The following is a 112,375-nucleotide window of genomic DNA, read 5'->3' on the forward strand; positions in this document are numbered from 1 at the left end:
AAATATTTCTTGCTCAGCCCAATGCTCAGGCCATGAAGACCCAACTGGGAGAGTTACATCTAGGGTTCGTGACACGAAGCCAGTCCCCCTTATGCTTGCACCCATGCTTTAATTGTTCTTCCTGGCACCCGGGCCGTGAAGACCCAAATGGGAAGACTCAAATCTCGTCTTCAGGAATGAAGCCAGGCCCCCTTTCGCTGGCACTCCTATTTCATTGTTTTTGCTGGTACCTGGGCCACAAAGACCCAAATGGGAAAACTGAAGTCTGCAGTTCATGGCCTGAAGTCAGTCCCCACTTTCGCTGGCACACATGTCATTTTCATTCCTCTCAGTGCCTGGGCCATGAAGACCCAAAATAGAAACACTCAAATACAGGATCTGTGGCATGAAGTCAGCTCTGCATTTTGCTAGTGCTCATGTTACTATTGCTCTTCCAGGCACCGGGGCCATGGAGATCCAAATGGGAAGACCTAAATCTGGGGTTCGTGATATGAAGCCAGCCCACATTTTGCCAGCACTCACATGATCTGTTGCCTTTGTGCCTGGGCCGTGAAGACCCAAATGGAAAGACTTGAAGATGGGCTTGGTGGCATGAAGCCAGTCCACAGTTTTGCCAAAACCCATGTTATCAAGCTTTCAAATGCCTGGGCCGAGAAGACCCAAAAGGGAGTCAAATCTGGGCTTCATTTCGTGAAGCCATACCCTCTTTTGCCACCATTCATTTTATTTTTCTTCTCAGTACACGGGCCTTGAAGACCCAAATGGGAAGACTCAAATCAGGGGTTCAGGGCATAAAGCCACGCCCCTTTTGGCATGCATTAATATTCTCTCTCCTCCTGCTACCTGGGCCATAAAGACCCAATAAGAGAGTCAAATCTGGGGTTCACAGCTTCAAGTGACTACCTCCCTTTTGCTGCCATATTTTTATCGTTCGTTCCAGTGCCCCGGCTGTTAAAAGACCCAAATGAAACTACTCAAATCTGGAGTTTGTGGCGTGAAGCCAGACCCCTTTTTCCTGGCACCCAAATTTTTATTCTCCCCAGTGCCAAGGCCATGAAGACCGAAATGGGAAGACTCATATCTGGGGTTCATGGCATGAGGCCACTATCCCTTTTTGCCGGCACTCGTTTTTATTTTTCTGTTGCCCAGGATACAAAAAACCAGACGGGAAGACTCAAAGCTGGGGTCTGTAGCCTGAAGCCAGTTCCTGCTATCTTTACTGTTGTTCCCAGTGCCTGAGCCATGAAGACCCAAATGGGAAGATTCATAACCGGGATTTGTGGCATGAAGACAAGACCCTTTGGCCAGCATCCACATTTTCTCTCTCCCCTTGGTACCTGGGCCATGAAGACCCAATAGGGGAATAAAATCTGGGCTGCATGGCATGAAGCCACACCCTCTTTTACCAGCACTCATTTTTATTGTTCTTCCCGGTGCTCGGGCCATGAAGGCCCAAATGGGAAGACTCAAATCTGGGGTTTGTGGCATGAGGCCAGTCCCCACTTCTGCCGGCATCCACCTTTTCATTGTTCTTCCCAGTACCTCGGCCAAGAAGACCCAAAGGAGAAGACTCGAATCTGGGGTTCATGGCATGAAGCCAGTTTCCCCTTTTACCAGCATCCATATTTGTAATTACTCTTCCCAGCACCTGGGCCATGAAGACCTCAACAGGAAGACTCAAATCTGAGGTATGTGGCTTGAAGCCAGTACCCCTTTTGCCAGGTCACATGTCATTATTGTTCTTCCCAGCACCTGGGCCATGAAGACCCAAAATGGAAGACTTAAGTCTGCGGTTCATGGCATGAAGCCAATTCCCCCTTTGCCGGCAGCCATCTTTTCACTGTTTTTCCTGGCACAGGGATCATGAAGACCCAAATGGGAAGACTCAAAAATCTGGGGTTGTGGCATGAAGCCAGTCCCCACTTTTGCCGGCATCCATTGTTCTTCCCGGTACCTCGGCCATGAAGACCCAAATGGGAAGACTCAAATTGGGGGTTCATGGCATGAAGCCAGTTTCCCCTTTTACCAGCACCCATATTTGTAATTGCTCTGCCCAGCGCCTGGGCCATGAAGACCCAATAAGGGAATAAAATCTGGGCTGCATGGCATGAAGCCACACCCTTTTACCAGCACTCATTTTATTGTTCTTCCCGGTGCTCGGGCCATGAAGGCCCAAATGGGAAGACTCCAATCTGGGTTTGTGGCATGAAGCCAGTCCCCACTTTTGCCAGCATCCACCTTTTCATTGTTCTTCCTGGTACCTCGGCCATAAAGACCCAAATGGGAAGACTCAAATTAGGGGTTCATGGCATGAAGCCAGTTTCCCCTTTTACCAGCACCCTATTTGTAATTGCTCTTCCCAGCGCCTGGGCCATGAAGACCCAATAAGGGAATAAAATCTGGGCTGCATGGCATGAAGCCACACCCTCTTTTACCAGCACTCATTTTTATTGTTCTTCCCGGTGCTCGGGCCATGAAGGCCCAAATGGGAAGACTCCAATCTGGGTTTGTGGCATGAAGCCAGTCCCCTTTTGCCAGCCCCCATTTTTCATTGTTCTTCCCGGTGCCTGGGCCATGAAGATCCAAATGGAAGACTCAAATTGGGGTTCATGGCATGAAGCCAGTTTCCCCTTTTACCAGCACATATATTTGTAATTACTTCCCAGCGCCTGGGCTATGAAGACCTCAATGGGAAGACTCAAATATGAAGTTGTGGCTTGAAGCCAGTACCCCTTTTGCCAGACACATGTCATTATTGTTCTTCCCAGGACCTGGGCCATGAAGACCCAATAAGGGAATAAAATCTGGGCTGCATGGCATGAAGCCACACCCTCTTTTACCAGCACTCATTTTTATTGTTCTTCCCGGTGCTCGGGCCATGAAGGCCCAAATGGAAGACTCAAATCTGGGGTTTGTGGCATGAGGCCAGTCCCCATTTTGCCGGCATCCACCTTTTCATTGTTCTTCCCGGTACTCGGCCATGAAGACCCAAATTGGAAGACTCAAATTGGGGGTTCATGGCATGAAGCCAGTTTCCCCTTTTACCAGCACCCATATTTGTAATTGCTCTGCCAGCGCCTGGGCCATGAAGACCCAATAAGGGAATAAAATCTGGGCTGCATGGCATGAAGCCACACCCTCTTTTACCAGCACTCATTTTTATTGTTCTTCCCGTGCTCGGGCCATGAAGGCCCAAATGGGAAGACTCCAATCTGGGGTTGTGGATGAAGCCAGTCCCACTTTTGCCAGCATCCACCTTTTCATTGTTCTTCCCGGTACCTCGGCCATGAAGACCCAAATGGGAAGACTCAAATTGGGGGTTCATGGCATGAAGCCAGTTTCCCCTTTTACCAGCACTCATATTTGTAATTACTCTTCCCAGCGCCTGGGCTATGAAGACCTCAATGGGAAGACTCAAATATGAAGTTTGTGGCTTGAAGCCAGTACCCCCTTTTGCCAGGACACGTGTCATTATTGTTCTTCCCAGGACCTGGGCCATGAAGACCCAATAAGGGAATAAAATCTGGGCTGCATGGCATGAAGCCACACCCTCTTTTACCAGCACTCATTTTTATTGTTCTTCCCGGTGCTCGGCCATGAAGGCCCAAATGGGAAGACTCAAATCTGGGTTTGTGGCATGAGGCCAGTCCCCACTTTTGCCGCATCCACCTTTTCATTGTTCTTCCCGGTACCTCGGCCATGAAGACCCAAATGGGAAGACTCAAATTGGGGTTCATGGCATGAAGCCAGTTTCCCCTTTTACCAGCACCCATATTTAATATTACTCTTCCAGCACCGGGGCCATGAAGACCTCAACTGGAAGACTCAAATCTGAGGTTTGTGGCTTGAAGCCAGTACCCCCTTTTGCCAGGACACGTGTCATTATTGCTCTTCCCAGCACCTGGACCATGAAGACCCAAGTGGAAAGACTCAAATATAGTATTTGTGGCATGAAGCCAGTACCCTTTTTGCTGGCACCCATAATTTTACTGTTCCTCCTTGCAACCGGGCCATGAACACCCAAAAGGAGAAATTAAGTCTGGGATCTTAAGTCTGGGAAATTAAGTCTGTAGCAAGAAACCAGCACTCCCTTTTCCCAGCACCCAGATTTTAATTGTTCTTCCAGTCATCAGGCCACAAAGACCCAAAAGGAAAGACTGATCTGGGGTTTGTGGCAAAAAGCCAGCCCCCTTTTTTCAGTCATTCTGACCAATGACTAGACTCTGAAGGCTCACATGGTCAAACGGTCACAACATAGTGATGGCGCAGGCCCGGGGCGGGATCACAAGGTCAGACAGGCCCATGCTCCAGCCATCAAGGCAGCCCTTCTCCAACGGAGCTCAGGGTGGCAAACAGGTCCATCGTCAGTGGCGGTGGCCCTGCCCTCAGTGTGGTGCGGGAGGCTCACAGTGCCAGACAGGTACAAACATTAAAGCGGGCCCTGCCCCGGGGGGGGGTGCTCAGAGTGTCAAAAAGACAACATCATGGCAGCCCGGCCCCCTGGGAGCTCAGAGTATCAGACAGCCCATTATCAGTGGCGGTGGCCCTGCCCCTCGGTGCGGTGCAGTGCCGGGGGCTCACAGTGCCAGACAGGCACAACGTTGCAGCGGCCCTGCCCCGGGGGGGTGCTCAGAGTGTCAAAAAGACACAACATCATGGCAGCCCGGCCCCCAAGGAGCTCAGAGTATCAGACAGGCCCATTGTCAGTGGCGGTGGCCCTGCCTCTCGGTGCGGTGCAGTGCAGGGGGCTCACAGTACCAGACAGGCACAACGTTGCAGCGGCCCTGCCCCGGGGGGGGGGGGGGGGTGCTCAGAGTGTCAAAGAGACACAACATCATGGCAACCCGGCCCCCAGGGAGCTCAGAGTATCAGACAAGCCCATTGTCAGTGGGAACAGCCCTGTCCCTCGGTGAGGTGCGAGGGGGTCACAGTGTCACACAGGCACAATGCTGCAGCAGGGCTGCCCCAGGGGGGTGCTCAGAGTATCAATCGGGAATAACATCATGGCAGCTCGGCTCCCAGGGAGCTCAGAGGGTCATACTGGCCCATTGTCAGTGGCGGTGGCCCTGCCCCTCAGTGCAGTGCGAGAGGCTCACAGTACCCAGAAAGACACAACGTTGCAGCGGTCCTGCCCCAGGGGGGTGCTCAGAGTGTCAAAAAAGACAACAACATCATGGCAGCCGGGCCCCCAGGGAGCTCAGAGGGTCACACAGGCCCATTGTCAGTGGTGGCAGCCCTGTCCCTCGGTGCGGTGCGAGGGGGTCACAGTGTCACACAGGCACAACGCTGCAGTGGCCCTGCCCCAGGGGGGTGCTCAGAGTATCAAACGGGCACAACATCATGGCAGCCCGCACCCTGGGGCTCAGAGGGTCACACAGGCCATTTGCCAGTGGCGGTGGCCCTGCCCCTCAGTGTGGTTGCGGGAGGCTCACAGTGCCAGATAGGCACAACATTAAAGCGGCCCTGCCCTGGAGGGTGCTCAGAGTGGCAGAAAGACAACATTATGGCAGCGGGCCCCCAGGGAGCTCAGAGGTCACACAGCCCTTGTCAGTGTGGGCAGCGCCGTCCCTCGGTGGCGGTGCGAGGGGGTACAGTGTCATACAGGCACCAATGCTGCAGTGGCCCTGCCCCAGGGGGGTGCTCAGAGTATCAGACAGGCACAACATCATGGCAGCCCGGCACCCTGGGGGCTTCAGAGGTCAGACAGGTCCATTGTCAGTGCGGTGGCCCCTACCCCTCAGTGCGGTGCGAGAGGCTCACAGTACAGACAGGCACAAAGTCGCAACGGCCCTTCCCCGGTGGGATGCTCAGAGTGTCAAAAAGACAACATTTATGGCAGTCGGGCTCCCAGGGAGCTCAGAGGTCACACAGGCCCATTGTCAGTGGTGGCAGCCCCGTCCCTCGGTGCGGTTCGAGAGGGTTCACCAGTGGGTCATACAGGCCATAACGCTGCAGTGGCCCCTGCCCCAGGGGGGTGCTCAGAGTATCAGACAGACACAACATCATGCAGCCCGGCACCCTGGGGGCTCAGAGGGTCAGACAGGCCCATTGTCAGTGGCGGTGGCCCTGCCCTCAGTGTGGTGCGAGAGGCTCACAGTACAGACAGGCACAAAGTCGCAACGGCCCTTCCCCGGGTGGGGTGCTCAGAGTGTCAAAAAGACAACATTATGGCAGTTGGGCTCCCAGGGAGCTCAGAGGGTCACACAGGCCCATTGTCAGTGGTGGCAGCCCGTCCCTCGGTGCGGTTCGAGAGGGTCACAGTGTCATACAGGCATAACGCTGCAGTGGCCCTGCCCCAGGGGGTGCTCAGAGTATCAGACAGGCACAACATCATGGCAGCCCGGCACCCTGGGGCTCAGAGGATCAGACAGGCCCATTGTCAGTGGCGGTGGCCTTGCCCTCAGTGCGGTGCGAGAGGCTCACAGTACCAGAAAGACACAACGTTGCAGCGGTCCTGCCCCAGGGGGGTGCTCAGAGTGTCAAAAAGACACAACATTATGGCAGCCGGGCCCCCAGGGAGCTCAGAGGATCACACAGGCCCATTGTCAATGGCGGCAGCCCTGTCCCTCGGTGCGGTGCGAGGGGGTCACAAGGTCACATAGGCACAACGCTGCAGTGGCCCTGCCCCAGGGGGGTGCTCAGAATATCAAAAAGACACAACATCACGGCAGTCCGACCCCCAGGGAGCTCAGAGTATCAGACAGGCCCACTGTCAGTGGCGGTGGCCCTGCCTCTCGGTGCGGTGCGAGAGGCTCACAGTACAGACAGGCACAAAGTCGCAACGGCCCTTCCCCGGGTGGGGTGCTCAGAGTGTCAAAAAGATACAACATTATGGCAGTCAGGCTCCCAGGGAGCTCAGAGGGTCACACAGGCCCATTGTCAGTGGTGGCAGCCCTTTCCCTCGGTGCGGTGCGAGAGGGTCACAGTGTCACATAGGCACAACGCTGCAGTGGCCCTGCCCGGGGGGTCAGAGTATCAAATGGGCACAACATCATGGCAGCCCGGCACCCTGGGTCTCAGAGGGTCAGACAGGCCCATTGCCGGTGGTGGCATCCCTACCCTCGCTGTGGTGGGAGCGCGTCATAGTGTGCAGCTAGAGGGCCAGAGCCCTGACGGCCTAACCCTACTCACGATGTCGGACACTCATTCATTCAATCGTACTTATTGGGTTCTTAACTGTGTACAGAGCACATGTACTAAAACTAGGGAGTGGATACAAATAATAATAACGCCGGATAATTCCCCTGCCCCACAGTGAGTTTAGCAGTCCTAGAGGAAAGCTTACTATGCCAGTGCCAGACCAGTCTAAGAACCTGGCCAGCCCCGCCCAGGCTGGAGGGTGCTCAAAGTGTCAGGGAAGCTACGATTCATCACAAGCAAGCCCTCGCTCCAGGGGGATCAGACAGACCCAGTGTCCAGTCACAGGGGGCCTGCCTCTTGGTGTTAGTCAGGGGTGGGGAGTAGCTCACAATGTGAGACAGGCACAGTGTTGCGGGCGGGGGGCTCAAAGTGTCAGAGAGGCACATGGGTCCGAGGCATGAAGTCAGACTCCTTTGCTAACTCTGGTATTTTTAGTGTGGCTTCCTGGCATCTGGGTCAGGAAGATCCAAATGGGTACCCTCAAAACAGCACTCATGTTATTATTGTTCATCCCGGTGCCTGGGCCATGAAGACCCAAATGGCAAGACTCAAATCTGGGGTTCATGGCATGAAGCCACTACCCCTTTCGCTGGCACCAAATTTTTAAGTCATCATCCCTGGTGCCCTGGCCGTTAAGACCCAAATAGGAAGACTCAAGTCTGGGGATCAAGGCACGAAGCCATTCTCTGCTTTTTCCGGCACTCCTACCTTCATCCACTGCCTGGGCCATATAGACCCAAATGGGAAGACTCAAATTTGGGGTTTGTGGCATGAAGCCAGTCCCCTCATTTATGGTTGTTCCGGTGCCTGGGCCATGAAGACCCAAATGGGAAGATTAAAATCTGGGGTTTTGGCCATGAAGCCACTACCTACTTTTGCTGGCACCCATATGTTTATTCTTGTTCCCAGTGCCTGGCCATGAAGAACCAAATGGGAAAAGTCAAATATGGAGTTCATGGCATGAAGCCAGTTCCCCTTTTTGCCGGCACCCATATCTTTATTGTTCCCAGTGCCTGAGCCATGAAGACCCAAATGGGAAGAGTTAAAATCTGGGGTTTATAGCATAAGCTAGTTTCCCTTTTGCCAGCACCCACATCTTTACTGGTGTTCCGGTGCCTGTGCCATGAAGACCCAAATGGGAAGATTAAAATCTGGGTTTGTGGCATGAAGCCACAAACCCTTTTGCCGGCACCAAAATTTTTAAAGTTATTCTCCCCCAGTGTCTGGGCCACGAGGAACCCAGTGGGAAGACTCAATCTGGGTTCATGGCATGAAGCAGTCCCCTCTTTGCCGGCATCTATATTTTCATTACTCTCCCCGGCACCCAGCCATGAAGACTTAAATGGGAACATTGAAATCTGGGGGTTCTTGGCATGAAGCCAGTCCCCCCCATTTTTGCCGGCATCCAGATTTCAATGGTCTTCCCCAAAAGCCGGGTCATGAGACCCAAAAATGGAAACACAAATCTGGGGTTCTTGGCATGAAGCCAGTCCCCCCTTACTTGCCGGCATCCAGATTTTTCATTGGTCTTCCCAAAGCCGGGTCATTGAAGACCCAAAACGGGAAACACAAATTCTGGGGTTCTTGGCATGAAGCCAGTAACCCCTTATTTGCCGGCATCCAGATTTTTCATTGGTCTTCCCAAAGCCTGGGCCATGAAACCCAAAACGGAAACACTGAATTCTTGGGTTCTTGGCATGAAGCCGGTGCCCACTTTTGCCGGCACCCATATTTTCATTTTCTTCCCGGCACCTGGGCCCCTGAAGACCCAAAAGGGAACATGAAATCTGGAGTTCATGGCATGAAGCCACTCCCCACTTTTGCCGGCACCCAAATTTTCATTTTTACCAGTGCCTGGGCCATCAAGACCCAAAATGGGAAGACTTAAATGTGGGGTTTTGGGACATGAAACCAGTCGCCATTTTTGAAGGCACCATGTTGTTGCTCTTCCTAGGACCCGGCCTAGGAAGACCTAATCTGGAGTTCATGACATCAAGCTAACCCCCTTTCTCTGGCATCCAGATTTCTGTTTGTTCTTCCCAGTGCTCAGGACAAGAAGAAGCAAATGGGAAGATTAAGGCCAGTCCCTTTTGCCACCACCCATATTTTTTAATCATTCTTCCAAGCATCCAGATCCTAAAGGCTTACAGTGTTACACCGGCACAACATTGATATGGCCCTGCCCTTGAGAGCTCATAGTGGTCACACAGATACGACGTCACCGGCGGCTTCTGCTCTAGATGGGCTCACAGTGTCACATGGATAGAACATTTTGGACTCTGCCCTAAGAGGGGGAGAGACAGTATCCAACGGGTCCAACGTTGCAGTGGCCGCTGCCCTCGAGGGCTCACAGTGTCACATGGGCAGAATATCTTTGGGGTCCTGCCCTAAGTGGGGGAAACTCAGTATCCGACGGGGCTCCAGCATTGCGGCGGCCCTGCCCTTGAGGGCTCACAGTGTCACTGGGTATAACGTCATGGCGGCTCTGCTCTAGATAAGCTCAGTGTCACACGGCGGAACATTTTGGGGGGGCCTGCCCTCGCGGGATGGCAGGGAGGGGGGGGACTCAGTATCCGACAGGTCCAAAGTTGCGGCAACCCTGCCCTTGAGGGCTCACAGTATCACCCGGTTACAACGTCACAGCGCTCTGCTCTGGATGGGCAGAACATTTTTGGGCCCTGACCTGGGTGGCGGCGGGTGGAAAACTAAGTGTATCCGACGGGTCCAATGCTACGCGGCCCTGCCCTCGGGGCTCCCAGTGTCACCCAGGCATAACGTCACAGCAGCTCTGCCCTGGAATGGCCTCACAGCTTCAGACTATTCCAGAGTTGGGGCTGCCTTCTCCCTCAGTAGTGGGCGAAGTGGGGAGGGGCAGACAGCCACAGATCACAGCGGGCCACTCTGCTCTGGTGCCCGCCTCAGGTGTTCCCGTGTCGACGTGGTCCCAGGGTTGTTGGTGGTTCCACCTGAAGGGGCTCCACTCGTGTGTGACGGAGAAGGCCCAGAACACATAGAGTTTGAGCACTAATTTTACATTAAGAGCATTTATTAAAGTACAGTTTGTTACTGAATCCTCCCCAAAAGTTTAGCACACAACACCACACCGATCACTGGTTGCCTTTCAAGAGTTACAACTACCCGCGCACACAGCTTGTAAGCAATACAATACCGTGGATTCATTGCATTTGTACTCTTCCGCGATGCTTAGTTCAGTGTCCGCCTCCACGCATTAAGTGCTCAGTAAATTACTATTGACAGACATCCCCGGCGGCTCTGCTCTGGATGGGTTCCCAGTGTCACCCGGGGCAGGAACATTTTTGTGGCCCTGCCCTCCGGGGGGAGGACTCCACAGTATCTGGCAGGTCAGCATTGCAGTGGCCCTGTCCTCGAGGTTCCCAGAGTCACCCAGGCACAACATCACAGTCGAGGCAGCTCTGCCCTGGATGGGCTCACTGGCTTCGACCACTCCAGTTGTGGCAGCCTTGTCATCGGTAACGGCGGGTGGGGAGGAAGCTGACGGCTACAGATCACAGCCAGCCACCCTGTCCTCAGCGGCCCTCCCCTCAGGGGTTTCATAGTATCCGACGGGTCCCCAGGTTGTGGTGGTCGACGCTTAATGGGTGCTCATTGTGTGCGACGGAGAGCCACAACTCTAGAGTGAGCACGATTTACATTAAGAGCATTTAGTAAGTGCAGTTACGTGCTGAACTCTTGGAGGATTTCAGCACAAACAACACCATCACTGAGCTTCAGGAGTTTACAAGTACTCTGCACACAGCATATGTGCAATAAATACCATAGATTCATTGTAGTGTACTCTCCCACACGCTTAGTTCAGTGTCCCACACAAAGTGCTCAGTAAATACTATCGACAACGTCACGGCGGCTCTGGACTGCATGTGTTCAGTGTCACACGGGCAGAACATTTTTGTGGCCATGCCCTTGGGGCGGGGTGGGAACTCACAATATCTGGCGGGTCCAATGTTGCGGTGGCCCTGTCCTCGGGCGGCTCCCCGTGTCACCTAGACACAACATCACGGCGGCTCTGCCCTGCATGGGCTCACAGCTTCAGACCACTCCACAGTTGTGGCAGCCTTGCCCTCGGTAGCAGCGGGTGAGGAGGAAGCCGACAGCCACAGATCACGGCCTGCCACCCTGCCTAAGTGACCTCGCCCTCTGAGGGTTCGGCGCATCCGATGGTTCCCAGGTTGTGGTGGTCCAGCCTTAAGGGGCCTCGCTGTGTGCGACGGAGAGCCCAGAGCATTGGAGGGAGCACAATTTACATTAAGAGCATCTAATAAGTGGATCTGTGGGCCAAACTTTTGGGAGGATTCAGCACAAAAAACACACACCATCACTGAACTTCAGGAGCACTGAACATCAGGAGTTTACAAGTACTCTGCACACAGCATATGTGCAATAAATACCGTGGATTCATTGTATTGTTCTCTCCCACATGCTTAGTTCAGTGCCCTGCACATAGAGTGCTCAATAAATACCACTGACTTGAAGGGACACAAGCATTATAAATTTATACAGCATTTGTTAAGTGCTTACTATTTGCCAGGTACCGTACCAAGCGCTGGGATTGGCACAATTTATCAGGTTGGACACAATCCCCGTCACAGACGGGGCTCACGGTGTTAGTCCCAGTTTTAGAGGTGATGGAACTGAGGCAGAGAGCAGAGGTGTGCCTTACCCAAGGTGACGCGGTAAACACGTGGCAGATCTGGGATTAGAACCCAGGTCCATGTTCTCTCCACTAGACCACACTGCTTCTCTGTTGTCTGTAATTCCTTACAACTGGTGAAAGAGAAAAAAGTGAGAATAGCGATTAGAGCCGGAAGCAGGCCCCCCCCACCCCCTGACCCCTCGCCCCGAGGAAGCAACACAGCGTCTGCCCACACACATGGGCTCCTCACCCACAACCCTGCAGGGGTGGGACCCCAGAGCCCAGCACACAGCCCCGGCAGGGGCAGCCCCTCTCCCCCCTTGACTGGTACATACTGGGCATCGGGCACCACTTTGAGCTCTGGGTTCTTTGTTTATGGTACCTGTTAATAAAGATGGCATCTGTTAAGCGTTATGTGCTAAGCACTGTTCTAAGCTCTTGGAGGGATACAAGGTCATCCAGTTGTCCCAGATGGTTCTCACACAGTCTTCATCCCCCTTTTCCAGATGAGGTAACTGAGGCACAGAGAAGTTAAGTCACTTGCCTAAAGTCACGCAGCAGACAAGTGGCAGAGCTGGGATTAGAACCCACAACCTGAGTCCCAAGCCCGTACTCTTTCCACTGAGCCACGATGCTTCTCATGTTAAATGTTTCCTGTTTTTTCAGGCACTCTACTAAACACAAGGATAGATGCAAGTTAATTGGGCTGTGTCCAACCTGATTATCTTGTATCTACCCCAGAGCTTAGAACAGTGCTTGAATAGAACATGCTATTATTATTAGATCACATGCCACCTGGGACTCCCCTTCTTAACCCCCATTTTATAGATGAGGGAGCTGAGGCCCAGAGCAGTGAAGTGACTCGCCCAAGGTCACACAGCAGACAAGGGGCAGGCTTGGGTTTAGAATGCAGGTCCTTCTAACTCCCAGGCCCACGTTCTCTCCAATAGGCCACGCCACTCCTCCCAGATGGAGAGGACAGCATCCCAGCCCTCTTACTAGCAGGAGCGGGGCTGATGGACAACATCCAAATGCACAGAGGTGTGGATGGACAGACAGACAGACGGTGAGCATGCACCACCCGACACTCAGCCCACACACCCCATGCGTCCGTCAGTAAGCCGTCCTCTGTCCCAGCCATTCGGTACCCTCAGACCCCCAAAGTCAGGCCTGACTTCCCCTAAGACCATCTGAACCCAAAACCTTCCCCCAGTCCCAACCGGTAAGCCCCTCCCTCAGCCCCAAACCAATTAGAACCCTCAGGACAATCAGCCCCCCATATTCCTTCCCCAGTTTCCCAACCCCAAGCAATGTAAAAACATATTCACATCATTGGTCACATCATAACCCATCATCTACCCCGTCACTCCTCCCTTGCACCCCAGCATGTATACCCAAGTCATTTCTAAAACCCTGGAAACGACCCCTCCCCCACCCCCTTCTCTGCCCCACCAGCCCAACCCTAATAACCCTTCCCACCTTCATCATCATCAGCACAATAGGCAACAGCAATCCCACACCCACCCTTTAAAAAAAAAAAAAAAAGGGGGAAGTATAACTGGAACAGCCAGAGCTCCCCCCTTACCTGGGCCCACGGCAGGCCACACTCTGTCTCCTATTCTCTTGCAAACTGAGGCAAGCCAGAATGAGGAGCCTTAAATAGGGCAGGAAAGGACCCAGCAGCCTCTGAGGCCATAAAGGGCCAGTACCGCCTCACCTCATTTAGAAGCACCTGGGTTGATGAGGGCTGGGGGCCGTGCTGCCGTGCTGCCGTGCTGCCGTGCTGCCGTGCTGCCGTGCTGCCGTGCTGCCGTGCTGCCGTGCTGCCGTGCTGCCGTGCTGCCCTGCTGCCCTGCTGCCCTGCTGCCCTGCTGCCCTGCTGCCCTGCTGCCCTACTGCCCTACAACACTGAAAACACCTGAGCTCAGGGCTATTCTTTAACTCAAGGCCCGCAGAGGGCTCTGCTCCTAGCAGCTCTTTGTAGAGTTGGGTTTGATCAATCAGTTAATCAATCAGTCATTCAAACATATTCAGTGAGCTCTTACTATGTGCAGAGTGCTGCACTAAGCACTTGGGAAAGTAGGATGTAACAGAGTTGGTAGATACCTTCCCTGCACACAACAAACTTAGAGGCTAAAGGGGGAGAGAGAGGATATTCACTCAATCGTATTTATTGAGTGCTCATTGTGTGCAGAGCACAGTACTTGGGAAAGTACTATAAAGCAATAAAGAGAGACAATCCCTGCCCATTGTGAATTCACAGTCTAATTAATCGATCAGTGGTATTTATTTTTGTGCTACTGGGTGCAGAGCACTCTACTATACTAAATGTTTGTAAGAGTTCAATACAACAGCAGTGTGAGAAACAACAGGAGAAGCAGCGTGGCAGAGTGGATACAGCATGGGCCTGGAAATGTGAAGGTCATGGATTCTAGTCCTTGGGAGAGTGACTTTACTTCTCTGTGCCTCAGTTACCTCATCTGTAAAATGGGGATTGAGCCCCACATGGGATAAGGACTGTGTCCAACGCAATTTGCTTCTATCTACCCCCACGTTTAGTAAGTGCCTGGCACATAGTAAATGCTTAACAAATACCATAATTATGATTATTGTTATTACTAAAAGAGTTGGTAGGTACGTTCCCTGTCCACGATGAGCTTACAATCTAGAGGGGGAGACAGATTTTACTATAAATAAATTATGGATATATATATATATATATATATATATATGAGAACTGTGGGGCTAAAGGTGAGGGGAATAAAAATGATGCTAATCCAAGTACAAGGGTGAGGCAGAAGGGAGTGGGAGAAGAGGAAATGAGGTTTTGGTCAGGGAAGGCCTCTTGGAGATGGCTGTAAAGCACTCAATCACCTTGCTCCCTCCTAATTCATCTCACTACTCTACAACTACAACCAAGCCCACACACCTCGCTCCTCTCATGCTAACCTTCTCAACTGTATCTTGATCTCATCTATCCTGCCGGGCCCCTTGTTCCACCTCCTGCCTCTGACCTGGAATGCCCTCCCTCCTCAAATCTGACAGACAAGGACTCTCCCCTCCTAAAAAGCCTTGTTGAAGGCACATCTTCTTCAAGAGGCCTTCCCTGACTAAGCTCTTCTTTCCTCTTTTCCCACTCCTTTCTGCATCACCCTGACTTGCTCCCTTTATCATCCCCCCTCCCAACCCCACAACACTTATGTACATATCTGTCATTTATTTATATTAATGCCTGTCCTTCCCTCTAGTCTGTAAGCTTGATGTGAGCAGGGAATGTGTCTGCTTATTGCTATATTGTACTCTCCCCAAACACTTAGTACAGTGCTCTGCACACAGTAAGTGCTCAATAAATACAACTGAAGGAATGAGTGCGTTTTTAATAAGGCTTGGAAGGTGAGGAGCTGTGTTATAGTAGAAGGTCAGCGAGGAAAGGTAGGATGGGGCAAGCCAACTGAGGGCCTTAAAGCCAGTGATAAGAAGTTTCCATTTGATGCAGACTATAAGTTCACTGTGATAGGGACCCTATCTACCAATTCTGTTGCGTTATATTCTCCCAAACATGGAGTACAGTGCTCTGGACACAGTAAGTACTCAATAATTACTATTGACTGATTGATACAGAGTGGATGTCCAACGACTGGAGGCCCCTGAGGAGTGGGAGGCATGGACTGAATGTTTATTTTAGAACAATAAATGTTGGTATTTGTTAAGCGCTTACTAGGTGCCGAGCACTGTTCTAAGCGCTGGAGGAGATATGGGGTAATCAGGTTGTCCCACGTGGGGCTCACACACTTTTAATCCTCATTTTACAGATGAGGGAACTGAGGCACAGCAAAGTCAAGTGACTTGCCCCCAGTCACACAGCTGCCAAGTGGCAGAGCCGGGAGTCGAACTCATGGCCTCTGACTCCGAAGCCCAGGCTCTTTCCACTGAGCCACGCTGCTTCTATTATGTGCAAAGCACTGTTCTAAGCGTTGGAGGGAGGGATACGAGGTGATCAGGATGTCCCCCGTGGGGCTCACAGCTTCATCCCCATTTTCCAGATGAGAGAACTGAGGCACAGAGAAGTGAAGTGACTTGCTCACAGTCACACAGCTGACAAGCAGTGGAGCCGGGATTAATAATAACATTGTTATTGGTTAAGCGCTTACTATGTGCAGAGCACTGTTCTAAGCGCTAGGGTAGATAGAGGGTAATCAGGTTGTCCCATGTGGGGCTCACAGTCTTCATCCCCATTTTACAGATGAGTGAACCGAGGCCCAGAGAAGTTAAGTGACTTGTCCATAGTCACCCAGCTGACAGGCGGAGGAGCTGGGATTATTAAGAATGTTGGTATTTGTTAAGGGCTTACTATGTGCAGAGCACTCTTCTAAGCACTGGGGTAGATTGAGGATAATCAGATTGTCCCACGTGGGGCTCAGTCTTCATCCCCATTTTACAGATGAGTGAACTGAGGCCCAGAGAAGTGAACTGACTTGATGATGATGCTGGTATTTCAGCGCTATGTGCAGAGCACTATTCTAAGCACTGGGGTAGAGGCAGGGTAATCAGGATTGTCCCACGTGGGGCTCACAGTCTTCATCCCAATTTTGCAGATGAGGTCACCGAGGCCCAGAGAAGTGAATAATAATAATGTCGGTATTCGTTAAGCGCTTACTATGTGCAGAGCACTGCTCTAAGCACTGGGGTAGATACAGAGTAATCAGGTTGTCCCACGTGGGGCTCACAGTCTTCATCCCATTTTACAGACGAGGTCACTGAGGCCCAGAGAAGTGAATTAACTTGCCCACAGTCACCCAGATGACAAGTGGCAGAGTGGGGATTCGAACCCACGACCTGACGCCCAAGGCCGGGCTCTTGCCACCGGGCCACGCTGTTTCTCAGGCGGGACAGGGGAGGAGGAAGAGGAGGAGGCCAGGCGAGGAGGGTGCAGGCTGGAGAAGGAGAGAAGGGAGGTGAGTTGGGAGGGGGCCCGGACCATCCGGCGGCCCCGGCCCCGCCACGCGGGCCCCCACTGGGCCCCCTCCGCCCCCCTCACCGCCTTTCCCTTCCCCTCCCCGCGAGGCCGGGCCGGGCCGGGCCGGGCCGGGGATCCTTAGGGCGGCCCGCTCTGGGCCGGGGTCCCCCCCTCTGCCGGCGGGCCGGGCCGGGCCTGGGAAGCAGAGTAAAGTGTGGACTAGAGTGAGGAGAGGGAGGAGGCAGAGAGGTCAACGAGGAGGTTAAAGCAGTAGTCAAAGTGAGATAGGCTAAGGGGTTGTATAATCATGTTAAGCATGTTGGATAGAGAAGAAAGGGTGGATTTTAGCGATGCCGTGAAGATTTGAACTGACAGGATTTGATGACAGATTGAATAGGTTCATTAAATTATCAATGATTTATTTATATTAATGTCCGTCTCCCCCTCTAGACGGTAAGTTCGTTGTGAGTAGGGTTCTTGTCTAACAATTCTGTTGTAGTATACTCTCCTGAGCGCTTAGTATAGGGCTCTGAACACAGTAAATGTTCAATAAATACCACTGTTGGTGATGATGATGATAATGATGATAACTGAATGAGTGAGATGAGTTGAAGATAAAGTCAAGGTAATGGGCTTGTGGGAGAGGGGCTGTAGAGAACATAATCATTTTCCCCATCCCTCAAGCCCACAATCTTGACATTATCCTTGACTCCTCTTTCTCTTTCAACCCTCATGTTTAGTTTGTCCGTTCTTGCTACCCAGGATTTCCAGAATCCAACTCTTCCTCTCTAACTAAGGCACAGTGTGGCCTAGTGGAAGGAGCCCAGTACTGGCACTCTGAGGACCTGGGTTCTAAACCCAGGTCAGCCACTTGTCTGCCCTGTGACCCTGGGCAAGTCACTTCACAGCTCTTAGAGAAGCAGCAAAGCCTAGTGGAAAGAGCCCAGGGCTGGGAATCAGAAGACCTGGGTTCTTAACCAGGCTCCGCCACTTGTCTGCTCTGGGATCTTGGGTGAGTCGCTTCATTTCTCCGTGCCTGGGTTTCCTCATCTGAAAATGAGGACATAAAGGATGAATAATGGGAATCCTCCCTCTTACTTAGACTTTAAGCCCCACGTGGGACGGGACTGTGTCCTAGCCGATTATCTGCTTAAAAAATACCTGAGTCATTACAATTCAATGGATGGCACATAGGTGCCTGGTACATAGTTAACACTTAACAAATGTCATAAAAAAGTGGGAGAGTAGACAGTTCCACTGTGGAGAGGGGAAGCCGAAGATTCCCCTGTGGCTTCCGTTGAGAAGCGACGTGTCCTAGCGGAAAGAGATCGCAGTTGGGAGTCAGAGGACCTGAGTTCCAATTCCAGCCCCACCCCTCATCTGCTGGGTGACGTCGGGCAAGTCCCTTCGCTTCTCTTAGAGAGCAGTGCGGGAGCGGCCTGATGGGAAGAGCCCAGATTGGGAGACAGAGGACCTGGGTTCTAGTCCCAGCTCCACCACTTGTCCGCTATGTGACCTTGGGCAAATCATTTCACTTGCTGTGCCTTAATTTCCTAATCTGCAACATGGGAACTCAATCCCTGTTCTTCCTCCTGTTTAGATTATGAACCCCATGTGGGACCTATTGACCTTGTATCACTTTGGCCAATTATTGGCCTCAGCACTTTGTATATAGCAAGCACTTAACAAATAACACACTATCAGGAGAGATAGTAGTATCACGGTTTGACGTGTTCCCTGCCTCCAAATCAACCAGTCAGTGGTATTTATTGAGCTCTTACTATGTACAGAACACTGTACTCAGCGTTTGGAACAGTACAATAAAACAGAATCTATAAGCTTGTTCCCTGCCCACAGAATCAGTCAATCGATCGATAGAATTTATTGTGCGGAGCACTGTACTAAGTGCTGGGAATACTGGGGGAGCGGGACGGGATGAGGTAAGAATGAGGCGGGGCCGGGAGGGGAGGCCCGCCACCATCGGGCCGGGTGGATTTCAGTGATTGGACAGGGCGGTTGGGGGTGACCTGTGGCTGATTGGGCAGATCGGAGGTGCAGCCTGCAGTGATTAGACGGAGGGGGCCGGGAGGCCCGGATGTCGGGGAGCTGGGGTGTCCGGGGGTGTCTCGGGTGGACTAAACGCTTGCGAGAATACGATACCAGAGCTATCCTGGGCCAGGCCGAGAGAGGGGTGGGGCACGTGGCCCTGCAGGGCGTTGCCTGACTTGTTCTCCCATCTGGTGGGCACGGGTCTGATGGACACCGAAGATCCCGGGAACCGCTGGGGATCGTGTCCAACGGCTGACCGGCAGGGGTTGAGAAGGAGGGAGCCCTATCTAGTATTCAATGGGATTTACTGAATGCTTACTGTGTGCCGAGAACTGTATTGACTGCTTTGGAGAGTACACTACAAAGAGGGGGTAGAAGTGTTCCCTGCCCCCCAAATCAACCAGTCGATGACATTTATTGAGCTCTTACTGTGTGCAGAACACTGCACTAAGCATTTGAGACAGTACAATAAAACAGAATCTATAGGCCTGTTTCCTGCCCATAGAATCCGTCAACCAGTCGATAGAATTTACTGGGTGGAGCACTGTACTAAGTGCTTGGGACGGTGCAGCGCCACAGAGTTGGTAGACGTGTTCCCGCCCCGCAAGGATCTGACAATCAATCAGCCATATAGATTGCACACTTACCGTGTGCAAAGCACAGGGGGGTCCCCTGAGATCCGGGGGATAACTGTGGTATTGGTTAAGTGCTTACTATGTGCCGGACACTGTTCTAAGCGCTGGGGTAGACAGAGGGTAATCAGATTGGACACAGTCCCTGTCCCACAGTCCTAATCCCCATTTTACAGATGAGAAAAGTGAGGCAAAGAGAAATGAAGTACCTTGCCCAAGGACGCATAGCAGACATGTGGCAGAGCAGGGATTAGAACCATGACCTCTGACTCTCAGGCCCAGGCTCTTTCGGCATCTTCCCGCTCCGATCGCCCATCGCTCAGTCGATCGATCGTATTTATTTTTACTGAGCACAGAGCAGTCGGTCAGTTGTATTTATTGAATGCTCACTGTGTGCAGAGCACCATACTAAGCTCTTGCAAGAGTACAATATAATAATATAACAGACTCATTCCCTTCCCACAAAAAGCTTATAGACTAGAGGGGGATACAAATATTAATATAAATGAACAAAATCACCAATCTGTACATAAGCATTTGGGAGAGCATGATACATCAGAGTTCTTAGACTCATACCCCGCCCACAAGGAGCTGTCATTCTAGCAGGGGAGAAGCGGTGCGGCCTAATAGAAAGAGCACAGGTCTGGGAGTCAGAGGACCTGGGTCCTGATCCTAGCTCTGCCACGTATCTGCTTTGTGATCTTGCTAAACTCTTCTCTCTGCCTCAGTGACTTCATCTGTAGCATGAGGATTAAATCCTATTTGGTCCTACTTGGACTGAAAGCCCCATGTGGGACAGGGACTGTGTCCAACCTGGTTAACTTGTATCTCCACCAGTGATTAGAACTGTCTTTGACACATAGTAAGCTCTAAACAGGTACCATAATTATCATTATCTGCTTTGTGACCTTGCTAAACTCTTCTCTCTGCCTCAGTGACTTCATATGAAGCATGAGGATTAAATCCTACACGGTCCTACTTAGACCGAAAACCTCTTGTGGGACAGGGACTGTGATATATGCATAAGTATTGTGCAGCTGAGGGTGGGGTGAATAGAGGATACAATCCTAAGTACCACCACATTACTCACACCTGGTCTTCCCTTGTACTTCAGTGGTTGCTCAGCCCAATGCCTGCACCTGGAAAGCATATTAGAAATAAGAATGTTGATGTTAGTTAAGAACTTACTAGTACAGGGTACCGTACCAAACACTGGGGATGAGATAAACAGATTGGACGCAGTCCCTGACCCACATGAGGCTCATGCTTTAAATGAGAGAGAGAACAGTCAATTCATCAGTGGTATTTATTGAGCACTTACTGCTTGCAGAATACTTTACTGAGAGCTTGGGAAGAGACAATAGAACAGAGTTGGTAGAAGCATCCCCTCTAGACTGTAAGCTCATTGTGGGAAGGGAAAGACAGGCATTAAAATACTTAATTATAGGTATGGACTTGAGTGCTGTGGGGTTGAGGGAGGGGTGAATAAAAGGAGCAAATCGACTAAAGGTAAAGATCAAATAAAGGTATTCAATCAACACTTTACAGGTGAAGAAACTGCAACACAGAGAAGTTAAGGGACTTCTCCAGGTCACACAACAGGCAAGGTGCAGAGCTGGGATCAGAACCCAGGCCCTCTGACTCCCAGGCCTAGACTCTTCCCACTCGGACTAAAGCTCTAAGAAATGATGAAATGCACCCTTCCCGAAGATGACAATCCTTCTGCCATCTTCTGCAAAGCCATCTTCACTCTCCCCTGAGCCTGGTTCAAGAAGACCCAGTTGTGAAAATCGAGACCCGAGGTTCATGGCATGAAGCCGCCTGCCCCTTTTTTGCCAGCACCCCTGCTTTTATTGTTCTTCTGGGTCCCTGGGCCACAAAGACCCAAAGGAGCATATTCAAATCCAAAGTTCGTGGCACAAAGTCCCATCCCTTTGTCGACAGTCATATTTCTATTTTTCTGCCTGGTGCCTGGGCCATGAACACCCGAATGGAAAGATTCCAACATGGGGTTTAAGGTTTGAGACCTGCTCCCATTTTGTCAGAAGCCAGACTTTTATTGTTCATTCTCTAAGACTGAGCCGTGAGAACCCAAATACAAAGATTCACATCTGGATTCAGCATAAAGTCAGCTCAACATTTTGCTAGCATGCTTATATTTATCACTCTCCCGGCACCTGGACCGTGAAGACCCTAAAGGGCTTGAAGGCGGTCCCCCGTTTACCAGCACCCATATTTTTATTGTCCTTTCCTGTGCCAGGGCCATGAGGATCCCAAAAGGGAGTTTAATCTGCAGTTAGGGTTAGGTCACATAGCAGGCAAGGAACAGAGCTAGGATTAGAATGCAGGCCCTCTGGATCCCAGGGTTAAGGTTAGAATTAGAGTTATGGGATGTGTTCATAAGTGTTGTAGGGGTGAGAGTCGGGTGAATGCAGCTTCTAAATCCAAGTGCAAGGGTTAAGGTTGGAGTTAGTCCACAGCAGGGAAAGGACAAAATTGGGATTCAAACCCAATTTCTCTGACTACCAGGCTGGGACTCTTCCCTCTTGGTCATACTGCTGAAACCAAAGTTTTAAGATCAAATGTGCTCTGCCCCTAGATTATGCCCCTTGTGATATGTTCTGGAGGCCCAGAATCTGGAGATCTTGGTCCAACTCTTTTGCATACATGTTTATCCAATTCTGCATTAGTGTTTAGCTCCATAACTTGTAAATGTTTTGATGTCTGTCTCCATTAGCACTCAATCTCCAAGGGCTCCTTCCCCTCTGCCTTCAAACATGCCCACGTCTCCCCCATCCTAAAAAAACCCACTCTTGACCCCACTTCCCCCTCCAGTTATCGTCCTATCTCCCTACTACCCTTCCTTTCCAAAATCCTAGAACGAGTCGTCTACAATCGATGCCTAGAATTCCTTAACTCCCATTCTCTCCTAGACCCCCTCCAATCTGGCTTCCGTCCCCTCCACTCTACCGAGACTGCTCTCTCTAAGGTCACCCGTGACCTCCTTCTTGCCAAATCCAATGGCTCCTACTCCATTCTGATCCTCCTTGACCTCTCTGCTGCCTTTGACACTGTCGACCATCCCCTCCTCCTCCATACTTTATCTCACCTTGGCTTCACGGACTCTGTCCTCTCCCGGTTCTCCTCTCACCTCTCTGGCCGATCATTCTCGGTCTCCTACGCTGGAGCCTCCTCCCCCTCCCATCCTTTAACTGTTGGAGTTCCTCAAGGGTCAGTTCTTGGCCCTCTTCTGTTCTCCATTTACACTCACTCCCTCGGTGAACTCATCCGCTCTCACGGCTTTGACTACCATCTCTACGCAGATGACACGCAGATCTACATCTCCGCCCCTGTCCTCTCCCCCTCCCTTCAGGCTCGCATCTCCTCCCGCCTCCGGGACGTCTCCGCCTGGATGTCGGCCCGCCACCTAAAACTCAACATGAGCAAGACTGAGCTCCTCATCTTCCCTCCCAAACCCGGTCCTCTCCCAGACTTCTCTATCACCGTGGATGGCACGACCATCCTTCCCGTCCCGCAGGCCTGCAATCTCGGTGTCATCCTTGACTCGTCCCTCTCGTTCACCCCACACATCCTATCCGTTACCAAGACCTGCCGGTTTCACCTCTACAATATCGCCAAGATCCGCCCTTTCCTCTCCACCCAAACGGCTACCTTACTATTACGGGCTCTCCTTATATCCCGGCTAGACTACTGTGTCAGCCTTCTCTCTGACCTCCCTTCCTCCTCTCTCGCCCCGCTCCGGTCTATTCTTCACTCCGCTGCCCGGCTCATCTTCCTGCAGAAACGATCTGGGCATGTCACTCCCCTTCTTAAACAACTCCAGTGGTTGCCTATCGACCTCCGCTCCAAACAAAAACTCCTCACTCTAGGCTTCGAGGCTCTCCGTCACCTTGCCCCTTCCTACCTCTCCTCCCTTCTCTCTTTCTACCGCCCACCCCGCACGCTCCGCTCCTCTGCCGCCCACCTCCTCACCGTCCCTCGGTCTCGCCTATCCCGCCGTCGACCCCCGGGTCACGTCCTCCCACGGTCCCGGAACGCCCTCCCTCCTCACCTCCGCCAAACTGATTCTCTTTCCCTCTTCAAAACCCTACTTAAAAATCACCTCCTCCAAGAGGCGTTCCCAGACTGAGCTCCTCTTCCCCCTCTACTCCCTCTGCCATCCCCCCTTTACCTCTCCGCAGCTAAAGCCTCATTTTCCCCTTTTCCCTCTGCTCCTCCACCTCTCCCTTCCCATCCCCACAGCACTGTACTCGTCCGCTCAACTGTATATATTTTCGTTACCCTATTTATTTTGTTAATGAATTGTACATCGCCTCGATTCTATTTAGTTGCCATTGTTTTTACGAGATGTTCTTCCTCTTGACGCTGTTTAGTGCCATTGTTCTCGTCTGTCCGTCTCCCCCGATTAGACTGTAAGCCCATCAAACGGCAGGGACTGTCTCTATCTGTGGCCGATTTGTTCATCCCAAGCGCTTAGTACAGTGCTCTGCACATAGTAAGCGCTCAATAAATACTACTGAATGAATGAATTAGCATGGAAGTTCTTTTTATCCAGGGAATACGTCACTTCTTTGTTTTCACTTCAAATGCTCAGTCCAGTGCATAGCACTCTGTGGGGGCTGAGTAAAATACTCTACTATTGCAGATTTATCCGTGGTACACGCACCTGAAGGCTACTTGATATAAACTGATTAACAAGTTCCAAAAAAAAATTTACACCTGAGCTATTTAGCACCACACTAAAGACCTGTGTAGAAATGTTCATGGTCTGCGTATGTTTTCTTCATCAAGACCGTAGCTTTCATAGGTTTACACATTCAAGCTCTAGCTTTGGTAGCAAGACTCGATGTATCTGTGTGTTTCATTTATCCACGCCTGGATCCAGGTGCCCATGGACAAATCCCCTCCTTCGGGGTACGTCACCATGTTTTTATCTTTCTTCCCCGTGACTGGGCCGCGAAGACCCAAGTGGGAAGACTCAAATATGAGGTTTATGGCATGAAGCCAGACGGGCAATGGGAGGTGACGAGCTTCTGATGGATGCAGAGGTGGTTGGGCAAATGATGGAGGGTCTTGGGCTCGGCCCCATGTTCCCTTTTTACACCTATATGACTGGTATTTAAGTGTTTACTACGTGCCAGGCACGGTACTGAGCCCTGGGGTATATGTAAGCTCATCAGACTGGACACACTTTCTCCCACATGGAGCACACAGTCTTCATCCCCATTTCAAAGATGAGGTAACTAAGACCCGGAGAACTTAAGCGACTTACCCAGGGTCATGCAACAGACAAGTGGCAGGGTTGAGATCAGAATCCAGGTTCTCGCCCTATCCACAAGGCCCCACCTGCTTCTCTAAGGGGTTAGGGGTTCAGGCCCAACTGCTCTGCAGGGCCCTCGGCCAGCTCTGTTCAGAGAGCACCCCCTGATACAAGGAAGAATGTGATAAACCCATTCATTGATCTGCAAAAACCTTGGTTGTGAAAGTAGCTCTGTCCTGCCCATCAGCAGACCCCACCCCTTAGGACAGCACCGACCCAATCCACAAACAAGAGACCATCAACAGGCTCGAGACTGGGTTTGAGACGTTTTCATTCATTCTTCCCTCGGTGTTTGAGACCAGAGTTTCCCAAGGCCTATCTCAGGGGGCACCCGATGCCCTTCAGAGACGGCCACAGGCCACGGCGGCCATTCCGCAGCTGTGGCCCGGGCGGTCTAGGCTGGGGGGGTGTTGGATCGGCAAATCCGGTCTGTTCCAGGAAGGCCGCCAGTGGATTCGAGAGGAAGCCGGTCGACCGGGCGGGACGGAGAACTGTGATCCACAGCTGTGGAGTCACTGCTGCATCTAACGTTGCCTTCATTTTGGTGGGGGCTGGGGGTGGGCAGTTGTGAGAGGAGATGAAGCCATGAGGTTGAGGGAGAGGAAGAAGATCATGAGGAGATGAGGGGGAGAGAATGGGGGAGGGGAGGATGAGTCCCGAGCATTGCCCTCCTCCCTGTCCATCCCTCCCCTCCCCGGTATCTCTTCCACCGGAGGATCTGGGGGCACTAGTGGCAGTGCTGCAGGGGGCTCAAAACCACCGTCCCACCTCCTCCTACTTAGTCCTCCCACTCCCCCGCACTGTGCCACCTCTGCGGCCCCCCTGCAACTCGGGGCCACAGGGACGGCAGCCGGGCCGGCAACTCAGACACGATCAAGCGACCCCGTCGCCGGCCGAGGATGCTCTCTCTCTCTCTCTCGGCCCGCATCTTGGCCTCCTTCTTCCCGGACATGGGAGGGCCAGGGCCACTCTCCCCCTGGAAGGAAAAAAGATGACCCCTATGCAGATTTAGAGGGAGGAGATCCAAGGCAGAGGTGAAAGCCCCTACACGGAATCAACCAGAAACTTCCCCGCCAACACGATTCACCCCAAGGATCACCAGGGAAGCCCTCCTTCTCTGGAAGTCTCCCCTGAGCCCTCTTACCTTGGCCCGGGGGCCTCTAGCTGGTCCCTCCCACGAGAGGCCATCCCCTGAAGAGAATTAGAATTATTTCTCTCCACTTTCTTTCTCCTACGCCAAATCCTTGGCCGAAAGCAGTCTCTCCATCTGGGCCCGACCCACAGCCTGAGGAATCCTACCGCAACCTGCTGGTTTCTCCTCGGTGGTTCTAGGAATCCCGGTTGAAGGCGACGAGGTTTCCGCATCTACAGAAGAGGCGGTGCGAGAGACACTTAGAAACTGCCTGCTACCTGGTACATTTCTTTTTAAAGGTCATTAGAGGTGAAAGTGAGTTAGACACAAAAAACACCATTACCCAAACCCGGCATATCCCGGGCAATTTTTAGAGGTCTGCATTAGATGAAGCAAAACCGTACTATCAGCAATACTGGTGGTAACGGTTAACCACTTACTTGGTACCAGGAACTGTACTGAGCCCTGAAGAAGATACAAGATCATCAGACTGGACATAGTCCCTGTCCCATATGGGGCTCAGGCTTTAAATGAGAGAGGGAAAAGTCTGTTCAACCATCAGTGGTATTTATGGGTCTCTTACTGTGTCCACAGCACTGTACTTAGCACTTTGGAGAGTACAGTATAACCAAGTTGGTAGATACATCCCCTATAGACTGTAAACTCATAGTGGGCAGAGAGAAACAGACTTTAATAAATAATAAATAAATAATTAATAAATAATATAATAAATTCTAGCTATAGACAGAAGTGTTACGGTGTTGAGGGAGGGGGAATAAAAAGGGAACAAATCCAAGAACAGGTACTGAATCGACGTTTCATAGGTGAGGAAACTGAGGCACAGAGAATTTAAGTGTCTCTTTAATGGTCACACAGCAGGCAAAAGGCAGAGATGGGATTAGAACCCAGGTCGTCTGATGTCCAGGCCTGGACTCTTTCTGTTATCCCACACTGCCCAAACCCAAGGTAAGATAAAAAGCACCCTGCCCCAAGATCACATCAACTCCTGACCTGTTCAGGAAGTCCAGAGACCGAGGAGCTTGGTCCATTTGTCCACTGCAAAGACAGTAGAGGTGGACAGTGGACGGGATATGGGTGGAAACTCTTCCAGTGATCCCTGACTGAATGAGCGGGAAACTCTTCGACCCACTGGGCCTCCAATATGGCCCAGGACCAAGAATCCAAAGGTAGAGTCAAGCTAAGGGGAAAGTGATGAAGCCAAAGCAACCTTCACTCCCAAGCCCGTGCTCTTTCCTCTTAGCTATGCTGCTTCTCTGTGCCTGGCACATAGTAGGTACTTAACGAATACCATAAACAAAGGAAACGAGGGTTTGGTCATGGAAGACGTTTTGGTGGAGATGTGACTTTAATAAATGTGGGGAGAATGGTGGTCTGCCGTGTAGGAAAGGGGAAGGAGTTCCATGCTAGACGGACAGTGTGGGTAAGGAGTCGGTGGCTAGTCGGACGCGATAGAGGTAGAGTGAATATGTTGGCCAAGTCTGCGGCTGATTCGTAGTAGGAAATCGGTGAGGGTGAGGAGGTTGAGGGGGAGTAAGATGGGAGACAGGAAACCCTGCTTTCCTTCCCCCTTAGACTGTGAATCTTTTGTGGGAGAGGAACTGTGTTCGATCTGATTTTATCTACCCCACCACTTCACACCCATTTATTATTATTATCGTTATTAAAAATAACGATAATAGTAATAACTTCTCTGTACCTCAGTGTCCTCATCTGTAAAAGGGGAATAAGATACCTTATTTTCCTCCCTCTCAAACTGTAAACCCTACGTAGGTCGGGGACGGTGTCCGAACTGATTAGCTTGCGTCGACCCCGACGTTTTGCACCTAGCAAGCGAAACTCACCCCCAAGTTGCGGGAGGTGGGAGAGGCAGTCTGTCTTTTAGACCTTTATCCATCCACCAGGTGGCGATAGAGAGGCCGTTCGGCGTCTCGTACAGTGAATGCGTTCGTCCACCAGGCGGCGGTAGAGACCGTCTCTGGCCCTGACGAAAAGGGGCCGCGGCGGCGGGGAAGAACCTCTCATTGCCCCATCGCATTAGGTCCCAGCAATAGCCCGGGGCCAACGGTGAACGGACCTACTCCAGGAATCACAAGCTTTACTGAGAGATCGCTACTACCGGAGAGTTCTGAGGAGAAGGGAAACGTGTGCTGGACAGTGGCAGCGATAATAATAATAATAACGGTGGTATCTGTTAAGCACTTACTATGTGCCAGCCACCGTACTAAGCGCTGGGGTGGGTATAAGCAAATCGTGTTGGATGCAGTCCCTGTCCCACCTGAATCTCTCAGTCTCCATCCCGTTTTACAGATGAGGGGATTGAGGCACAGAGAAGCGAAGTGTCTTTCCCATGGTCAAGCAGCAGACAAGTGGCGGAGGCAGGATTAGAACCCATGACCTCCTGACTGCCAGGCATGTGCTCTATCCACTATGCCATGCTGCTTCTCCATAAAGTGTTCCCTAAAGATGATCTGTGCACCAGCGTTAATACCGAGAACAGAGAGAGAAGTTGTACAGAGAAGCAGCGTGGCGCAGTGGAAAGAGCACGGGCTTTGGAGTCAGGGCTCATGAGTTCGAATCCCAGCTCTGCCACTCGTCAGCTGTGTGACTGTGGGCAAGTCACTTAACTTCTCCGTGCCTCAGTTCCCTCATCTGTAAAATGGGGATTAAGACTGTGAGCCCCACGTGGGACAACCTGATTCCCCTGTGTCTACCCCAGCGCTTAGAACAGTGCTCTGCACATAGTAAGCGCTTAACAGATACCAACATTATTATTATTATTATTACCGTCTGCACTCAGTGGGGTTTGGGCAGTGGGGCTAGCCTAGAAGCAGGGAGCCCTGCAGGGAGACTGGAACGGTAATTTAACAGGAATAATACAAGTACTTGACCGTTTAGATGGGTGAAACACTTCGGCAGAAGACTTTGACGCTCGATTAGATGTGAGGTGAATGACGATGAAGACTTTTAGTTGACCCCAAGGTGGTGGGCTTCGATCAATAGGATTCACTCGGGGCCTCCTATAAGGAAAGCACTGTAGAAAGGTCTTGGGAGACGATGACGAAGTTTGAAGAAAGAATCTCCACCTTCGAGGAATTTACAATCCGGTGTGAAGACAAGTAATAACGTGCGTAATAATAATTTGTAGCATTTGGTACTAGGTACTAAGCACTGTATTGAGTGCTGGGGTAATCAGGTCAGACACCACCTTTGTTCCACATGAGGCTCACGGTCTAAGTAGGAGGGAGACGTTGAATCCCCATTTTACAGATGAGCCAATTGAGACCCAAAGACATTAAGTGCTTTGCCCAAGGTTACGCAGTGTGCCAGTGACAGCTGGGATTAGATTAGACCTTACTTGAATCACTTATTTTGCATCCTCCATCATCAGACTCTAAGAGGATCTGATCCGCCCAGCTAAATAATAATAATGATGTTGGTATTTGTTAGGCGCTTACTATGTGCCAAGCACTGTTCTCAGCGCTGGGGTAGATAGAGGGTAATCAGGTTGTCCCACGTGAGGCTCACAGTCTTAATCCCCATTTTACAGATGAGGTGACTGAGGCACCGAAAAGTCAAGTGATTTGCCCAAAGTCACACAGCTGACAAGTGGCGGAGCCGGGATTGAAACCCATGACCTCTGACTCCTAAGCCCGGGCTCTTTCCACTGAGCCGTGCTGCTTCTCGATATGGAGCTATGGGGTCGATATATCAGCGTGGCTTAGTGGAAAGAGCCCGGGCTTGGGAGTCAGAGGTTATGGGTTCTAATCCCGGCTCCGTCACCTGTCAGCTATGTGACTTTGGTCAAGTCACAACTTCTAGGTGCCTCTGTTAACTCATCTGCAAAATGGGGATTAAGACTGTGAACCCCACATGGGACAGCCTGATAACCATGTGTCTACCGCAGCGTTTAGAACAGTGCTTGGCACATGGTAAGCGCTTATCAGACATCATCATCATTATTATATCGATGGCCTGAAGAAGGACAACTCCCAGAGAAAGGTGTCAGATACATCACCTTGCAAAGGGGCCTCCCCTCCAGGGCAAGGGGGGAGGGGAGGGAAAGCGGATGGGCCCCGGTGGGTGGAAGGCAATATCGCTGCACCTTTCTGTATCAGAGGGATCATCTAGCTTTCCGCGGAATGATCTTTTCTCAAATGACGCTGCCGGCAGGTGAAAACACCGGGATCACTGATTTACCTCTTTCAGTTTGATTTCAACAAAAGGTCGGAGGCCGTGGTTTTCCTGCGTCGCTGCTAAGGAGCCCGTGCTTTCTTCCTCCCGGGTCTCCGGTTCCACGGTGGGAGTCCTCTTGGTGTTCTACAATTCTCTTGGGAATTTCCTTTGTTGCTCCAAGATAAAGCAAGGCTGACTCGCAGCAGCAGGAGCAGCGGTTTCTGCAGGAAGCGGAGGAGGACCCCGAGCCGTTTAATCCACTTCCACAGCTCTCAATCTAGAGGTTAGTTGCCCTGCCAGTCCTGCCTCTGCTCTCTGAGGGACAGTGGCGACCACCTCTACAATGGTGAGGGGTCCCAGTTGTTTCCAGGGCATCCGCCCTCGGGACCTGCTCCCATCTGATCATCAGCCGAGGCCTGTGGACCAACCCAGGCTCACTGTGGCGGAAAGGTAACAGGCCGAGGTCCCGGCCAGACATTTCCTGGGTCTTTGAGTAGGGGGAGGGAGAGGGACGGAGCTGGTCTGGGACGATTGGGTAGGCCAAAGTCATCCGTGGGAAGGAAGGGCAGCCTTAGCTGTGAAGCAAATAGATGGGTAGGTTACCTTCTGCAGCTGCAGCCTCGGGTCATTGAGAGTAAGAAGGTTCTTCCGTTGCTTGGAATACAGGCTCTTTATGTTCACTTTCCACTGATCTTGGTCTTGTGATAATAAAACAGCTTTGAATCTAGGAGGACATCAATTACAATGTTAGTATTTAGCTATAATAAATAGAACTATTAAATATGTAACAACGCCATTTCAGAATATATGTATACATATATATTTTCATATTCAACACACACAGGCAATTGTACGGAATCCGCCGGTGTTGAAAGACATGGTACGTGGTTCGCACTGACCCATTTCAAAGCCGAGGTTGGGAATAAGGGTGAGCCGGCAATTTCCAGGGGACCTCAAACGGGGTGGGGGCGGTGGGGGGAGAGATCACCCGTTACTATGACAACAACTGTGGCCAGAACAGTGGCTATTAGCTCAGACAAATTTCCGGGGGACTGTAACCTTATACCCTGCAGTTTACCTAGCTTTGCATTTTTGAACCTCTGAGGATCACCAAGTCTTCCAAATTAAGGGCCAAAAGAAAGAAACGCGAGCTTCATCCCATCACCCATTTTTGTCTTTCCTGTCACGGGGGAGGTCGAAATAATTTTATTTTCCGGGAAACCAAATCTCCAGTGAAGAATTAAAGAAGCGTTTACTGCCGTTTCCTCAACTAAATTTCAACTGGTTCCTTCGCATCTTGAATGGTAAACAGGGGAAAAGAAAATAATAATAATAATGACGATTGCATCTGTTAAGGACTCACTATGTGCCAAGCACTGTTTTAAGTACTGGGTTAGATACAAGTTAGTCAGGTTGGACAAAATCCCTATCCCACATAGGACTCACACTATTAATCTCCATTTTACAGATGAGGTAAATGAGGCCGAGAGAAGTGAAGTGACTTGCCCAAGGTCACACAGCAGACAAGTGACCAAACTGGGATTAGAACCCTGGTCCACTGACTCCCAGGCCCAGGCTATTTCCGCTGGGAGAGATGAGTGACTTTCATTTGCCCCGACCGAGGTCACAGAGACTAATTTGCTTGGAATGGTTGAGGCTGAGAAGGCATGCACTCTCTCTGCCTTCCTAGTCAGAATCAAGCCAATCAAAGACTTTTAACGGAAAGATGGCCAGTTAACTCGTTTATAGCCACCGAGCAACGACTCGGCAGTGGCTCCTATAACAGCAGAATGACGGGGAGAGATCTGAAATACAAATCGCCCTCGGGCAGTCCTGCTTTCGGCCCAGGAGACAGAGCGCTGCTCTGGAAACCAAGAGAGCCGGTGGGTTCCGATCCCCGCTTTGCCCGGAGCTGGCTGATGGGGGCAAAGACCACACCTGCCTTTTCCCATGGGCTGCATCCCTGCCGGCCAACTCACGCATTGCGCTCGGGGCCCCAACGGGAACATGGCAGACCCGAACGAGGGAAAGTGAGGGGAGCCGCCGTCGTTCACCGAATCCCCCTTACGTGGTCTCGGTCCTAAGGCCGAGGTTCTGCTGCTGCTCCGGACAGGATCCCCCAGAGTCACTGTCGTGGTCAAGGCCTGAATGTGGTTGCTGCCTTCAGCCTTTTAAAAACTCCCCAGCAATGTGCCTTCACCTGCCTGAAAAGGCTTATTGACCGGAGGCCCCTATTCACTCTTTTGTTCCTCTTTGTCCATCTGTGAACCGGTAGTTCAGTGAAAGATGGTTTCCTTTTCTACCCCAATTGAAAGACGAAGCGGGAGAGCCAGCTGGGGCCTCTGGGAAACTCGCCAAACCAGAAGGACTCTTCACGTTCCCAAGTTTGACACAGGTGACATATGACCCTCAAAGAAAGAGTGTTCAGTCCCTCCGGGCATGTCATCCAAAGCCAGTTCCACTTTAGCGTAAACTCTGGCTCTGGCTCATCCCTTCAGCATGAAAGTCTTTGAGGGCTATGACATCGTCAAGGTCTCAGAATGATTTGCTCATGGGATCTTGAATGTGATCAGTTCCCCAGAAACACACAATCCACTAGGAGATGCTAACTTTTCCTCTAGCCCTTTTAAAATATTCCCTTTTCGCTAGTCACCCTATTTTTTTCCCCTTTATAACCAAAACTTTTTTTAAAAAATTGTAGAATAATTTCCTGGACATTACGTAAGCTGAGAAACGTAATGGGAAGCAGCGTGGCCTAGTGGACAGAGCATGGGCCCGGGAGAAAGAAGGACATAGTAATAATAATTGTGGTTTTGTTAAGCGCTTACTACAAGCCAGGCCCTGTACTAAGTGCTGGGGTGGATACAAGCAAATCGGGTTGGACATAGTCCCTGGCCCACTTGGGGCTCACAGTCTTCAATCCCCATTTTACAGATGAAGTAATTGAGGCACACGGAAGTTAAGTGAGTTGTCTGAGGTTACACAGCAGAGGTGTGGCAGACCAGAATTAGAACGCAGGTCCTTTTGATTCCCAGGCCCTTGGTCTTTCTACTAGGCCACTCTGCTTTTCGACCTGGGTTCTAATTCTGGCTCCACTACTTGTCTGCTATGTGACCTTGGGCAAATCATTTAATTTCTCTATGCCTCAGTTACCATATCTGAAAAATGGGGATTAAGACTGTGAACTCCATAAGGGATATGGACTGTATCCAATCTGATTAGCTTATTTCTCCCCAGTGTTTAGTACCGCGCCTGGCACAAATTCAGCGTTTGACAAATACCAATTAAAAAAAAAAATTGGAACTAAAATAGAACATGCTGGTTAAAAGTAAAAACTACCAGGCTGGATTACCCAGATTCTACTTTAAAATGAAATAACTTTGTTTTACAATTGACCCTTTCCCAAAGTGTCCAGTGTTCTGTAAATGATCATTTCATCATTTTACAAACCATTTTTATTTAATTGGGATTGCCAATTCCCGCTCCTCTTGAATTATTTTGATTGTTCTCAAGTTCTGCTCAGCCTGGCATTACCTAGTGGCCAAATCAATTAATGGAATTTATTGAGCAGAATTTACTGAGCAATCACTGTATGCGGAGCACTGTACCAAGCCTAGGCGTCTCGAATTAAGAAATGAACAGCAAGCGTGAACTGGTGTTCCCAGTGAATTTACTCAATCCTGTGTGAACCTCTGCATCTGTGGGAAGCCGCTTCGTTCCGATTCTCCACCGCCCCACTTGACTGGGCTGTAGCCCTTGATCCGTCCTTCACACGCTCCAACGATGCTCCTTTGGCTGCTACTGTAAGGCTGCTCATGGAGACCCTTTGCTTGGGGACCTTCAAGGGGCCTGTGAGGAGTGGGAGACCCGCAGGTGGGCAAGGAGACCCTGAAAGGCAATGAAACAGGCCCTTGCCCTCTCTTCCTCCTATGCAGTAAGAAGGAGGTGGTGATCACGGCTCAGCCTTCCCGGAGGAGAATCTGGGCCGAGGCCCCATGGGCTCTGTAGCCGTCAGATGACAGGAATCAATCGATCGGTCTCTCATCGATGGTTTTCACAGAGCGCTTACTGTGTCCGGAGCACTGTATTTGTACTTGTGCTTGGGAGAGAACCATATAATAAAGTTAGTAGACATGTTTCCTGACCACAACATGAGGTGGAGAGACAGACATTAATCTAAATAAATACATTAAATTATGGCTATAAACCTAAGTGCTATGGGGCTGAGGGAGGGGTGAATAAAGGGTGCAAATCCTACTGCAAGAGTGATGCAGAAGGGAGTGGGAGAGGAACTGGAACCGGTCGCGGAAACCACACAGGAAACCACACCGTCAGGTTGCTAGGGAGCCGGGAGGGGAGTCTCAGGCCTCCCGGCGGGGCGGGGCAACTCTTCAATCCTAACAGCTTGTGGGCAGGGGCCAGGGGCCCCCAGCCTAGCTCCAGGGACACAGGCCAGGAGGGGGTCGGGGAATCGCTCGCCGGTGAGTCTCGCTCCTGCACTTGGAAAACTGGAGGAATGGGTCAGGAGGGTGGGGTCGGTGAGCCGGGACCCGGCTCAGCCCACCTGGCCAATAGGGGAACCGGCCGACGAAGTGTTCATCTCTTCGATTTGCCAAAATCTGGGCCGGTTCTACCACGGGGGCTCTGAGGGAAGCCAGGAACCAGACAGACGGCTGCCCGATCCCGCCCAGAGTGAGAGCGGTGAGGTCCGTGGACCGGACCCTCTGACAGAACCTATTTCTTTTCCTTTGCTCTGTCAAGCTCCGTCAAAGCTTTTCGGGCCATGGAAAGCAGGCAGTTGCTGGGGCTTTTCTCCTGGCAAAAAGAATGGGCGAAACGGCGACCGTTGAGGGGCAGCCGAGGGGCAACAGAGGGAGACCGCACGGGCCACGGCTTGAGGGAAGTGACAGCCGGCTCCACGGGCTCCCTGGTTCGGAACACTGGCGCTAGTCGGGTGGGGCCAGAAATGAGGCTTCTGGCGGAGAGCGAGCAGTAGGGCCCGGAATCCCCTAGCAGGTCCCTGCCGCTCGGCCCAGCTCCCTGCCCCGAGATGAGAAGGATCAATCATCTTGGTAGAGGGCCACCACAAAGCAGCGTGACTCAGTGGAAAGAGCCCGGGCTTGGGAGTCAGAGGTCATGAGTTCGAATCCCGGCTCTGTCAGCTGTGTGACTGTGGGCAAGTCACTTCACTTCTCTGGGCCTCAGTTCCCTCATCTGTAAAATGGGGATTAAGACTGTGAGCCTCACGTGGGGCAACCTCATTACCCTGTATCTACCCCAGCGCTTAGAACAGTGTTCGGCACATAGTAAGCGCTTAACAAATACCAATATTATTATTATTATTGTCACGTAACTCTGTTTCTGAGGGGCTAGACCCATGGGGGATCACATGTAAGCTGGAATCGTTTCCTTCATCTGGGTCATTAATCAGGATGTTTATGAGATTTGGTGCCGGGATCCTCCCTCTAGGCAGACACTGGTGACAACCACCCCTCTGGAAGCAACCTTCAGGTCAGTGGGCCACCGATGATGATGCCCCCTCTGGGAGCGTCCTTTGGGCCAGCTTCCCCTATCTGGAATTCATTTTAATGTTTGTCTCCCTAACTAAGCTGTAAGCTCCTTGTGGGCAGGAATGATGACACCCACCTCTCAGTAGGTGAACAAGCCCATCCTTCCTAGAGGATAGCTGAGAGAATGCCATTTGGAATGGACTCAGAATCCTGTTCAATCAACCGAGCAATTATTCGTATTAATCGAGTGCTTACTGTGTGCCTAGCAATGAACTAAGGGCTTGGGGGAGCACAAGAGAACAGAGTTGGGAGATACATTCCCTGCCCCAAACGAGCTTACGGTGTAGAGGGATAGGCTCCGGACAGCCTCCATCTAGCACATCCCTCATCTCCCTGGCTCTGGAAGTAGATCAACCAATCAAGCAAGCAGGCAATGGTATTTATTGAATGCGTGCTGTACACAGAGCACCATCCTAAGTGCTTGAGAGAGTACGGTACAATAGAGTTGGTTGACATCCTCCCCGCCCACACGGAGCTTACAGCCTAGTAAACATTAAAATAAATTCCAGATAGGGGAAGTTATGGGGTAGGAGTGGGGTGAGTAAAGCCAGGGTTACAGCCCAAGGGGCGATTCCGGCATCCCACTCCAATCCACTGCAACAGTGCAGTCCCCTTGGCCCAAAATTTGGGTGTCGGTGGTAAGCACCCTTGAGGGGGAGGTAGCCTTGGTATGAGCTGATCCAGCTTGACAGCTGAGGATTCATGAGCTCTGCCCATGCTGGACTCAGGTCTGAGAGCCCTGCCCTAGGGGCTGTGGCCCAGTACCAGGGCAGCATCTAGAGTGTGGCAGGCTGGGATAGATGATCTCCTCTGCCCAGGGCTCCGAGTTTCGGGGGAGGGGGGGAGCTGAGAATCTGAGGCTTCTCTGCTCTGGTTAGCAGCTGAGGGCCAGCTGAGGCCCAGTCCTGCGTTGACCAGGTGTGGCGAGGAGAGACGTCGCACTGTCCGACGGAACGCGGACCTGATGGCCATCAGCCACCTCGCTGGGCCCGCTGCTGGGCCGAGTTGAAGCTGGCATCTGAGGGCACGGAACAAGGTCCCCGAGGGACACTTGCCTGCTCAATGGCCCACGGGAACAGCTCCACCCCCAAATCGTGAGCCTCAGGCGGGACAAGGATTGTGCCTGAGTTGACTGTCTTATATCTACCTCGGCTCTTAGTAGTTCAGTGCTTGGCTAATAGAAAGTGCTGAACAAATAACACGATTGGCATTATTATTATAACTCAGTCAGACAGAGCAGTTCCAAAGGATGCCCTGTGATTCTTTCCTAGAAGTGCCCCGGCGAGGCCCCTGAAGTCAAAATCAGCAGGCTATGGGGAGGGCAGCTCGGTGTCATGGCATTCCCTGTCTGCAGCACTCAGTACACTGCTCTCACAAAGAGGCTGCTCAATAAAGGCCTCTGATGGATGGCTCCGAATGGCCCCAAGTGGTTTGATCTTTGCCAGTCCCGGATCCCTCATGCACATTTCCTTTTGTCTAGGAAATCTTCTGGGGCCCAGAAAAACATGAGTTGATGCTAGGATGCTCTGTGCAGAAAAGAAATTGTTGGGTAAGTACTCCACTCGGCTGATGCTTTTGAACGCTTGAAGCTACGTGAAATTTGAAAATGTCAAAACGACAAGCATTTTTTGCTGCTGGGGTTGATTGTGGTGCTCATAGGAGGTGATCAGCAAGACAACTGTGCACTGTCCCATCTACAGGGGATTAAGAGCTGGTAGCCAAGTTCAGGAAGTCATGAGCTGGGAATCAACTGCAGAAAGTTGTGAATTGGAAGCTAATTCAGGGGGTTGTGAGCTGGAAGGCAAGTGCAGGGGGTCGTGAGCTGGGAGCAGTGTGCAGGGGATCATGCCCAGCCTCTCCTCCATGGGGCCTTAGCATTGAGCTCCACTACAGCTGCCTGTATATGGTTTGTTTTTATAGAACCGTTAGGTGCTGTGGCATTTTTACCCCGATCTGAGGCTCTGCAGGTCTTCCACCATTCTGGTTCTTATTATTACTGGCCTAGAATGAAGTTGAATAGCACCTACAACTGTGATTTGGGGGGTTATTTGGCCAATATGCATTTATTTTTAGATAGCAAAGTTAAAGATGATAATTACCAGAGGCATTTCAACCTAAAACCTGAGTCTCTTAAAGATTTGCAGATTTTGTTTTATGAAGAGTTTTGAAAAGTGAATGTGTGATGGAAAACCTCTGTTAATCAATGAGTCCATGCTATTTAAATGGCTTTTACAAGGAGACTGTGATTATTCTCCTTATTTGAGACATGTGTTAATAGAAATGGCCAAAGTGGGCATTGTTGGGTGACTTTTGCTGTGGTTTTATTTTCAGTCATTCAGTGGTATTTACTGATCACCTAGCGTGTGGCTAGGAGCGTACTAAACACTTTGAGAAGTACAATAAAGTAGACATTGCAAGAGCTGGCCCAAAGGAGGTGAGCCTGCCCATTAGAGTCAGTCCAATTGGCCAGGCCCCTTATGCCCAGGCTGGCCCATGGCTAAACCAGCACAGTGTATGTACTAGCTGCTTGGGAAAGTAAAAAACAGAAGTGGAATATTTCCTGACCACGGGGAGCTAGTGTGATGTTCTTGCCATCTGTTCTTGCCGTCTGCATAGGCTTCCCCTTTTTGTCTATTGGGATTGTGGTTCCATCCACCCTCCTCGGTGGAGTGGAAGTGGTTTGGGTGGGGGGAGCCACACGGGTTCTTCGTGATGAAGAAAAACCCATAACTTGGGGTAGGTCAGTATGTTCCCAGATCTCTTCGGCTTTGAAGCCTCACCATCAGTCATGCATGTTTCCTCGCTTAGCCCGGTTGTCCCACTGCACGTTTCTGTAGCCCGCTGCCCACACTTCTCCCCACCTTCTAGACTGTGAGCCCACTGTGGGAAGGGATTGTCTCTCTCTGTTGCTGAGTTGTTCTTTCCAAGCCCCTTAGTACAATGCTCGTCACACGGTAAGCGCTCAATAAACATGATTGAATGAATGAACTGAAAGTCACTGAGCGTGAGTCCCACATGAGACAGGGACTTGGGTCCATCCTGATAAGCTGGGATGAGCTGGGAAGGAGCTTACGAGGAGCTGGGAAGTGGTGTTCATACGGTTCCTGTATTGTTGCAAGATATCCGAGCCATTTCCATCCAAACAGTCTCAGTGGTGTTTCTGTGCTGCACCCGACCCATTGGCTAGAGGCTACCTGGTGGGCAGCGTCCCTGAGAAGCGCTCGTTTCTGGTCCAGCCGGGATCCTCGTTTCAAGTGGGCTATTGCGGCGTGGTCACCGAGAGCTGGCAGGCTTCTTTATTTACCTGAATTTGACACCTGACCTTCTCAATGAATCGGATGCCCCTTGTTGACACATTGGTTGTAGTGATGGCCCTGGGGCATTCAAACCGATGATCCACCCAGAATTTGGTCCTTTGACCCGGGCACCTTTCAAGTCTCACTGCCAGCCAATGATAAGGCCTAGGAGGAGCCACTGCTTGGCATATCTGTGCTGCCTTTGGCTTCTCTGGGAGGCAGAGGATGGTATTGACCATTGCTACCTGATGTTTGGCACGTTCACAGGCCAGGAGGAGCTTGGTGCTCTTTACGATTGACTGGTCAATCGTATTTATTGAGCATTTACTGTGTGCAGAGTGCAGTATTAAGTGCTTGGGGGAGTATAATATAATAATTAAACAGACACATTCCCTGCTGACAATGAGCATATAGTATAGAGGGAGAGACAGACATCAAAATAAATAAATGAATTACAGTTAAGTACATAAGTGCTTTAGCTCTCCCATCCCCTGGGTTTCCGGTTGCTTTTTTTCCATGCCTCTTCAACTCCTGCCCGTCCCTGTGTTGAAATCTCCCAAGACTGTGAGCTAGTTGACTTTGGGAGTCAATATAGCAAGCCTATCTAGGTCCTCATAGAGTTTTTCTTTTACTTCATTTCTCTCTGTCACTCACTGAGGTTCTTGTGCTAATGTTTAATCTTTGCTTGGGGGACATGAGATCACTCGAGCTTCAGGGCAGATATGGGGTGAGGGAGACTAAAGGCCACTTGCCCCCAAAATGATGCCCAAGCGGTGTCTCTCAGAAGAGGGGAGGCCTCTCCTGAAACTTGGGTACTTGCTCCCATCTCCTTGAGCTGACCCTCAACCAGAGAGTTTGACATCCCTCGGAGCCACGATACCGATCTGTACCTGGCCAGCTCACGGGCAACAGACATCAGCCATCTTTGAGGATGGTATGAGCGTCACCCATCTTTGTGGTGTTGACTGTCAGCATCACCGGCTAGCACCCTGCTGTTCCATGATGAGATGCTTATTTTCTGCCTATACTTTGGTTTTCTTCTATGCACCACAACATGACCTTCGCCAAGAGAAAATAAAGAATGTAGTCAACTGTGCTACCAAATCACAATGTGGCTTCAGGCATATGATCTGTGCAGTGTGTTGGATTCATGACAAGTGTACAGAGCAACGCCAAGACCTCTATGCTGTGTTCATTCACCCTAGAGAAGCTTTTGACCTCTACAATAGACCAGGGCTCTGGAAACAAATCCAGCTGCCTTGAGAAATTTATGCAGGTCCCCTAGCTATTCGCCAGTGGGAAGATCATTTGAGTCAGCACTGATGGTGCTCTGACTAATCCTTTCCCTTTGACTGTCAGGGGGAAGCAGGGCTGGTGGTGGGTCCAGTGCCCACCGCCTCTCCCATGCCACCATGCTTGAAGATGCAGGGAGAGATATGCAAGCTGGAGTCAGAATGGACTTTCATTCCCCTGGGAAACTACTTCAGCTCGGTAGGTTCTGAACATCAGAAGTCTTTGAGACAGTGGTTCAGGAACTGCTGTATGCAGTTTGCACAGAGTAAAACATATCCTCAAGCAATGCTGCTTCCTTGTCAAAAACTGGGAGTCACCTGCCACAGACAGACCAGCCGAGCACACTGCGATCCAGAGAGGAGCAGCTCTGTTCAAGTGGAAGCTTTGAAAGGATTGAGATACAGGAAGGCAAAAGTGAAAACAGTATTGACAACACAAGGGAGTCTGTGTGTGTGTGTGTGTGTGTGTGTGTGTGTGTGTGCTCATGAGCACGCACACACATGTGTCCATTGCAGCTGGAACACTGGGTCCCACCTCAGCTTTCTCAGTCCCACGCACACCCTCAGGTGAATTTCACCATCGGGCGATTCATCTTAAAAAATGCAGGGCCAACTCTCTAAATAGACTGTTCCAGAGAGCAGCTCCGGAACAGCATAGAGACTGGGAGGAGACTCAGACCATTGCTTCCAGTTTGACATGAGATTATTATTTTTTTTAACGGCACTTGTTAAACACTTACTTTTTGCCAGGCACTGTACTAAAGACTGGGATAGATATAAGATTGAACACAGTCCATGTCCCACGTGGGGCTCACAGTTTTAATCCCCATTTTAGAGTTGAAGTAACTAAGGCACAGAGAAGTGAAGCGACTGGCCCAGGGTCACAGAGCAGATAATGGTGGAGCTGGAATTAGAACCCAAGTCCTTCCGACTCCCAGGCCCATGCTCTTGCCACTAAGCCACACTTCCTTGTGGCTTTGTCCCTGAATATATCCAGACTGTCCCTACCCTGATTCCCCAAGATAAGCCTGCTTTAGTTGTGCTCTACATTTTAGTTCCAGTTGGACAAATGGGAGTCCGGGCTTGTGAGAGCGTTGCTCTCCATCTGGGACATCTCTGTTCGGTCTCCTCACTTACCTTACTCTGGAACGGGTTCAGAATATGCTGCCTGCGAGGGTCCCAGGTCGCGCCCAAGCGCTCGTTTGATTGACGGCTCAAGACTCGAGCTGGCGGCGGGCACCGGGAGAGCTTTTACAGTCCATGCGTTGTCTTGCCAGAGAAGAGAAATACAGTCTATTAAAAATCTATAAATGAATTACAATCTGATGTCAGGAGTGACCCAGCCAGCAATAGATAATAAAGTGATTAATGCTTCAACTCCTGCCCAGTTCAGTTTTACTGGCCTGTAGACTCACCTCCAAAGCCAAGCTAGCTGTTTCTTCATCTTCCCACTGGATTTGTTGTTCTGGGTTTCCAAAAGCAGTCTCTTAATTATCTTGCATCTGCTCCTTTCCATTTGCCGTTTGCCATTTCAGACTGTCCTTCTTTGACCCCCACCTTCTCTCTCCCGGCCCCAGATGCCCGAGAGGAGAACCCTCTGGATCTGCCCCCCGCCTGGATCTGTCCCCGGGGACCCAGGAGCCTTGGAAAGACAATACACCAAACTGCCCTGGGGATGCTCTGGTCAGGACAAGGGCAGGGCCAGCTAAAGTCTGGGACCGGGAGACTGTCAGTTCCTTGTGGACAAGCATCATGTCTGTCAACTCTGTTGTCTTATTCTCTTCCAGGTTCTTAGTACAGTACTCTGCACATAGTAAATGCTCAGTAAACATCATTGATTGCTTGATTGATTGGGAGGAGGGGAAGGATGAGTGGGTAGATTAGGAGGGTCAGGGAGGAGAAGTGGAGGGGAGAGACTGCTGGCCTGGTTCAAAGCCCTCTAAATCCAGTTCTCAGCCAAATTTTTAATTCAGTTATGGGAGTGGGGGAGTTTGCTTCATGCTTGTTAGGGGAGTAGCATGATTTAGTAGACAGATCACAGGCCTGGAAGTGAGAAGGATCTGGGTTCTACTACTGGCTTTGCCACTTGTCTGCTGTGTGACCTTGGGCAAGTCACTCACTTCTCTGGGCCTCAGTTAGCTCATCTGTATAGTGGGGATTAAGACCATGAACCCCATTTGGGACAGGAACTGTGTCCAACACAATTAACTTGTATCTACCCCAGAGTTTAGAATAGTGTTTAACACATAGTAAGCGCTTAACAAGTAATATAACAATAGTTATTATTATTGTTTTTATCATTACTATTTTTATATTGAGAGAGAGAGAGAGAACATGAAGAGAGAGAAACCTTAGCCTGGAAGCAGAAATGGCTCTCCCTCCCTCTCAAAAGCAGGGAAACCAAGTTTCTCAGAAGGGGTAAGGGTGGGGGTAGGGTGCAGATGTGCATCTGGATGGGGAACAAATGCTTTCATGAATTGGCTTGGGGAGGCGGTGGGGGAATGTTGGGAAAGTGAGGAAGGTCTGAGGAGGAGAGTGGTCTGGGTAGGGGATGGGGTGCTGATAGAGTTTTGGTCTTGAGGGGAGAAAGATGGCTCCCGTCCGTGACTGAGAAAAACGGAACCCAATTGAGAAAGCTGTCAGTTCAGTCAGTTGTTGCTCAAGCATCTCCCATTGCTCTGGAGGTGACTTCTAGGATAGGTCCAGAAGGCAGCTCACCAAATTACATCCTGGGAAGTAAGACCGTCTTCCTGCAAATCCCGGAAGGCTGGAGGACTGGGAAGTTCATTCATTCATTCATTCATTCATTCATTCGATCAGATTTACTGAGTGCTTACTCTGTGCAGGCCACTGTACTAAGCACTTGGGAGAGTACAGTACAACAATAAACAGACACATTCCCTGCCCATAACGAGCGGTGACACGTCCTGAACGTTTCTGTAGGAAAATGATCTGGGCAGCAGAGTGAAGTATGGATTGGAGTGGGGAGAGGCAGACAAGTTCCAGTCCTTGCAGGGGTGCTGGGTCCTCGGAGGGGCGGAGCCCCCCAGCAGGCTACTCTCCTCAGACCCTCTCTCTCCTGATCTGACTGAGCGGCCTGCCACTGTGGGGAATGACACAGGGATCTTTGGTGCTCAATTAACCGGCCAAGAGCAAACCAATCAAACAACAATTTAGATAACCAGGATTACCCTTTGGGACTGGAGGGGCCTGGGAGCTAGGTTGTTGTGTTCTTGGGAGAGGCCCCAGAAGACCAAGAAGGAGAGAGGGGCTGGGTCTGCCCAGAAGGGGAGCGGACTCAGGGCGCCAGGAGCTCTGCGATGAAGAAACGTCAAGGCACCCTTTGATGATTGCGAGGAAAGTGCAGTGCTGCTGAAAATGTTCTACAGAGCTCATTCATTGAGTTGGGAGTTCCAGTCCCTCTCCTTCTTCTCCTCCCTTCTTCCCTAATCTTCTTCCCTGTGTCTCCTCCTCCTATTTCCTCCTCCCGCTCCCCACCGCCTCCTTGCCCTGTCTCTTAGTGTGCTTGCCAGCAGGGGGAGGGGATGTAACACACTGGGAGGCTCTCCCATTTTACCCCCTCTGGAGAATTCCACGTTGTCCCTCCCACTGGAGGGAGACATGGTCCCTCAGTTGGCATATTGTCCCCCAGTGGTGGGGGAGAGGACGGGAGGCCAGCTTCCTATCCAGGACAGGACATTCTCTCTGATCCTGCAAACTCTCTGCTTCCTCATCCCTTGGTGTGGTGCCCTGAAAAAAATCTTCCAAATTACGAATTATGTTCAGCGGGTTCAATCTTTCCACTCAATTAAGGATTCTCCCGGAGAACTACAGTAGATTTATCTGCCCTGATAATCCCTTACAGAATCCAGGTTCCCTTACCAACTCCCTTGACGCCACCATCATCCTCCCCGTCTTTCAAGCCTGTGGCTCTGACTTTATCCTTGACTCCCCCCTCTTCCAAACCCCATATTCCTATTGTCTCCCTGAGAAGCAGCGTGGCTCAGTGGAAAGAGCATGGGCTTTGGAGTCAGGGCTCATGAGTTTGAATCCCAGCTCTGCCACTTGTCGGCTGTGTGACTGTGGGCAAGTCACTTCACTTCTCTGTGCCTCAGTTCCCTCATCTGGAAAATGGGGATTAAGACTGTGAGCCCCCCGTGGGACAACCTGATTCCCCTATGTCTACCCCAGCGCTTAGAACAGTGCTCGGCACATAGTAAGCGCTTAACAAATACCAACATTATTATTATTATTATTATTGTCACTATGTCCTGTCACTTCTGGAATCCGCCTCTTTTTTTCCATCTGAATAGCTACTACACTGGTCCAAGCACTTGTCACATCCTGGCTCGACTATTGTTTCAGCCTCCTTGCTAAACTCCAAACTTGGGTCTGCTGTTCGGATCACTCTAAAACATTGTTCTAAACACATCTTTCCGCTCCTCAAAACCTTCTGACAGTTGCTCATTCTTTTCTGTCTTAAACAGATATTCCTGACCTTTAATATACTCAGTTAACTCTCCCTCCTATATATCCGCTCTCTCCTCCCACTACAACCCACCTCACACCATTCGTTCCTCCCCATTTAATGTATTCAATGTGCCTTATTCTCATCACTCCCACTGCCAACCTCTTGCTTACGCTCTCTCTCCCTCCCACCCGGAATCCCTCCTGCCTCACATTAGATAGACAAAGCTCTTCCTATCTTCCACGTCCTTCTGAAATCACATCTTTTCCAGGAGGCCTTCCCTCATTCACTTCTCGTCTCCTCATCTTATGTCTCCTAACACAGCACTAAAATAGTACTATTGCACCACCGACTCACTAAGGTACTCACAGTCCCCAATAGCACCAATGTCCAGACCTTGTCCATGCACTCTATTTCTTGAGAAGCAGCGTGGCTTAGTGGAAAGAGTATGGGTTTGGGAGTCAGAAGTCATGAATTCTAATCCCGACTCCGCCGCTTATCAGCTGTGTGACTTCGGGGGAGTCACTTAACTTCTCTGGGCCTCAGTTACCTCATCTGTAAAATAAGGACAACCTGTTTACCTTGTATCTACTCCAGTGCTTAGAATAGTGCTTGGCACATAGTAAGCGCTCAACAAATACCATCATCATCAATATTATTATTCTCATTATTATTCCACCCCTACCTGAAATTTACTAAAGTGTCTGTCTCCTTTGGTAGATTGTTAGCTTACTGAGGGCAGGGAAAAAGACTGCTTAATGTATATACTGTCCTAAATGCTTAAGACATGGCTCTGTGTAAAGAAGGCGCTCATTCAGTTCCAATGATTGACTGGAGCAAACCTTTCCCAGTCATTCGTATTTATTGAGCACTTACTGTGTTCAGAGCACTCTACTAAGCACTCGGGAGAGTACAGTATAACAATATAACTGACACATTCCCTGGCCCCAAGGAGAAGCTCCCACCAGGAGCCCCCAAAGGGACGGTGGGGCAGGTCCCACTGGACCTATCTGAGGACTGACCTTCTGCCTGCTCTGGGCAGCCCCAAACCCAGCATCCACCTGCCCTCACTGGAACACTAACACTTACAACACTAACTGCTTAGTGTTGGGTTTTGGGGGAGGGGTGAGCGATCAAAAGAATTATTCTGAATCCTCCGAAAGGCACCCAGAGCTACAGGCTGCGGGGAGTCCCGTATGAACCGGTACCGGTGTCTGTGCCAATTTTGAAAAAAAAAAAGGTATTTGTTAAATGCTGACTCTGTATCAAGCACTTGTACTAAACACTGGGGTCGATTCAAGATAATCAGGTCAGACCCAGCCCCAGTCACACACAGGGCTCACAGTCCAAATCAGTCAATCTATCGTATTTGTTGACTGTTTTCTGTGTGCAGAGCACTGTATTACGTGCTTGGGAGAGTACAGTACAATAGAGTTGGCAGATACACTCGCCATCCACAAGGAGCTTACGGTCCTAGAGAGAACAGGTATCGAATCTCCATTTTACAAATGAAGAAACTGAGGCACAGGAAAGTTAAGTGAGTTGCCCCAAGTCACACAGCAGGTGATTAGAACTCAGGTCCTCTGACTCCTAGGCCTGTGCTCTTTCCACTAGGCCAGGCTGCTTGCCCAGTCATCTCCAGCAGGGAATGAGGGAAAAACGTGTGCTATGGCTCTGCCCTGCTGTTCCAGGCTTCTGCTGGCACCACTGGCACTGGTACTGCCACCCACCCCCGGAGCCCCAAGTCGGATAGGCCGGCTCACCTCAATTCTATGCATTCTCATTTTTAAGCCTTCACGCTCTGAGTGAGGTAGGGAGAGGTGGCGATTCTCACCCCCATTTTACAGATGAGGAACCGAGGCCCAGAGAGGATAGACGGCAGGCCCATGGTCACACAGCGGGGCCATGGAAGCACTGGGGTTAGAAAGCAAGTCTCCTGACTCCCAGCACAAGCCCTGGCCTTTCCACTCGATCCCCCTGCCCCGGGCTGGCTGGACATCCCGCTCGAGAACTCCCCGGGGTCCAGTCCGCGGAACCATCTCTGCTCAGAGCGAGGCCCCAGTGGAGTCGAGGTCAATCCGTTGGGTCTCAGAAACACGAGAAATTTACAGTTTCCAATTTGGGACTTTCCAACAGGGGAGCAGTTAATGTGTTCCAAACTTCAGGCTGAAAAACAGCAAGCGAGCCTCCAGGGGATGTTGAAGAAGGAAAATAAACCTCCTTCAACCTTGATTGCTACCATGGAGCCGACATGGTGTTTATTTCCCGGTTTATTGTTCTGACGACTCGCCTCTTTCCTTCTGCAGAGGCGGAGCGCAGAGTGAAGGCCAATGACCGTGAATACAATGACAAGTTTCAATATGCCGTAAGTAGTGGTCATCCATGTGTGTGTCGCCCCTACTGGTCACGCTTCCGGGGCCTGGGAGTCAGAAGGACCTGGGTTCTAATCCCAGCCCACTTGTCTGCTGTGTGACTTTGGGCAAGTCACTTAATTTCTCTATGCCTCAGTTACCTCATCTGTAAAATGGGGATTAAGAGTGTGAGTCCCATGAGAGACAGGACTGTGTTCAACTTGATGAACTTGTATCCACCCCAGTGCTTAGAACAGTGCTTGACATATAGTAAGCGCTTAACAATTACTATAATAATTTTTCTTATAATTATTATTATTGGATGATAGGGCAGAAGCAGGGGTCATTTCACTTGTGTGCACAGTGCTCTACTAGTCTTCCACTGTGCGCACAGCACTAGAATGGGCATCTGCTGTGTGAAGAGCACTGAATTGTGTAGGCACTGTGTGCAGAACACCAGATCGGGTACTGACTGGGTTCAGAACTCTATACTGGGGGTCTGCTGTATGCAGAGTGCAGTACAGGGTACCTTCTCTGTGCAGAATGCTGCATTGGATGACTCCTTTCTACAGAGCATCTTACTGGGCACCTCCTGTCTACAGAGCACTGGACTGGGGATCTACAAATGTTCCACAAAAATCAAGTCAGAGTGGTGGCCTCCCACATCTTACAATCTAATGAAATGTGACCTCAGGAGCCTCAGAAAGGGAAAGCAGACAGGAGCCAATAGACCTTCCACCTGTACTACAGCATAAATGTTTCCATTTGGGGGAATTTTCAGTTTTCTGGCTTGCCTGAGCTGGAAAATCCAGGTTTTTACTGTGCAGTGCTTACCACAGATAAGAACCGTTTTGCTCTACTTAAAATTCATCCTTCCGACTGAAAAATTCTAAGCCGGGATTCCTGAGAGACAAGATCTAAAGTTCATTCCTCATTACTTCGAATACCTCGTTAAGTAAATCAAAGCTGGTTCTGTCCCTGGTGACACTGGCTTGGGGGAAGATTCTCCAGGACACATCCCTTGATCCATCTCAATCCAGTTCACTGATTTGAATGATTGCAATCAGAATTCCTCTCCCCGTGATCTTTGCTGACCCCCTCCAGGGCCACCAGTCAGCTCCCGGATCTGCCAATCATTTAACCAATCAAGCAATAATATCTACTGAGAGTGTATTGTGTGCAGAGCTCTACTGAGTGCTTGGGAGAATTCAGTAGATTGAAGAGACACGTTCCCTGCCCTCCAGGAGCTTGCAATCCTGTAGACAGAATGAATTGCAGGTAGGAGAAGGAAAGAAAGTGGGTGTGTAGAGGAGCTGACTGCTAAAGTCAAAGGCTGTGTGCACACATAACTCTTCACTCAGTGGTTGCAAGAACATGAGTGTTTGGCTGTCACGCAGTGGGATGGAACCAGAGGAGAACAGAAATCGATCACTTCAAAGAGCACAGAAACCAGCTCCAGGGATCCTCAAGGGGTTTGCGCTTGATTTTGCACCCTTTATTCACCCCTCCCTCAGCCCCACGACATTTTATCATCATAAAATACTAAGTAAATTATTTATTAATTTATATTATCGTCTGTCTCCCCTCTAGACTGTAAGCGCCTTATGAGCCGGGAATGTTTCTAATGACTGTTATATTGTGCTCTCCCGAGCACTCAGTACACAGAAAGTGCTCAATCACTCAAGCAGTAAATAAATACCAAATTATCGATGGCTTACTGTGTGCAGAGCATTGTAGTAAGAGCTTGGGAGAATATATTATAACAGAGTTGGTGGACATATTCTCTGCCCATAATGAGCTTACAGTCTCAATAAATACCATTGACTGATTAATTGATTGATTGATCAAGGGAATGAAATTGAAGCAGCCGATTGGAACCCAGAGTAAGAAATTAGAACCTCCAGGGACTGGTGGGCTCTGTACCCTGGTCTCCCAGTGCCTCTTTCTCCCAGAGCTGATGCCCTACCGCTCCCGCAGGCTGCAGAGAGCAGCCGTGCGGCCTGCTCGGCCCCTGAACGGCAAGCCCTCTCCCTGGCACAGCCCGAGACCGGCAAAGACCCTTCCTCCCTTCCCTCTTTCCTTCCTCCCTTCATCCCTCCCTTCCATTTTCTTCTCCCAGCTACAAGAATGCAACAAGGAAGCTGGTCGGTTCTCAGAAATGTTTTCCCATGTAGAAGAACAAGGGGGGTGGATGGACTTACACTTTCAGGAAGCTCTGATGTTCTGACCTGTAAGTCTGTAAGGCTTCCTCCTACCTCTAATTAATTTTAGTGTCCTCATCTGGGCCAAACTGCGAGCTCCTTGAGGGCAGGGATCGTGTATGCCAATTCTGTGGAATTGTCCCAAGCATTTAGGTCGGCACTCTGCACACAGTAAGTGCTTAAGAAATGCAATCGATGGATAGATGTATCAGTCCATCCTTAACCATGAGAATGGATGACCCCAAGAACAACCACCTCGTGGTTCTACCACGAGCCCTGGGGCCACTGCTAGGGTCAATAGCAAGCTGGATGGAGTATGATCTGACTCAGTGATGGCATACTAGATATTCGATCAATTAAAAGCACTTATTGAGGGCCTACTGTGGACAGAGCCTGGCACTGAGCACTTGGGAGAGTACAATAGAATTAGAAGGCCCTATCCCTGTGCTCAGTGTTCCAACCATCACTCATCTAACAAAGTACCAATCAGTCAATCATCAGTGGCATTCATTGAGTAGCAGTTCATCTGAGGGCACCCAAAGGAGAAGAAGCAAAGCCTTACTGGGTCCAAGGAACCCTCCAACTACTCAATCCTCAGGCTCCAGAGTGGTCTAGACCTCTGACCTCATTGTTAGGGAGAGACCAACCAATATTCCCAACATTTTCCTCCACATCCCAGAGTTTTTCCAGAGTTTTGAGAAGTTCAGACTTCTCAAAAATGAATTTATTCAACCCCTTCTTGAACCTGTTGCTGTTTTCTAACTCATAATGTTCGGAGCAATGAATTCCATGTGTCCTCCCCGACGCTGAAGAGAATTTTCCTTTTGTTTGTTTTTAATCCACCTCTTTCAATCCCCTCATCTTGGTGTGTGGGATTTGGTGAACATCAACTCCGTGCTTTCCTTGTCCACACCCTCATGGTTTTGTAAACTTCCATCCTGCCCCTGTTCAGCCTGGGCCTCATGAAGGCACCTTCCAGGGAAACTTTTCAATTCTCTGATGATCTGCATTTCCCTTTTCTGTCCTTTCTCCAGCGCTGATCTGTCTTTCCTAAGATTCGGCCACCAGAACTGCAGCTAGGGCCCCAAGTTTAGGGTAGGACTCGGCATTTGGTTTGGTTTTTCTGTCCCATATTGAGTGTCTAATATGTGCAGAACACTGTTCCAAACTAGGTTGGAGAGATGATCTGTACCCTCAAGAAGCTTGCAAACTTGCAGGGGAAGCAGATGGGAAAATGAATAGCAAGTAGGAGGAAGAAAGGAAAGAGGCATTATTGCTTAAGCAATAAAGTGCTATGGGAGGTTGTGAGTTCACAGTTGTTTAGGTGGCATAGAAGTGGTTGTGGAGGAGATAGAAGCTGGAGAGATTAGAAATTAAACAGGGAAAAACTACAAGAGGAGATGGGCTTCCCGAAGGGCTTTGAGGATGGGGAGAGCTGTGGCTCAGTGGATTTGAAGGGGGAGAAAATTCCAGGCAAAGAGAAAGGGCAGGAGTGAGAGACCAGCAGCAGGAGCAATGAAAACAAGGGGTAGGGGGTAAGTTAGCTTCAAAGGACTGAAGAGTGTGAGCTGGGGCATTGTGGGATAAGAGAGGGAGTAAGCGGGATGGAGAGAGTGCTGGCTGAGTGCCTTAAACCTGAGAGCCATACAGCTTGAGGCGGAGAGGAATGAGCAATTATTGGCAGTTTTTGAAGAGAGGGGAGATGTGTGTAGTCGATGTTTTAGAAAACTGATCCAGCTAGCAGAGTGAAGTGAGAATCAGTGTGACCTAGCGGACAGAGCACAGGCCTGGGAGTCAGAAAGGACCTGGGTTCAAATCCCGGCTCCACCACTTGTCTGCTGTGTGACCTTAGCCGAGTATAACTTCTGTATGTCTCAGTTACCTCATCTGTAAAATGGGGATTAAGAGATTAAGACTGTGAGCCCCGAATGGGATATGGTCAGTGTCCATAATGATTAGCTTGTATCTATCCCAGCACTTAATACAGTACTTGGCACATAGTAAGCACTTTACAAACATCAAAAAAAAAAGTTTGGACTGCAGGGGGAGAGGCTGGAGGGAGGGAGGTCAACAAGGAGGCTGTTGATGCAGTAACTGTGCCTAGACAAGTTGGTGGGCCATTTGAATAGAGAGGAAGAAGTGAATTCTAGAAATGTTGTGGAGTCACTTGGATACTGAGGATAATTCCCTAAAAGAACATGGAGTTATTCCTATTTGTGGATGCCTTCAGAGAATTTCCCATCGAGACAATGTCTGAAATGCAAAAACTGAAGAAGTCATTTTATCATTGGACATCGGGATGTCAAAATGTAGTGACTCACCCCAGGCTCAAGTCCGATGGCTATTTTGGGTTTCTGTTCTCTCCCTTTATTTTTAGCAGGGCGGCTGTGTGGTCGCGAGGCTGACCGTCGTCGGCCTTGGCAAACAGAGGTGAGAGCGCTGAGCCCAAATGAGCGGTCGGGAGGTGACCAGAAGGTCACCCATTAAAGGGGGCCAGAGAAAGGGTCAGGACCTGACCGACATGTGAATCGGGCTAGTGCTTCCCTTCCTGTTTGGGCGGGCACCATGGTAACCCCCGGGTGGACGGTTTTCACACGCCCTGCGGAAACACTTCCGGCTGCTTGTGCTGTCAGGGTTTAGGAATATTTTTCCGAGCTCTCTAGGGTGAAAATACTTCAATCATTGATATACAGGAGGCAGAATCCTCTTTAGACATCTGTTAAACAGACCTCGGCACGTCCAATCCACCGTTTCTTTGGTCCGATGTTGCAAGAGCAAGGGACGTAGTTTCTTTTTTCAGTCCTACTTCCTTAAATTGCACCATTCCTCAGCTGGCCCCAACCCCTGGACCTGGCATTCCCGGGACCTCTGCAGCCCCTTGCAGTCTCTTAGTAGTAGTAATAGTATTGGTTAAACACCTACTGTGGGCAAAGCACTGGACTAGGCAATCAATTAATCATATTGCTTGAGCACTTCCTGTGGGCATAACATGGTACTAAGTACTTGGGAGAGTACAGCATAACAGAGTTGGGAGACCTATTCCCTGGCCAAAAGGAGCTTACAGCCTAGAGGCGGGAGCTAGACATTAAAATAAATTACTGATATTTATTATCAGTACATAAATGCTGTGGGGCCGAAGGTGGGGGAACTATCAAGGAGCAGCATGGCGTAGTGGAGAGAACATGGCCTGGGAGTCAGAAGGACCAGAGTTCTAATCCTGGCTCTGCCACTTGTCTGCTGTGTGACCTTGGGCATGTTGCTTCACTTCTCTGGGCCTCAGTTACCTCATCTGTAAAATGGGGATTAAGACTGTGAGCCCCATGTGGGTCAGAGACTGTGTCCGACCCAAGTTCCTTGTAGCCACCCCAGGGCTTAGTACATAGTAGGCACTTAACAAATCCATAATCATTATCATTAAAGGGTACAGATCTAAGTACGAGGGTGACGGAATAGGGTGAATGAGGAATTAGTCAGAGAAGGCTTCCTGGAGGAGATGTGATTTTAACAAGGCTTCGAAAGTGGGGAGAGTGGTGGTCTGTCAAATACAAAGGGAGAAGGAGCTCCAGGCCAGAGGCAGGATGTGGACGAGGGGTCAGAGACGAGGTTGTTGAGATGGAGTTACAGGGAGTAGGTTGGTGTAAGAGGAGTGAAATGTTCAGGCTGGGTTGTAGACGGGAATCAGGGGCTAAGATAGGAGGGGGACAAGGTGATTGAGTGCTTTAGAGCCAATGCTAAGGAGTTTCTGTTGATTCAGAGATGGATGGACAATTCCTGGAGGTTCTTGAGGAGTAGAAATTGAACACGGTCTCTGACCCTCAAGGGGCTCAAAGTTGAAGAGTAGGGAGAGGGACTGGCGATAGACACACGAGGAAAGATGAAACAATAAAAACCCTAAAACATAAAAGGTGAGGACAAATGCACAAAGTAAAAACAAACAAGCAGTAGGGTCTGTTAACAAAAGGAGCAGAGTTTTGGGCTGCTCGCAGCTCCGAGTCCAACAGTCACGGCGGTGGCGGTAACTGCAGCAGTGACCAGGGTCATCACAGCCTCCTTCGTGGTGGAGAGGCCCCAGGTGCTCCGTTGCAGATGCTGCCGCCGCTGCTACCGCCAACAGTCAGTCAATCAGTCAGTCGTATTTACTGAGCACTTACTGTGTGCAGAGCACTGTACTAAGTGCTGGGGAGAGTACGATAAAACAATACAAGAGATACATTCCCTGCCCACAGTGAGCTTACGGTCTAGAGGCTCGGAGTCGTTAAGTGACTTGCCCAAGATCATGGGATTAAACCTCAGGCCCTCAGACCCCTCAGTCCCGAGCCTTTTCCGCTAGGCCACGCCACCTCCGACAGGTTGGAGCCACCGCTGCTACTGTCACCGCCGTCGCTTCCATTGCCCCCGCCGCCGCCACTGCTGCTTGAGTCTTTCTGCCACGGTAAGGTGAGGCAAGATGGGTCGATGCTGCGGAATGGCACCCAGCAGACATCGTCTCTGGGCAAATACTAGAAAGAAGAACCGCGAAGGTGATCACAGGCCCTATTTCAACTCTCTTTCTAAATTCCTCCCCTGGTCCCGAGAGGAGTCCAGCGTTGGAGACGAGAGCCGTGACCAGTGCTTGCCTTGGGAGAGAGGGAGCCAGACAGCATGTCTCGGTGCCTGCTCTTTCCTCTAGATTTCCCCTTTGTGGCTTTTGGAAATTTCAGGCTGCTTCGACAGGCCGAGTCATTGGAAAGGGAGTGTAAGGAGTTAGAAGAGCAACTCTTTCTGCTCAAGAAGAATGGGGCTCTTAGCCCTGAGTACTTACTGTCCAGTCTAGTCATGTGCCAAAGCTCTCTCTGGGCAGAAAGCAGAAGTGGGGGAGGTGGGAGGGGTGAAGTGGACAGGGAGGGGACTGCCCAGGTGCTACAGTGCCTGCCTTAGACCAGGGGATGCCCAGCAGGGAACGGTTCCCTTCCCTTCCCTTCCCTCCTCTGGAGATGACCCTATGGGAGCAATCCTTGAACCGACAGACTCCCAGCCGCAGGAGTCACAGGAATTAATGGGTAGAGTTACCCAGGCAGTCCCGTGTCAATCCAGACAACAACCATGTCTGTCTGCTAACTCCACTGGGGGCTCTCCCAAGCACCGAATTCGGTGTTTTGGCACTATAAGCTCGTTATGCACAGGCAATGTGTCTGCTTAGTCTGTTGTACTGTATTCTACTAAGGGCTCACTACAGTGCTCTGCATATAGTGAATGCTTAATAGATACCATTGATTGATTTGGCACAGAGTACCAATCAATCAATCATCAATGGCATTCATTGAGTGCTCACTATATGCAGAGGACTGTACTCAGTGCTTGGGAGAGTACAGTCGAACACTGACTGATTAATTGAACCCACCACCTCGGCTGGTGCAGGGCTATCACCATCTGCATTCATGATATCCAGGCATTTCAGGGAACTCCATTTTGAGGGATGCTTTAACATTTTGGCTTTAGTTGGACAATGATCACACTAGTCTTTTGCGTTTGAATACCTTTTTCCGTCTGACTTGCATAGCATCCCAGATCAAGTTCTTTATAATCAGTCGATTCTTTAATGGTGTTTATTGAGCATTTACCACATGCAGATCAATATACTGTGCACTTCAGGAAAAGTAGTATGACCTAGTGGATAGAACTTGGACTGGGGAGTGAGGAGGACCCGGGTTCTAATCCCGGGTCTGCCACTTGTCTGCTGTGTGACCTTGGGTAAGTCACTTAACTTCTCTGTGCCTCATTTACCTCATCTGTAAAATGAGGATTAAGACTGTGAGCCCCATGTGGGACGTGGACTGTGTCCAACCTGATTAGCTTGTTTCTAGCCCAGTGGTTACTACAGTGTCTGGCAAAAAGTAAGTGCTTAACAAATACCAAAGAAAGAAAAAAAAAATCTATGCACTCAGGAGAGTACAGTAGAATGGAGGCGGTACACCCAGTCCCTGCCCCTGCCTTACAATCAAACTTTTTTATACCAATTGGATTGATCCAGTGTCTCTGATGGACTGATGATTCATCCAGGTGCCTAACAACTGGCCTCCATGAACTCACTCAACAGGACCAGGATTTGTTTGTACAGCGTGAGGAGGAAGGGGAGGATCTTGGGCAAGCTGAAACCGTAGGCTAGGAATTACCACCTGCCTTCCGTGCCCACTGTTCTCTCTTGGGCCAGTGGACCTGCCCACCAGCCGGCATCAACAATGAAGGAGCCTGGGTCTCACTGGCTAAGGGGAAACGTCTCAGGCTCAGGGGTGAGTTAGATGGCCATCGTGGATTCCTTCTGAGCCCTATGTTTTCTCTGAGGACTAACTTCTGCCGACTGCCTTCCGAGGCCAAAACAAGGGTGGATTTAATGGGGATGAATGGTTTAAGATGGTCTGTGCTGAGTCACTGGGAGAAGAATCAAGGATGGAGGGGAGAGAGCATGGGGTGCTGTATGGTCTGTGCTGGGTCCTTGGGGGAGAGTCAGGGAAGGAGAGGGGAGAGTCAGAAATTGTGGATGGACCATGCTGGGTCAGTGCAGAGAGAATCAGGAATGGACAGGGGAAAGTCGGGGGGTTGTTGGATTGTCCATGCTGGGTCACCGGGGGAGAGTCGGGGATGGAGAGGGGAGAGTCAGAGGTGTTGGATGGTCTGTTCTGGATCAGTCCAGGGAGAGTCAGAGATGAACAGGGGAGAGCCAGGAGTGTTGAATTATTCATGCTGGATCACTGAGGGAGAGTCAGGGATGAGATGGGAGAGTCAGGGCTTATGGATGGTCTATGCTAGATCACTGGGGAGAAAGTCAGTGACAGAGAGGGGAGAAGTAGGGATGATCCATTGCTCTACACGAGGGAGGATGTCCAGAAATGCAACCGATGCACAGTTCCTCCATTGTCCTGGAGCCGCTCTCAGAGACACAGCCCTGGGCTGCCCGGATCATTGGGTTGATTAGAGTCTTACAAGCTGGCAAGCAGAGTTAGGAAAGAGATTGTGCTGGGTGGACCGGGATCAGGCCCAGAAATGGCTGGGCTTATATCTGAGTCTCGAGGGTTTCAGCCTTTTGTGTAAACTGGAAGAAAATGACCTTCCAACTTATCAAGTGAGGGCAGTTGTTAATGGACTAATTCCACCCAAGGGTGTCCTTTTGCAGCTCTGTTTGTCTCCTGTTTGAGTTCCATTCTCAGTCGCCATGGTAAAGTCTTATAATTATGCTATGCTTTAAGCCACTAGAGTTTAGACTTGTTTATTTTTGAAACATTACTTTCAGTATGTGAGCTTTTGAATTCGTGAGGAATCTCTACAAAGAAGGAGTTTCTGAATTTCTTCTTTTCCGAGAGGTAACAGGCACAAACTGAGCACGTTTGAAGTCTTCACTGTTGAGGAACAGTCCACAGAGCCATGTCTCTGTCTCCCTTTGAGACCTGAAGCCCCTTCTGTCCCTCCCCCAACCGCCAGATGCTTCCTGCCGGACTGACCGGGCAGGTGGGGGGAGGGGCCAAAATGGAATCGCAGCATCTATCATGGGTGCAGGGTGAGTGAGGGATCCAAAGCAAAGCAACGTGGCCTAGTGGTTAAAGCGTGGGTCTGGAAGTCAGAAGGACCTGGGTTATAATCCTGACTCTGCCAGTTGTCCGTTATATGAGCTTGGGCCAGTCACTTAACTTCTTGTGCCTCAGTTACCTCATCTGTAAAATGGGGATTAAGACTGTGAGCCCCATGTGGGACAGGGACTGCGTCCAACCAGATTACCTTGTATCTAATCCAGTACTTAGAACAGTGTCTGGCACGTAGTAAGTGCTTAACAAGTAGCATTAAATGAAAACAGAGCAAGAAAACCAAATCAAAATGTGTAAATATGTCACTTGACATCCCCGGCTACCCCTGCCCTCGGCCTCCATCTGTGGGCCCCCACCCGTGGCCCCAAATCATACCCTCCCAGCCCCCGCTTCCATCACTTCCATCACCACCAGAGCTGAATCCACATAGCCGCCGCTGCCCCAGTGTTGTTCAGAGGGGCGCAGATGCCACTTTTTAAACCATCATCATTTAAACTATGGCCTAAGAAGATGATGGAGGCTTGGTCGCTCCAGGCAGGCAGACCAGAGATTTTTTCCATCTACCATCCTTGCAGTAGCTGGGGCAACCCTTGGAAAACCAGCCATATCCATGCTAAGGTCCAGGGTGGGCAGTCTCACAGGAAGGACCGGGGCGAGGTGAGGAAAGAGATTTGCCGAGTGCTTACTCGGCACCAAGTGCTGTGCTAACTAAGCACCGGGATCGTTACAGGATAATCAGAATGGTCATCGTTCCCAGCCCACACGGGGTTCCCAGTCTGAGGGAGAGCAGAGATCTGATTCCCATTTTACTGAGGTGGAAACAGAGGCCTAGGGAAGTTCAGAGACTTGCTCAAGGTCACACATGAGGCCACAGGCTTCGGCCCAGGGTGGGCAGGAGTTGGGGACTGCACCCCAGGGCGGATGTCTGCTGGCTGTTTCTCTGGGCCAACAAGACCAGTCCCTGCCAACCCTACTGACAAGGTTTAATGGCACTACAATGCTTCTCTTTTCCAGAACAATCGCATCCAGACCTCCAAGTACAACATCCTGACCTTCTTGCCTGTTAATTTATTTGAACAGTTTCAGCGGGTGGCGAATGCCTATTTCCTTTTCCTGCTGATTTTACAGGTAAGGTGCTTCCTTTCCTTTCTCCACCACAGGATGACTAAAATGCCTTTCTCTTTGGAGACCTGATAAGCTGCATTGCCCCAAGGTCACTTGGAAGCTCCCCATCAAGACCCCAACAACATGGTCATGGGGCAGCTTCAGTCCTTCCTCTGGGTGCCAGGAAGACATGGAAGCACCATTTTCATCATTTGGAGCAGAAGCAAGCTCTCAAACAAGCGCAGCCCTTGGGTCGAGCTCCGCCAGGTCGGGGTATTCCCAAAAGAAACTCCACCCAGGACTGTCCCCATCTGAGCAACAGGCTGAGGTTTCGCAGTCGGCAGAGATCACAGCAAAAAGAAATTGGACTGTTCAAGACTTAGTCCGGCACTATTCACCAGGCCAAGCGTTGAGGCTATAAGTGTCCAGAGTTATTCCATTACAGGTAGACAGGCCAAAACACTGAACAAAGTGCGAGAAGAATGTGGGCTTGGGTCGGTGACCGTGATAGTGTTAAGATCACAGCTACTAACGCTACTGGACTCTCTCATGGGCACAGTGTGGTGCTCTGCCCAGAGGAGGCACTCAATAAGCACCATTGATTACGTGTTTTCCATAAGCAGTGGATCCTACCCAGTTCTGTCTCTGAAATGAAAATAGGTTCATTAGTCCAGTGTTAAAGCAGAATATCAGTGGGGAAAAAAGGTGTATCCAGAAAATGATGGAAAACCCATTTCATCAAGGGGCCCCAGATCTACAGCATTTTGGTCTTGGGAATTTGAGACTGTAGCTCTTGGGGATGGCAGGCAGGGAGATCGCTCAGGCCATTCCTGCCCCCACTGGCTAAGGAACACCCACCTGGCCATCAGCACTCCCCTAGGGAGTGTTTCCTCGGGCCCGTAGGAGGGCTCACTCCCGTCGGAAGTCCTGCGGATGTCCACAGGGTCTTGCTGGTCTGGTCAGGACAGGCATTTGGGCCTGAGGTCTTGCTCTGGGGACATCTTCTGTCGTGACAGTGGGCGGTCCAAGACCTTTGGACTGCCTGGAAAACCTTCTGATGCCACAGGACATCTGGTCCCTCTAGCTTTTGCAACCTGTCCCTTCCCATACCGACTCCCTCCTTTCCCAAGTCAGCCCATGAGGACTCCGAGGGGTTCTGCTCCACAAACTGTCAAATGGGGCTAAGTGCTGTGGAACTCTTCCCGGCCTAAGGCACGTCATGACAGACTGCACCGTGATCTAGTCCTCTGCCCCTGGGAGGGCAACACAGGAACAAAGTGCTCAGAAATCCATATTTGCCCTCATTTCCAGTTCTTGGTATCTGGCTGAAATTATAAGATTGTTCAACTGTGTTCTCAGAAAACTGTGACGGAACTGGCCTCCTGAAAAGGATCTTGTTTAGCATGTCCTCATTCAAACCGTTTCTAAATGTCTCCTGTAGCTGATTCCAGAAATCTCCTCCTTGCCATGGTTCACCACGATTGTGCCGCTCGTGCTGGTGTTGGCCATCACGGCTGTCAAAGATGCCACCGATGACTACGTGAGTAGTAGTAGTTATAATAATTTTGTTATTGTTAATGAAATGTACATCGCCTTGATTCTATTTATTTGCTATTGTTTTAATGAGATGTTCATCCCCTCGATTCTATTTATTGCTATCGTTCTTGTCTGTCTGTCTCCCCTGATTAGACTGTAAGCCCGTCAAAGGGCAGGGACTGTCTCTATCTGTTACCGATTTGTACATTCCAAGCGTTTAGTACAGTGCTCTGCACATAGAAAGCGCTCAATAAATACTACTGAATGAATGAATGAATAACAGGACTGGGAGGAGGAGGAGGATGAACACTAGGACAAAGGGGACAGGAAGAAGGAGGACAAGGAGTGAGCAGAGAAGGAGGAGGAGAGGATAAAGGAAAAGGAAGGGAAGGAGTCAATCGTATGTATTACGAGCTTGCAAAGTGCAAATCACTGTACCAAGTGCTGGAGAATAATTGACCGAAGGAATGGAGACCCAGTCCCTGGCTCCCAAGCAGTCTAAGAGCAAGGGGGAAGGATTTGGTGGCAGACAAAACAGAAAATGAGGAGGGCATTAAAAAGGGAAGGAGTTATTTGGTTTCGGGCTCTTCATAACTCAGTGGGTCCCAGAAGGCAAGGCTGCGGCAGCGATCTACTCCTCGTTGTGAAGCTGAGGAGCCCTCCCACTGCTGCTGATGGAAGCCCCCGGGGCTGGAGTAGGGGCTGTTGGGAGTCCCGGCAGCATGGGGGTGGGGCAGCGCCTCTCCTCTGCAGTCGTTCGTCCAGGAAAAGACATGGATTTCAGTGGGGAACCTTTCAGAGAGTCACTGAGGGAGTGAATCAAGCACAGGGCTCAGGCCGGAGGGTATTACGTAGAGTAAGAGGGATTTAGGGTGGACATGAGGAAGACCTCTGTGGCTGTAAGTGAGGGGGTCCTGGAATATGTGGATGAAGGAAGTGGCAGAGTTTTCTCTGGAGATTTTCTGGGAGATTCCTGGCTCTCCGTTCTCTCAGCAGAGACTTCACAGTTTCTGCCAGGCCCAAGTTTCTCTAACACCTGCAGCCACCCAGTTTCCCCTTTTAGGACCACTTGCTATATCAGAGCAATCTTCCCAATGGGGACTCAGGCTCTATCCTGGCTCCAGGAGCCCTATCTACAGAAGTGGCCCTGCCTACAAGAGTAAGAGTATCACGTTTGAGAGTTCCCGACGGGCTCATCCTTCCTCCCGGTACCTGCCAGCCAGTGAGCGTTGGCCCCCAGGTTCCAGGTTCTGGAGAAGTGTGGGGCAGGACGTTCTCTTCCGCTTGCCGGTTTCACTTGCCCCATGCTCCCGAGCTCTCTTACAGAGTTCGGAGATGCTTCACCTCCTCAGCCCTGCTCTCCTCAGCCTCCCTTCACTGGCCTCCTTCCTCCTGCCTTCCTCTACTGGACTCCCGCCTGCCTCCTGCCTACCAAAGAACCCTCTTCCCTCAACTCCCCTTTCCCAGTTCCTGTCCTGCATTTTTCCAACTCCTGTCTCCCTGCCCGGCACCTATCACCGGTCCCTCTTGTCACTGCCACCTTCTCTGATCCCCTTCTCCCACCTCCCTCCTCTGACCTCCCTTTTCCTGCCACTCTCCCATCTCTCACCAGTCCCTCTTGCAACTTCTCCAGCTCCCCTTCTTCCACCCACCACCCTCTCCTCCCCTGAAAAAGGCATTTAATGAATAGTGTTGCTCTTATTTTACTCTTTAATGGAGTGAAGGAGAAATTCCTCTGTGCTTATTACTTGTCCTGTGAGTGGCTGCACCCGTTTGTTGATTTATGACCGTCTTGCAATGGTCTGTTTGTCGCTGAATCATTAATGACAAATTTGATGGCAGTTGCTCCTTTCACAAATTCCTACTTCATGCTCAGAATTAACATTCTCACCTAGCAGATGCCAAATCTAAATTGGAAAGTGCTGCTTTCCAGTGGAAGAGTCTAGCGGAGCATTTTCAAAAGAGGGTCGAGGAACGGGCAGCCCAGGCCCCTCCGAGAAGGGTAGCAGGAGCAGCGGAGAGTGTCACACTTATGACGTTGGACAGTCTGGACCCACTGTAGATCAGGGATCCGGCTGGACCACCGACTTCCCTGAAATCCCTTGGCTCATCCCTGCTTGGCCGGCCCCAGGGCCCAGGCTCACTCTGGTGCTGGAATAATCGCCAGCTCCCTGAAGATCATGCCCAATTGTGAACCAAACGCAGGCCCCCGAGCTGAGAACGTCCATTCTCCCAAGGGATCCCAAGGATGAACTAGGAGTTGAAGAAGGCCAGAGAGGTGGCCAGGGAGACTGCCTCACAGTGAAGGAAGGGCCGGCCATGCCGTCAAGGGGCTTCTGGTGGGGGAGCAATTAGAAGCATAACAATTGTGGTTTTGACAAGTTCTTACTTTGTACTGAACACTATGTTAAGCGTTGGGGACGATTCCTGAGCCCCGTCAACAGTCCATCCAGCCGGGATTCTGTCTCCAACAGAGGCTCCTCAGGATGCATGGAAGAACCGTGTGAGGGTTGCTTCCCAGACGTCCACCCTCATGGATTGACATTTCCCTCTGCGTTCCTTAATTACCCTCCTGGAATCCATTAAGGACTGCTTGTCCATTCCCTTGTTGACACCTCTGGGGAGAGGGGCAGTTGTTCTGGGCGCCTCCCAGGAGCGGCCCTCTGTACTGTTCTTGGCCGATTGGTCCACCAGTGGCCGGGGGAGCCACACAGCAGGTCAGGAAGGAAAGCGTTACTTCCAGGGAGAGGACAAATTGAGACACTTCGTCCCAATCTTTGCTCTTGCAACTGGAAAATTGGAAGTAAGGAGGTTTGTTGACTTTCCTCTAAGCTGTAATAAATACTAAACTAGAGGATGGTCCAGTCAAGGGATTGATTGATTATTAATAATAATATAATTGTGGTATTTGTTAAGTGCTTACTACGTGCCAGGCACTGTGCTAAGCACTGGGATAGATTGAAGCAAATAAGATTGGACAGAGTCCCTGTCTCTCATGTGGCTCACAGCCTTAATCCCCATTTTACAGATAAAGTAACTGAGTCACAGAGAAGTTAAGTGATTTACCCAGGGTCATTCAGCAGACAAGTGGGGCAGTTGGGATTAGAATCCAGGTCCTTCTGACTTCCAGGCCTGTTCTCTATCCACAAGGCCACGTTGATTCATTAAATTGTACAACACACACACACACACACACACACACACACACACTCACAAACACCTCCATCCCTGGTGCTTACAGGTTATACTGGTGGCTGCAGATGCTCTGCCATACACATGGGAGACAGGAAAAGGACATTCCCTACTGTGAACACGCAGAGACCATCTTTTGTGGCCCCTAGGTGCATTCTGTTGGTGGGGCCTGGGGTCAAATCAGCCCCTCTCTCTCCTAAGCATCTGGGAGCTTCACTCTGAGGAGGGCAACCCCCTTCCAAATGCCATCCCCTCCCGCCTGCCCGGCCTAATGAAGTCATCTCCCAGTGGCTCACTGGTGAGTGCAAGGCTCAACCTGGCTTCTCTGGGTCTCCACATTGTGGGTTCCACCCTCCTGGCTGCCCTGCTCCATTTCAGGTCTGCTCTGGCTGCTGCTCGGGAACCCCGCTCTCCCCACTCTCTGTGGCCCAGGTTGGAAGTGGGGACACAAGGTCGCTTCCTGGCACACCCGGCTGACTGCCTGGTGTCTCTCTGAGGAAGCCAGGCCAGTCTTCGGGGCTATGTTTCTGTTAGAACACGTGCTTTCTTCCTGAATCTGGTTTCCCAACCGGTCCACATGCCGGTTAAAGGTTCTTCTGGGGAGAATGGCAGGGCGACCCTGCCCGAGCATCACACACCTTCGGGGTGTCCGTGGTTCCTAGCCTTGAACAGCATTCAGACCTTTAGATCACAGCTAAAAGAGAGCCGGAAAAACAATCTCTTGGGTTATTTAGTGATGCTCACCATGGTGTTTGTTTCGATTTTTCTAACATCAACATCCTGTGAGCCCACTGACAAAAATGAGATCTACATGGGAATCTAAAAATAAATGTTCTAACAAGTGATTTCTCCACTGCAAAGGAGAAATAAATCAAAGCGAGCGAGGCTATCATAGTCTGGTTTGAGTACGTGGGGGTGGGGCCGGGGACTCGGTCCTGACTGATGAGCGCTAAACTGAATGGGGAGGTTATCGTTCATTCATTCATTCAGTCAGTCATGATGCTTGAATGATTGAATGAATGAACGAATGACTCGGTCCTGAGTGATGAGCACTAAACTGAATGGGGCGGTTATCCCAGAAGCAATCCTCAGAGCCAAGGGAGAACTGTAAACGTGGGCTGCTTGAAGAGCACTGGGGGACCCTCTCTCGTTCAACTGGCATCAGCAGAACACTCTTTGGGGAAGAAGGCTTTGGATGGCTTTGGTGTTGGCACGTGCTGAAATGGGGGCTGGGGCCCCATTCTCTAGGGCAGTGGGGATGGTCAGGCCACGCGTGAGTGGGCAAACTGGCGGGATATTTGAACTGGACCCCCACAGCCTGCCTCTCCTCCGTATCTTACCACCCAGACATCTACCAGGTCACCCAGTCCACCGCCTCCCAGTCCCAGGCCTCTGGAAGCTCTTTGCCCCTCCTCTGCTCCCTCTCCCCAGCCTCTGTTGGTGGGGCTGATGGCCTCTGAGCTGGGTGGGACAAGGGTAGCTCCAGCTGACCGACCATTTCCCTGCCTGATCCCTCTCTCGTTTGGCTTTGCAGTTTCGTCACAAGAGCGACGACCAGGTGAACAATCGGCAGTCAGAGGTGCTCATTGCTGGCAAGTAAGGGATCTTTCTCCAGCTGCTTTCCACCTCGGGGGTCTACTTGGGGGCCGGGGGGCCAGCCGGCTTTCCAGGCGACAGGGTGTCCTCTGGCTTCATCTGTGGATCAAATCTATTCAAAGTGTATTTACTCGTTCCTAATCTAATTTATGGCTTTGCTGAACATGTCTTCACTCTTGGGCTTAACCTCTTGACACTTTTTTCTGCTTCTACTGCCAAGAGCTTTGGAATGAATTTTGAACCAATGCGTAGTATTGTTGTTGACTGACTTTATGAGGATGATTATTTAAAATAGATTAAGTTCTAGTTTTGTGATTCGATGAGAAACAGCGTGGCCTCATGGAAAGAGCACGGGCCCGAAGTTAAGAGGACATGGGTTCTAATTCCAGCTTCCTGCCATTTTCCATAGATGTGACCTTAGGCAGGTCACTAAATTTCTCTGTGCTTCAGTGTCCTCATCTGTAAAATGGGGATTAAATACTCGTACTCCCTCCCCACCAGACTGTGAACCCCATGAGGGACCGGGCGGTGTCTGACCTGATTGTCTAGTATCTACCTATCAATCAATCAGGTAACGGTATTTAGTGAGCACTTACTGTGCACAGAACACTGTACTAAGCACTTGGGAGAGTACACTACAATGGAGTTGGAAGACAGAATCCCTGTTATAAGGAGTTTATCCTAGCACTTAGTACAATGCTTGGTACATATTATACACTGAATAGTTATTATTATTAGAAATAGCAGTAGTAGAGCAATAGTAATAATAATAATTAAAAAATAATACTACTAAGAGGGTATTTTCTTTAGTCCACTCCATGCAGCAATCCATCAACTGTACATTTCTTCTCCTTGTTGCTGAGAAGTTCCATTTTATTAGAGAGCCAGTCCATGAGTAGTCAGTAAACTCTGAAACTCAGAGGGACGGGATTGCCAGGATCGGGCAGGAAGAGTGGGTTGGGAAGGCTGGGGCAAGAGGCACAGGGTGGGAGGGGTAGGATGGGGCAGGAGGGATGGGGTGAGTGGAATGGGGCAGGTGGGGTGGGCTGGGAAGGACAATGTGGGAAGGATGGGGGGAGCAGGATGGGGTGGAAGAAATGGGGTGGGTGGGATAGGGTGGGGGGCAGCGAAGACAGAGTGGATGGGATGGGACAGGACTGGGCAGGCAGGATGGGTCGGGAGGGGTGGGTGGGCAGGACAGGATGGGAGGAATGGGGCAGGCGGGATGGATCAAGAGGGAGGAAGGAATGGGATAGGGAGAGCAGTATGGGGAGGGAGGAATGGGGCAGGAGGAGTGGGGTGGGCAGGATAGGGTGAGAAGGCTGAGGCAAGAGGGATGGGATGGGTGGCCGGGGTGAGCTGAACGGGGAGGGAAGGACAGGGTGGGAGGGGCGGGACAAAAGGAACGGGGCAGGAAGAATTGGGTGGGCGGGATGGTGAGGAAGGGGTGGGGCGGGAGAGATAAGGTGGGAGAGATGGGGTGGGAGGGACAGGGAAAGAGGGATGGGGAGGGAGGGATAGGGGAGGGGATGGGGCAGGAGGGATGTGGTGGGAGGAATGAGGTGCACAGGACAGAGTGGTGGAGTTGGGGAGAGAGGGGTGGGATGAACAGGCTAGGGTGAGCGAGATGGAGAGGGAGGAAAGTGGTGAGAGGGATAGGGTGGGCGTGACAGGCTGGGCAGTATGGAGTGGGAGGGATGGGGCAGGCGGGCGATCCCCTCCCTCTGGCCGCAGATGAAAACGCTGCAGTTGAAAGCCGTCCAGAACAACATGTCCTTGGATGGGCATGAAAGGAAAGTCCCCCGGGGTGGGAGCCAGACGGCCCAGCCGGCTCATTGCACCGGCCACATTTCACCGCCCCGTAAATATGGGAGCCGTCTGTGGGTCACGCAACAAGTCCACTGCAGCTTTCGAGCCCCAAACCAAACCGACTTGTTCCTCTCAAAAGGTCCTCGGTCATCCCTCCCGGCCTGCACAGGCTCCCATTGACCGGTGAGCACATGGAACGTGTCAGGACTTGAATCTGTCCGCCTTACCGGTCAGCACACTGGCCGCCACCGATGGCAAGATCCCAACCCCGTGGCCAAGGGGCAGAGCAGGCTGGCATCAGCTCTGATGGGCCCCTCCCATCCGCCCGGCATTCCGGCATCCCGGTCTGGGGCAGCCTCTGCTGGAGGCGAGCGACCCTTCTCCCAGTCACCATCTGGTGGGCCGGTCCATCCATGGCTCCAGGCTCCCGGTGGGTTCCCTTCTTGATTTGCCATCTGACCATCCACAGCGGCGTGGTCGCTGACATCGCTAGAAGCAGCGATGGCTCAGTGGAAAGAGCACGGCCTTTGGAGTCAGAGGTCATGGGTTCGAATGCCGGCTCGGCCACTTGTCAGCTGTGTGACTTTGGGCAAGTCACTTCCCTTCTCGGTGCCTCAGTCACCTCATCTGTAAAATGGGGATTAAGACTGTGAGCCCCAAGTGGGACAACCTGATTCCCCTGTGTCTACCCCAGCGCTTAGAACAGTGCTCGGCACGTAGTAAGCGCTTAACAAATACCAACATTATTAGAGCACGTGGGCACCCTGGACAACAGGGGTAGTGATCTTTTGGACAGGGAGGGGACTCTGCACTTGGGGAAGAGGGGAAATGGGCAGAGCTGGCTTAGGCAAGACAAGTAATCTGGCCTCCCAGGCACCTACAAACTCAGACCATGTCCTGCTATAGGTGACCGGCATAGTGAGACCCCCAATTTCATAGCACCATGCTTCATTCATTCATTCATTCATTCATTCATTCATTCAATCATATTTCTTGAGCACTTACTGTGTGCAGAGCACTGTATTAAGCGCTTGGGAAAGTACAACATAGCAACAAAGAGTGACAATCCCTGCTCACAATGAGCTCGCAGACTAGAGAGGGGGAGACAGACATCAATAAAATAAACAGACATCAAAATAAATAAATAAAATTACAGATATATAGATATGTACTGTGGGGCGGGGAGGGAGGGAAGAGAGAAGGGAGCAAGTCTGGAAGACGCAGAAGGGAGTGGGAGATGAGGAAAACTGGGACTTAGTCTGGGAAGGCCTCTTGGAGGAGATGTGCCTTCAGGAAGTCTTTGAAGCGGGGGAGAGTAACCGCCGGGCAGATTTGAGGAGGGAGGACATTCCAGGCCAGAGGTAGGACGCGGGCCAGAGGTCTGCGGTGAGGCAGGAGAGATCGAGACACAGTGAGAAGGTTAGCACCAGAGGAGCGATGTGTGGGGGCTGGGTTGTAGAAGGAGAGAAGTGAGATGAGGTAGGAGGGGCAGAGGTGATGGAGATTTAAAGCCAACGGTTAGAAGTTTTTGTTTGATACGGAGGTGGAGAGACAACCGCTGGAGATTTTTGAGGAAGGGGGTGACGTGCCCCGAACGTTTCTGTCGAAAGATGATCCGGGCAGCAGTGCAAAGTATGGCCTGGAGCGGGGGGAGGCAGGAGGTTGGGAGGTCAGAAAGGAGGCTGACGCAGTAATCTGGGGGGGTTAGGATGAGTGACTGTATTAACGTGGTAGCAGTTTGGATGGAGAGGAAAAGACAGATTTTAGCAATGTTGTGAAGGTGAGACCAACAGGATTTGGTGACGGATTGAACGTGAGGATCGAATGAGAGAGCGGAGTCAAGGGTAACGCCGAGGTTATGGGCTTCTGAGACGGGCAGGATGGCGGTGCCATCTACGGTGATGGGAAAGTCCGGGATGAACGATGGACGTGTAGATTCCTCCCGGAGATCTCTGACAACTGGATTGCCCTGGCTCTGCCCCAGTCGTTCCCTCGCATCCAGCTACTCGGGGGGGACGGGCTGAAAGCGTGGGACACGCTGGGCTCCCCTCCCTGAGCCCCAGCCCTGGATCATTCCCACATTCTACATCTTCCACCCTTGACAGGTGCAGCCAGATGCGGCCTGCGGCAATCTGGGCCCCTGGCCAACCTCTCCCCGGCCTACTAACCCTGCTCTCTCTTCGCCTCGGCGAAGCCTCCATTCCTCTCTCGCTGATCCCACACCCGCAGCCTCCTCTGACTCCTCCAAACCTTCACCTCCCTTCCAAAGCCCCCAGGCTCCCTCTGCCTCCTCTGTCACCCTCCCAGCCTAGCCAATGAATCTTTGGTAAAATAGAAGCAATCAGGCATGCATTTCCTCAAGTGCCTTAGACTCTGACTCCCATGTGGGACAGGGACTGTGTCCTTCCTGGTTGTCTTGTGTCTTCCACAGTACTTAGAACAGTGTTTGGCACATAGTGACACTTAACAAATACAATTAATTTGGCACATAGTGACGCTTAAATACAATTTAGAAAAATCAAGTCCCTTCCCTGCCTCCACACCACTTGACTACCCCCCTTCTTCCTCTTCCTTCTCCTTCCCAGCTGCTTCTGAAGAGGTAGTCTCTTGCCTGTTCTTTAACACTCAATCCCTTCTACCTGGCTCTTAGACCTCCTCCTCCCTCACACACACCTTGTAAAATGTGTGCTTCCTTCCTCCTCCCCCTCCCTTACTCCAATTATCCCGTCATCTCCCTCCTCATTTTACATATCTGCTCCTTCCCAGCTTGCCCTCTTTACTCCCAAGTCCCCCGCCTAACCACACTTTGTTCTCACCTCCCCGACCTTCTTCCCCTCGCTCAGGCCGTTCCCCAGCCTGGTACTTCCTTCCCTTCCAAATCCACCTGACCACAGCTTTCCCCATCTTCAAAGCCCTCCAAACATCCCCCCTCCTCCAGGAAGCTGCCCCCAAATGATTCAATCTATCATTCAACGGTATTTATGCGCACTTGCAGTGTGCAGAGCACTGTACTAAGTGCTTAACGACTAGTGGGATCAACCCAGATGCCACTTTTAGTACTTACATATTCCATTCCTCTCCACGCTGCACATAGTCATATGCCTTTAATGATTATATGTTCATTGAAATATTGGATAATTTACTGTATCTCATCCTGTTAGAAATGAAACCCATCAAAGCTATTAATCAAGCATTCACTCTGTGCAGAGCACTGACCTAAGCACTCGGGAGAGGGCAACAGAAGCAGGATACACATTTTGGGTCCTCAAGGAGCTCTGAGTCTAATAAGGGAGGTAGACAGGCAAAAAGTGATGTACAAATAGTGAGCATAGTAGGATGACAGGAAGTAGCTACAAACATTATTGAATATCAATCAATCAAACAATCCATGGTATTTACTGAGTGCTTACTGTGAGCAGAGCACTGTATTAAATGCTTAGGAGAGTTCAGTGCAGCAGAGTTGGTAGACATGTTCTCTGCCCACAAGAAGCCATGAATGTTGTCAATTGTACAGTCGATTTAATTATTCTAATTACCTTATTTATGAAGAGTGTCATGTTCTATCTTCCCTGTCAGGCTATCAGGTCCTCTTATTAATAATGATAATAATAATAATAATAATGGTGGTATTTGTTAAGCGCTTACTCTGTGCAGAGCACTGTTCTAAGCACTGGGTAAATAAAGGGTAATCAAGTTGTCCCACGTGAGGCTCACAGTTAATCCCCATTTTGCAGATGAGGTAACTGAGGCACAGAGAAGTTAAGTGACTTGCCTACAGTCACACAGCTGACAAGTGGCAGAGCTGGAATTCGAACCCATGACCTCTGACTCCCAAGCCTGGGCTCTTTCCACTGCGCCACACTGCTTCGCTTTTAGTGCAGTAGCAGTAGGTACTAGTAGTAGACTGTAAGCCCGTCAAAGGGCAGGGACTGTCTCTCTCTGTTGCCAATTTGTCCATTCCAAGTGCTTAGTACAGTGCTCTGCACATAGTAAGCGCTCAGTAAATACTATTGAATGAATACTAGAATTTATACAGCAACTACTTGGTGCCATGCAGTAGACTAGGTGCTTGGAAAGAACATGTTCCAGGTGACAGTGAAAGTTTCACAACTTCTCCCCGACCTACTGACCCCGCTCTCTCTTCGGCTCAGCAACGCCTCCACTCCTCTCCCACTGATCCCACACCCACAGCCTCCTCTGACTCCTCCCAACCTTCACCTCCCTTCCAAAGCCCCCACGCTCCCTGGGGCAAACCAACATAAACATCTTTACATCCCTAGCAAAATAATAATACCGATAATACTAATGATGGTATTTGTTAAGCACTTACTATGTGCCAGGCACTGTTCTAAGCCCTGGGGTAGATACAAGGTGATCAGGTTGTCCCACGTGGGGCTCAACAGCCTTCATCCCCATTTTACAGATGAGGTAACTGAGGTACAGAGAAGTGAAGTGATTTGCCCAAAGTCACACAGCTGACAAGTGGCAGAGCCGCGATTAGAACCCACGATACATTTAGCAGACGTAGACACAGTGAAGCAGCGTGGCCTAGTGGGTAGAGCATAGGCCTGGGAGTTGGAAGGACCTGCTTCACCATTTGTCTGCTATGTGACCTTGGGCAAATCACTTCACTTCCCTGTGCCGCAGTTACCTCATCTGTAAAAAGGGGATGAAGACTGTGAGCCTCATGTGGGACATGGACTGTGTCCAACACGATTAACTTGCATCTACCCCAGAACTTAGAACAGTGCCTGGTACATAGTAAGCACTTAACAAATACCGTTAAAAAATAAATGCTAAATTGGCTGTAAGAGAAAAAGGTGTCACGTTTCTAATATACTTTCCTGAGTCCTTGGTTTAGGGAATAGCAGTCACCCCCTGTCCTTGGACTCTTTGGTCTCTTCATGCGGCTCGCCTAACCCCTGCTGCCTCTGCTTTCTCTCCAACCGGTCTCTCCTGGACACTCTGCCTTCTGCCCCCTTCACTCCTCAATGGGCTGTATGCTTTCCTAATGCTCCTTGACTTCTCAGCCAACTTGGTCACTGTGGGCCACTCCTTCCTCTTTGGAAACCGGACGGGGCTTTGGGTTTGTGGATCCCCGCCTGGCCTGGTTCTCCTCCTATCACTTGGACCACTCTTTCTCAGTCCCACTGGCTCAATTCTGGGTCCCTGACTCTTTTTGGCTCTACTGTTACTTATAACTCAGTTTGGTCTAGCTGCCACCTCATCAGATTGTAAGCTCCTTTAGGAAGAAACCATGATTTTTCTTCTTTCATACTGGTTCAAGCACTTAGAACAGTGCTTGGCACATAGTAAGCGCTTAACAAATACCATCACTATAATTACAGTGCTCTGCACACAGTAGATAATGTCAATAGTTTAGTGTTTTTTTCTTGGCAAAAGTATATGGTTTTACTTTCCCAGTCACATGATTTTGTTTGAAAATCTTTATTTGTTGGAAGGTTTTCTGTAGGGCAGGTTGGTTGATACCACTGGTCTCCTTTCAGTTATTTTTGCATTTTAGAGCTTTGCTGTCTGAAAAGCAATCCATTCTCGTGTGTTTGTATGTGTGTGTGTTTGAGCTTGTGTGCCTGTGCGTGTGCTTCCACGGCCCAGAGCCCAGAGCCCAGACCCTGGGCCTCATTTCACAGCTTTAGTTATAAAAGTCATTTGACTTAGAAAAGTCAAATTCTTTGTTTTCATGAGTACCTCTATTGTAATACGATATTTTCTCCTAAACATGTTGCCGTTTAAAGCCGGGTCGACACTCTCCACATTTCTTGGAAAACTCTTAATTCTGTTTTCGCTTACAGGCTGCAGAAGGAAAAATGGATGAATGTGAAGGCAGGAGACATCATTAAATTAAGAAATAATCAGTTTGTTGCTGTGAGTAATTATTAAGGTTGTTTTCCCAAAAGAATCTGTGTCGAAGAATGAAATGACAATTGCAGAGGATGGTTTTGTTCCAGCCAGGGTTTGTTCCTGGGCCTGGGTTAAAAGTTCAGCCCATCACCCTGGGGGCCATTAACCCGAGTCATTGCTGCCGCCTTATTGGGGACTTCTTGGCTCCACTGAAAGGTAGCAGATAGGATCCCCAATCACTCGAGCGGTACTGAGACACTTCAAATCGGACAGTACAAGGAAATTCAGAATTTGCATTTAAGATACGGGCTTTCATGATATTTTGGGCACCCAGCATTGGACGCTCCAGTTTAAGATCTGCTAGTTTGGAACAGTGACTGCAAGGATTTCTAGAGGACAACGTCAGCGGGGTCCTGATGGATGGAACCCGCTGGGCAGGGTCCGGTGGGTGGGGCCAGGTCGTCTTTCCGCCGGGGCAGCCGGAGACTCGGCCAACCTGGTCAGACCAGGTTTCTTTCAGGACATATTTTAAACTCACCTTCCAGCATGGGAAGATAGTCTTAAAATCAGAGAACTCAGACATCGAGCCTTTTCCTTTGACTTTTGGAATGAAGTTTTCCCATTACAGATGTATTTATTGCCTGTGAAAGTTTTGTTTTAAAACAAAGACATTTTTCAGTGACAGGACTTCAAAATCTCACTTCTCATAAATGAGAGCGGGGAGAAAGGGAAGGAGGGGGAGATAGGGCAGGAAAGGAGAGGGCGGAATGGAAGGGGAGGTGGGATGAGGGACCCCGGGGAAAGGGTGAAGGGAAGGCAGAGCAGGGGGAGGAAGGAATGGGAGGAGGAGAGGAGCAGATGGACACTGGGAGCACGGGATGGAGGATACCATGGGCAAGTCGGGCCCTGCGGGGTTCAAGATCCCGAGGCTCCCCACACTCTATGGGGCCCGGGGGCAGAGCCGACACCCCCAACCTCTGCAGACAAGTGGCCGCAGCCTCGGGACTGACCCGGCAGGTCCGTCCTGGACTGAGCATCGGCGCCACTGCCGGCCAACTGGGTGGAAGCTGCTGGCCTCGCTTCCCGTCTCTCCCTTCCTCTCTTTTCGCTCCCTCTCTTCTCCCTCTTTTCTCTCCCTCTCTCCCTTCCCTTCCACTCCTCTCTCCCTCTTCCCTCCCTTTATCTCCCTCTCCACCCCTTCTCTTTTCTCTCCCTTACTCCTTCTCTTCTCTCCTTCGCCTCTTTTTTTTTTCCCCTTCCCCTGGTTCTCTGGGTTTATGTCTGTCATGGCGTCCAGATCAGTTAGGAAACCACGGAACACTGGGCGCCTGAACAAGCTCGGGAGGTGACCCCGAGAGATCCTCCAGGGGGCAGTGGGTTGCTGGTTGGTGCTCTGCAATCTGGCAAAGACCTCTGCTTCCCGCTGCCGCAGTAATGTCTAATATGTTGGAGATTGGTTGCTGCTTTAACACTGATTGAATAAACGGTGGCATTCGCTTTCTCTTCACATGTTAATATACAGTGAAGAGTTACCTTAAAACGACTTTTCCCAGGCACCATGGTGCCCTGACTGGAGACTTGAGCAAACTGTCTACTCTCCGGAGCTCCGTCCTCTCTCCTCCTCTGTCCCCCTCTCCCCCTCCACCCTCTGTCCTATTTCTCTTTCCACTGCTGGGCAGGAACCTCAGCTAGACTGGGGAGGAAAGGGTGGTGAGGATGGAGTGTCCGTTCAACTGGTTGGCAACTGGTCTGTCCCCTGCCCAGTCTCAAGGGTTCAGCAATCAATTAATCATGCTGAGCGCTTACGGTGCGCAGAGCACCGCACTACATGCTTGGAAGAGTACGTTACGAGGGAGTTGGAAAACACGATCCCTGCCCATAAGGAGATTCCAGTCTACAGTCAGCAGTATTCATTCATCATTTAATCGTATTTAATGAGTACTTACTGTGTGCAGAGCACTGTACTAAGCACTCGGGAGAGTGCAATATAACAGAAAACAGACGCATTCCCTGCCACCCTAGCCGACGGCTCTGGGTGGGCTTCTACGTTCCCCGCTCTGGCACAAATGCCCTTCTGCCTGTTCTGGGGCAGGGCCAGCCACGTAGCTATTCTGTGAAACCCCAGGAATCAGCCGCAGATTGCTTAGGAAGCTGAGGAACTCAGAGAGTCAAGATGTCAAAATCTCTTGCGGCAACAGCCGGCTGCCTCCGGGTGAGTCCTCTCTTTCCCTGGGCCCTGCTCAGCTCAAAACAGATTCTTGGGGAGACACTCAATAGAGGGGACTAATGGAAAGAGCCAGTTGAAGCAGCGTGGATAGTGGATAGAACATGGGCCTGGGAGTCAGAAGGACCTGGGTTCTAAACCTGACTCCACCACCAGTCTGCTGTGTGACCGTGGGCAAGTCACATAATGTGTCTGTGCCTTAGTTATCTCACCTGAAAAGTGGGGATTAAGACTGCGAGCCCTAGGTGGGACATGAACCGTGTCCAACTTGATTAGCTTGAAACTACACCAGCGCTTATAACAGTGTCCAGCACATAATAAGCCTTTGTCTTGTCTTATGCTGTCAAGTCGTCTCCGACCCACAGCGACTCCGTGGACACATCTCTCCCTGAACATCCCACCTCCATCTGCAATCACTGTGGTAGTGTACCCGTAGAGTTTTCTTGGTAAAAATACAGAAGAGGTTCACTGTTGTCTTCTTCCGGTCAGTAAATTTGAGTCTCTACTCTCGACTCTCTTCCGTGCCACTGCTGCCCAGTGCAAGTGAGTTTTGACTTGTAGAATGTTGCCTGTCACTTGCTACCCACTGCCCAAGCTAGGAATGGAATGGTTATGCCTCTGATTGACTCTCCCTCCCGTAGCAGAGACGGTATAGTACTGGAAACTCTGCAGGTGTGATCCTGAGAGGTAGTAAGCCCTTAACAAATACCATTATAAAAAAAAGAAACAAAGGGAGAAGTTGCTTTAAGCATAGAAATACATTCAGTCCGCAATTTACATGCTACCTTTATAGGGGTTGGCTGTCAATCATTAAAGTGGGGATTTTAGTTTTCCTTTAAAAGTAGCTGTATGTAATTCTGTGTGTTAAGCTCATACCTTGCTCAATAAATACGATTGACTGATTGTTTGACTGAGCTTGGACCCCTGACTTACTGGAAGGTTGGACCATTGACCTGACTTTTATTCATTCATTCATTCATTCAATAGTATTTATTGAGCACTGAGCCCTTCACAAAGCACTTGGGAGAGTACACTAGAACAATAACCAGACACATTCCTGACCCACAACGAGCTTACATTCTAGAGGATGAGATAGACATGAATATAAAGACATAAATTATAGATATGTACCTAAGTGCTGTGGGGGGATGACTAAAGAGAGCAAGAGAGCCACTGACCTGACTGGAAGCTTGGACCACTGGGACTGACTGGGAGCTCAGACCACTGACCTGACCAATCCCCTACCAGCCGTAAGGGCGTTTACTTCCTGACTTGATTTTTTTTTCCCGTTTGCCAGGCTGACTTACTCCTCCTCTCGAGCAGTGAGCCCCATGGCCTTTGCTACGTAGAGACGGCAGAACTGGATGGGTATGTGGTTTGTAGAAATGCAATTATTCATTGCTCACAATTGGCTCCCTTCTGTCCAGCTAGGGAACGGGAGGGTCTGGGATTGTGGGGAAGCAGGTGTCATTCTTTTTGCTGTTCCCAAAATCGAGGCTTTATTTTACAATCAAGGGGCCAGGAATCTCAAGTGGTTGAATGGGATGTTGTCTTCGCCCCTCCATCTCCTGTGTTTGCCTCCTCCCCCAAACCTCTGAAATGACCACCCCGCCCCCCCCCCCCCCGCACCTAATATTCTCATCCACCAGCAGCAAGCTACATCTGCATTAATGCTGCCTGGCCAGCACTGTTGGCTCACTCCCTCCGTGGCTCCCGTTGGGATCTGGGGCCTCCCGGGGCCTGGGCCATCCCGAGATGCACGCATGCACGACCGAAGCCCAGGGAGACTCTTCACTGTTTCTGCAGGGAGACCAACCTGAAGGTCCGTCATGCCCTGCCAGTCACGTCACTACTCGGCTCAGATGCCCACCGGCTTGCGGAGTTTGATGGTAAGTAGGGAAGGGTGTGTTTCTGGGATCTATCGATGGTCACTGGTTCTAGAAGAAAGGCAGAGAATCTACCTACACGGAGATGCTCACTCTTGGGATGGTGGTCCCTTTCAGGATGGGGTCCCGGCATTCTCGAGACTTTATTCCTCCTCTGTGAATGCCCCCCTCCCCCCAGCCTGTTCTGGCATTCCGCAGCACCCGGGGCTGAGAAAGCCTCCCAGGAGGCCCAGGCCTTCCTGGAGCCCCTGGACATGCTCTGTTCATGTGTGGTGTCCCAAGCGAAGGCATCGGGGCCAGCTCCCACCCACGCCCCGGGCTCCGATTCTCTGGCTGCAGCAGCTGAAGCTTCCCGGGAATGGTTCAGCCCACCCGTCTACCCTCCTGCCACCCAAGGCGCCATCAACCAGCAGACCCATCCAGGCACTGGTTCACCTGCCCATCCTTTTACCAGCCCATGCTCCCATCCACAAGCCCACCAGCCAGGCAGCATCCCACCCACCCATCTACCCAGACACCCTTCCTCCTACTCACCCAGGCAGCCACAGCCCAACCGCCTGCCTGCCTGCCTGCCCGCTCTGAATCCGTTGGGATTATTCAATGTGGTTTGGTGATTTCCTCATCATTTTCCTGCAAATGTATTTTCTTCATTTTCCATGAAATTTAAACATTAGCCAGGGCATTGAGGTAATCTTAGAACTCAAGTTACAGACCCGCTCCTGCTCTGCCTCTTTTCACATGTACAACGAGGAGTTTGTGTTGTGCCGAGTCTTTTCCTGCTGGAAACAGTTAAGATTTGCAGTAACCTCAGTACCGAGAAAGTTGGAACTTGTGGGGCCACAGCACCAACTGAATTCTTTCAGATTCAAAAGGATTTACTTGATTTAAATCAGGAAAGCCAGGAAATTCCTAAGGTTAAAATGAATGACATTATTTTTCTACAAAATACATTTTTGCATTTTTCCTTTTCTAACGAAAGTTCTAGCACCATATTGCTTCACATAGAATCAGTTCCCACAGATGGCTTTACTGCTGGGAATAGCAGCATGTTCTGGAGGAGTTTGAGCAGATCCATGGCTGAATGTCTGTGCTGGGGCATTGTGAGGAGAATCGGGAGTGGGGAGGGGGTGTTGGACGGACCATGTTGGGTCACTGAGGGATAGACAGGGATGGAAAGAGAAGAGTCAGGGTTGTTGGACAGACCGTTCCTAACCATTCATTCAATTGTATTTACTGAGCACTTACTGTGTGCAGAGTATTGTACTAAGCGCTTGATACAGATAGGTGTCCAAAAGGGCTGCCAGCACAGGGTTCCTCCAGGTGCCCCCAACAAAATCAGAGCCCCGGGATGGACATTCTGACATATTTATATGTTCTTATGTTCAAAACTAAGAAAACCCTAGATTGAAGATGACCTCCAAAATCCTCCCTTTCAGAATAGATAATCTGTTTCCATTCACCTTTCTCCACTCCTCTGCCTGTTCTGTCACTCATCTCCTGACTTTAAATCATCTCTCTGGTCATTCCTTTCTTAACATTCCCCTTTTTGTCCTTTTTGAGGTCTTTTTTGGGACTCACAGCCTGGAAGGGACTTCATGGTTATTTGGTTTGAGGACCACCATTACTTCTGTTTCCCCTCTGAGACCGAGAAGCAGTGTGGCCTAGTGGGTAGAGTGCATGCCCGGGAGTGAGAAGGACCTGGGTTCTATTCCCAGCTTTGCCACTTGTCTGCTGTGTGACCTTGGGCAAGTCACTTCACTTCTCTGTGCCTCAGTGACTTTCTCTGTAAAATGGGGTTTAAGACTCTGAACCCCATGTGGGACATGGGCTGTGTCCAATCTGAATAGCTTGTATCTACCCCGCTGATTAGTGCAGTGCCTGGCACTTAGTAAAATCCTAGTAAAATAAAAATCCATAGTAAAATTTAAAAAAAAATTCTAAGACCCACGATGTTCTAGGGATTTCTTCCTTCGTCCCAGACCTAAACAGCATCTGGAAAGGAAGTGTTTTCTTTACAGGTCAGAGGAAAATGCCCCTGCTCTGCACTTCTACACCTTCTGGACCTGTCGCCTTACATACCTGAATGTTTTTCACATCCCCATGACAGTTTTTCCTTTCTCTTCTTCTTTCTGTAAATTACTGTGGATCTCTCTCTTTTCCTCTTCCTCTTCCGCTTTAAGGCACACGATCAGCTCTATCCCTCATCCCTTTACCTCGCTGATTTCTTGCTACAACCCAGTCCACACACTTCACCCCTCTATCACCAACCTACTGACTTTTCCTCAATCTCATCTATCCCAACTCTGACCCTTCGCCTACATCCTCCCTCCAGGCTGGAACTCTCTCTCACTTCCTAGCCTGTGGGCCACCCCTCTCCCGACCTTTGAAGCCCTACTGAAAGCATATCTCCTCCAAGAGGCCTTCCCGACTAAGACTTCACGTCCCGTATTTACCCTCTCTTCTGCATCCCCTAAAGTACTTGGGTCGGTACTCCTTAGTCAATCAGTGATATTTTACGGAGCACTTAACTGTATGCAGAGCACTGAACTAAGCTCTCGGGAAAGTACAATGCGACAGAGTTGGCAGAGGTGATCCTTGTCCACAGGGAACATACAGTCTACCTTAAACACTTTGATTTCCACCACCTCTCCACAGCACTCAAGTACATATAACAATAAGAAGAATTATAGTCCTAGTTAATCACTTTTACTATGTGCCAAGCACTGTACTAAGCACTGGGGTAGATACACGATAATCGGGAGGGACACAGTCCCTGTCCAACATGGGGCTGTCACATGGGGTGTGGTGGGGAGCAGGACTTATCCCCTTTTTACAGATGGGGAAACTGAAGCTCGAAGAAGTTAAGTGACTGGCCCAAAGTCTCAGAGCAGGCAATTGGTAGAGCAGGGATTCGAGCCCAAGTCTTCTGACTTCCAGGCCCATGCTCTTTCTACTAGGCCCTCTACTTCCCGGCTGTAATTTATTTCCTTGTCTGTCTCCCCCTCTAGTCTATAAGCTCCTTGCGGGTAGGGATGGAGTCTACCTACTCTTACTGTATGATGCTTCCCCAAGGGTTAGGTACGGTGCTCTGTGCACAGTAAACCCTCACTGCCAAATACCACTGACTGATTACCACCATCAGAATAGGACTTTCTCTGGACCAAGCAGGATCTCAATTAGTTATAGTTATTGAGCACTTCCTCTGTGCAAAGCATGTCTCTAAGGATTTGGGAGAGCATGACAAAATTAGGAGACATGATCCCTGCCTTCAAAAATCTTGCGCTCTAGTGGGGAAACAGACACTAAAATAAAGTCTAGGTCGATGAAGCAACTAGTTTAAAGGTACGGATCCAAGTGCTGTTGGGGGAAGGGGTGGGGAGAAGACTCTGTCTGCCCTGTCTCTTCCCCAGGACATAGCATACTGCTTGACACCTAATAAACACTTAATGAATACTGTAACCAACTAACTGGTTCTAAAAGACTAACTACAACAACCTGATTCTTTCAGGACTCCCTTGTGACAAATGAGCAATTTATTAAACATGACAAATTCACCCCCACTAAGGTTTCAGGCTCTCCTTGAATTCAAGGACTCTAGTTCTGTATCTCCCAAAATAGCTCATAGTGTCTTCAGCTACCTGAGGGTTTGGCTCTCAGGGCCGGCACCGTGTGGAGAACAGAACTGGCAGAGGAGGCTGAATTTGGAACGATAAGCCAGGATTTCATGGTGCACTCAATATCCATGTTGTATATTCTCGTATATTTCATGGGTCAAAAATGTCATCCTGACTCGCTCAAAGTCTTTTAAACCAGTGAAAGATGAGTAGTCATTTTTGTCTAAATAATTTATGCAATGGGTAAACTCCTACAAATTGTTCTAATATTGCAGCAAATATTTACGTTGAACCAGTATTCATTTTCTTATGAATTTATGGGCTCTGGAGCCTTTCTCCAAGTTAGGAGATGCTGAAGTTTTCATCCCAAGATCCTGTTTGCCCCTCTCAATTCTCAGTGGTAGATTAGGGATCTGTTTGCACTTGAAATCTTTTCTGAATCCATTTTGTTTGCAACTGAGCCTAGGCTCTGTTTTCTGCAACTCATGACAAGTTTACATACTTGCTCTGACTGTTAATGCTGATTCGTGTCTGAGGGAAAGGTTGGTGTGGGTTTCAGAAATCACCCAGCATCTTGTGGGCTCTCTTTAGCCTAGTGTGCTGTGAAGGTGAAATGTAGAAGAGTAAAGCCTTTGCTTTCAGAATCCTCTCTATTTATTTATAGAACATTGGCCCTTCTGCACAAACACTGAAATTATGAAATGATTTGATTGGACTTGCTCCCAGTGAATGCATGAAACGACCACCATGACCCAGGCTTAGAGGAAAATCAGTCTAATATTTCCGGTAAAAAGAGAGGGAAGCCTTGTGTGGAAAGACCAGCTGAGAAAGTGGCTCCTTCTGCCAGTCACCTAGCAGCCACTAACTAACCACTGCGGTAGTCCCTCTGGGCCCTTGTTTCTCCATTGGGAAAAATGAGAAAAGATGGTCGTCTAGCTACTCAGAGCAGGGCAGTTCCACGGTCGAGGGCCAGGCCCAGTTGGAGCCTGGGATTCTGACCTGGAAAGATGAAGCTGAGATGGCAAACATGGAATTGCTGTTTGCCAAATCCCACCTCCCAGAACCAGATGAGGGCTAGGCTCAGTTTATAATTTATTTATTCATACTTTTGTCTGTCTTCCCCTCTAGACTGTAAGCTAGTTGTGGGCAGGAAATGCGTGCACAGACTCTGTTGTATTTTACTGTCCCATGTTGTCTGCACATAGTAAGCGCTCAATAAATATAATTGATTGATTAGTTGATTGAGAATTGGACTCTGGAATGGAGATGGTCAGGGAAAATTGAACACCGGAATGGAGGAAACCTTTGAAGAATCGGACTCCGGATGAAGGCAGTCAGTGAAGAATTGTTCTCTGGGATGGGGGAGGACAGTGGAGAATTGAACTCTGGGACAGGGTCCCCCTCATCAGTGCTGGCACCAGGAGGGAGGGAAACAGACCAACCCTGGAGGCTCAGAGCCTGGGGAGAGGCGAGCCCAGTCAACATTCATGTGCTGTGACTTTTCCTTTCACTGCAGGAACTGTCTCCTGTGAGCCACCAAACAACACCCTGGACAGATTCTCCGGAGTGCTGAGATGGGGAGAGGGCCAGTTCCCCCTGAATGCCACCCACGTGCTGCTAAGAGGGTGCGTGCTGAGAAACACAGACTGGTGCTTTGGAATGGTGCTGTTTGCAGGTACCGTGCACCCGTTTTGGCCACCCTTTGACAAGTGTGCATTAGCCAGGCTGGGGGAAGGTGGATGCTGGGGAGGGGGCCTGGTGGGGAGAGGTCGGTGGGGGCAGAGGTCTGGTAGAAAGGTGCCAAGTGGAGAAGGATCCTGGAGGAGAGTGGTCCTGGTTGGCCAGTCGGAGCTTTGGCATTTCGTGGCAGTCCCAGGGTGTGACTTTCCAAGCCGGAGCCCTATCGGTCTCCATCAGCAACTTCCCTCTGGAACTCTATGCAGGCCAAATTGGTCCTGCCCCTGGGGTCGCCACAACTGGTCATGAGGTGGTGACTTACGGTGCCCTGCCATGGGATGGTTCACTAGCTGCCCGGGCCCCCTCGGGCCGCTCGAGTCCTCCCTTCCTGGCAGGAGGTGGGACACATGGCCATGGTCAGGACTCCATGGGTGTTCCAGCCTCTCCCCAATGAGACTGATTCCTATGCCAGGTGGCACTGGAGATGTTTGCAGGAGTCCTGGAATGGGAAAGGATGACTAACTGACTGTCCTCAGGTCCTCAGAGAGAGAAAGAAAACCATTACCCAGCAGAGCAGTGTGTATGTGTGTGTGTGTGTTATGTGTGCGAACGCTTGGGTAATTGTTTACCTTTGTGTGTGGGCATGCGCTGTGCTGGTGTGTGTCCACAGGTCCTGACACCAAGCTAATGCAGAACAGTGGCAGAACAAAACTGAAAAGAACGAGCATCGACCGACTGATGAACACACTGGTTCTGTGGGTGAGTCACAGCCAAGCTTACGGGTGCCAGGGCAGGCACTGGAGCAGGGCACAGTCCAGGCACCAGGGCAGGGACCAGGGCAGAGGCCAGGGTAGGCGCCAGGGAGAGTGCCAGGGCAAGAACCAAGACAGGGGCCTGAGAAGGCACTAGGCCGGGCCTAGGGCAGGGGTCAGGGAAGGCACCAGGGCAGGTGCCATGCAGGAGCCAGAGTCGGGACCAGGGGCTGGGTCCAGGACAGGAACCAAGGCAGGGTTCAGGTGGCCACTTTCCCCTCAACCTCCTCTGCTCCCTTCGCTCGGTCAGCTAGTCAGTCAGCCAATCGTATTTACTGACCACTTACTGTGTGCAGAGCACTGTATTAAGCACTTGGGAGAGGGCAATATAACAATATAACATACACATTCCCTGTCCACAACAAGCTTACAGTCTAGCGGGGAGACAGACATTAATAGAAATAAATAAATTACAGATATGTACCTAAGTGCTGAGGGGCAGGGAGGGAGATGAATAAAGGGAGCAAATCAGAGCGGTGCAGAAGGAAGCTGAAGAAAAGGAAAAGAGAGCTTAGTCAGGGAAGACCTCTTGGAGGAGATGAGCCTCCAATAAGGATTTGAAGCAGGGAGAGTCGCTATCTGTCAGATATGAGGAGGGAGGACGTTCCAGGCCAGGGGCAAGTTGTGGGCAAGAGGTTAGTGACGAGATAGATGAGATCGAGGTAGCATTAGAGAATAAAAGTGTAGGGGTGGGTTGTAGTAGGAGAGTAGCAAAGTAAGGTAAGAGGGGCGAGTTTTTGTTTGATACAGAGGTAGGTGAGCAGCCATTGGAAGTTCTTGAGGAAAGGGGAAAAATGATTCTAGCAGCAGAGTCAAGTATGGACTGGAGTGGGGAGAGACAGGAAGCTGGGAGATCAGCAAGGAGGCTTGGATCAAACAATCGATCTTTATCTATTGAGCATCTGCTGTTCTAAGCCCTCAGGAGAGTACAGTAGAGTTAGTAGACAAGATCCCCACTCTCGAGGAGTTTCCAGTTTCACAGGGGAGACAGAGAGGTAAATTAATGTTTGCGGTCCCAGAGATGGGGGTAGGGGTCGGGGGCTGGGGCATCCCTGTTCTTCCAGGGGGACTTCTCCCATCCTCTCCTCCCCAGGGCTCGGCCTGGGGGGACCCGGCCTTCCGCTGACTTCCCCTGCCACCTCTCATTTCAGATCTTTGGGTTTCTGATCTGCCTGGGGGTTTTCCTGGCCATCGGCAACTCCGTGTGGGAGCGGCGGGTGGGGGTCCGATTCAGGCGCTTCGTCTTTGGGGACGAAGAGGAGACGGATTCTGTGTTCTCGGGATTTCTGACATTTTGGTCTTACATCATCATCCTCAACACCGTCGTCCCCATTTCCTTATATGTGAGGTAAGATGCCCGGGACCCCGCCGGGAACCCTGATCCCTATAGGAATGGCTACCGAGGGAGAAGGGCTTGTGGCCCAAGAGGGCCGGAACTAATGCTACCGGTGGACCTTGGGTTAGGCCGGCAAGTAAGGCTGGGGGAAGCACACAGCTCCTTAGACCTTTGGTTTGGGCTGGAGCCTTAACCTTGGCCGTGCCTCACGCCACAGTTCATGTGGGCCATGAACTGCCACACGGCTAAGTAGCCGAGTCAGACCTCCAGAATCCATCCATCTGTCCATCGCCCCCACACTTTATAATCTCGTTCCAGTGTGACAAAGGAGCATGCCCAAAGACGCTGCAGCTGGAATAATCTTTTGAGATTCAGAGAGTTGCTCTGTAGACCCATTCGACAAGCCAGTTTGCATCTTAAAAAACTGCACTTATAAGTTTACTCAGAGGAACACGAGAATTCACAGGAATAAAGAGGGAAGCTCCAGGTGCTGTCTGCCCAGCCTAGGCTTCCCCACAGAACAGCCACAACGGAGCAAGTAGATAATTAGCACTTAGTACAGTGCCTGGCACAGAGAACGTGCTTACCAAGTACCATTTTAAAAAATGGCAAGCGCTCAGTAAATACCACAAAACTATTGATAAAGCAGGTAAAGGGGTTCTTGCCACATCTAATCCTGGGGGCAAAGGCAGCAACAGAGTGAGGCCAGCATGCCAGCAGCCCTGGGAGAATAGTGGGAAGAGATGTCTCCAGTCCCAGGAAATACGGGGCCTTCTAGGCCTTCTGAGGAGCCACACCTAGAACAGAAGATAGCCCTGGGCCTTTTGGGAAAGGCCATTAATCCCCTTTTTCCCCAGTGAATGGAACTCCAAGGTGCTTTAGAATCTGTTTGGAAGATGCACGGCACGACAGTAGCAATGCTACAAGTAACAGATGGATAATCAGATAGTAAGGAAACTAAGAGAAAAATGCTGCCATAATGAGGTTCTGGAGGGAAGGGGAACCCTCAGTCTACTTTCCAGCTCCTCCAGGCCCCTTCGGTCCCCTCCCGGCCCCGGACGAACAGTCCTCAGGTCCCAAGAATCCCAGTCCCGTCCCTCCCCCACCCCTCCAGAATCTCATTCAGGCTCCTCTTGGGGGACAGGGCTTGCTCCCGGAAGGGTGGGCGATGGTCTGGGGAAGGGGCTCTGGGTCTTGGCGTGTTGTGGGGGGGTGGTCTCTGGGCCCTGGGGTCTTCACCCCCACCTACCCCCTGTCCTGCTGAGGATGGGGTTTCTAGTCCTAGGGCTCGTGCTGCCTGGGGGACCCGTCCAGGGATGGGGCGGTGTCAGTGGGCTGGGAGTTTCCAGGGCTCTGGTCCGCTTGAGCGACTGCCCACGCGCGGTCCCTCTGACACTGAGAGGACGCTGGCAGAAGCCTGGGTTTGGCCAAGGCCGGTGCTTACCGAAGCTGACGGAGATTCCGTTCATTTGACTCACCTCCAGCGTGGAAGTTCTCCGACTGGGACACAGCCACTTCATAAACTGGGACCGGAAAATGTATTTCCCCGCCAAGGAGGCCCCAGCCGAGGCTCGCACCACGACCCTCAACGAGGAGCTCGGCCAGATCGAGTACGTGTTCTCCGACAAGACCGGAACCCTGACCCAGAACGTCATGACCTTCAAGAAATGCTCCATCAATGGGCGAGCCTACGGCGGTGCGTCCGGCTGCTTCTTGCCCGCGGCCCACTCCTTCTCTGCCAGCCCCCCCTCCAGTGAGGACCTGGACTGGCAACCTCACTCGTCAACGGGAAATGAGTCTCCATGTTATCAAGTAGCTCATCCACATTGGTGGGAGCATTCTCCAAGGGGCTTGACCAACCACAGTGTTTTCTGAGCCCTGGGAAGGGCCCAGTAGAGTCGGTAGACATGATCCCATCCCTCAAGGGGCATTCAAGCTACCCTGGGCAGAGGACTGAGATGAGAGCTTGGGGGAGTATAGAGAGATAGTAATAATGTTGGTATTTGTTAAGCGTTTACTATGTGCAGAGCACTGTCCTAAGCACTGGGAGAGATACAAGGTAATGAGGTTGTCTCACGTGGGACTCACAGTCTTCACCCCCATTTTACACATGAGGGAACTGAGGCCCAGAGAAGTGACTTGCCCACAGTCACGCAGCTGATAAGTGGCAGAGCGGGGATTCGAACCCATGACCTCTGACTCCCAAGCCCAGGCTCTTTCCCCTGAGCCGCGCTGCTTCTCTGTGGAAACCATCCCTTCCCTAAAAGAACTTCCAGGCTAGCAGGGGAGACAGACACTAAAATGAATTATTGGTAGAGGAGGAAACAACCAATTGTAAAAATATGGACATTGGTGCAACAGCCCCTGATGGTCGTGGAGGGAGCGGGGTTGTCAGAGCACCCGGTGCAGGTGGTTCATGGAGTGTTTTTACGGGTGCTCTGATGTTTGTCCTTGCTTCACGCCGGTGATCTGGAGGTCAGCAACCTATGTTGTCTGTCAGTCAGCGTCTAATCAGCCGGGCCCTCGTGAGACTGCTCTCCCCAGCCCTGAGGGAACCGGGACCAATTGACTTGGGGCTACAGAACCCCAGGGCCTGATCTGCGGTGCTCTGGAGAGAAGGCGCAGCTGGCTGGCATTTTCGAGAGCAGCATGCAGACTCTTCGTCAAGTGGGAGGAGTGGGATGGGGGCCTGGGCAGGGAAGGTGGAGAGAGAGATGGAAAGAAAGGGTGGGGGGGGAGGCAGGGCGGGGGCACGGAGATCCCAGAATGAGACTGACCGTGCAAATGGGACTTGTTTCTCTTTCAGTCTGCCCAACCACTTTGCCCCGCTCAAGGTCTGGGATGGTGTCTTTGGGCTAGAGGGGAAGGCCCTGGTGAGCAGGGGATGTGTCTCATGCTTCTGGTGTACGTTCTGCTGCTTGGTACAGAGTAATGCGCCCAGGGGGCGTCACTCGCTACCTACCACGGGGCCCCAGTGGCTTGAAAGAGGGATCAATTGCTTGGTAAACCCCTCTAATTCGGCCCACGTATGACCATCGGCCCGACGGGTCGATTACCTTTGAGCACGGCAACTCACCTGCCATGCCACCTGCCCCCCGTTGCCACCCCTGCCCTCTGCAGACAGTGGAGCCACCGGGGCTCGATCCTATCCACCCCTCACTGTGAGCCCAGGGCCCACCGGGCCTTTCTCCCGCCAGCCAGCGAGAAGCCCCTCGCAGCTGGAAACCCACGCCCTCCAATGCCAATTTTTCTTGACATCGTTTCGGTTGGTGCTTTCGGAGGAGACCTCTGGGGCCTTCCCGCTCACTCCACAACTCACAAGTGTCCATATTAAATCGATAAATCTACCGGTCAGTGCTATCTGTTAAGCTATTACCGTGTGCAGGGATCGGTACCAAGTGCTTGGGAGAATACAACGAAGTGGACTTGGTAGACCTGATGAGAAGCAGCATGGCCTAATAGCAAGAGCACAGACGTGGGATACAGAGGATGTGGGTTCTAATGCTGGCTCTGCCACTTGTCTGCCATGTAACCTTGGGCAAGTAACTTAACTTCTCTGTGCCTCAGTTACCTCATCTGGAAAATGGGGATTAGGACTGTGAGCCCCAGGTGGGACAACCTGCTTACCTCTTATCTACCCCGGGGCTTGGCAAATAGTAAACGTTTAACAAATACTATTATTATTATTCCTTCTCTCAAGGAAAGCTGCATGGTCTAGTGGATGAAGCAGGGGCCAGGGAACCAGAGGACCTGGGTTTTAATCCTGACTCTGCCTCTTGCCTTCTGTGTGACCTTAAGCAAGTGGCTTAACTTCTCTGTGCCTCAGTTTTTTCATCTGTAAAATGGGAATTCAGTACCGATTCTTCATCCTACTTAGACCGTGAACCCCATGTCCGACTTGGACAACCCCCAACCTGATTAACTTGTATCTACCCCAGTGTTTAGAACAGTACTTGGCACAGAATAAGTGTTTACCAAATACCATTTAAAAAGGAACTTAGAGTTTAGTGGGAGAGACAGACGTTAAAATAAATTACAGATAAGGGAAATGACAGGGTATAAGGACGCATACCTGAGTGCTGTGGGGCCGAGTGTGGGGTGAGCATAAGAGGGCTTAGAGGGTACAGACCCAAGTGCACAAGTAATACAGAAGGGAGGACAGATAGGAAAATGAGGGATAGTGTACTCTCCCAAGGGCTTAGGACAGTGCTCTGTACACAGTAAGTGCTCAGTAAATGCCACTGATTAATTGACCGATCTACTCACCAGTAGATCTGGCCAGTCCTGGAGCCAGATTGCCAGGCGCCTTGGGCACAGAATTCACTGAGTAATCGATTCAATGATTCATTCACTGATTCATTCCTGGCTCCGCCACTTGTCTGCTATGTATCTTCGGGCGAGTCACTTCGCTTCTCTGGGCCTCAGTAACCTCATCTGTAAAACGAGGATTGAGACTGTCAGCCCCATGTGGGGCAGGGATTGGGTCCGACCTGATGTGCTTGTATCCATCCCAGCGCTTAGTACAGTGCCTGGCACACGGTGTTAGCTTAACTAACACCAAGATTATTTACTTATTACTATTATCATTCATCCACTCGCTTGATCGAATGGACCGAGGGTTTAGGGTGTGCACGCTTGGGAGAGGGCAATGGAGGAGAAAGTAGACCCAGTCCCTAATCTTCACAGAAGCTCTCAATATGAAAATAGTTGCGTGTGTCTGTATGTGAGCAGGGGGCAACGGCCGCAAGGAAAGATTCGGACACCGGCTCGGGGACTTGCCGGTATTCAGGGCTTGGTACGGTGGCTGGCACATAGTAAGCGCTTAATGAATACCATAGCTGTCGTTCGTCATTATTATTATAGGTCATCACTGTGTCCCAAGTCTGCACTCCAGTGTCCCGGCCAGCAGCTAGAGGGAGCACAATCTTCACATCCTAAGGACCAAACACAAGATCGATTCCATTTTCTGCCTGCTTGTTTGTTTGTTTTTCATTTTCGGACTTTCCCTTTTGTAGGAGATGCATACGATGAGTCGGGAAGGAAGATGGAGCTGGCTGGGGTACGGGAATGGGACCGGGTTATTAGTCGTCTGCTTGGGAGGGTTGGGGGGTGGCTTGGGCAAAGAGTCCCGGACCCTGCTGGGGGCCACTCGCAGACAGACTCCCGGGGAAGCCCCCGACCATCCTGGGAGTCCTGGAGTGGGGAGCGCCGGGCCCCAGGTGGTTCTGGATATCACCTTGGAAGCCCAGTCCAGTGCACTTCCAGGTGGAGGCGGATTCACAGCGGGGAGCTGGAGGCAGTGGGATGGGGGTTGTGGACTGGAGGCTGTGATCTCAGACTGCGAACTGGAAGCGGGAAGGTGGAGGCTGCAAGTTGGAGAACGTCAGCTGGAGTCAGTGGGCTAGAGGCCAGAAACTCAGACTGAGAGCTGTAGGCTGGGAGCAGAAGGTTGTGGGCTGCAGATTACAGAACGGAGGCCGTGGACCGGAGGATGATAGCTGAGGGTGGGAGCTGAGGCTGAGAGCCGGAGACTGGGTCCTGAGGCCGGAAGTTGGGGGCTTGGGAGCTGGAGGCTGTGGGCTGGAGACTGCAGGATGGAGGCTGTGGACCGGAGGAAGATAGCCGCGGGTGGGAGTTGAGGCTGGGAAGTGGAGGCTGGGACCTGAGGGTGGGAGCCGGAGGCTTGGGAACTGGACGCTGTGGGCTGGAGTCTGGAACGTGAGGGTGGGAGCTGGGGCCTTGAGAGCTGGAGATTGGGAACTGGAGGCTGTGGACCAGCAGATACGTCTGAAGAAGTGAGTAGAATAAAAATTTCCCGGGCCGAAGGCACATTTCTTTCTCCCTTCCCCCAGGAAGCAAAGCCAGTATTTCTCCGGCCCAAGGGCCAGGCCGACAGCAAATTCCAGTGCTTCGACCGGAGGCTGACAGAAGCCATCCAGCAAGGGGATCCCAGAGTGCACGAGTTCTTCCGCCTGTTGTCCTTGTGCCACACGGTGATGCCAGAGGAGAAGGACACAGGTCAGGAAATCACACCCGAGCGGGGGGCCCGAAATCTCCCTAGAGGGTCTGTGGGGAAGGAGAGGGTTTGGGTGGGGGGGTCGGCTGGTGGAGGGGCTAGAGGTGGGCAGGGCAGAGAAATGGCCGGTCTGAAAACCGGGGGCCTGCGTGCTCACCCATCTGTCTTTGGGGGATACTTCCTTTCAGGGGAATTGGCTTACCGAGTGCAGTCCCCGGACGAAGGTGCCCTTGTCACTGCCGCCAGGAATTTTGGGTTCACTTTCAAGACCCGGACTCCGGAGACCATCACGGTAGAAGAGATGGGGACGCATGTGACCTACCAGCTGCTCGCATTTCTGGATTTCAACAATGTCAGAAAACGCATGTCGGTGATAGGTGCGGCCCCTCACGGTGAATTCTGGGCTCAGCGGGTTCCGGGGAGCTGACCCCCGGGGCTGGGGGAAGGAGGGAGGAGGGCGTGTTCCTACGGGCCCCCGCCACTCCCAGCCCTTTCTGCGCATGGGGACCTCGAGGAGCTGGTGCCTGGTGACGCTGGTGAATGCTGACAGAGGCAGATCTGCCACTGTCACTGACCCTGGGGACCATATAGGGGAGACTGAGTCCTCTTCCCGGATCTTCCATAGTTCGAAATCCAGCAGGGCAGATCAAGCTGTACTGCAAGGGAGCTGACACCATTCTGTTGGAGAGACTGCGACCTTCCAGCGATACGCTCGCCGCCGTGACGGCAGAGCACGTCAACGTAAGTCCCGGCTGCACGACCGCCTCGCTGCGCGGACGTGCAGCTGCAAGACGGTCCTGCCTCAGGGGTGCGTGCCCGCACGGGTCCACTGGAGCTCACAGGGCCAGGCCCACCCCTTGGTTACAGTGGGAAGTTGCTCGGAGTGAGATGAATTTGAAAACCAGAAAGGGGTAAAAACCCCCACAAAATGCCGGCCCACGAACCTGACTTTGGAGCTTAAAGGGAGAGTCCCGATGGGGTAAGAGGTGAGGGAGGGGGTTCTCGGGGAGTCGGGGCGCGGTGGGGTGGGCAACAGGCAGGAGAGGGTGGCTGGGGACCGCGTGAGACAAAGAGAATCTCTTCCACCCCCGAGGCCTCGATCTGCTCAATTTGAACTCAAAGGGGAACTGAGTCAAACTCTCAATTCCTTGGTTTCTTTCCTTTCTTTTGGTGAGAATCCATGTTCGAAACACCGGGAACCTTCCCAAACCCACAGGCTGCTAGAAACCCTGCCTGGCTTTCGGGATACAGCTTGGAGGTTTAGCAACGTAGCTTACAAACATGACCCTCGTTGGTGTCTTTGCAATGGAGAATTCTTGGCTTTCAACTGATCTCCCCAAGCCGGGCCAGCTGAGACTGTTTTCTGGAAACGGCCCCGGAACCAGAGGTGCCTCTGATCCCAGCAAGGGCCCCCACACTGAGATCGCGGGTCTGCCTACTCGTGAGCCACAGGAAAACGAGGCAAGGGGCCGACTCTGATGGGGGTGGCGGAGGCGGGCAACGGATCGGCCAGGCCGGAGGGCGGAACCCGGAGACCGGTTAGGCCCGAGGCTGGAGGGGAGTCGACGAGAGTTGCTGAGCAGGGCCTGGCCCCGCAGATTTTGGCCTCGCCAATTTTCTCTTTTGGAAAGCGGGGACTCGATGAATCTCCATTCTCCCACCCTTGGGACGGGGAGCCCCGTTGGGAGAAAGGGAAGGTGTCCAACCTGATTATCCAGGATTCATTCATTCATTCAACTGTATTTATTGAACACTTACTGTATGTAGAGCTCTGTACTAAGCGCTTGGGGGGAGATCTAATCCCGGCTCCTCCTCTTGTCAGCTGTGTGACTTGGGGCGAGTCACTTAACTTCTGTGTTCCTCAGTTACCTCGTCTGTAAAATGGGGATTAAGACGGCGAGCCCCACGTGGGACAAACTGATTACCTTGTATCTACTCCAGCGCTTAGAACAGTGCTTGGCACATAGTAAGCCCTTAACCAATACCATCATTATTGTCATTTCACAATATAACAACAACAGACACATTCCCCGCCCACAACAAGCTCACCATCTAGATCTACCCTGGCGCTTAGTACGGTGCTTGACACGCAGTAAGCACTTAACAAAAACCACAGTTTTTATTATTGATTAACCACTTACTGATCTTTACTGAGTGCTTCCTGTGTGCAGAGCATCCCAGCCCTCCCATCGCTAGGGTCTCTCCCTTTCCCCACTTCCTGGCTCTCTCCCCCGCCCGCTCCCAGGCCAGAGCTCTTCCAGTCCCTCGGCACATCTCCCTAAATTGCCCTGGCCTGCGTGCTGCTGGTGGGGAATCTGAAATTCTTGGTGTCAGTGCAGATGCTTCTGGGCCAGGGGATGGGCTGGTGGAGGCTGGGCTGGGCTGGGCTGGGCTAGGCTGCAGCTGGGGAGGGGCAGGCCTAGGCAGGCTGGGCCTCAATTGTAATAGTAATAATCATAGTATTTGTTAAGCGCTTCCTATGTGCCAAACACTCTTCTAAGCACTGGGGGGATACAAAGTAATCAGCTTATCCCACAAGGGGCTCACAGTCTTAATCCCCATTTTACAGATGAGGTAACTGAGGTACACAGAAGTTAAGTGACTTGCCCAAAGTCACACAGCCGACAAGTGGCGGAGCTGGAATTAGAACCCATGACCTCTGACTCCCGAGCCGGTGCTCTTTCCACTAAGCCAAGGCGCTTCTCAGTCGAGCAGAGGAGAACCAATCGGGCAGTTGCGCAGCTGCTTTCTCCCACTTCCGTTTTGCCCTCCCCAGCACTCTGCCCCTCCCTTTTCCCCCTGCACCCTCCTTTCTTCTGCCCCTCCCTTCTCCCCCCAACCCTCCCTCCCCTTCTCACCTACAATGCACCCTCCCATCCCACTCCCTCAACTCTCCCCACTCCCCCGTGGCAGGCCAGTCCTCTGAGCTGTGGGAGGGTCTCAGGAGAACGTCAGGCAGCCGTGCATCTGACCTACAGGAGTTTGCGGGGGACGGGCTCCGGACGCTGGCCCTGGCCTACCGAGACCTGGAGGAGGAACAGGTGGTGGCGTGGCTGCAGACGTTGGCCGAGGCCCGGTGCGCCCTTGCCTGCAGGGACCAGCTCGTCGCCGCTGCCTATGAACAGATCGAGAGGGACCTCCTGGTAAATGCCTGTGGGGCAGCTAAGTCAGGGCGGCCGGGGCCCAGCGGGGCCAGACCAGGTGGGGTGGGCATCTGTCCTGCAGCCGGGGCCTGACTGGGGGCAAAGCGGATGGGCCGGGGTGCTTGGGAGACAGGGTGGCCATCTATATAGGGGCCTGGAAACTGCCGGGCTGGGCTTCCCCAAAGCCAACATCCCACTCCAAACAAGTCCGAGCTTGGTTCGTCCCAAGACTCCTTGCCCAAAGTGACCCTCTTATTCTTGACCTCTTACTGCCGTGCCTCCACCCAAGTGTCTGCCCGCCGCAGGACCTCCAGCCCCGCCCGCCCACCTTGGGCCATCCTATGGGTCCACCTGACCTACTGTGCTGCCAGCGCATGTGCTTGCAGCTAGGCTGGCATTCCGTGCACTGAGGCGTCCCCTCTTCTGTGCAGCTGCTGGGGGCCACGGCCATAGAAGACAAATTACAGGAGGGAGTCATCGAGACTGTCGCCAGCCTGACGCTCGCCAACATCAAGATCTGGGTCCTCACGGGCGACAAGCAAGGTACCTGGCTTATAGAAAATATGGACTTACCAGAGCGGATGAGCCGAGTTTTGTGGGCAGAGGGGAGCAAGGAATCCAGCAGCGGGGGCAGGGCCAGATGCCGGCAGAGGTGGGGCCGGGTGGGTCGCAGGCGACTGTTGCTGCCACGGACAAGGGTTGGGTGAACATGACCCAAAGCATTGGAAGAGCGGGGAGGGAAGGGGCTTGTTTGGGACCTCACCAGCTGCTCCATTCGATGATCCCCACGTTCAATCCTGGGGCCAACAACTGGATTAGGGAAAAGAGCTTGGCCACAAGCCAGGAGATCTGGGTCCTGGGCTCAGCTCCGCCACTGGCCTGCTGTTTGACCTCAGCCAAATCACCTAACATCTCTGGGTTTCAGCTCTGTCCTTGACAAAATGGGGATGATAACATAAGGCTCTCGCCGCCCTCCAGGGCTGTTGTGAGGATATGAGATCACTGAGGCGATAGTGCTTTTGGGACCCCATTTACCGGCTCAGGGCCCCTCTCCCCCAACCCCTACTCAGCAGTTCAGAACCTCACTTCTCCCCGTTTCGGGGCTTGGAGCCCCCCCAGTTCCATCTTGAAGAGGAAGCTGAAAACCATCAAGTTGAAGGATCTGCCCAAGGTCCGTCTGAGTAGAACGAGTCAGTGTGATGGGGAGAATGGCCCCGCTGCCAGGCCGGGCCAGGCCAGACCAGGAGTCGGGACAGTGGGGCGGCAGGGAGAGGCCACCCTCCCCTAGCTGGGAGCTGGCAGAGCCACCGCTGAGCTGAGCCTCATCTCTCTAGAAACTGCCATGAACATCGGGTACTCCTGCAAACTGCTAAGCGACGACATGAACGAGGTTTTCGTCGTGTCTGGCGTCTCAGCCGGTGCCGTCCAGCGAGAGCTCAGGTGAGACCCTGCCCGGTGAGGCTCAGCCACAGGTGCCGATTCGGCCAACCTCCGTGGCTCCGGACCGGCCCACTCGGGACCACGGCCCCTCCCCTGGCCTGGGGGTTCTGTCACTTGCCCGACTCCCCTCCGGCAGGCCTCCTCCCAGAGTCTGCAGGGGAAGCCAGCCCCCGTCTGCTTTGAGGAAGGCAGGAAGGTGACCAGTGTCCCTGCAGAGCGTCCCTCCCCGATCCAGGTGAGGGACGTAGTAATGCTCAGAAGTCCCCCTCGCTGGGGCCTCTGGGTGGGTCTGGGTCCCGGAGCCGGGGTCAGTTCCTCGGGTCCAAACTGCACGTACTCTGTCTCAGCTATCTGCAGTGGATTGGGTGGCTCTGACCCTCGTCACACACTGCCTGAGCACTTTCTGTCACTCTCGCATGGTGCCGCTCCAAACCCTTCCCGCTCTCAGCCTCTGAAGAGTGCACGTTTGGCTGTCAGCTCCGGATCTGTGGATTTTCAGTCTTTTAGGGAACCACCTGCCTGCTCTTGAAGAACCTTGTGTTTTGGGACTTCTCATACTGGGGTCACGATGGAGATGATGGGAGCCGATGGGTGGCGTAGATGGAGTGCTGAGACCATCAGATCTGACACGTTCCTGTATTATCACTGTATCCTCCAGCAGCCCTCTCCCGCCCCCCACCCCACCCCCGTCCGCAGCAGGGCCTCCCGCCCACTCATTGCCCTCTCACCGTATCCGTCCCCGAGAAGCCGTGGAGACACAGAGCTGTGTCCTGTCCGGCACGGGGCACTGAGGCCGAAGCCAAGGCCGGATTGGGAGACCCAGCGGGAAAAAGATAGTCGCGCACAGGTGCGTGGTGTCGGGAGAAGTGAGGCGCCGCTTCGCTCCCTGGTCAAGGCCCCGGTCCTTCTCCCATGAGCTTCTTCGGGAGAGTCTAGGCAGAGCCAAGGATTGGCCCGCTGGCCAAACTCTGCTCCCCAGAAAACTCTCGGGCAGATGTTTGCTATTGGGAGTGGCCTGGCCCAAGCCTGTGCTGGCCCTGACAGCCGGGAGTGCCACCCACGGACTCGGGGAGCAGTCCAGGTCCAGGGAGCGGCTTCCTTTCCGTCTCATGTACCCACACCCCGGGGAGGCGAAACTCACCTGTCAAAGGCAAGGGGCCCAGCGGTCCCTGTCCTGAGTCGCGGTGGCCGGGGCAGAGGCTGGAAACTTTCCCGGAGAAATGATCTGGGCAGGTTGGAGAGGTCTTCCCGAATTCCACCACTCCCTTGCTCTCCGTTCCCAGTGGCTCCGGCTCGGGGCGCAGACACTGGTGGGTAGGGTGGGGGGGCGCTTTTTCCGTGGTACCACTAGAGGGGGGATGTTGAGGCAGCAAATGCCCGGGAGATCTCCTTTCCGATCATCACTGATGTTGAGCAAAGTCCCTTCCGGGCCCAGGCACCCAGGGCCCTACCAGCACTGTGGAGACGGCTTCGTTTTAATCCTTCTTTGGAACCGTTCGGAACAGAACAGGAAATTGCGGGTGGTTTCCCGGCCGGCTGAGAGAATTTTGGTGTCCATCAAATTTCAGGCCTCCTGGAGCCAGTGCCGTTTTCTGGGATGCGATGGGTTGGTTAACATTTCCCCCCAAACTGTTCCTTGTGGGTTTGCCATAGCTGGGTCGATCAAGCACATTGCACCGTTTGTTTTTAATGATCGGATTTGAAAGATACAATGTCCGGTGCTTTGCCATCTTTGTCCAGAATCCCATTTCCCTCTTCCATGGCTCAGAGCATCCTTTCTTGAAGCAGCTGCTCCAGGACAAGGCTTCTTGAGTCTCTCCTTTCTCCAGACTCTCTCAACCACCCCCACCAGATTGGGTTCGGGCCTGGTGTCTTCGGGATCCACCTTTTTTTCTTTCGTCCCTCCTTTCTTTCTTTCCCGAACAACGTAGAACACCAGAATCGCTACCGTCACTCCCCCAACCCCTCACCCCTCAACCACCCTGCCAACTGAAACTGAGATCGTGAGGGGGAATCTCACTTTTAAGACATTTCAGCCATTTGGGATGATTCCTTTTTTACTGCGTTGGTGCCCCCATCGCCTGGAATTTAGAAATTTGCTACAGAGTCCTCATCCAGTCATAGAATGCCCCGGCTTGCTGCCTGAAATCGAAGAGTGCAGCTTTCATTCATTCAGTCGTATTTATTGAGCGCTTACCGTGTGCAGAGTACTGTACTAGGTGCAGCAGTGACTCCACCCCAGGGCAGGGCTTAGGAAAGTTCCTGGGGAGCTCGAGGTACTTGACTGTGTTTTTCTTTCTCTTAAGGAAAGCCAGAGAGGCCTTATTTGGACCCAGTCAAAGCCTGCCCATTGAGCTTGCAAGTGGAGAGAAATTCCAGGAGCTGGCCCTGAGCTCTATCGTGGAGGAAACCATCACAGGGGACTACGCCTTAATCATCAGCGGGAACAGTCTGGTGAGGTTCTAGCCTTTCCCTTTCCTCTGCAGCTCAATGATGGTTGGCCCTGGAGGGTGTCGCAGCAAGCCCGGCGTAAGTCCAGAAGAGGTGATGGGAAAGGGGCGTGGGGCTGCCGTGAGCACAGACAGACAATTCACACCAATTCATCCAAACCTGCTGCCTTCGCTGTGCGGAGCACTGCACTGAGCACGTGGGAGAATTCAATACCTGCCAGAGCCATGATGCCGGCTCTCCCTTAGGAGGCAACAGCCTAACGGAGCGAGTTACACACAGTAATTTACAGATAGGAGGAAGAGACGCTGAAGCGGAGTGGCTATGTAGAAAAGTGGGACGTAAGTTGGCAAGGTGCTAAGGAGCTGAGGTGGAGGTAGGGAGGAAGGAACTGACTGGGCATGGGAAGGCCTCCTGGTTCTGAGCGGGTTGGGGTTAGAGAGGTTGTCGGGGGAATCCAGGCGGGGGAGAATGTGCCACTGTCAGTCAAGGACCCTCTTCTCGGGTCATCCCGTTGGTTTGAACGAGCCCGGTGAGAGAGTGCGGCCTCTGGAGCAGGCCAAAACCCCGCACCCCATGCCTGCTGCTGAGGCGCAGGGGAGCCCACGACAGGTTCTTCCGGAGTTTGTGGGGAGGTGGGGGGGGGGGGGGGCGCAATGACCTGACACTCGAGAGAGATGCCACACTCACAGTTTTCTCGCGAAGGGTGGTCATCCGAGGCACGTGGCCCAACCTTAAAATAATCACTGCTCCCAAGTATTACCCTTCCGATACCTCCGGAGTTCTTATTCCTAAATAGCGGCAGGCCATAATGAAGCCAAAACAATTTGCTTTGATTAGGAAATCTGGTTCTTGTCCTAACAGAATAAACTTGCATTGTCCTTTGACTGCAGTCCAGCTCCAAGCACTGAGCGGGCAAAACTTCCCGGGGCTCATTCGTGAGGGGTTGAGCGCTCTCCCAGCCCTTCTGGGGAAGGAGCCTTTAGAGCCTGGATGAGCTCCTCTCGGCTGCCTGCTGCTTTAAATAGCTTTTCACCTTCGGGTTTGAGAAAGCCATTTGTCTTCTTGGAGGATAGAGGGAGTTGGAAGCAAGTCTATTGCTCTTTCTGCCTTGAGGGGCCGCCTGTTAGCTCTTAGCCTTCGGAGCCTCCTCTGGCCGCTGTCCAGATTTAACGGCCCGTTGCCTTCCACACCATGGAAACTTACTGAGTCTGGCTATGGGCCAAACCAAGAAAGGGCCGCCCGAGCAGCGCCACCCGCCCGCCGACGCTCCTCCGTCAACGGCCCCCGGTCACTAGAAGCTGACAGCTGGGCTCCCGCTCGCTGACTTGGACTCGGTCCCAGCATGTGGTCAGAGCCTACTGAAGATGGGCAGCATGCAGGGATCAGAGGGGTCAGGAAGCAGGGTCGGGGTGGTGGGGAGCCACTCAGTACTGGGCCATGCTCTGCTGGTGGTGGGCACACGATGGGGTGAACACCTCTCCACTCCCCCAGGATTTGGGACTCGGGGACAGAGGTGGCCGAGTGGCTTTTGCGCTTTGAAAGCCAACTGGTCTGGGGCCTCCATTTGGCGATGTCTCTGGGACTTAGGATCGGTCCCCCTTCCCAGATGACGGTCAAGCTCCCTTGTCTCCTGCGGGCTAGAATCGGGGGAATCCCAGTCCCGTCAGAGGTGGTGGGGAGAGGTATGTGAGGTATGACTGTGGGATGGGCTCTAAAAAGTTGGACCTTTATTAGAGTTGTCCTAAAGACCTCCAGGGTGGTTTGAGGCTTAATGCCACATTGGCCCCTTACTAGGCCTGCAGCCTCCCAGAACATCAAGCCTTGGTTTTGGGTCATCTCGTTGAGCTGTGTGTCTTTGGACAGTGAGTTAGGCTGGGAAGTATGGCCTGGTGGTAGGGAAAAGAGCCCAGTACAGGGAACACAGTCCAGCTTCGAGAAAGGAGAGCCCAGTAGTGGGGGGCGGGAGGGTGCGGGGAGGGGCACGGATTCCAGGAGCGGAAGATAATCTGATGGTGGGGAGAAGAACGTGGTGTTTTGGGAGCAGAGCTGGTTGGGGAGCAGAGCTCGGCAGTGGGACTCAGATTGCCCATCCCGGGCTAGGCTGCCGGAAGTTTCCAGAAAGAACCTCCCTGGGGCCATCCCTCCACTCCCACCCTCACTGAGTCCTCAAAGCAGGACCACACTGGCTTGGTCTGGGTTCCTTAGGATGCCAGGTGGCTCGACCCTCAAGGTCCTTCCCAGACCCACCTGGTGTTCCAGGTGCCAGGGAGCCTGTGATGCTGGGCAGCCAAGCTCCCACCTGAGGGGTGCTGTGGGCTCAGTCACGGCGCGTCAGCTTAGATCTGCCCGGGCCCACCCGGGATGGTCTCTCCCTAGCCGCTGGCGGCCGAGGAGGGTCGGGGTGTAGAGAGCCCAGGGGATAGGGCCCGGCGGCAGATATAGCGGGCGTGACTCCTGCCTTGTCAGAAATGTGACTCCCGCTTCCGCAGGCTTACGCCCTGGGGCCTGACCTGCAGCAAGAATTCCTCGAGGTGGCCTGCGTGTGCAAGACGGTGGTGTGCTGCCGTGTGACCCCCCTCCAGAAAGCCCAGGTGGTGGAGCTGGTCAAGAAGCACAGGAGGGCCGTGACCCTGGCCATCGGCGACGGAGCCAATGATATCAGCATGATCAAAAGTGAGAGGAGGGAGGGTCAACGAGGGGAGAGTCGGAGATGAAGAGGAGACAGAGTCGGAGAGTCAGGGGTGTTGGGTGGTCTCCTTCTGACCGTGAAGGTAGATGTGCAGGAGGGAAACCAGCGGGCACGGCTCCGGCAGACATCTTGGGCCCCAGATGAAGACAGAGTCCTGGGCTAGATGGGCTGTGGGCTGCCCCAGAAACAGTGTGGCCGAAGGTCTTAGGTCCAAGGTCTGCAGAAGAGGTTTAATCGACCTCCCTGCCTGGTTGCCTCTGAGCTTCAGAAAAGCTTCTCTCACTGCACCATTTTGTTGGCTCAGTGTTATCCCATTTCTTTCTCCTAGCTGCCCACATTGGAGTTGGCATTAGCGGCCAGGAAGGAATGCAGGCCGTCCTGGCCAGCGACTACTCGTTCGCCCAGTTCCGACACCTGCAGAGACTCCTACTAGTCCACGGGCGGTGGTCCTATTTCCGGATGTGCAAGTTCTTGTGCCTTTTCTTCTACAAGAACTTTGCTTTCACACTCGTGCACTTCTGGTTTGGCTTCTTCTGTGGATTCTCTGCCCAGGTGATGTACTGGTTTGTCTCTGGCTTTGCTAAAATGCATCCACCTCTGCCCTGCCTCCTGCATTCCCTTCCGTAGACCTCCCTCTGCTTAGCCGGGCCAGGCCGGGGGTGGGTCTGGGCGGGACAGGGGGCGGGACAGGGAGTGCCAGGGGGCGGGGCTGGGAGTGAAAGGCAGGGCAGGGAGTGCCAGGGGGTGGGGCTGGGGTCCCAGAGTGGGCCATGTTGACTTTGTCAAGGTTCCCTGAGCTCTGGAAACACCTTCTGCCCCAATCTCTCATCCCCACTCCCAGGATGACACGGAGAATGGGGGGGGGGGGGGGGCGGGAAGCAGAGCCTTGGGAGGAAGAGCAAGAGGAAGTCTGGATATGAGAGCTGAGATGCGTTGGAGTTCAAGTGACAGAAATGCCACTCCCAGGCTTTGGGAGGATTGTTTTCAGCAAGAATGATCGAAATCATCATCGTCGTCAAAAGTCATCGTCACCGATATTGTCGTCATTCTTGGTGCCAATAGCTTTGTCATCATCATCATCTTCATCTCATAGCACGTTGTTCTTTGCACACCTCACTTAAATCTCATTTTATCCCCCAACGTCTCTAGTAGGTAGAGAGAGGCAGGGCTCACTAGCCTCAATTCACAGAGGCCCAGAGAGAGTGGTTGACTTGCCTGAGGTCATCCAGCAGGTGATTTTGAAACCGAAACTGCTGGCAGGTCAGGCCAAGCACTGGGCTTCTTCACCACTTTCTCCTCCTCTGAGCGGCGGTTCTGAGCCTGGCTATCTTCAAAGAAGTGAAAAACCAATGCAGCCTCAACCCCGGGGCTGAGGTTCTCTGCCCCTCCTTGGTCCGGGGGTGTGAAGGCAGTCATCAAGGAGCCTATCTGCCCGGCTCTGCAGGCTCCTGAGGAAATGCAAAGAGCCGAGGCTCTCCCAGACGTCGTGCCGACATCCACCGCGACAGAATCATCCCACAGACAAGTTCCCGTGGATGAAGAGTCACCCTAGGATGCTGGTGGACACCCCAGGGAGAACATTTATGGTCAGACTCGTTGCGACAGGCATCCCGGAGCGACTCATCAACTACCAGGAAGATGCAATCTGGAGCGCTTTTCTAATTCCAATGGGATGTGGAAAAGATTATCCTTGTCAAGGGGAAAGTTTCACTTATGTCAAACAGCATAAAAAAGCCCTAGGGAAAATTTTGGAAGGTGACAATCTTCTTGGGCTCATCTTGGGGCCGCGATGGTTCGGTGATCTGAATGATCTGAAAAGCAGTTGTGGCCCAAATGGCCCGATAATAATAATAACTATGGCATCTGTTAAGCTCTTACTATATGCCAAGCATTGTTCTAAGCACTGGGGTAGACACAAGATAAGCAGGTTGGACACAGTCCCTGTCCCACACGGGGCCCACAGTTTTAATCCCCATTATACAGATGAGATAAACGAGGCACAGGGAAGTTTAGCGACCTGCCCAGGGTCACAAAGTAGACGAGCAGCGGATCCAGGATTAGAACCCGTGTCCTCTGACTCCCAAGCCCGTGCTCTCGCCGCTAGGCCATGCTGCCGTGCCCATACGGCTGAGTTGGGGACACCTGGGGAAGGGAGGGGCTTCCGAGCAACCTGAGACCCTGATGCCTGGGTCTGCCAGAGAATTTCTGCTCTTCAGCTCATGGGGACTAGATGAGGGCTAAGGGAGGGTTGGAAGAGGGCTAGGATAGGGCAAGGAGAAGGCCATATGTCGTGTCCCTTAGCAGCTCTCATTTACCCCAGTCGATTTCTCCTGGTGACAAGTGCTTGGTAACCAAAGTGCTGTTGTAGAGCTCCCTCCGAGCAACCCTCCGAGAGTACAGACGCTCAATACTCACTGTGGTTGAAACAGCGTTTCCACGCGCAGGTCATCGCTCAGGACAGTGGAGCCAGCTGCCCCTCTTGCTGAGGATTTTAATCAGTCAGGGTCTCCACCGGGGACAAAGTGGTCCGGCCCAAACCCTGGACTGGCAGCATTTGGAAGGTCCCAGTCACTCCAAGCTGAGAACCCTCCTACATTCAAGGGGGCCGAAGCCATGAAGACATCCTCTCGGCCCAGTGCCGGCCAACCACCGACTCCGGCCATTTCTCCGGCCCGTTTCTCACCTCAATCTTCAGGCCAGAACGGAAAGGCCAATACTGGGGCCAGATGAGTCGAGTTTGCTGGCCCACCCTCACCGTTCATTCTCCTCAGTCCCGAAGCAACCGGCGGCTAATCGGGGCGCTCCCCGATTCAGGGATGTCTCCCATCATTATGCGCTGTTGTCTCTCAAACGGCTTCCCTGTCACCACAGCTCCGGCTCCATCGTTGAGATTGGCTGCAGGGCTCCCGGGGATGAGGCGCTAGGCCACTGCCGGATAGGGATCCATCCTTGCTATTTATCACCGTCATTCTTAGCTGAGGAGAAGGATGAGGAGCTCCTCAGTCTTAACAACTAGGGGCATGCGTTGTCGAAGAGATAAGGAAGTCACTGAGGCTCACTGTGAATCCTGGGCCTCATCCCTGTACCCTATCCCCACTCCTAACAGCAAAAAAACAGGAGAATGAGACAATGAGAACGCTCTCTTTCCTCAGGGCTGACATCCTCTTAAGATACCTGAAATCCAGAAAAGAGCAATTCTATCCAAGCACTTCTTCCCTCATTGAGGTTGAGCACGTGGAATTTTCTCCCTCAGCAGCAAAAAATTTCATCAGGGTGAAGAGGGTTTTCGATTGATCTCTGGATAAAGCCAAGGAGAGGCAGGCGTGCTGAATGGTCCATGTTGGGTCGGTGGGTGAAGAAGGGAGAGTCGGGGTGTTGGAAGGTCTACGTGGGCTCACTGGGAGACAGCTAGAGATGGAGGGAGGGAGAGTTGGTTAGCCCATCCCACATCAAGAGGGAGGGTGCCCAGGAGGGCCACCAGCACACGGTTCCTCCCAGTGTCCTGATGGCCCTAGAAACACAGACTCCTAGGGTGGATGGGTGGATGGCCTGCCTCGGAGATGCCATTGTTAATGGTCTTTCTGTTCTTATTTTCAGACCGTTTATGACCAGTGGTTCATCACCCTTTACAATATCGTCTATACGTCTCTGCCGGTATTAGCCATGGGACTGTTCGATCAGGTACGTTCTCCCCTCTTAATAGCCTCTGATGGTAGTCAGCCTGGGCAGCACGGAAATAAGCCAGGCAGAGGCTTTTCCGGCGTTAAGTGCGCCCTTTTAGGAAATGGACTTGTGTATTTCTTTGGAGAAGAGTCTCCCCACGTCTGCGTTCAGCCCAGCGGCTGGGACTCCTCTGGGCCCGGAGGCAGGGGTTCCAAAATGCCAATCTCCACAGCGTGAGTGAAACCCTTCCCCTGAAAATCAGTTCCAGGGTTCTTCTGCAACACCTCAGAGTCAGGGCAGCGAGTGGGCTTCCATTTGGCCACTGTGCCCTGGGAGATGGGCTCGCTCACTGGGCCCGAAAGGAGCCCCATCATTAAATTTTGGAGTCCTGCCTGCTGTTTCCAGGGACCTCCATCATGGGCCCAGTCCTGCCACCGGAGATCAGAACAGCCCAACTCCGGCCGGGGGAAGGATGAGTGCAGTGCACCATGGGAAGCGGAAGGTTCTTCCAGCCTCAGCGTCAGAAGGTCCGATTCAGTGATAACCACCTGCTCAGCGCATCCAGGGACTGAGAATGACTTCCAGTCACCCGTCGGGACCCGGGCCCCTCCCCAGCGAACCTTCCTGGGAAGCCCATGAGGGTCCTGGACTCCTGGAGGAGACTGTCCAGAGAAGGCTGGTCTCCGGTAGGGGAGAGGGCAGGGGCCGACGGGACACGGCTACATCTTCTTGCCATTAGAATAAAAATAATTTTGGTTTTTGTTAAGTGCTTACTGTGTGTCCAGCACTGTTCTAAGCAGTGGGATGGATACAAAATAATCAGGTTAGACCCAGTCCCTGTCCCACATGGGGCTCACGGCTTAAATCACCATTTTACAGATGAGCTAACTGAGGCCCAGAGACTTGCCCAGGGTCCTCCAGCAGACAAGTGTTGGAGTCGGGATTAGAATACAGATCCTCTGACTCCCAGACCCAGGCTCCTTCCACTAGGCCATGCTGCTTCCCAGACATCTTATTCCTCAGACCCAGGCCAAGAGTCAGCCTTTTAGCTCTTTCTCATCTGTCCCTCCTTTGTCTCCCTGACTGCTGGCAGGATGTGAGTGAGCAGAGCAGCGTAGACTACCCCAAACTCTACGAGCCTGGACAACTGAATCTACTCTTCAACAAGCGCAAATTTTTCATCTGCGTGGCCCACGGAGTCTACACCTCCCTCGCCCTCTTCTTCATCCCATACTGTACCTTCTGCGACACCGTGGGCAGCGACGGGAGGCATATTACGGATTACCAGTCCTTCGCTGTCACAGTGGCCACTTCGCTCGTCATTGTCGTGAACATGCAGGTGAGAATGACGAAGCAAACGAAATCTCCTAGGCCCTGCCTGATCCTTCACTCCTGCCCCTCCCTCTCCCTCCACCTCTCTCTTCCCCCTCCTTCCTCTCCCCTGACCCTCCCTCCCCCTTCCATCCCCTCTCCTCCGCGTCGTCAGACCACGTCGGTCCTAGATGGGTTGTCACAGGGAGAAGAAAATCCCAGTGCTTGAAATTCAGCAGTCGATTTAGTTGTTGTAGTTAAAGTTTGGAGTCAATGAGAGGTAGGGAAAATTAGAACTAAAATTACCTTTCACGGTGGAAGGAGCGGGAGGCTGGAGGGAGGAGGGAGGAGGGTGTACGCTGAGGTAAATCTCTCTAAGTAAATTCTAAGTTAATTCTTCGGGCTTTCTCTGAGAAGCAAGTTTCCTCTTGATGATTTACCCCGGAGCCCGCTGATCCCCAAGAATCACCCCTTGACTCTATGTTTTTTATTTCTGGTTTTTCTCAAATGGTATTAGTTAAGCGCTTACTCCACGCCGGGCACTGTACTTAGCAGTGGAACAGGTACAAGTTAATCAGGTCAGACTCAGTCCCTTGTCTCACATGGGGCTCACAGCCCTAATCCCCATTTTACAGATGAGGTAACTGAGGCACAGAGAAAAGAAGTGATTTGCCCAAGGTCACACAGCAGACGAGTGGCAGAGCCAGGATTAGAACCCAGGTCCCTCTGGCCCCCAGGCCCGTGTTCTATACACTAAGCCTTCTATTCACTGTGCCTGCTGCTGTTCCATTCAGAAACCGATCCAGAAAGTCGAGGACCCTCCCCCGCCCCCCGCCCCCCGCCCCCACCCAGTGGTTCCCACTGCCAGGATTCCCAACGCTTGAGAAGTGAAGGGTTCAGAAGGGATGCTCCACTCTGATCAGTCTATCGATCAGTCAAGTTCTGAGAAACCGACGAAAGGCAGAGGCAAAGGACAGGGAAAAGCGGGCCTTCTGAGGACCGACCAGGTGAGACTCAGGAGCAATCAGTCAGTCAGTCAATCAATCATGCCCACTTTAGCCTTTCACGGTTTGGCAACCTTGAATCCTGCCCCCTCTCGGCCTCTTTCTTTCCAAGACTGAACAGTCCCGACCCTTGCGGTCCTGAGGGTGGGGTGTCTCATCAACACGGCTGACGTCCCTTGGCCGGGGACGTCGGGACGGAGACCCCGCGCGGGGAAACTGACGAGCGTGCCGGTGGTCGGCCCAGCATCGCGCACACTCTCACCTCCTGTCCCGCCGTGTTCACCCAGGACCCAGAGGGCCGGGGGGGGGGGGGGGCGGGGGAGGGGAAGCACAGCAGGAGTCCCGGGCAGGTTTTGCCCACGTTAGCCAGCAGTGGGCAGAACCAAGAGTAGAACCCAGGTCTCTGGTTCCTCAAACTGCGCTTCATCCACTGGACCCACAGCAGGGCTGGCAGATTTCATTTTTATCTACGACGCTGCGGAAATTCCTGCGAAGGTGAGCACGGCAGACCTGGGGGTTTCCAAGACAGGAGAGCTGGCACTTGAACCAAGATAACCCTGGAATTGTCAAGGCAGGTCTGGAAGTTCCCGAGCCAGGATACGCTCAGGACCCTTGCTGCTTTCCTCCCTCAAACTCCCTCTATTGGCTTTGAGGGTAAGGCTGCTGATTGCCCGTAGGCACTCGGGGGAGGCCCGTGTGGGCCCCAGCAGGGAGGGAGAGCATGGACCCCACCCCCAAATGGCCAGACTCAATGACGGCCACCCCGGCCCTCCCCTTCGGTCCAATAGAAAGAGGTGCCCTCCGTCCCTCCCACCCTCCCTCCCGCCCTCCCTTCCTCGGAGGCCTGATGGCCACTCTCACTGTGTCTGACAGATCGTCTTGGACACGAGCTATTGGACGGTCATCAATCACCTGTTCATCTGGGGCAGCGTCGCAATGTATTTCTCCATCCTGTTCACGATGCAGAGCAGTGGCCTCTTCGAAATATTTCCCAAGCAGTTCCCGTTCGTAGGTGAGTGTCGGCTCGTGAGTCGCCCCCCTCGCCCCGGTCCAGATCTCAGGAGAGGGCTTCCCAGTAGCCGGACTGGCGGTGGCGACGTTGGCTGTTTTGTGCAAAGCCCTGGCACTGAGGAGTCTCGGTGAGCGATGCCCCGGTAGGTGCCGCGTACCGCCAGCTTCCCAGTAGAATCGCCCAGGAATGTCCGCGGATGCACTCTGGGTCCAGACGGGTCGGGGCTAGGGGAGGCGCAGAGTCGGACTCGCTCCTCTCCGGAGGCCAGGCTGACAAGGGGGGGAAAGGGCAGAGGTCCTTTGGGTGGGTGGGACCGATATGACATCATCACTAGAGGCCTTATCCCTTCACTCCCCGTCCCTGCCCACTCCGGGGACATGCTCTTGACCCCGGGGAAGTGCCTGCCTGCCTGCCTGCCTGCCCTCAAGGGAGAGGGGCCCTGGCATTAAGGAGGAGGAAACCTAGCTTTCCTCTTGCCCCAGAGGCAGCATCGGTTGACCCACTGGCCTGAGCCCAGGTGCAGCCCCCAATCAGCGCACTGGCCTAGAGCCAGGCAGCAGTCCCCGGCTGACTCAGTGGAAAGAGCCCGGGCTTGGGAGTCAGAGGTCTTGGGTTCGATTCCCGGCTCCGCCACTTGTCAGCTGTGTGACCGTGGGCAAGTCACTTCACTTCTCTGGGCCTCAGTCACCTCATCGGTAAAATAGGGATTAAGACTGTGAGCCCCACGTGGGACAACCTGATGACCCTGTATCTACCCCAGTGCTTAGAACGGTGCTCTGCACATAGCCAGCCCTTAACAAATACCAACATTATTATTATCATTATTATTGTTGTGTTCAGTACACAGCCTAGACCCAAGCCAAGCCCTCAGACCGCCCACCGGCCTAGAGCCAGGCGGCAGCCCCTGGCCGCCCGGCACGACAGTCTGGAGCCAGGCCTAGCCCCCAGCATCCCTGCACAGCGGCCTAGGCGCCAGGCACCCAGCACAGAGTCTAGAGAGAGGGAGCAACCCCTAGGCCTCCGGTACAGCAGCTCAGAGACAGGCAGCAGCCGCCAGGTGCCCAGCACGGCGGCCTAAAGACAGGCAGAAGCACCTGAGCACCCGGCACGGCAGCCTAGAGCCGAGCACAACCCCCAGCCACCACCCCAAGCTGGACCGAGGCTCAGACCTCAACCGGTCGGCACAGCGGCCCGGAGCCAGATGGCAACCCAGATGGCGGTCCCGGAGACCCGGTTCTCAACCCGGGAGTACAGATGAGGAAATCTTTCAATGACTCAATTGTGCTGCTTGTGCAACGGAAACGCTCTTGTGTCTAACCACACGCTGCAACCGGGTGGGGCCGCGGGCTAGAAATGAGAACGTGCGCACAGGGAAGTAGAATTGGAAGCTTTTTCTTTTTTTGGTCTTCCTCGTTGCCAACGATTAAAGTTCACGGAGTTGGCCCGAGGCCCAGAGCCCGGGGCCACGACGACGCACGTGGCGGGACTGGAACTCCGGGCGGGGACGGAGGCCCCTCCTCCTCCGTCTCTGCCGTCGCCGCTGCCGCCGGCGAGTAACGAGACGGCTTCGGCACAGAGGCCGATCCAGGCGCGGATACCCGGGCGGGTTCCGGCCAGACTTTCCGAGGCCGGATCGACACCGGAGCTGCAGCCAGCAGCTGGGCCGAGCTTAGGCTCTAGATGCAGTCCACGGTCCCGGCCCCGCCCGGAGGCTCTAACTAAGCCTCAGCGAGCATTTGATTCCTTGAGTCCGCTTTGTTTATGGCTGTGTGGAGGAATCAGTCGGAGTCAGCTGGGGGGGGGGATGCAGGAGGATTCTCCAGAGAGGAGGCTTACTGGGAGAGATGGACCTGCCCCCACTGCCCCGCCCGAGCCCCGGTGCCAGGTGGCCATGGGATTCTGTTTCGGGGGTGCCTGTTGTGGCCAGGGCAGTGCCTCCCATCGACACCCAAGCCCAGGAAGCCGATCGGGTCTGGGAGTTCCCGGGAAGCCAGAGGGGCCTCCGCCTCCCCTGGGGGAGGGTCAAGGGGGTCAGGGGATCCGGGCCTGTCTCCGGTTCTCCGCCTGCCACGACCCCTGCCCTCGCTGAGGCTGCTGGCAGGGCAACTGACCCCTCACCCTCCCCACCCCACCCCCCCCCACACTGCGACGGGATCAAGGGCCTGGGCCTGATAGAGATTTTTTAGGCCGCAGTCAGTCGGTGAACGGTATGTATTGAACATCGACGGTGTACAGAGCACTGTCCTAAGCATTTGGAAGAGTACAATACAACCACATTAAAACACCGGCAGCAGTGGCCGCACGTTTGAGGTGTTGCTACCGTCCACGGCAAGACTCCCTGCTGAGGTCATAATTCCTTTGAGTCCGAGAGTTTTAATCGTCTAATGGGTCAGTGTTTGTGCTGGAAGGCTTGATGTCTGTGCCCTCAGCGGGCAGGGGCAGTGTGGGGTCGGGGTGGGGGGGGGGGGGCGGGGGGAGATGGGGGTGGGGGCTGCCGGGGGGTTGGGGGCGGGGGGGGGAGGATGGATTTCCTGCGGCCTGATCTGAACTTGCAGCCCTCCAGCTCCAGAGGGGGACCTTCGGCCTGAGGGGGAGGTGGGTTTGGGGATTAGAAATTCCATGTTCACCCCACCCTTCCCCTTTTTGGCTCTGTGAAATCCAACCCTGTCCCCTTCTTGTCCCCCCTCCCCCGACCCCAAGCCTGCAGAGTGCCGATCCTCTCGGTTGCAGGATAAGAAGAAGAACCGCGGCATTTAAGCGCTTACTGTGTGTCCGACACTGTACTAAATGCTAGGATAGTTACAAGGTAATCAGGTCAGATACAGTGCCGTCCCACATGGGGCTCACGGCCTAAGATGGGGGGAGAACAGGTATTAAATCCCCATTTTACAGATGAGAAAACTGAGTCAAAGAGACATTAAGCGACTCGCCCGAAGTTACACAGTAGGCAGGTGGAGCCAGGACTGGGACCCAGGATTCCTCTGGGGATCCTCGTGGGAGGACACGGCAGAGGGGACTGTGCTGAGCCTGCGGCCACGGGCCGTATTACTGACTGATCGGTGGGTTGGGGGTTAACACCGAGCCCTTCTCCCCGACCGCTGTCTTCGGTGTTCGATTCCCCAGGAATCGCCCGCCAGTCCCTGGCCCAGAAGAGCGTTTGGCTGGTCGTTGGCCTCACCACGGTGGTCTCGGCAATGCCGGCGGTAGTGTTCCGGTTCCTGAAGGTGGATCTGAATCCAACACTGAGTGACCGGGTGAGTCCCGCGGCCAGCTGACGACGTGACCCTGGCTCCAGGGTGGCTCCTTGGCCCCTGTCCCTTCTGGGCCTTCTCCGAGTCCAAGCACAACTGCAGCCTTGGTTACCCCTGACCCCATCCTCCCTCGCCACATCCTCCTCTTCTTTCTCCCCCTTTCCTGACCAACATCTTCACAAGCATGGAGCTGTCTAGGCCCCTCTGGACCGCCTGGGGTTTCCGGTGCACAGCTCACCATGGGAATGGATTCCCCAGGCTCACCCCCTGCTGTGTGCTCTGACCCTGCCACCCTTCGACTCCAGTGGGGACCCACTGCCCTGGGAGTGGGGCGCAGTGGGGTTTGAGGAAGAAATCCCGTGCCTGTCCTGCCCACCCACTTCCGGGCTCTGTGAGCTCCAGCCTTGTCCCCTCCCGGCCCGCATCTGTCCAGCCTGTGGAGCCCTGACCCCAGCACGGTCTAATGGGTAGAGCACAGGCCTGGGAGTCGGAAGGACCTGGATTCTAGTCCCGGCTCTGCCACGTAATAACGATGGTATTTGTTAAGCGCTTACTATGTGCCGAGCACTGTTCTAAGCACTGGGGGTCACAAGGTAATCGGGTTGTCCCACGTGGGGCTCACAGTTTTAAGGAGGGAACTGAGGCGCAGAGAAGTTGAGTGATTTGCCCAGAGTCACACAGCTGATAAGTGGCAGAGCCGGGATTAGAACCCATGACCTCTGACTCCCAAGCCCGGGCTCTTTCCATTGAGCCATATTGCTTCTCTATGTCTGCTGTGTAAACGGTTCCAAGGTCCCCCTGGCGAGGCGGGGGCTCCCCCTGCCCGTCCGCTGATCTTTCCCTCCTACCTGCGCTCCCAGGTTCGACGCCTGCAGAAGGCCAGGGAGAGGTCCGGACCCCGTCCGAAGCACGCCGGCCGGGCCCGGAGGACTAGCTCCCGGAGGTCGGGATACGCCTTCGCGCACCAAGAGGGCTTCGGCGAACTGATCACGTCTGGAAAGAACATGCGCGTGACGATGCCGCCCACCTCGTCGGGGCTGGGAAAGACGCTGCACGATGGCCCGAGCTGGATTGAAAATCTGCGCAAAAAGATGCCAGACGCAGCCACCGGCGCTATCCATGAGCACTCGGTGAAGCTGTGAGGCCCGAGCCAACTGAACTGCACTGTTGGTGGCTTGCCAAGGTGCGGCGATCTGTCACTGTGCTTAGGGCTGGGCGTCTGCTCCCTGAGGTGCCCCTCTCCCTCACCCCCCCAACCCAGGGAGGTCTGAGCTGCCGATCTCAACCTGAGCAAGCTAGAAACCCCAAGATGGGGTTGGGGCTGGGCCCTGAACACCACGATGGGGTTGGGGCTGGGACCTGCTTCTTTCTTCTGAGAGCAGCTGGGGCTGGGGGGCTCAGAAGTGGGGATGCGGGGGGAGCTAGGATCTAGAGCTGGGGGAGGTTGGAGGTCTGGAGGAGGAGTCAGGGAGTCTGGAGCCCAGGGGCCCGAAAGGGATGGGGGCAGATCAGAGGTCCAGAGTTGGGGGGCTGGGGGCTGGAGCAAAACAGAGGACGGGGATCTAGAGCGGAGGTGAGGAGGTCTATATCCGAAAGGGGGAGGGAACTAGAGAGGAGAGGAGCTGCAAGTCTAGATCACACGGGGGCTGCTGTCCAGTGCAGAGCAGGGGGGCAGTTTGGGTGCGACCTGTCTTTTTTGGGTTCACTGGAGTTTGGGGGGACCTTAGAAGTGTTCGCATGAGCCGTCGTGTCCATTTTTTATCGAGAAGCCTTTTTGTAAGGGGACCGATCACGTTTGTAAAGGGTTTTATCATTTGTTAATTCCACATTTTGCACCAATAAAAGCTCACTGAAGCACTGGGGAGTTTCGTGGTCAGCCACGTGTCTGTTGCCAGGAAAGACCCTGAGTTCTGCCACTGAACCGGTTGTCCTCCTGCCTCCCTGTCTCAGTCCCGCAGGAGGAGTGCCCGGGGCGGGACCGGGGGGCTGGGGGCCGTGCGGATCACTGTCTCCAGCGGGACCGTCCGGGGAGCCTGGGGGCCGGGGGCGGGGAGGACGGGTCTGGCTGGCAGGAGTACCCGAGGGACAAGAATGGCTCCGGCTTTACTAGTCACCCGATAGCCTCGAGCCTCACCCCTCAGCCCAGGGGAAAGTGAGTCACATTTACCACCAACAAGGAAGCCCCACTCTTTGCGTCGAAGCTTGCCGTTGGCTCTGGCAGTTTCGGCCGTAGACAAGATAGCATCCGGCCTGCCAGGGACAGATGAATAATCTGGATTCCCAAGAACCACTTCCTGCGGAGTCACCGCTCAGACCCATCGTTTCGATCTTTCTACGGCTGCCCGGGCCCACGTGAGTGAAACTCACTGGAGAGCCTCCTGGGCCCGGTCAGACTCTGGCCTGCGGGAAAGGGAGGGTTGATTCTCCTCCCTGGGCCCCAGGTCTTCCATCTCAGCCCACTTCAGATCGGACAAGATCTTGATATCTCGATTCTGCAAGCCAGAACCAGACCTGGAACCACAGCCAACGGGCACCTTAACTCTCATCTGTCCCAGCTCCCGCTCCAGCAGTCCCAGGCCCAGCACCTGTGCCTACACCTTCCCCTGCCACAGCAGGGAGACAGATCAGGTCCCGTGCCCGCCCCTGCTCCTTCCCTTGCCACGAAGGGGAGACGTTCCGGGCACCGGGACCGCCCCTGCTCCCTCCTCCCCTTCTACAAAGGGGTGACAGGAGGGAAGGCTGAGCCCCAGGGAAGGAGTGGGGGCAGGGAGGGAAGACAGCTGCTCACTCCCAGGAGAGCCCAGGACTGAACCTTGGCCCCCGGCAGAGTCGGGGATCAGTCACCCCATTGGCTCCCCTTCACCTGCCATAGAACCCTCTGGGCTCAGTGGCCAGT

At 52.3% G+C, this 112,375-nt stretch overlaps 2 protein-coding genes and 1 long non-coding RNA gene across 7 annotated transcripts; 1 reads left to right on the forward strand and 2 right to left on the reverse strand.

The window, feature by feature from the left end:
- Positions 1-25,045: 25,045 nt before the first annotated feature.
- Positions 25,046-30,996, reverse strand: LOC103169601. Its single transcript, XM_029070601.1, has 8 exons — positions 30,960-30,996; positions 30,721-30,815; positions 30,142-30,261; positions 28,828-28,975; positions 26,091-26,156; positions 25,936-25,982; positions 25,601-25,767; positions 25,046-25,342 (listed from the first exon to the last, which is right to left on the reverse strand). Exons 1-8 carry the CDS (start codon positions 30,994-30,996, stop codon positions 25,186-25,188), a joined length of 837 nt encoding a protein of 278 aa, XP_028926434.1. The 3' UTR covers positions 25,046-25,185.
- Positions 30,997-31,150: 154 nt separating this feature from the next.
- ATP8B4 (ATPase phospholipid transporting 8B4 (putative)) lies at positions 31,151-110,860 on the forward strand. Of its 5 annotated transcripts, none has more exons than XM_029071196.2 (28): positions 31,151-31,421; positions 37,168-37,236; positions 47,050-47,108; positions 57,866-57,979; positions 59,397-59,495; positions 64,218-64,279; positions 71,902-71,974; positions 75,472-75,542; positions 75,981-76,063; positions 81,191-81,349; positions 82,022-82,110; positions 83,315-83,511; positions 84,984-85,195; positions 88,515-88,558; positions 89,352-89,517; positions 89,704-89,892; positions 90,141-90,256; positions 92,494-92,658; positions 93,090-93,201; positions 93,993-94,098; positions 96,405-96,552; positions 99,039-99,222; positions 99,567-99,790; positions 102,836-102,919; positions 103,995-104,240; positions 106,090-106,228; positions 109,352-109,482; positions 110,340-110,860. In XM_029071196.2, the coding sequence occupies exons 2-28, from the start codon at positions 37,209-37,211 to the stop codon at positions 110,619-110,621; spliced, it is 3,582 nt and encodes a 1,193-aa protein (XP_028927029.1). In that variant the 5' UTR covers positions 31,151-31,421; positions 37,168-37,208; the 3' UTR covers positions 110,622-110,860. The 5 variants fall into 5 exon arrangements, with proteins under 5 accessions (XP_028927029.1, XP_028927032.1, XP_028927028.1 ...); XM_029071195.2 differs by lacking the exon at positions 31,151-31,421 and adding an exon at positions 34,524-34,598; XM_029071199.2 differs by lacking the exon at positions 47,050-47,108.
- LOC120638569 lies at positions 33,771-34,995 on the reverse strand. Its single transcript, XR_005660279.1, has 2 exons — positions 34,682-34,995; positions 33,771-34,005 (listed from the first exon to the last, which is right to left on the reverse strand). It is a non-coding gene; the product is annotated as an uncharacterized LOC120638569 (long non-coding RNA).
- Positions 110,861-112,375: the final 1,515 nt, after the last annotated feature.

Source organism: Ornithorhynchus anatinus, chromosome 8, assembly GCF_004115215.2.
Source record: "Ornithorhynchus anatinus isolate Pmale09 chromosome 8, mOrnAna1.pri.v4, whole genome shotgun sequence".
Taxonomy (NCBI): Eukaryota; Metazoa; Chordata; class Mammalia; order Monotremata; family Ornithorhynchidae; genus Ornithorhynchus; species Ornithorhynchus anatinus.

Coding starts and splice junctions, on each gene's coding strand:
- LOC103169601 (XM_029070601.1), bottom strand. CDS start 30,996: ATGTCTTTCAACACCGGCGGATTCCGTACAATTGCCT. Junction 25,768..25,935: donor CTAGAGGCCCCCGGGCCAAG/GTAAGAGGGCTC, acceptor TTTTCCTTCCAG/GGGGAGAGTGGCCCTGGCCC. Junction 25,343..25,600: donor GTTGCAGGGGGGCCGCAGAG/GTGGCACAGTGC, acceptor GCCCACCCCCAG/CCCCCACCAAAATGAAGGCA.
- ATP8B4 (XM_029071196.2), top strand. CDS start 37,209: ATGCTCTGTGCAGAAAAGAAATTGTTGG. Junction 37,237..47,049: donor TGCAGAAAAGAAATTGTTGG/GTAAGTACTCCA, acceptor TTCCTTCTGCAG/AGGCGGAGCGCAGAGTGAAG. Junction 71,975..75,471: donor GAAATAATCAGTTTGTTGCT/GTGAGTAATTAT, acceptor CCCGTTTGCCAG/GCTGACTTACTCCTCCTCTC.